The following is a 144,179-nucleotide window of genomic DNA, read 5'->3' on the forward strand; positions in this document are numbered from 1 at the left end:
AATTATGTAAGCATATTATTATATTATGATTTGACATAATTGAACATTTGTAATGTTAGACGAACATTGCATACTGCAATGTGGAATGTATTTAACACTCCCTTGACATTGTAAGTATCTATGTGCTATAACATTTATGCTGTAGGATCCTTCATTTGAAAAGTAAATAAATCTATTCTATAGTCTAGTAACTTTTTATTATCCGTAAGTATTAACTTTAATTAACAATGTTTAGACAATATAGTAAAACAATTATGTGCCACATCATTTGTAGACTACTATAGTTGTCATCCATTGTCCTATTGTTTCTCTGGTTATTATGTTAAACATACTCACTTCTAAATCACATGAAGGCATTATGGATACATCATGGACAATTGTACATGATAACGCTTCCAGACATATTTACAATTATTAGCACTTTTCTGTCTTTGTCATAGTGTATGCCGGCTACGTTTTCAATACCATCTTCTCTGCCAAGTAACTGTCTACTTTGTTTTCCATCTGCTGATATATAAACGACATTGTATGAAGCCTTTCCTAACACGTAAATGTTCCCAATTGCATCCGATGTAAGTTTAGATGGTGACCGTAAAAGTTTTTTGTCAATAAACTTCCAAATGATGTTTGCTGATGGATCTAAGAGTGTAATATAGTCTTTATACATGTCGCTCATGCATATGTTGCTCTTAGACATTGTAACATAGGAAACCGAAACATACTCTGTCGACATGATAGAATTTAGATACTGTGTAGTCAGAGAGATTTGCCGTAAACAGCCCGTGTCCATACACGCAAAGATATAGAATTCCCCTATGATGTTCCATTCCGAAGCATCCTTCTTTCGTCGGTATTCGTTTGTACCATGTCCTTTTTTCAATGACAACAAGACCAACGGAAAATTGTCCACCGGAAACAGCAACTGTAGAATTGTCTATTGATGTTATATCTCTTACGGTAAATAGGGAAAATTGATCCTTCAATGATCCTTCATTGTTACAGATTGTAAATTCGATCATAGGTTGTTAAATTTCAATCTTAAATCTTGCACTCAGTGCAAGCATAGGTTGGCCGATTTCCGAATACACTCCACCAATATATTTTAAAATTTTTGGTACAAAAGACAAACACAGAAAGTAAAACGACTTGCATGCATGGATAAGTCTTGTGGTCAATAAACGGTCTTTAACACTAGACATCATTGAACATTTAAAAAAAACCTTTTTATATTAAATCGTCCAGAGTCGAAAAAGTGTAAATGAATTAAAAAAAGACCTTGAAATTATAATCCATTTTTTCGCCAAAATGTCTGGCATTGAAAAAAAAATGTCCTGAGGCAAACTAAAATAGTATTTTTAAAATGTATCATTAAAATGTTCTCATCCCGTTCAAGTTAAGTTTGTTTATTGTTCTAAAAGAGAGGCAAACGATACCAAAGGGATAATTAAACGCATTATTACATGAATTAGTCGAATACAAACTGCTCCGTGTTGAAGGCCGTACCTTGACCTATAATGGTTTACTTTTATAAATTGTTACTTGGATGGAGAGTTGTCTCATTGGCACTCATACCACATCTTCCTATATCTATGACAATACCAGAGCAAAAAAAAAATTGTCATTTGTGAAAAAAGTATTAACAAAATTTCCAAACTCCTTGCTATAAATTCAAAAAAGTTAAATCCACTAAAACTGACAAAATCAAACGTTATAGCCTTTATCAACCATGCAATGGAATGAATGAAAACAACTGTCATAGTACTGACTTGGTACAGACATTTTCCGAAGAAAATGGTGTGTTAAACCTGGGTATATAGTCAGATGTATGACAGTTGTTTATAGTTCCGTTCTATTGACAAAATTGTGTAAACATACATCACAGACATACAACACAACTGAGTCAGACGTAAGAATTCAAACAATTTTGACTTCTGGATCCCATTCATTTTCACATTAACCTGAAATGTCTGTTTGGGTTAGTCACACAATTTTGTCAACAGAATGGAACTATAAATTTGTTGTAATTTGTGTTTCAATAAAATGTACTTTACAAACAATAAACGTGGTTTAAAGTTCCAAATGCTATTGCAAAGCTTTTTTGAATCAATCTGATTAACCTTCACGACCTTAAAGTAAAAAAGGTTATACTTATAGGTATAATTGTAAACGTTTGTAATTTATTTTGAAAATTTCCAGACACAAACGATATCGCAGGTATCGTCTCCAGTGTATACCGTAAACGGGAATCAATTACTATACCACGATTTCGAAAAACACATATCCTCGCCATTCACTATTAAATGTTGTTTGCGTTTTGCTTGTCAGCGGAAGCCCTGGGCTAACAGTTATAAAACTTTCTATAACGATTTTCGTACTCCGACTCAAAAATCAACCAATCAAAACTGGTTGATTCGAGCACACATTTTATACTCCAATTGATGGGTAAAGTTTTATTACCGAAAGGCCTTGAAATATGTAAGCATTCGATTGAAAATGCACAGTACTATATTATTCGGGTGTTTTACATTTTATCGAACATTTTAACAATAGCGATCTAAAGAATATAGGGAATTACTACCGTCATTGTACATTAATATAAGCCAATGTCAATTCGCCGTTTCAGAATCTAATGCATTCTGGGTAATATTTTCAAAAGCGTACACCAAAACGTTGTGGTTGGTTTAAAACGTTCTAAACAATGGAAATTCAACCAATGACGTAACGTTATTTTCATTTTGGTGTACGAACAATGAGATTACCAATAATCCTTTAGATTCTGAAAAGGCGAAATTGGATAGGCCGTGTCTGATTTATCTTTTTTTTTTGTTTTAAACTTAGTAAACGAGAACTATCACCGAATTGTAACTTACCACGAGTAAAACGACAGGTGCAACATAGGTATATATATATTCAACTATGTTACACTTATAAATTTTGATTGTCCTTTTGGTAGCTAGCTTCTGTCTCTTGTTTCAAATTAGCTTGTCCTTAAAATCCCAATTTTAAAGGAGATTTTCGGAAATAATTTTGAGTTTATTTTTTTACCCCCAGACCATGAAAGTCAGTAAGCAAACGCAAACAACATTATCTCATCGTTTGCCTTACTTCATAACTAAGAAATTTTCCAAACAGACTTGTTGATGGGTACATAAACCGTGTAAACTTGCCGCTCTTAAATTTACAAACCTATTCTGAAAACTTTCGTACGTAATGCAGGTGAATCAATTTGTGTACAATCATATTCATGTTCAAGTGGGTCATACCTATAGATCTAGATAAACATATTTATCACAAACGATAGTCTAAGATGTTAACCGCAAAAATTATTACAATATATCGAAGGATGATTGAAGTCTAACGGTTAAGAACACGCCAGGGATTGTTGAAGGAGTATACTACAATATATATTAGAAATAAACTTCCGGTAATAATGGTTATTGCGTGTGTTACACTATGAATATATTACCAAAAAAAACAGTTGAAAATAATTGTATGGCATACTTTTAAATTAATTAAATGTAAACAATATTTTAAGTTGTTATGTAACAAAATTGAATTATTGCAAGTGATAACCAACGATGCATATATAAGGAAATTTATAGGTTTGTCAAATGCAGAAACAAAAGGTCGACATGATACTTTTTCCCGGTTGCTAAATTTCATATTCATACCTGGTATTCAAAATCATCATAAAAAAATATACAGAATCTGAAATAAAAAGTAAAAAGTTTAGACAGATTCTTGCTGTCTATCCTGTTACTATGGTTGCTATGGTTACAGTAACAGGATAGACAATAGTATACAGAAACGTCTTTAAAAAGTTTATAATAACATATAGTTGCACACATAATGAAATGTTTCGTTCTTTGAACTCATCCAAGGGTTTTAATCTATGCAATTTAGCATTTGCAGGTGCAATACTGCTATCGGTAACAGGATAGACAAAAAGGTAACAGGATAGAACTTAATATAGTGATATATCATTAACGTACGTTCCTGTTACCAATAAAATAAAGACAAAAGTAAACCAACGTGCAAGGGATTTACTTGATGTTGGGTTTATTTGAAAGAGAGAACAAATGCTGAACATTATGAATTGCTATCTTAGACTTGCATTACTGGTGGTTATTTTTATAACCTTTGAAAACCAATTTTTAGAGGCATTTTTCGGTACAACATGAAAAATTGGCAAATAATCTATTATTTCACAGAATGAATATATATAGAAGTTTTTACTCTTGAAAACCATCTTATTGGCTACGAGACGCAAGCTTAAAATTTTACCGTAACCTTTTCTAAATAACCCGAAATTTCTTTTGAACATGATAACAGGAGAGACAAAATATTGCACCACCTATCAAAAAATGTTTCAATATATTCTTGTATAACATTATCAAGATTGCATCTTTTTATATGTTGTTCTATAAGTACTGTTTGTTTTGATTTGCTTATGACGAGGGTTGTTTGAATAAGTAACTTTAAATCAATTTTGCAATTTGAAAATTCGACATTTTTTTGAAAATGACCAATATATTCTCTACACCATAGTGGGGATAGTCTGGCCATCACACCTTTGCATTCTTTTTCATGTGTATATCAAAAGCAAACGTCGGGGAAAAGATCAAATCAAAACAAATATTGAGAAATAAGTACCTGTCCCGAATTATCTCAACTATTAGATATAAGTATTTATTACAGATAAACATTGAGGCTGAAGTCCATCTACATTGATTTTAAAGATACTTTAACACAGTATTCATAAATATTTATTAATTAGTGAAATAGATCAACCATGAAATAGACGCAGCTATGAGGATTTTAGTGGAAACTGTTTTAATTTTCCTTCTTTTGTTTTTGGGTAAGATATAATTATAAAAAGTAAAGTGTGAAACGTACAACCTGGGAAAATACAGAGAGTTGTCATTCCGCCCTGTTAGATACATGAATGAGCTGGACTAACACTAGTACCAGTTTTATAGTAAAACTATTTCTAATTTCGGAAAGACACTAGACGATAACATATAAGGAATAATTCTAGTTCGTATGGTCCGATTCCGGAGAAGTGATCAGCGATCGAGTTTGTCGAGTCGGTTTCGATAGTTCAAAAGATTTGTGTTTACTTATAGCTGGGAACAGTCTAACAATATATATGTTCCTGCTTATAGCGTCTATAGTGTAATTTCTCAAATAAGAAACCGGAATAGTTTTGTAATTGTCTTTTAAAATAGAACAATATATCTTCCCAAATAATAGCTTTGCATAGAACCAGAGACATATACTACAAGATATTAGTAGCTCGCTGAACTATTGTAAAGACGCGGCCACTACTGAACACCCATCGAGTTAGTATTCTGTCATTAAAAGTACTACGTATACATGTACAGGTACAAAAGTTTAGTAAAGAACATTATATGACAATAAATAAATAAAAAAAATGTTTGTAAAACAGACACGGCTTACACTTTAAGAAATAACTTAATCAATAAATGTGATATGTGACGAATCTAATTATTAATAAATTTTACTTAGATTCTACTACGAGTTGCAATTTCATTGTATTATATGTCTCTGATTGAGCTTTGTTCCTTTTATTTTAATCTGACCGGACGTGGGTGCAAATTAACGCATTTATACACAGCGAAACCGGCGGACAACCCACATTGACTAGGGTTTTACTGATGATTGGAAGACGATCAATGGCCTATTTTTCTATATACCGCTGTCAATCCTCTGTGTCCCATGACGGTGACCTTTCAAGACACCATTCCCATGATGTGCTGTTACACCACTGTCCCAGATTAGGGGATGGTTGAGCGCTGAGTGAACAGACATGTTTATCCCTGTCACATTCTTTATGTGCCTATCCAAAATCAGGAGCCTGTAGTTCAGTGCATGGTTAACATCGGTTCATGTTTCTGATATTTGTTTTCCTAAATTGCTTTGTTATAATTTATGAAGTTAATTTTCTCATTTTGATTGTTTCCCATTTTTTATATCGGTGCCTTTTATATCAGGCTAAACGGTATAGGTTTTCCTCATTGATGAAGGTCGTATAGTGGTCTATAATTGCTTATATCCACATCATTTGAACTCTCTGGTGGATAGTTGTCTTTCTCGTTGGCAATCATATAACATTTCCGTATGTTTATACAGTGACCGTAAGATAATAAAAGAATCAAATAATGAGACGATTTTTCATTGTTATCTTTTAAGTTAGTGTTTGTCTGCAGTGTAGAAGTGAGTGAGCTGGGTTGTTTTGTTTGTCTGCAGTGTAGACGTGAGTGAGATGGGTTGTTCTGTTTGCCTGCAGTGTAGACGTGAGTGAGTTTGGTTGTTTTGTTTGTCTACAGTGTAGACGTGAGAGAGATGTGTTGTTTTGTTTGTCTGCAATGTAGACGTGAGTGAGCTGGGTTGTTTTGGTTGTCTGCAGTGTAGACGTGAGACAGATGGTTTTTTTTTGTTTGTCTGCAGTGTAGACGTGGGAGAGATGGGTTGTGTGTTTTGTCTGCAGTGTAGACGTGAGTAAGATGGGTTGTGTTGTTTGTCTGCAGTGTAGACGTGAGTGAGCTGGGTTGTTTTGGTTGTCTGCAGTGTAGACATGTGTGAGATGGGTTGTTTTGTTTGTCTGCAGTGTAGACGTGAGAGAGATGGGTTGTTTTATTTGTCTGCAGTGTAGACGTGAGTGAGATGGGTTGTTTTGTTTGTCTGCAGTGTAGACGTGAGTAAGATGGGTTTTTTTGTTTGTATGCATTCAGACCCTTGATTAAAACAGTGAAACTGTCAGTTTTTAGTTTCTCAGTTGAGAATTTAAAATTTGCACCAAGGATTTACATAGTCTTTCAAAAATCATTGTCTGCACATTATCAGCAGTATACATGAGGTTTGTAATCTTGTTCATTAAGATATGAACAGCACAATGCAATGATATATGATTTTGACATTGTGTAGACGCTTTGAAAGATTTGTTGAATTGTCAGCAGAAAGTCTTCCTACAAATTATTACCGCCACTGGGATAGCTGTAATGCCGTCTGGTAACGCCGGCTAGCTGCATGTAACTGTTAGAAAATCTTTTAGAAGAAATGACTGGTAACATAATTTACTGTTTACGCATTTTTATATGAAAAAAATCTAGGAACAAAAGATTCATGTATTAGTATCAGTGAAAAACAATGCATCAACATGGGTTAAATTGGAGTTGAACTTGAACCGTATGATTGCAGTATTAGTCCAGGACTACCAGATTTGAAAAAAAAAGAAAGTTGAGTCTGTCAAGTCAAAAGCAGGGCGGATCAGTTTATGTCAAACATATGTTATCATGAAAATAACATATATTATAATATAGATTAAGAAATGAAGAAAATGTATTGTATATAACTTGGTGAAGTATGAAAAGTTGGCTGCTTCCGCATAGATCAGTGTATAACACTGAACAAGCGATGTAGACACTGCCCAGGGGAGCCTTGATCCAGAATCGCTATGACAAGAGGGGTCCTTTATTTCTGTTTGGTAATTGTAACAAGAAACATAACATGTATAAGTTATATTAAGTAAGTCTTATGAAAGATACATTAGCGTTTTATCTATATTATCAGAGCCTGTGTGACATATAATATAATTGTATTATATTTCTCTGATATTATCTTTAATAATTTACGATATCAATTATCTTTTGTGGGAGCATATTTTTTCTAAAATGAATTGTTGTTTACAATTGAAAATTAGATGAAGATATATATATATACTGAGGCATGTTCAGTATGGCAAAGTCGAAAAGCCGGTTACTACAGAATTATGTTTAAAATTTTGTTTGATGACTCCGACTTTGAAGGTCACGTGCTCATTATGCACCCCTATATATACTTCAATTTTCCAAGGCCGATATGTGTAGTAATTTACTGTAAGATCTTGAATCTTAAATCTTAAATCCTTGAATTTTCCGACTGAAAATTAAATTTTTTTATGATATATGCCAACGGGCGGTAATACTTTCAGCATGGATACAACTGAATACAATCTTTTTTAATTTATACGTGAATGTTTTCTTAAATATCGATCAAAAGCTTATGTTACATGCCCCCCCCCCCTTTTTTTTTTATACCAAACTCCGTAATTTATACCCGGTACGATTTTGATATATCTACCCAAGGGACGTAACTATGGCGGGAAAGTAGTAAATTTGGATTTGGTTTGAGAATGGTGCATACATCCCACTTACATGTTGATGCATTATTCAGCGGAACAATAACATACATTCCTTTAAATTAAACACTTATTCAAAAGGGTTGGGATGTTATCAACATTGGAAGAATGGTAAAAAATAATGATTTAAAAGAGAAAAAAGGGGTATAATTTTTTCCAAAACAATAAGTTTGAAATTGATGCCTTAACATCATGTGTTGGCTAACGTGTGGAAAGCATGCATATTAAATCTACAAATCCTAAATTATACAAAGAGATAGTCGACTGCCAAATCTAGATGGAAACCAAATGGATTTAAAGGTATCAAAAATCAAGTTTTGGGAAAATATTAAGTCCAAATAATTTAGACCTCTTGTAGCATCACAGCCAAAAAAAAAAAAAAAAAATGAAAATAGCATGACAAGACGTCTTTCCAGGACAAAGTTATTCATTTTCAAAAGGTTCCTCCCTCCCCCAGCCTTTACCTAACTAAAGTATATATATTCTTGAGGCCTTTGAACATGATGAATCTCTAGGTGGTTTTCTCTTGCATTTACACATTTTTTTAAGTCCCAGATTTTATAATTTAGTATACAGTATTGGATTTGCTCATTGTTGAAGGCTGTAAGTTGACCTATCATATCTGTCAACCTCTGAAGATGAAAATGCAGGTCAATACTTGCATTGAACAAGAAAATCTCATTAGATCATGTAGATAAGGAACATTTATTATGTTCATGTTTTTTATATTTTAAATCAAACAGTTTCCAAAACATGTTCACATGGTTAAGTATTTACTGAAAATAATTTAAAACTTTAATTTAATTTTTTCATTGCATTTATTAACTATATTGATAGATTAATTTATCATGTTTATAATACTATATTAATTCAAGCCATACCCCCTTTTGCATACCTGTCAACCTCTGAAACTGAAAATGCAGGTCAAGGCCTGCATTGACATGATTGAAGAAGAAAATGTCAGGTCATAACGCGTACGAACTTTTTCAGTCCAATTTTAGTATTGAGAGGGTTTTTTTTATAAAGTCTATAACCAGTCAGCATGGTCAGGGAAATTACTGAAATAAGTGATATATAAAATCACTTATTTAAGTAGCAAATTTGAAATTTTGTCACAAATTGTGATTTCGTAGTTTTACCAAAATTTTAAACATAGGTTTAGATTATATCTTATTATTATTAAAATTGAAAAAAATAAACCTCTTGCTTCTTTTAAGTAGCAAGGTTTATGCCTTTGATGCAATCATTTAGCTGTAAATTCTATATTTGTTGAAAAAATGCTATACTGAAGGCTTTACATAGTGAACTGATACTTTCTTAACATATTTTTCCCAGCAGTGGGAGTATTTTTCCTGTAAACAGTCAAGGGTCTAACTTAAATAAGTTATTAGAGAAAAATAACATACATTTGTTATTGAGGGCTAAAAAATAAAAAATCTGCGATAACATATGTATGTTACATAATGTACATGTTTCAAAGGGACATTATACATCCTTTATTTTGTTAAATTGTGTACTAGTTCTATTGATATTATAATTGTCTTTATGTACATTAAACTTTAGAAAGATATAACAGCCCATAGTTTGCCAATCATGCATAACACACCCATGTTATTACAGAAAAAATATGCCTGTAATAACTAAAGGGTGTTATTACAGCTTCTCTACATCTCTTCAAAGCCTTTTCTCCTACATATATCACAATGTATTTTAATTTATTGTAATAAATAATGATAAGAGCATGTAATGAGGTTCTGCGCAAGCTTCCTAGTCATTCCCAAGTGTCTCGTGTAATAAGTTAAATGCCTGTAATAACTAAGCCTTGTTATTACAGCTAAGTTATCACTTAAAAGCTTTGTCTCATTGATTTACCATGGTTGATCAAAAATGTATTAATTGAATTGGAAAATTAGTTTTCAAGGTTATGTATTAAGTTACTGCGCAAGTTTCAAGAATTCCCAAGTGCCCACTGAAAATAAAAATTATTATGGTACATTTAACTGATAACAAACATATGTTACTACAGATTAAGAGAAAGTATCCGTAATAACACATGTATGTTATTTTTCTCTAATAACTTATTCAAGTTACACCCTTGACTGGTAAAATCATGAAAATTCATGGTTTCATCTTACAGATTATGTAATAAAATTTAGCTGTTCGTGATCAAATTTCACTGTTCAGGGGTGTTGAATTTAGTGGGGGTAATTAACATAATGATACTTAAAGAAGTGATTTTTTGGAAGAAAATAGAGGTATGATACTTAAACAAGTGATTTTCATGTCATTATCCCAGATCCAGTACAAGGTCATCACCTGACATGACCAGTCATGCTATCAGCACAGTTGTTGGACTTTTTTGTTGGTTCTGATAATTTTAGCAACATAATTAGTCCCTGGATGATCATTAGTATTGTATATTTAAAGCTACAATAAAATTAAATCACTTAGTCTAGTGATTTATTTGTACTACTTAAATAGGTGATTATTAAAGAAAGACAACTCTTACTTCCAACATTTGTTGACAAAATGTTACTTGAATCAGTGATTTAGAAATCATTCATTTAAGTAAGTCCCCTGACTGATAACCATGATAACATATACATGAACCACTGAGTTTCCTAAAAATAATCTCTTTTGTATTTGTTAAGTATATAAATATTTATCATTAATTAAATATCTTTCTAAAGCAATGCCCTTTTATTGTTTTATTCACACTAGTTTTCTTCTTTTTATTAGTAAATGTCATAAACCCCAGTTATACATGTAATTAGAAATCCTTGATTCCTCTGCTCATATCCTAAACTTGGATATGATGGCTCGTTTCGATGCTGAGACATTTTCACGTGTGGTTAAATTTTGGGGTACGAAGTAAGATTAATTTTTCCGTTAATTAGCAGACCCCGAAAATCCTTTCGTGATGCGGCTCCTCCAGGTAAAAAATCCCTTTTTTCACATAATAATAATTTATTTCTTTGCATACATTTAATAACCATAGTTTTTGTCTCGCCTTGATGGAGTCAAAAAGCGAGATATAGGTATGCTGTTTCCAGCGTCAGCGTCAACAATGTATTAGTTTGTGATTAGGTCTAGTTCATGGTGAACCACTAGTGGTAGTTCAATGATATTTGGTATGCAGTTGTATTAGCATTGGCACATCTCATTACCATGGAGATTATTTGGCCCCGCCCCCTCAGTCAAGGTATATTGACTTTGAAACTTTGCTTAGTTTACATGTATTAGTTTGTGATTAGGTCAGTTTATGGGGAACCACTGGTGGTAGGTCAATGATATTTGGTATGCAGTTGTATAAGCATTGGCATATCTCATTTCCATGGTGATTATTTGGCACCACCCCCTCATTCATGGTCTATTGACTTTGAAACTTTGGTTTTGTTTTCATGTACCGGTATTAGTTTGTGATTAGGTCAGTTTAAGGGGAACTGTTAGTGGTAGGTCAATGATAATTGGTATGCAGTTGTATAAGCATTAGCACATCTCATTTCCATGGAGAATACTTGGTCCCTATCCCCATTGATCCCTCAGTAATGGTCTATTGACTTTGAAACTTTGGCTTAGTTTACATGTATTAGTATGTGATTAGTTCAGTTTAAGATTAACCACTAATGTTAAGTCAATGATATTCGGTATACAAATGTATTGGCATTTGCAAGTTTCATTTCTATGGAGATTATATAACCTTTCAACATTTGCATTTCAAAATAACAAATAGGCGAGACATATCTCTGTGTTAACAGTTTATTATACATTGATGTTATGGTCCTCTGCTCTCCAAATCTGCACAAATGGTTAAGCTCAGTCACTTGTTAAAAACTGAAACATGTCCAATCTCACTACACAGAGAATTTTTTTGTTTACGCACAATTTTTGTGTTCCTCAATTTGAGGTGCATTAGGGATATTGACCCAGCTAGTTGAACATGTTGAACTTCCTGTCCAGGAAGAATTACGAATTTGCCAACATTTCAAAGGAAAATCACTGATGAATTCCAGCATTTCATACTTAAAAAATCTCAAGGCACAAGAAAACGGGTGAAAACGGGTCAAATGCCGAAATTACGTGTTTTTTGCTAACCCGGACAACTATTACAAAATCTCGAGTGAGCCTTTTTTTTTAATTCCCGGGTGTGAGCCGCAAAATCTGGGTCAGTTGACAGGTTTGACCTATAGTTGCTTACATCCACATTATTTGGTTTTGGAGATTCTCATTCTCATTCATACCACATATATATCCTTAATCTTTATATTTTTGCAAGAATTTAATCGCTGTGGTGTATTTTAATGAAAAACAATATGAATAAGTACAGTACTCTTATGCCATGTACATGTATGTATAAAGTTAAACTAATTTTTCTCAACTTTATTCTACAGCAAATCAAAGTGAGGCTGCATGTCCTGTAAACTGGAAAGAATACAATGGAGACTGTTATTACATTTCTGAGAATAGATTCAGATATTCAGATGCTATAATTACATGCTCATCAAGAAATGCATCTATGTATGTTTTCCATAATGAAAAACAAAAGGTCAGTAAACACATGATTTAAAAGATGATTAATTCTAAGCTGTGAGAGTATCATTTTTTCAGATACATGTTAAGACATTCATATAGTTTTTATATCATATACAAATATACGCCACCACCTCCAGGGTTGATTGGGGAATATATATAGAAATATGGTCATCTTTGGACTTCTCCCGTCTGGCAGTAAAACTGATTGACATTCAACATTGTAACCACAAGAAACATCATCACAATGAATATTTGACAAGTTTCACAAATTCGAATTGCTGAAGTAAAGACTTGTTTTTAGTAATCATTTTGTCTGTGGTACATCATAATTCTGCCTGCAATTAATAAAAAATCTTTATGATAAAAAAATTCCTTTTAAGTTGTAATAAATAAACAATTTCTGTATTACATACATATATATGTGTACATGTACATGTGCAAGATTGGAATGAGTTGTACACAAGCTCTAAAGTAGCAGGTCAGGTGTGGTATTAAACAAAATGAAGTAAAACAAAATGTGAAAAACTACAACAGGGGACATATATAGGTAAATTTGCTCTATCACCCTCTCAACTATGTGTTGTTTTATTTATTATACTGAATGTTCTGTTATTACTGTCTATCAACATTCAATTTCAAATTCAAAGTAATCAACTATGACTTCTTGTACATAACAACAATCTGTACCTAATAAAGCGCACAATTGATCAAGGGTCTCTGTCAATGGTAATATTAGAGTATTTGCCATGGGATAGGGTAAATTAGCTCCTTTTTATTAACCAATCAAAATCTGGTATTTTGACATGAAGTATAATAAAAAGAAATGATTGAAAGCAAATCACATGATTTCTTTGAAAAGAAAAAAACAAAACTAAGGTAAAATTTTACTGCATTATCCTACGACATGTACAAGACCTTTGTTTTATCACAATTGCATCATGTGCATAATTTAATGAACTGAAAATGTACACTATACAATAAACATGATAATAACCTACAAATACAAATTTGATATACTTATGATTATCAATACATAATTTATATAGGTAATCATCTTATATTGATCAAACATAGATACCAGACTGATGTTGTATAAGTACTGTGAAAGTTTATCATAGTTTATATTATCATGTCCATAATGTTTACGTATATATATATGATATGTCTCGTTATATAATACATGAATTCTAATCATGTTACAAATGCACTTAGAGCACAAGGTCATTTGAGTTTACATTTTATACATTTTTGATAATAGAACTAGAGGAACTATTATGATGGGTAGTAAGATTATACAGTACCCAGGTTATTGGTGGGATTTGATTGCCCAGTCCTTAGTTTTCTATGTTACAGTATAGTGTTTTGAAGACTTTGATTCACGTTTTGTTGTTTTTCATTTTTGCCATGGCATACATGGCATAGCCTGTTTTTATACCCCGCTTTAAAAAAGTGGGGGTATACTGTTTTACCTCTGTCTGTCCGTCCATCCATCCGTCTGTCCGTCTGTCCATCAATCCATCCGTCAGTCTGTCAGTCCGTCAATCCGTCCATCCGTCCCATGAAAATATTTTGTCACATCTTTCTCAGGAACTACAATACAAGGATTTCTGAAATTTGGTTTCAGGGTTTATATAAGTCAGCTATACTGTGTGATGCGTTTTCAGATTGATCACTCAACAACTTCCTGTTAACAGAACACTTACATCATTTTACACAACACATCCAAGTTGAAAATTTTCGTCACATTTTTCTCAGGAACTACATTACAAGGATTTCTGAAATTTGGTTTCAGTGTTTATATAAGTCAGCTATACTGTGTGATGTGTTTTCAGATTCATCACTCAACAACTTCCTGTTTACCGTCAAATATTTGGGTGGGGGGTATCATCAGTGAGCAGTAGCTCGCAGTTTCACTTGTTCTTCAACTTATGATTTTGAATAACCCTTTAGTCATGTTAGTATCTGTGGTTTACAGAATATTTTTTTTATTTGATAAATTTTGGAAAATGAAATCAAGTTAAATATATAAATATGGGTTTTGCAATTTTTTCATTCAACAATACATGTATTTGACTTTTTAGGGAGAAGCCCTCCACCAGTTACATGTTTTTCTAATATTCACATTGGAATATTCTCAGCATGCTCAGTAAGAGTAATAATATCATATTTCAATCAACTTTTGGTGTGCATTGATAAATTATTAGGGCCCTGCTGAATGGCGGACGCCCTATAGTGATCAGTCTGTCTGTCCATCTGTCTGTCCGACCGTCCATCCGTCCATCCGTCCGTCCGTCTGTAACAAATTGTGTCCACTCTATATCTAGAGAACCGTTATGATTTCAAATTTTATACTTGACATGTATATTAACCAACACCAGAACGTGTGTCATAATGTATGTTCAAATTCCTAGGTCAAAGGTCAGGTAAAAAAACTTTGGTTTCAGTTGAGAACCCCATGTCCTATGGTAAAGATCGTGTCTGCTCTATGTCTTGAGAACCGTTATGATTTCAAAGTTTATACTTGACATGTATATAAACCAACACCAGAGGGTGTGTCATAATTTATGTACAACTTCCTAGGTCAAAGTTCAAGGTCAAAAACTTTGGTTTCAGTTGACAACCCCATGTCTTATGGTAAAGATACAAATTTTTTAAAGCACATTATTCACAGCGGGGCCCACAGAGATGGCTCCCATCTCAATGATATCTAGTTTTTTTCGGTTTTGTTTTGTTGGGTTACTGTCTCAGATAATTTACACCTCCTCTCTTTTTATTAGCTCACCTGGCCCATAGGGTTAAGTGAGTTTTTCTCATCACTTGTCATCCGTTGTCGTGTCCTTTAATTTAAAAAAAAAATCATATCCACTGAAACAACTGGGCCATATTTAACCAAACTTGGCAACAACCATCATTGGAGTATCTAGTTAAAAAAAATGTGCCCCACTTGCCAACCAACATGGCTGACATGGCTAAAAATAGAAAATAGGGGTAAAATGCAAGTTTGTTTATTATCTTGAAAACTATACTAGATACAGAAAAACTTAAATAGCAAAAATGATCAGCAAGACAAGATCAACAAATAAGTCAACATGGCCAAAATGTCAGACAACACCTTATTGGAGTTAATTGTCCTTAAATGACGATTTTTATATATTTTTTTTGCGTTTTTGCTTTATATCTTAAAAGTTATGTTAGATTGATAAAAAACTTTAAATTCTAAAATGATCAGTAAGACAAGGTCTATAGTTAAATGGAAGAAATTGTCAGTAGACCCCTTATTGGAGTTCTTCCTCTAGCTCTTTAATGACAATTTTTACCCATTTTTTACGTTTTTTGTGTTTTTGCCTAGTATCTTGAAAACTATAAAAGATAGATAGACATTTAAAAAAAAAGATCAGAAAGACAAGATCTTCAAACAACTAAATTTTGTCATAATTGTTAGTAGACTTTTTATAGGAGTGTTTGCCCTTAAATGATAATTTGTTTACCCTTTTTTGTGTTTTGGGCAAAAACTAAAGAAGATAGAGAAAAACTTTAAACAGAAAAATTATCAGCAATACAAGATCAACAAAAAAGAGATTTTTGTCATGAATTCTATTCTAGTCTAATGTTGGAGAGTGTCTATTGTTGAAGATGCACATAGACCTAGGTGAACTACACAGGCTCTTTAGAGCCTCTAGTTCAAATCCATTTCTGAATTTTCAGCATTCATGTTCACAAGTCAATGCAAAAAATACAGATACTATACATCAAAGGAACATTATAGATATATAGAATAATCCTCAACTCAGAAAAAAATTAAATCTTCAAATATTACAAGTCCTTAATGAATTTCACTCAGGTATTGCAATATATTTTGAAGACTAGGGAAGACCTGATCGTTGTGCTATCACAAATGATATATGCGCAGACATTGTTCAATAATTACATTGGTTTTTTTGGGGTTTTTTTTAAGCAATGGATAAATTCTCAACTTTTCCATGGCACTCGAATGGAATTCTGGATAGGAATGCAACGTGTTAACAAAACATGGACGTGGATTGATAATACAACATATGATGCGAACTCTACGTATGTATATATATTAAACCAATTCAAGAAGTTGATTGTTAAATATTTTCCATCTCTTGAATTTATTTTTTAGAGTGATTTAAAACTTCAAAGTTGAAATACAATTAAGAACATATGTACTCATTCAAAACAATAGATTATTAGATTAAAACATTTAACATAAAACATTCAATTTTTCATTATCATTTTATATATATTTGTAAATCTTCAAAACAATACTGGGAACTAATCAGTCAGGGGTAGTACTTCAACAAGTGATTTCCAAATCATGCATGTACATAAAGTTTTTTTTGGTGCTTACATAGACGAGAAAAAGTTTAACACTGTTGAATTCCCCGCTTTTACAACACAATGTGAACATACGATTTATCATGTGATTTAATTACACAACATTAAACCATGTGCTCATTTCTTAACCAATTTTTATGATATTTTGATCTTTAAGAAAAAATTATGATAAGGGCTATAATATGCGAAAATAAAACTACATCAAACATTTCTTGGAAACTAGATTCATAGGACAGAGAACATTGAAAAAAATACCACCTGGAAATGGTGAATTAAAAATTTCACAAATTTAAATTCAGTACCCGAAATAGATTAAAAGAGGTCACAAATTTCATGGAGTACAGAAAGAAGATTATTATTTTAGGCATTGGTTGAGGAACAAGGTTGGTACAGCAAATGATGCACGACACAGATGTGCTTCAATGTATTCCTATAGACCCTATACTGGACAGATCCATCAAAATGACTGTTACCGTGGAAATGGAATCATTTGTGTGAAGTCCAGAGGTAAAGACAGTTTAATTTTGAAATTAATTTTCTGATAAAAACTTCAAACAAATCCAGAGAACATTTATTTATATAAGATTTTATAGATAGATAACCTTTATCATGTTAATTACACAAGGCTTTATTCATATAAAAAGAAGAAGATGTGGTATAATTGCCAATGAGACTAATCTCCACAAGAGACCAAATGACACAGAAATTAACAGCTATAGGTCACCTTACAGCGTTCAACCATGTGTAAACCCATACCTCATAGTCAGCTATAAAAGGCCCTGAAATGACAAATGTAAAACAGTTGAAACGAGAAAACTAACGGCCTGATTTATGTACAAAATAATGAACGAAAAGCAAATATGATATACAGCAACAAACGACAACCACTGAATTACAGGCTCCTGACTTGGGACAGACACATACAGAATATGGCGGGGTTAAACTAGTTTGAAGGTGCCAACCCTCCCCTAACCTGGGACAGTGGTGTAACAGTACAACATAAGAACAAACTATAAAAATCGTTGAAAATGGCTTAACTCATCAGATGGATACAAAGCAGAAAGACATCTAACAAAACATGCAAAAACACAGATGACTTGGCAGGGTACTTATACCTGTTTTAAAGTTTTTCTTAATTTCTAGGAGTTAGGAATTTTTGTCTTCACTTTTTCAAGAATTTCCAGCAAATCTTTTGTCTATTCTTTTGATTTTCATGATTTTCAAAAATAATGTTTTGTAGAAAAATCTTTGAAAATATTTTATAGATTCTTATGAACTATGCAACAGAGATGATGGCTGGATATTAGTAGAAAAAAAATGTGTTAAACTATTTGAAGACAAGTCAGCTTGGCTTGATGCTAACCAGACATGTACAAAGAATAGCGGAAATTTATATCGGCCAATAAATGGAAGAGAAGTTTATGCATTAGGGGAAGTCGTTGGTTGCAGAACAGTAGATAACCAAATGTGGATTGATGTATCTGATGTGGTAAGGGGTATTTTCTATAATGTAGATTAATTTATTTTCATTGGTATCAATTATTTGCGATTTCAAAATTACCTCTAAGGCCACAATTAAAAAAATGTTTGTTTCCCCTCCCCTTAGTATTGGAGCTGACCAGGCAGGCAGGGTATACTTATTTATTTTTTTTTTGGATTTCACTTCAAATTGTTTTAGAATTGAAAAAGATTGGAACGGCTATCTAAATATAATCAATTCATTCTAAAAACTATAGACTGAAAGAATACAATTGTACTAATTTTCTTTTCACAATTCTGACAATCACAAAAAAATATATATTGTTTGGGCATGTCATTAATGGCCTTTCCTAATATTTAATACTGGTATCTTTGTAATATGTATTGCCAGATACGTGAAAGCCTACAACATATTTGTATGGTCATAGAACACTGAATTTCTAAGGGCATTGATTGCTCTTCACCTCAGTGTTTCACAAAAGGACAGAACTGTTTCAGTTTCAAAGTATTATTCTTTATTGATATCTAATAAGCACAGAATTTACATATACTATTTTGATTTCTGGTAAATGTCAAACAAAACTTTTACAATTATTTTACTATACACCTTATCGCTATTTGTCCGCCATTACTGGACATCACACAGGTTCCCGTAAAATTTTGATGTCACAATACAAAATATCTGACGCCACAATGGAAAAGTGATTGTTGTATGACGTCAAAAGTTCAAGCGGGACAGATTCTTGGGTCAGCCGGGAATAGCGATAAGGTGTATTGATTTTGGCTTATTTTAACATTCGTGATGAGTTCTAGAATCAGTTAGAAGCATTTTGAGGATTTTTCCATGAAAATACTGCAAACGATCACTAGACCATTAAACAAAAGACAAAAAGTTTTTTTTTTCTCTGAATTTACTGTTGCGAAAAGGGGGATGCAGACAATGTACTAGTGCGGACTTTACAATGCCGATTATGGTACTGACAAGAAACCATGATGAAAACAATACATAGATGTTATTTTACTTCTTGGTTTCTAGTGCAACTATTTTTTACAGATTTCTTTTATGAAATTGAATCTTACATTTTTGTGCATTAGCTTGGATTGCAAATGAGATTGATAGAAATCCACAGCATTGGGAAGTAAGTTAAAATAAATTCAACAAGAATTTGATTGATTGATTTTTGGTGTTTAATGTCAATTTTCCCCATTAGTTTACATTGTGGTTGCCATTTTTATGCCTCACCTAGGGGCATTAGGTTTTTTCGGTCTGTGCGTCTGTTCGTCCGTCCGTCCTGCTTCAGGTTAAAGTTTTTGGTCAAGGTAGTTTTTGATGAAGTTGAAGTCCAATCAAATTGAAACTTAGTACACATGTTCCCTATGATATGATCTTTCTAATTTTTGTCTCGCCTTGACGGAGTCAAAAAGCGAGACATAGGTATGATGTTCTGGCGTCGGCGGCAGGGGCAGTGTCAACAATGTATTAGTTTGTGATTAGGTCTAGTTCATGGTGAACCACTAGTGGTAGGTCAATGATATTTGGTATGCAGTTGTATTAGCGTTGGCAAATCTCATTATCATGGAGATTATTTGGCCTCGCCCCCTCAGTCAAGGTCTATTGACTTTGAAACTTTTCATAGTTTACATGTATTAGTTTGTGATTAGGTCTAGTTCATGGTGAACCACTAGTGGTAGGTCAATGACATTTGGTATGCAGTTGTATAAGCATTGGCACAACTCATTTCCATGGAGATTATTTGGCTCCGCCCCCTTAGTCATGGTCTATAGACTTTGAAAATTTTGCTAAGTTAACATGTGTTAGTTTGTAATTAGGTCAGTTCAAGGGGAACCATTAGTGGTAGGCCAATGTTAATTGGTGTTCAGTTGTATAAGCATTAGCACATCACATTTCCATGGAGAATATTTGGCCCCGCCCCCTCAGTCATAGTCTAATGACTTTGAAACTTTTGCTTAGTTTACATGTATTAGTTTGTGATTAGATCAGTTTAAGATGAACTGCTAATGTTAAGTCAATGATATTTGGTATGCAAATGTATTGGCATTTGCAAGTATCATTTCCATGGAGATTATATAGCCCAAACCCTGATCATGGTTCATTGACTTTGAAACTTTTACATAGTTTACAAGTTAATGTTTGTGTTTAGGTTTGTTTAAAGGGAACGACTTATAATAAGTCAATGGTATTTGGTATGCAGTTGTATTAGCATTGGCACATCTCATTCCATGGAGATTGTTGAGCCATGTACCTTCAGTCATGGTTCATTGACTTTGAATATTTGCATAACTTACATGTTAAAGTATTGCTATTTTAATTTCAACATTTGCATTATCAAAATTACAAAAAGGCGAGACATATCTCTGTGATAACAGTTTATAATGCCGAATTAGAGTGTTTACCGCAATTTAACCATCCACTGAACATAGAAAATGATAGTGCGAGTGGGGCATTCGTGTCCTATGGACACATTCTTGTTTTAATGATGGAGGAAGCCAGAGTACATTAAGAGAACCACCGATCTTCAGCAGGAAAACTTGGAATCATAATGAATTAAGAGTCGAACACACCTTGCGGAAGACAAGATTTGACTTCCATCTGGACATGCTATTAAATGATGAGCATAACAAAATTTGGTAAATTCACACCCATTTTATTAACTTTTTCTTCTTTTTTGTTTCTCAGTACCTGTAATTTATACAATTAGAGGCATGCATTTTACCCTAGTTTTTAAAACAGTATAGTTATGGGGGAGTCTGTCAGTTCCTCTTTTGTTTTCACAATATTTTCTTCATCTGAATTTTTTTTAGGGTAAACTTTGGGATTACGTGGACTTTATCATATTTGCATACTGTTTTTCACATTTTTATCCACTTCTCAACCGAAATCCCTTATTTGATGAAACTGTCTGAGAATCTTTACCATATATAATGCCTTTGTGCTCCTTTTTTTATTTTTTTCTGATTAATTTTTCAGATTTCCCTTTATAGAAATCATGGAATTTGAAAGGCACTGGGGGTTTGCTCACAGTAACTCTAGATTAAATTTCTTTAGATCAAGATTAAAGGGGCATTAATTAGACCATAAGAAATTTGCCTTATCTGTCAACCTATCCATCTGTGATATCTATTATTGGTTGTCCTGAACATGCATGAAATATTTGCCACTGGACGTTAAGCAACCAACAATCAATATCTATAATAGCTGGTTATTGGTAAAACTGGCCAGGTGTGCTCAACCATTTCCAGATCCTTTGTAGACATATTAAGCTTTGAATATATTTTGAATAAACAATAATTTCATTTCTGTTAATTTGTAGCCATATCCTGGTCAGTGGAGGTACAGTAATAACATGACCATCAGGTACCAGCCATGGGCTAATAATGCCAGAAAAATATTGTAAGTATACTAATAAAAGACCAGTATGTTACTGAACCACAATAACAAAATACCATCAAGTCAGGAGCCCTGTTTTTAACCCCAACCACTCACAATTTTAAATTTGCAAAATTTTATATAATTTAAGATTTTTTGAGCAAAATACAACCACCTGCTAATATGTTTTGAAGTGTCTCCTTATCTACCCACCCCTTACAGTCAGGGATAGCCATAAAGAAAAAATCAGTTTCAATAACACATGCACATTAAATAATGATCGATGGCTGATCTTTTATTATTTCTGATTAATTTATTTGCAACTTTTAAAGACACAGAAAGATTTAGAGCTAGACATATTTATCACTGATCAATTGTTGAAGACTGTATTATTTTTTTCCCTGTATATGTTTTTTGATTATTTTTGTTGTGGATTGCTGTCAAATTGACATTACCCCACAGCTCCTTTTCAATTGAAAGACAATTCTGTATTTTTCAGGGTAAAAGGAGGAACTTGTGTGTTTGCAAATCCTCGCCAGAATTTTTACTGGGATGTAGAATTATGTACAGAAGAAAAGAAATTTGTGTGCTCAAAAGATACTGGTATATTCTAAATACTCAAATATTTTTTATTTTTATCATTCATTTTTTATGCCCCAACTACGATAGTAGAAGGGCATTATGTTTTTCGGTCTGTGCGTCCGTTCATTCGTCCGTTCGTCCAACTGTCCCGCTTCAGATTAAAGTGGTTGGTCAAGGTAGTTTTTGATGAAGTTGAAGTCCAATCAACTTGAAACTTAGTACACATGTTCCCTATGATATGATCTTTCTAATTTTAATGCCAAATTAGAGTTTTTACACCGATTTCACGGTCCACTGAACATAGAAAATGATAGTGCAAGTGGGGCATCCGTGTACTATGGACACATTCTTGTTTGATATGCAATTATTGTATACCACAATTCCTTATTTTTATTTTGAAAAAGCAAAGTGAGTAACATATTTAAAAAGATAGTACAGAAAATTCTACAAATTTGGTATAATCCTACCTTAAAATATGGGACACCTGATTTAATTATTATTTCTCTACATCAATTTTATGGGGAGATTGGTAATCTTGGTAATCTTTATTATACAATTAAGGAGATTTGGTATTGTTGCCAATCATGCCAATGAGACAACTGTCCCTAACAACAAAAGACAAGAATGTAGGTCACTGTAAGACCATCAACAATGAGCAGATGGTTATAATGTTGAAGGAAGCTTATCTTTATAGTGTAAGCATTTCTGTGCTTAATATGATATAATTGCTGCATCAGATAGAAATTGACCTTATGCAAGTGCAAGTATACATGTACATGTATAAGACTTTGAATGATTTTGGAACATTCAAATATGAAATAAAACAAGAATGTTGGTCTGTTTTGTAGGTTCTTATAACAAATCAATTTAAAACAGTTACAGACTTTCCCTACACATTTTTCCAATGAGAAATAGGTTAATGTTTAGATATATTAGTATTCATTTGCATAATGTAGATTTCTATCTGACTCATCAGATCTTATTGTTAAAATTTTGTTTTATGCCGGGGGCATTTCAATTTACCCCTGTCCGTCCGTCTCTCCGTCCCTTCGTCCATTCGTCTGTCCGTTCATCTGTCTGTCCGTCCGGATTAGGAAACATTGTTTGTCCAGCTGTCTCCTCCTGCAGTTTTAGAGGTACAACTTTAATATTTTGTAGGATGTTCATACACATAATGAAGGTGTGCATGGCCACAGGATTTTGATTTTTTTCGAATATTCTGAAAATGACAGTTAGTTGGACATAGTCATTTTTTTGGTACTAGCTGCATAAAGAGATCATGGTTTGTTGGGCTATCTCCTCCTACAGTTACTTCATCATACATAGTGTTAAATTAAGAAATAATTCATGGAAGCCATAGATTTGTTGGAAATTTTATCCTGAGTGTTAGCGAGGGATAAAATAAATGAATATCACAGCCCAGGCCATGTGTAAATTTTACAACAAATCTATGGCTTCCATGAATTATTTCGATTCTAATAGGACAAATACCGTCATTAAAATACTGAAGTGAGGGTGAGTTTGCTGTGTGTGTGGCTGTTCTTTTTTACTCCCAGTTCGATAAAGCTAAAACAGCCTAATAAATCTGTAGCTTGCATGAATTATTTCGTAAATAACCGCTAGAAAAAATGTGCTTAATTCTTTTAATTCTCAAACTCAACATTTGCCATTTTAAGTTTACATGTTTTTCTCGTAAGCTACCGTCAAATCCAAAGTTGACATTTCGTAAATATGTGAATAATGCGATAGAATAGAAAATAAAACAACACCTACCTCAAAAATCCATTTTAATGTAATATTATATGAATTTCGATGGTTCACTTAACGGAAAAACCTTCAGCTTTAGTGTTTTCATTTGTATGACGTCATGTTTTGAAATGACTTAAATGCGCCAAAAGCATTAATGGACTTTCGCGGATTTTTATTTTATTTTGATTTAAAATTTGTAGATTTCTCCAAGCTCTTGTGCATTAGTTCTTTTTGTTATGCATCCGAATAAGAATAAAAGTTCTGTAGTCTTTTTTTCAATTGCAATTTTTAAAACTATAAAATCGACATAGCGTTTGCAAATAGGTTCCAGTACATGTGGATTTATGTGGGAGGGATATTGTAACATCCATTATTATGTATATCTTTGAGTCGGCACTAAGTATAGATATATCGAGAATTTTATCACTGTGTTGTTTACAAAGCGAAAGAAGAACGTCATATTAGAATTTATAATTTCCTATGGTCAGGCGGGGGCATCATTTGTGTCTTACAGACAGCGTAACAATTTCAAATTGTATGCCAACATCACTGTTTGTCAAATCTAAAATATATGGAAGTATACTCATGCATATGGCAGAGCAGAAAGAGGGGGCATTGTCCATATCTAGTTTCATTATGAAACTGAAAGTCTTTAGTCTTATATAATTTTCATAATCTCCTTGCTGTCAAAATCTATGATTCACAAAGTTGAAATTAATAATCTATTAATTTTTTTCATTCTGGTCCAATTTCAATTTCACATGTAACTTTGGGTTCCTGTCCTCAAGACTGCTTATTTTGACAGGGCTCAGTTTAGCAATGAATATTTTATATATTTGATTCAGGTATAACTTCAGGTTTACATGTGATTTTTAGGTACTTGTCCTCAAGGCTGGGCTCAGTTTAACAATGAATGTTTCCAGTTGGTTAGTCTACCTTCATTAAGAGATAGCTGGTTTGGTGCCAAAACCTATTGTAAAAACCAGAATACACAACTGCTGACAATAGTTAGGTTAGCAAATATTTTCTAATTTATATTCGTTGATCATGAAAATCCTGAAAAAAAAGGTATGTAAAAGTGTGTATTTAAATTGATTTTGGTGCATGAAACTCAAGAACTGATGTAGTCAAAATATGGAGCATTCCATTGGAGATATTTCTTAGCTTTTTTTTTTGCTTCCGGGAAAGAAAAATATGGAACTATTCCATGAAATTATCAGACATATGCAAAATTGTTCAGAATGTTGAGCTCTACCAATTGTCAATATGTGCCAAAACTGTTAGGAGACTTCTGATAGGAGGTATTTCCCTTAAATGACAAATTTTACTGTTTTATTTTTATTTTTGCCTTTTATCTTGAAAACTATAATAGATAGGGAGAAACTTCAAATGCAAAAATGATCAGCAAGACAAGTTCCACAAATGAGTATGCATGGTCGAAATCGCCAGTCGACTCCTTATTAGAGTAATTGCCCTTTGAAGAAGATTTTTACCAATTTTTTGCATTTTCGCCTTATATCTTTAAATTTATCATAGATAGATAGAAACTTATATAAGCAAAAACAATCAGAAAGACCAGATTTACAATTAAAACATTATGGAGGAAATCGTCCAATAACTTATTGTAGTAATTGCCCTTTAATGACAAGTTTTACCATTTTTTTGCTTTTTTCCCTTATATGATAAAAATTATAAAAGATAAATAGACACTTTAAATCACAAAAATGATCAGCAAGGCAAGGTCTACTAACAAGTCAAATTTTGTGTATATACTTAGTAGACTGTGACTCTTTATAGGAGTGATTGCCCTTAAATGAGGATTTTTGTTACCCTCTTTTTGTGTTTTGAGCACAAACTATAGTAGATAGAGAGAAAATAAAAAGACTAAATGAACAGCAATACAAGATCAACAAACAGAGATTTTTGTCATGAATTCTATTCTCCTCTACAATGTTGGAGAGTGTCCTTTGTTGAATATGCACATAGACCAAGGTGAGCGACACAGGATCTTTTGAGCCTCTAGTTTTGTGAAAGTAAAGAGAAAATATTCCGAGCAGTGCTTAAGATAATATAAAATCTAATAACTTTTATTATGATCTGCATTTTTAATGTATTGAATTATAATCCTTTAGTTCAGATGAAGAAGGTTTTGTACAGAGTATGATGGTAGGTCAGCAAGTCCAGAGGGTATGGCTGGGATTTTCTGGTAAATACACGACTTACACTGTAAAATATTATACCTATAAATAGATTATTATTACATTAATTATGAAAGAATATTCACATATTTCTATGCAGCATATAACTTATGTGGTGTGCACAAGATGACTGAGTTTTAAAATCACAATTGCTAATTATTATTTTCTGCTCAGCTCTTAATAAAATTGCATATCACGGCTTTGTGACTTCAAATGAGCAGGGGTTCAAATTAGCGGTGGTCCGAGGTCCGTGACCTTCCACTTTTGCAATCGGACTTTCGTTTTGGTAACTAGCTACGCCCGACGGACCTTCGATTTGGAAGAAAATAAAAATTAACTTTGCTGACCTTTTTTAACTATCAATATCGTCATTTCAAAGCCATATTTTTATTGTATACTCCTCGAGAGCTTACTTCAAATCATTTTAACTGTCGGCCAAATAAGTTTGTTAATTTATTAGAACGTGATGAAAGATGTCTTAAGTAAATTTGTAATCCATGTTTTGCATTAAAAACGTCATATTCCCTTCGAAATAGCGTCTCAAACATCGTTTATTTTTGTAATTTTTCTCGTCGGCCATTGAAATATTTGTACAGCATTCATCGGAAACGAACCAGATATGAACGAAATCCGGATTCTTACGATAATGACTGCGGACGCATGAATGGCGCAGAAGAAAGGGGTTGAACAGCTTTTTAGGGAGGTGGGGGGAGGTGGGAGAGAAAAAAAGATTCTGAAAGTGGGAGACGGGAGGTGGGAGAAGGGTACCCACTGTCCATCCCCTCAGAAGAATATTGATCCCAAAAGGAAAAATTACGCTTTCCACACACACTTTATACTTGATCTACTTGAATGATGTATATATTTTCATGCCCCCCAAGGGTGACTGGGGAATAGAAGTATGGTCACCATTGATCTTCCTCCGACCGTCAGTAAAACCCTTGCTAAAGTGGGGCGTCCGTTTGGCTGTGCGGGATGTACAAATTTGCAGCCACGTCAGGTCAGAATGAGGACGTTAATTCCGATGCCTCGTGTAAATAGAGTGCCACGCTCTTTGCACGTTAAGAACCCCTGCAACAACTCTTTGAGGGGTCCGTGGGTGGCCTGTTGCAAGGCTAAATTCCTGTCCCTATCCAATATTCCCTCATTTCCCGTGGCAGTATTAATTTCTCCGACCTTACTCCCGGACGCCTCTATTACAGAACCTACCTATTGCATTTATTGTTAATTTATTCTCGTCCTTATTATGCATGAAATATTTGCCACTGGACGTTAAACAACCAAGATTGAATCAATATATTCTCATGTATATGCATTGTTTCAATTTATTAATTAAAGTTGCTCAACTCTGGGACTATTATTATACTAATATCATTATACTATGTCCCAGCAGAGATTCACTTTGTTAAATTTATATGTTTTTTTAATGAGAAACACTGAATTTCATAAACATGATAACAGAGTAGTTTTTCAATTGAAATTTAATTGATATAACAACTTTTTTTTCCTTTTTGGTATAAAAAAAAAGCTTTTTTTTTATCAGTGCTAGATACTTAGTTGGTAGTTTCTAAGAAGACAACTAATATAATCATTGTGCAACTAGATATGATAAACTTAAACAGCTTTGAATTTGGACTGTTACTTTAATTGTATACTAGGGTATAAATTTAACAACAATATAAAAAAGATACATATATAGCCCTTTATATTATAGTTAAAACCAAACATTGTAGCGCCGCGAGCAACTTTGAACACTCCTCTTTCAAATCTCGCCACTTCTCCCTATCAGTTTCAAAAAGAGAAGTCACTTCTCCCTATGATTCTGAAGTAGTGTGAGCCTTGAAATTATGGTATAATTGTCAATGATTGAGACAACACACCCACCCACAGTGACATCCTCCCCAAATAAAAAAAAAAGATTATTGGAATTCATAATATACAAGACAAATACATTTATTATTATACATGTTATACCACAGTGACACTGATAGTGTAGTGTTTTATGTATAAGGTGGCCTGGAAATTATCTGTAAACTTAACAAAACATTACATGCAGTTCTTTAAATATGATGAAACAAGCTCAGTATAACCTACACCAAAAGCACATTAATTTTGTATCTTAGTTACTGAGTTATGAAATATTTCATGTAAAAGTAGGACCTAGGATTAAGGTTGTGGACCTTTCAGTTTGGAGAGTCAAAGGTCCTGGACCTTCCACTACCAAATGTTAATTTGAACCCCTGATGAGTAGACCAGATATAAGAAGATGTGGTATGAGTGCCAATGAGACAACTCTCCATCCAAGTCAAAATTTATAAAAGTAAACCATTATAGGCCAAAGTACGGTCTTCAACACAGAGCCTTGGCTCACACCGAACAGCAAGCTATAAAGGCCCCCAAAAATTACTAGTGTAAAACCATTCAAACGGGGAAAACCAACGGTCTAATCTATATAAAAAACGAGAAATGAGAAACACCTATGAACCACAGCAACAAACGACAACTACTGAACAGCCTAAATTATTTTGACCAGAACATATCAGTGATGTCATAATGTATGAACCGACGTTGATAAAGTATCCTTCTGATTGTGGATGTAAATCCTTATGTGATTTATAGATATTTTCACATATATATTAAATTAAAATTAGAATGTTGATTAAACGTGTGTTGGGTATGTTTAAGGAATTAAAAATGTCTACAAGCTGGAGAAAAGTAACTGTCAGATGCAAAAGGAAGAAAAAAATGTGTAATATTTTTCAGAGACACAAAATAACTTATATAAGAATTTAACGTAATATACACTTCACAGCCAAAAACATTCAAAACATAAAAAAATCATTGTATAAGAAAAGAGATATGTAACAATACTGCAATAAAAATATTTAGAGAAAATGATTAAAAAATTCATATAGCAATAATTTTTATGCACATGTTTAACAATTTTTTATGTTTTATATATATTGAAAAAAAAGTAACTAATAATATACCATCCACTTACAGCATGAAGTTGTTGTGAAGGACAGTAAACACCCCCTAAAAACTAATACTTTATTTTATAAATAATGACAAATATTTCCATATATTTCAGATTCACCAGCCACACCTGATATTCTCTCTTGGATTGATGGATCGTTGGTTTCTGCAGGAAATTATACTCACTGGGATTTGAATTTCCCTAAATTAACTAAAAATAGGACAGATTGTGGAATATTTCAAGCTGGTAAATTCATTACAAATATAAGACATCATGATTATTTAGGTTATAAAATAAATCATCAAGTTTTACAGTTTCATGAATGAGTTTTAAGAATTCTAGATTATTTTTGCTTTCTTCAATTTTAAATACAATATATTATATGTAAAAAATCATATGTTGTTGAAAATTTGAAATTTCAGTTTGTCACAATTTCCTTCAAATTTTCTCATTCATCAAAGATAACAGGTTTATTATTTTGTACACCAGACAGGTGTTTCTTCTTAAAAGACTGATCAGTGACACTCGTATAAAAAATGTTAACAGGCCAAATAAAGAATGCAGTTGAAGAGCATTGGGGACCAAAAATATTGACGATAATACCTCTTGTTTAGAATCTTTCAGTTTTGTTCATACAGCAACATGTCTGTGACGGCAGAGAAAAAATACTTTGGATCTATTATTATATGTGGGGTTCTTAGTTTTGTGGACTTCATGGGTATAAGTGAATCACAAATTTAAACATTAAACAGTTTTGTGGATTTCATGGGTATAAGTGAATCACAAATTTAAACATTAAACATTGTTTGGCCTGTATGCAGAACGTGTTACAACTATCAAATTGGGTACCTACAAAAATACAGTTTTCTTTAATTGGTGAAAATCAATATCCACAAAATAACAAATTCCACAGTATATGTATGATGTCTGTATTGATTGATTTCATTAGGATCTAAGTACTGAACAATCAGCAGAACTGAATGCTTAAAAAAAAAATCAAGTAAAACAAAATTTATTCAAATTTTTAAAACAAACTCAAAATTTAGAAAACTTTGCAAACAAATCACACTGATGCAATTGAAATTATGATTTCGTTTTAACAGTTGGTATAAAACTAAGGAGATGAAGTATTATTGCCAATGGAACAACTATCCACCAAAGTTCAAATGAGGTGGATGTAAGCAATTAAAGGCAACCGTACAGCCTTCAATAATGAGAAAAACCCATACTGTATAGTCTGCTATAAAAGCCCTGAAATGAAAATTTTGAAACAATTCAATAGAAAAACAAACAGCCTAATTCATAACAAAACAATTTATGAAAAAAACACATTCCAGAGTGTTTGTTGCCATTCCCGATTTTTAGTCGACCTTCCAGAGTATTTGTTGATATACATTTTCTGTTTTTTTTTTCTAGGTCGAATAGCAAGTGCTTGGTCCAATGGATATTGTTTTACATCATTACCTTTTATTTGTAAGGCTACAATTACAACCGATGTAGTTCAGAAGACCACTCCAAGGCGTAAGAATTTTTATACTTTTTCAATTTCCATTCTAAAACCAAAAAAATTTTGTGCTATCATTTCTATGAACATATTTGCAAATTCTAAAGCAGAAATATTTGCAAAAATCATTTTTCCTATTGAAGATTTGTGTCTGTAACATAATTGTTAAATTTTACTGGTAATAAAATTTTGACATTCGAATTATAGTTTATTCTGAAAAGAAAGACAAACTTTTACCGTTGTAATTTATAAAACAAACTTGTACCCTCCTATTGAAGATTTGTGTCTGTAACATAATTGTTAAATTTTACTGGTAATAAAATTTTGACATTCGAATTATAGTTTATTCTGAAAAGAAAGACAAACTTTTACCGTTGTAATTTATTAAACAAACTTTTACCCTAATCAAGTTAAGATTTCCTTTGTATTTCTTCCTTCAGCTGATGTACACTGTGATCCAGGCTGGATATTATATAATGGACAATGTTACTATTTTGGTGCATCACAGAACTCCAGTGGATACAGTTGGGATGATGCACAGCGATTCTGTTACGCAGCAAATGGCGATCTTACCACCATCTCGGATGCAAATGAACAGGCATTCATTAATAGTATGTGGAGAAAATTTACAATTACTGGTCCCATGCAAATTGATTTATCTAAGGATTGATTTATTTCAAGAACTCTAGATCTGTTTTTATAAATCCAAAGGATCAATTAAATGTCATTTTGTTTACATTCTCTGTCTGTCTGCATATAAAGAACATGGTTTGTTAGCTCAACTATGTTAAAGTTTATCAGTTTTTATATCACTTCACTTACCAGATACCTCCTGTCTAGAAGTTAGCAACTATAGGTCACTCTATGATCTTAACAACAATAAGCAAAACCAATACCGAATAACATGCTGTTAAAGGTTCCAACATGACAAATGTAAAATACTTCAAACAAGAGATCTAGTAGCTTGCTTGATGTAAAAAACAGTTAACGAAAAACAAATATAATATACAGCAACAGACGAAAACACTGAAATACAGGCCAAACATTCTTAAAATTCTTTGGTCATGTTGGTGAAACACTAAATGCTAATGACTTTAAATTTGCAGTGAATACTTATTAGTTTCGATAATTCTGTTAATTGGTATTAATTTTTTTACAGATAACCTATTGACAGTAAGCTCTGCCTGGATTGGTCTTAGATATAGACCTACAACTAAGGGCTTGGCGTGGGTGGATTATACTCAAGTTAGTATTGCACTTATTTTAGAGATAATCCTTTTTCAGCTCACCTTGCCTTTGAGCCAAGTGAGCTTTTCTCATCACTTGACGTCCTTCGTCAATTGTCGTCCATCTTCGTTAATTTTTACAAAAATCTTCTCCTCTGAAACTACTTTGCCAAATTTAATCAACTTGGCCACAATCATCATTAGGGTATAAGTTAAAAAATGTGTCCAATGACCCCTTTCGGCCAACCAACATGGCTTACATGGCTAAGAATGGAACATAAGAATAAAGTGCAAGTTTTGTCTATTATCTTGAAAACTGCTATTAAAGGAGAAAATCTGAATGAAGCAAAAATGTTTAAAATGATGAGATCTACCTATTATCCATTTACATCAAAAGGTCAGTCAACTTATTATAGGAGTTATTGCCCTTAAATGAAGAAATTTGCCATTATTTTCCATTTTCACCTTTTATTTTGAAAATTATTATAGATAGGGTGAAGCTTTAACCCCAAAAGTGATAAGCAAGACAAGATCTACAAATAAGTCAACTTGGTGGAAATCGGCAAACGACTCCTTAATGGAGTTATTGCCCTTTAATGACAATTTTTATCTATTGTGTGCGTTTTTGCCCATATTTTGAAAACTATAAAATAGAAAGATATAAACTTAAGTATACAAAATTGATCAGCAAGACAAGATCTACAAATTCATCACATTGGTGACCCCTTATTGGAGTAATTGCCCTTTAATGATGATTTTTACCAGTTTTGTTTGTTTTTTTGCCTGATGTCTGAAAAACTATAATAGATAGATAAAAACTTTAAGAAGCAAAATTGATCAGCAAGACCAGAGTTACCAATAAGTCAAACACAGTTCAAATCTTCTGACGACCCCAGATGGAGTTGTTACCCTTTACCAAATTTTTGCGTTTTTGCCTAATATCTGAAAAAGCTGCAATAGATAGAAACTTACAGGTATATAGCAAAAACTGATCAGGAGGACAAGATCTACATATAAATCTATTGGCCAAAACCGTCAGTTCACTCCTTATTGGAGTTATTGCTCTTTCATGACGATTTTGATCTACCTCTTATCTGAATTTGATCTCCAACAGCAAAACATGGAATTAATCATTTCTATATATTGAGAAGTTTGTTAATAAAAAACCTGCTTTGTTTTGAACTGGAATAGAACAAACTTGACAAAATTACTGGTGTATTGTTATGAACCTCATTTTTAGCCTTCCAGAGCTTTTCTCATCACTTGGCGTCTGTTGTTGTCTTCACCTGTTGTCATCCCTTGTCATTTACTTTTTATAAAATTCTTCTTTTCTGAAACTACTGGGCCAAATTTAACCAAACTTAGCCACAATCATAATTAGGATATCTAGTTTAAATTTTTTTTTGAAAAGCTTGTTATTTTGAAACAGAGGAGCAAACATCCTTGAATAAATTACACAATAAAAGTCGAAATTACTGCAAATTCATTTGACTTGAAAGGGCTAAATTGAGGAAAAATGTGTTAAAATATGAATTGTTTTACAATATATCTTGCCATATCATGTCAATCATTTTTAAAATTCTATGTTATGTGTGAGATGTCAAGATATTTTCTTACATTTCAGGTGGTATTTGTAAATTTCTACCCTGGTGAACCTGATGATTTGGGAAATGGTCAAGACTGCATTCAAATCGTTGGTGGACGACAGGATTTTACGGGGTCTTGGGATGATGGAAACTGCACTAAACAACAAGATTTTATATGTAAAAAGATAGCATGTAAGTATATACTAATGATTTGAGAATGAAGGTTGATAATAACATTTCTCTAATTCTTCGTCAATTTATCCCTTTCTGCACCCATTGTATAAAAAATTTAATCAACGTGTGGTTCGTTTGATCTCAGTTCTTCATTGGTTAAAATCCGATTATGACGTCGAATTTTCTTGCTTTCCTCTGAATTTCCTATTGTGACGACATGAAAAAAGGCGACCATGCCTGATGACGTCACATAGACAGAGCACATATTTTTTGCAGATCATTTGAAAAGAATGAATAAATTTGCCTGCGTATTGTTTGAAAATCATTAGAGAAACAGATTCCACCACCAAATCTCGTGTAATACGATATTTATCCACTCTCGACAGTTAAATTTTAAATATTTAAAACGCTCGGCGAGCCTCGCGTTTTAAATTTGAAAATTTAACTGTCTCGAGTGGATAAATATCGTATCACACTCGATGCAGTGGTAGAATCTATATGTATCATATTTCATTTCATAGAAAAGAGAGGCGAAAGATATCAAAGGGACATCCAAACTTATAAGTCGAAAAAAAAATTGACGATGCATTGGCAAAAAATGAAAGAACGTTGAAAAGACAAACAGCATTACATAAAACACACCATAGAAAACTAAAGACTGAGGAACAAAATACCTACCATAAACCGGGGGTGATCTCGGGTGGTCCTGAAGGGTAAGCAGATCCTGCTCCACATGCTTTGTGTCGAGCCTGCGACTTTTGTCGCAGAAAGCTCAACATAGGGATAGTGATCCGGCGGCGGCGACGTTAGCTAACTTCTTAAAAGCTTTATATTTTAGAAGGTGGAAGGTCTGGATGCTTCATACTTTGTATATGGATGCCTCATGTTACCAAGTTTCCGTCAGTCACATGTCCAATGTCCTTGACCTCATTTTCATGGTTCAGTGACTACTTGAAAAAAAAGTTAATATTTTTTGTAATGTTAAATTCTCTCTTATTATAAGTAATAGGATAACTATATTTGGTATGTGCGTACCTTGCAAGGTCCTCATGCCCGTCAGACAGTTTTCACTTGACCTCGACCTCATTTCATGGATCAGTGAACAAGGTTAAGTTTTGGTGGTCAAGTCCATATCTCAGATACTATAAGCAATAGGTCTAGTATATTCGGTGTATGGAAGGACTGTAAGGTGTACATATCCAACTGGCAGGTGTCATCTGACCTTGACCTCATTTTCATGGTTCAGTGGTTATAGTTGAGTTTTTGTGTTTTGATCTGTTTTTCTTATACTGTATGCAATAGGTCTACTATATTTGGTGTATGGAATGATTGTAAGGTGTACATGTCTAGCTGGCTGGTGTCATCTGACCTTGACCTCATTTTCATGGTTCAGTGGTTATAGTTAAGTTTTTGTGTTTTGGTCTGTTTTTCTTATACTGTATGCAATAGGTCTACTATATTTGGTGTATGGAATGATTGTAAGGTGTACATGTCTAGCTGGGAGGTGTCATCTGACCTTGACCTCATTTTCATGGTTCAGTGGTCAAAGTTAAGTTTTTGAGTTTTGGTCTTTTTTTCTAATACTATATGCAATAGGTCAACTATTTTTGGTGTATTGATATATTTTATGATCTATATGCAGTCACGCAGGTTTCATTTGACCTTGACCTCATTTTCACGGTTCATTGATCAATGTTAAGTTTTTGTGTTTTGGTCTGTTTTTCTTAAACTTTAAGCAATAGGTCAACTATATTTTTTGTATAGAAGGATTGTAAGCTGTATATGTCTGTCTGGCAGGTATCATCTGACCTTGACCTCATTTTGTTTGTTCATTGGTCAATGTTAAGTTTTCATGGTTAAGTTTGTTTCTTAAATACTATAAGCAGTAGGTCAACTATATTTAATGCATAGGTTGATTGTAAGGTGTACATGTCTGCCTGGAATGGTTGTCTGACCTTGACCTCATTTTCATGGTTCATTGGTCAATGTTTAGTTTTCTTGGTTAAGTCTGTTTCTTAGAAACTATAAGCAATAGGTCAACTATATTTTGTGTATTGAATGATTGTAAGGTTGATAGTTGTAGTAAAGCTTTATATTTAGGACTATCAACATAATATCAATGGTTAGTAAAGAAGGCAAGACATTTCAGCATGTGCACTCTTGTTATATTTTTAACTTTTTAGCATTCATCAATGCACACCAATGTTAATATGACGTATTTTATTATTTCAGTGCAAGGATTTAACACTCTTGTTACTTTACCACCAACAACTTTAGGTAAGGGTTTTGTAATCCAGATATGATATATGATAAAGAAACCATATATGAGTGTATATTTGTGTGTAAAATAAGTTAGGGCTATTCCATTTAAATGTATGTTGTAGGGTAGGAAGGGACTTTCAAAATATCCCTACAACCAAGAACCATTTTTTAGATAATTTTGCATAATGGTAATAGATGCATACTGACAAAAGACCCATGACCCACATTCAGTATTTGAACTTCCCTTCCTACCCTCCCACATACATTTTAATGGAATAGCCCTTATAAGTTAAATTGGAAAATTATATTTTTTTTTCAAAATTAGGGATGTTTGCTAGTCTTGTTTTTGACTGTTATGTCAGATATTCAGAATCCTCTGGTTTATCCATGAATAAAGTGCCATTAAACATTTTGCCTACTTTTCTTTTCAGAATTTAATTACCTATAGTTTTAAAAGCCATTTTTGAAAATCTAATAAATTCCTTGTAATTTTTTTATGTTTTTGAAATAAAAAAGATGCCAATGTGAAAAGTATGAAAATCTAGAAAATTTCCCGCAACATTTTTAACGGCTTATATCTCAAAAACAAGGACATGGACCTATTACTTTTTTCTGCTTTTAATTTCCATCATTTATATACTATCAATGTATAACAGTCTTTGAAAAGGTTTTTATTTTGAAACAGAGAAGCGAAAGTTCGAATGTTCATGTGTAGGTATTTAAGTCTAGTTAAAACAGTTTAATAAGATGCAATATTATAATTTTTTTTATCTTTGTAAGTTAACTCCGAAAATACAGGAATATAAAAAATAAGAAAGGCAAATACACATGGTGTTTTAAATTTTAAAATGAAGCTGCCTCAAGTAGAAAATTTCTATAACATGCTATATTCAGTAGTATAGATTTTATATATTTATACACAAAAATAAAAGAAGATATTTTACTTTTGATTGACAGGAGTCTATTCCTATCGCTGTGGACCCCAGTGGATCTATGACTCTCTGGATGATTACTGTTACCAGTTTGTACTCTATCATCCCAAGACTTTTGCCAATGCTCAGTGGGCATGTCAACAAATGGGAAGTAATCTACTGAGTATTACAGGACCAAGGGAACAGAGATATATACAAGGTATAGATGAATACAGTCAGAGGTAAAAAATGTGTCATCATTTGAAAAATTCTGCTATATATTTCATAAAAAAACACATTTTTAATAAGATTTCTTCTCGAGTTGAATCTTGTACATATACAAATTGAATGAAATTTTTTCCATTACATATAAAAAATGGTGGCATTTTCTTGCAATAATTATGAAATACATATTTATGATTTATACTTTTAAGAAAATCACTGTTTAAAGACAAGTATGAATTTTTGCACAGAAATTCATACAGTTATATAGGAAAAAATGACACTTAATTTCAATATTTATATATAAATAATGATTTCTCAGTAATTACATGTCACAAAAATATTTTACAATAACCACAAAAAACTGTACATATTTATGAGTTTAACAGTAAAAATTTCATCAAAATAGGACCTCAGATAAGTTTTTGACAATGTTTAAAAAAAATGTGTTTTTATATAAAATATATAGGGGAATTTCCCAGTGGTGAAACACTTTTGACCTAACACTGTAGATCAAGATACTTAAAGTTCTTTCTCTTTTTTATAATACAAATATTTTTGTAGGTTATTTAGCAAAAGGAAATTATAGCTTTTGAGAGTTCTATAATGATTCATTTTGGTATAAAATCCATGAATTTTGAAATTATAAGACAGTCCATAATAAGCATATTAAGGTATAAACATTGAAATGATATAACAAAATTGAGTAATTTTTTGTTCATCAGCTTGTTTTTTATATTATATACTTTTTAAAATTTCAGCCATACTGAATACAGGAAAATATTTAAAAGTAAGCAGTAACTATTGGATAGGTGGATCTGATGCCACACAGGAAGGTGGATGGTCGTGGATTGATGGATCACCCTTTGCCTACCTGAACTGGCATCCAGGTATGCAGATTGCTTCATTATTTAGAGGGGCGGTAGGAGGAATTGTCTTCCAAAATTCCTGAAAAAATAGAGTTATCTTTCCCGAATCTTGAAAAATTATTCATTAATTCCAGAGTCCAGATAGGTGTAAATCAGGGCTTCCAAAATGGTCGTATTTTCTGGACAAGTCCGATAGATTATATAAATGACTTGATGGGGAAATAATTTTGACGAAGTAGAATCCTGACTGAATTAATAAAGATGGTTGTAAATTTGTTGCTGGTAAAATTAAAATGTTTGTAGTCCTTTTTCTCTACAGAGATTTAAATACATATACAAAGATGTTTCTATTTAAATGTATTCAAGAAAGTACCACTGATCTGCTAGATCATCATTTTAACATTTTATGAGGAATTAATACAATGATGTACCAGTTGTCAGAAGGAGATTGTTTAACTAAACTCCTAATTAACTCATTTTATTAATTAAATCTTCTTTTTAGGAGAGCCAAATGAAAGAATGTATTCCCCATCAGGAGAAGACTGTATTGAGATGGTGCCTAATTGGAATTATCAATGGAATGACAAAAGATGTGATAAAGAACAGTATTACATCTGTAAAAAGCAAGGTTTGTATGATGTTCAGTTAATTCAGAAATTTTTGCAATGCATTGAGTAAAAGTTTTTAACAAAAATGAAAATTGTATAGCATTTATTATATTATTTGAATGTACTTTTTCCTGAAATCGCAATAATTTCTCCCACTTTTTATTCGTTTTGCTACATATATTAATACATAGCATTGCTATACCACTTGGAACAATTTTTTATGAACTAGCAAATGCTTATTGTTTATCTGTATTGTAAAATGCATCTACTGTTAAGGTTTTCAAACTATAAATGATTAATCACTAATGTTTTCTGTACAATAATTAAATCTTTAGACAAATTGCTTACTTCAGAATTTTTTTGAATATACTGGTACCCAATAATTTATGGATTGTCTATTTTCATATAAATTGCATTTTTTGCAGCACTACCATTGACAACAACTGCATTAACTCCAACTTCAGGTCCTATTTGTAAGTTATTTAAATACAGGAATCAGAAATGACATTTCCAACAGATATAAATGAGTCGTGGAAAATAAAAATGTTTTAAAAATAAGATATTTCATGCTTTTTCCAAATGGTGTACATGATTCAATTGTATTCATCTAAAACAAATTTGATGGCTTTTTAAAATTTTTGATAAAATACAATTTTTATGGTAGTTACATTTTCCTCCTGGAAAATTCATGCAAGGTTTTTAAAAATGGCATTTGAAAGTGAAATTAATTAACTTTTTATTGTTCTGAATTAGTACATTGAAACAATTAACTTGTTCATCTATTTGCCAGATTACTTAATTAGCTCCCAAAATTAACATTAATATAAAATTTACATATATCTTTTTCCAAAATCAAGTTCAGTTTAAAAATATTCTATGTCCTTCAATATGCAAAAGTGATGAGACACAAATTCGGCAAATATTTAGTCTTCTCCCTAAATTGAAAAGATTCAGTTCCACATGATAATTTTGCCTAGCTTTACCTGATCATCCATTTACATAATTCTTACTTGATATGAAATCTTTATTTGCTTACAGATACATGTGGAAATGAGCCGATGATATCAGGGAACTACAGCTTGTTAGATGGTGACACTTCCCTAACAGCATCATCAGTTCGAGATTCTGCTCATGGTCCATTTAATTCTAGGCTATATTTATCTGGTCTAAGTGGTATGTATTCCTATGGATTCATTATTATTCATTGGATAACAAACATTAATTTTTGTGGATCCCATGGGTACAAGTGAAGCTCAAACTTAAGTGTTCAATGAATTACAAATTTTCTAAAAGGTTGTGTTTAGACTTTGGCAAAGCCACGAAATCAAATACTGTAAATTCAGAAATTATTGCAAGGTTTTTATTAATGTGAATAGTGCGACTGTGTGAGTATTGCAATAATAAGAACTCATATTTTTATATCTTAAACATACATCTGAATGAGATTTTCCTGAAATCCCAATAATTAATCTAGCATTTTTGTCCATTCTCGCAATAATAAATGCACCCAATAATCCCTGAATTTACAGTAATCATGAAAATGCAAGTTTTTCTCAATCCTCAAAAATTGGTATCCACAATAATAAATGAATCCACAGTATACAGAGAATAGTAAGTACAGCCAATTGGAATTTAAAAGTACATTGTTTCAATATTAGCAGATCATTATGATGCATATTATAAGCATGCTTTCAGTAACTGCATGGATTTATTGATTCTATGATATTTGATATTTTTACTTGAATCTGAGTTTGTGTTCAGTGTGTTTTTTCTCAAATGAATTTATACTGTTGATTTTTTAGAAAAACTATTTGTTATTCCACTGAGTAAAGTAAAAAGTTGATAGTTGAGTACAACCATGTATCTATGTCAGGCATGGGGTAATGCTAATTTGTAATTGTAATGCCCTGTAATGCATTAAATTTTCCCAAGTAATGCATATAATGTGTAATGCCCAAATTTTGGCATTACATGTAATTGTAATGTAATGTATTACATTGTCAAAAAATGCATACAATTTATGCATTACATGGCATTACATAGCATTACTTATTAAATTGACCCCCTCCCATACACCATCAATTTTCAAAATTATATTGATTGCTAAGTCCTATATATTGTTACAAACACCAGGGTAATAAGTACCTTCTATTTTCTTTTAAATAGGAAAATTAAAAACAAACCAATTTCTAGTTAAATTATTAACAGAAAGTGTAACTTTGAACTGTTCAAAATAATGATTTTCTTCATCTAACCCTAATACTTATACATTTGTACTAATAATTAAAACACATCTATTTTATAAACATAAGGATTGTAATGTGTAATATAATGCATTACTTTCCAAAATACATTTAATTGTAATGTAATGCTGGTTTTGCTAAAGTAATTGTAATGGAATGCATTACATTGCAATGTAATTCGCCCCAAGCCTGATCTATGTACACAAGAATGAGCCTTTAACTGGAACCCAATGCATGTTTTATTCAATTATCAGTATTTTTTTAAGAAACTACCAGTTAATGAAATCCACTCAACTTTTACAGGAGCTACCTATGCTAATACAGCAGGATGGTCAGCACTGAAAATGAACAAAGGAGAATATATACAGGCCTACTTCTATAATCTTATCACATTCAAAGGCATTACAACGGCTGGTAAACCTGATGGTTCAGAATGGGTGCAGCAATACCAAATTCAATATCAATATGACTATTTCTCAGAGTTAGTTTGGTATGAGGAGCCACCAGGTACTGTTAAGGTAGGCTTGTGTTGGTGTGGTCCATAATAAACTAAGGATGAAACATTTAAATGATTTTTTATACTGTAGATTCAGAGATGTTTGCAATGTTTTTATAATTGCAAAAAATTGCAGGATAAGTTTGGTATAAACAATAAAACTCCCATTTTTGTCGAGCCTTCGACTTTTGTCGAAAAAGCGAGACATAGCGATCCTACATTCCGTCGGCGTCGTCGTCGTCGTTGTTGTCGTCGGCGGCGTCCACAAATATTCACTCTGTGGTTAAAGTTTTTTAAATTTTAATAACTTTCTTAAACTATCCTGGATTTCTACCAAACTTGGACAGAAGCTTGTTTATGATCATAAGATTATATTCAAAAGTAAATTTTGTAAAAAAAAAATTCCATTTTTTCCGTATTTTACTTATAAATGGACTTAGTTTTTCTGCCAGTTAACATTACATTCACTCTGCGGTTAAAGTTTTTAAAATTTTAACAACTTTCTTAAACTATCCTGGATTTCTACCAAACTTGGAAAGAAGCTTGTTTATGATCATAAGATAGTATCCAGAAGTAAATTTTGTAAAAAAAAAATTCCATTTTTTCCGTATTTTTCTTATAAATGGACTTATTTTTTCTGCCAGTTAACAATACATTCACTCTGTGGTTAAAGTTTTTAAAATTTTAACAACTTTCTTAAACTATCCTGGATTTGTACCACACTTGGACAGAAGCTTGTTTTTGATCAAAAGCTAGTATCTAGAAGGAAATTTTGATAAAATTTTGTTCCATTTTTTCCATATTTTACTTATAAATGGACTTAGTTTTTCTTCCAGTTAACTTTACATACAGTCTGCAGTTAAAGTTTTAAAAACATTTATTAGATTCAAAAACCATCCTGGATTTTTACCAAACTTGGACAGAAGTTACTTACAATCAAAAGATAGTATAGAGAGGAATATTTTTATTAATTTTTTTCCTCATTTTTGTTGAGCCTGCGATTAACAGCAAAAGTAGGCGAGACACTGGGTTCCGCGGAACCCTTACGAATTTTTAATTTTGATATGATTATTTGTATGAAACATTTCCTAAAATTTGAATACTTAAATTTGCATGTTTTTCCATTGTTCATCAATTACAATAATAAATACATGGACAATTTTCTGAAATTTACAGTAAATTTTGGTCAGAATCTTTTCTATGAATAAATGTGTTAATCGCAGCAGTACAGTTGAATTATTAAATTTACTAGTATAATATAAAAGTAGTAGTAGAGGGTGTTTTACATACTAAACTGCAACCTACTGCCTAATCTAATCTAATCTAGTTTGGGTTAATGACAACTACCCTAATGCCTAATGGGTTGGATGGGATGGGTTATAGTTTAACCTTGGATGGTAGGAACCATTATGATATATAAGGTAACTCAGGTTTGAAATTTGGTTTTCCCCAAACCGTTCACTTCATTTCATAAAAAGTAAAATTTAGTAATGTAGAAAATAGTTTATCCCACAACAGTCCAGTCCATTTCATTGAAAGGTAAAATTAGCAATTTTAGAAAATGGTTTATCCCGCAACAGTCTAATCGGGCAATCCATTTCATTGAAAGGTAAAATCCACAATGTAGAAAATGGTTTATCCCTTTACAGTCCAATCTATTTCATTAAAAGGTATATTAAAGAATGTATAAAAGGTTTGTCCCATAATCATGATAACAGTTCAGTCAATTTTACCAAATAGTTGAAAACTGAGTTGCAATAATTGAATACTGTTCTTTTTAGAGCAATGAATAATCACTCACCATCAAGGGTCCGGAAACGGTCATATTTGCCAGTCATGTCCTAAGATGAAACTATTTGTCCTAAACGAGTAATTGGGATTTAGGACAAATTTTATTTTTTTACAGAAGTAATTTCGGTCATTTCTTTGACCATGTTGACTCAATGTTTGAAATCGGATTTCTTAATCGCCATTTTGCACTTGTGATCACTTGTTTTTGTTTATAATCCCTTTCCTGTAATAAAACTGCCACTACAGTAATTTGATAATCCTGAGGGCCCTCCTAATATCTATATCAATGCCTCCGGGAAACATTTTGGCTAATGATCGCTAATCACTTTTTACCTGTGGTTTAGTCACACGTACCTGACAGTAATCACAAGCTCAGAATAATATCTTTAAAACATTAAAGTTCACTGACAAGTGTATTCATTATTTATTTACTTTTCATCAAAGACAGTTATCAATTCTGATTTAAAAATTAAATCTAAATTTACGTAGAAAAAAGTATTTTTTCACGAGTAACACATGTGCTTTATTTACTATGTAATACGCATGCGTGAAATTGTCTTCAGCAAATTTAATATTTAATCGTAAAATGCAAATTGATTTCATGCTAAATTAAACGAGTGCAACTATTATCTGTTATATTCAAACACTTTTAAAGGTAATAAAATAAAAAAGCCATAAAAAGCCGGTGATTTACTGTCAATTTGATAAACAAAACAAATCCCGGAAATGAATCCGGAATTATTCGTACTTTAAAATATCGCAAACTTCCGGTTTTAACTTTTGTCAAATCGAAAGAAACGTAAGCAATGTCTGAGAAATTAACCATTTTGAGTCATTAAAATCATTTCAATTTTAGACTGTTGCCTTCCCTATACTGTCCTTCATGGTAATGGTAAGACAATTACTTAGTAAATGCGATGAAACAGCAATACAAGTTCGTCATGTTGGTTGATGCTATAAATATAGTCAAGTTGATATCGACAATTTGAAAAGGGGTACCAACTTTTCAAACATCTCAAAATGACCAAAATTGTCTGGAAACATTTCCGGATCCTTGCTCACCATGGTAATGAACAGTGGTAATTCTGGTTATAACTTGGTATTAAGTGTGTTTTATAAGTCTTACATGAGACACTAATCATAACTGAACCATGTGAATAGATATTTGAGCTGACATAATTAGGCTAAATGATTTCTGGACATAGTTTTGAATATTATGTAGAAGGTACATTTGTTAAATTTTTTAAAGACAGAACAATTGCTTTTTTACTTATAAAAGAAACAAATTGCAGTGTTCAAATATTTTGGGAATAGTAATAGCTATCTTATTATTCCATCTTTATCATCAAATTATTAAATATGTTAAGTTTTTTTAAATGCACAAGTCAGTTTTTGAGGATTTAATGTTGTGGGTTTTTATTGGACTTATAATTTTAATTGTCCCCTTAATACTTTTTATCTTTTAAACCAGCCCAAATTTTGCATTTTGCTTTCTGACTTGTCAAATAAATCAATAATTCAATGATTTTCAAAATATTTTATTTCACAAAGGAACGGGTTCAATTTGCAATAAAATGTATGTTAACCACTTAAAGTCAGAATAACATAACATTTCCCTGACATCCACAGATTTTTAGAACCTACTAACTCTTAAACATTGTATTTTGTATCTTGTCCTTATCCTGAATTTGCTTGTAATGTTTGCTACTGAACATCAACAAAATAATAAATCAATGATTATGGTCACTACACTGTTAAATAGAAAATTATCTGAAATTATGTATTGTCAGAAGAGACGATAGGCTTCCATCTATTTTTGTAAAGTTTTTTATGTAAGTCTCATTTGAATTTTGTTGTTGGTTTAATCCACTTTGGATTTTGTTTTACTCCTTTCATTTTATGACGCATTTTACATTCAGATTATAATTCATTCTAGGTAATATATTGTTTTTTTTGCCATGGCATTGTCAGTTCATTTTCAAGTTACATGTATGATTTGATTTTTGATTTTTGGTGTTTTCACGCCACTTTTAAGCACCGCTTTTGGGCTATTTCGTGGCGGCCAGTTTTTATTGGTGGAGGAAGCCAGAGTGCCCGGAGAAAACCACCGACCTTCGATAGGAAAACTGACAATCCTAGTCAATTAAGATTGAAGTCGAGTGCACCCGCATGAGCGGGTTCGAACTCACAACCTCAGTGTTGACTGGCTAGTGATTAAAGTAGTAACTACTTAGACCACTCGGCCACCGAGGCCCCCTGTTACATGTATGAGTTTGAATATCCCTTAGGTATCTTTGGACCCACTTTTAGATTCTAAAAAAGCAAATTAATAATTGCCTCTTTTTAGACAAATATTTTTCTTCATTTACCATTCCATTTGTATGAAATTTTGAGAATTTATTATGAGAAAAAAATATATTACAAATACAATCATGTCAAATGTGTATCTTTCAGATTTTTAATGGTAACACAGACAATACTTCACCAGTAACAAATGTTATCCAGTTTCCATTTCAAGCCAAATATATTAGATTGTACCCAAGAAAATGGTACAATGCTATATCTCTGAGGTGGGAGGTTCTTGGATGTGTTCAGGGTAAGTTTGTTTATCGATTAGTCAAGCCTCTGCCTTGTAAAGGACATCCTATATTTTAGAGGCTTCATAAAATAAACTTCTCTATACATTTTGTAACAGTAATGCCCCCAAGGCTTGTTTTATCAAGACGTTTTAATGTATTTTAGCCATAGTGGACCACACTCATGACATATCTGTCAACTTTTCAAAATTTCAATGGGGATTTTAACTACAAAAGGACCTTATCGGTCGTATTGCTAAACTGATTGTTTTTTTAGATACTAGAAACAGAATGATGATTGTGATGAAAAATTATTTTCATGTTTTTTTTCTTCTTCAGAATTTTGTATTTCTGACTATGCCATCAGCGGGCCATTAATAACGTCAGACAATGGACTCACAGCTTCAAGTTCTCTGAGTAGTACATATTCTCCAGCAGCAGCCCGTCTTCATCCATTATCACCACATACAGCACCATCTTGCTGGAAAACAGCCTCTGGCGATAGGAATCCATTCATCCAGGTGGATCTTGGTTCAATAATGATCATAAGGGGAATAACTATTGCTGGAAACCCTAATGCACAAGAATGGGTGAAAAGTTTTAGAGTTGTGTATGGAGCTAATTCAAATCTGGTGACTTCTTATTATCAGGAACCATACAAAACTATAATGGTGAGTGAGTTCAAGAATGGGGACAATTATGTCACATGATTTAGTCTTATTGAAAAGTCTGATTATTTATTTTGAGTAGGCACTAGTAAATTAAATTATACTGCACTCGTTCTATTTGAGCAGTCAAAATGCGTTGACTGTATATTTCTATGTCATATACAGTCACTGACCTGATATCACTTTTCCTCATGAATATTCAAATAGTAGTTGCCGGAACTACTTTTTTTTAGTTATTCATGATGACCTCTTCAACCTTTCTTTGTTTCCAATGTAAACAAATGTGTTTTGTTCCAAATCGCGATAAACGTGATCTGTTTATTAAAATTAAATGTACTAAATCTTGTCTTGAAATTTATCTTGTATTTAATTAGTTCATAGATGTTTCTTAGATCCTATCTTAAGTCTATATTTAAAACAAAAATAATAAAATTCGTCTGCTTGTTTACCGTCTGCCAGCTCATGCTTAAGCTAAGAGCAAAGCAAACATGTCTGAAGATATTCCATATTTTGCATTGGACTGGTCTCCCTTAGAAGGTCTGGAGGATGTCCACATGGATGAAGATTTGCAGGACACATTACTACAAATTGATGCCTTAAATATTCCGCTTAATCCCCCAGAATCAAACATACATGTAATAACAACAGTGGCTGAAATACACCCTCCACCTCAAGATTTTCCAAAAGAACCACAACAATCCCTTGAGACCACCTCTGAAAATCTACCTATTGATAATGCTATTGATATTTCCAATGATTTGGTTCCTACTAATCTACAAGATGAAGCTGCTGAGGTATCAAAACAGTTTGATCCAAACTCAATTGAAATGGATGATGAGGACATTCAACTGTTCATTCTATCAAATGAAAACAAAAACACCTGCAAAAAAACCATGTATGACATTAAGCTAGTGCAGAAATTTTTCAAGATGAAAAAGGAGCACAGGGATATTCAAAACATCCCTCAGAATGAACTTGACAGTTTATTGGCCAATTTTTTAATTATTGTACGCAAACAGGATGGGACAGAATATGAGCCTTCGTCCTTAAAAGGAATTATGTCATCAGTAGATAGAAAGCTTAGGCGCCACAAATATGGGCATTCAATTAGTGGTGAAAACAATGATTTCCAATTAACAAAGGATACTTTAAAAACTAAGCTAAAGGTTTTGAAAAAACAAGGCAAAGGCAACAAGCCAAACCGTGCACAACCTTTGACGGATCTAGAGATAAACTCCCTATATGAAAAAAACTTATTGGGTGATTCTACACCAGAGGCAATGATAAATACCCTGTGGCTAAACAACTCTGTCCACTTTGGTTTAAGAGGTGTAACAGAACATTATGAACTTAGGTAGGTACATGTTTTTGACACAAACATGTTGTTATTTACATTGTATAATCCATGGTCAATAACACTAGTACAGAATACCATGTGAAAAAACACTGATGCATATAAATTATCACTCTAATTATCAAATCAAAAATAGAAAATGCATTTATTTACCATAGATATATTTGAATTATATATACATGTAAATGTACATAGTAGATGTCCAAAATGTATTTATATGAGAATATCCAATCATAAAACTCCACACATAACTATGATTAGTAAATTAATACCAAGCAAGATCTTCATGCATGTGTATGTGACACCTTTCTGCTACTTTGTATAATTCCATGCTTTTTTCTGTTTTACACAAATACATGTATCTGAATCATGTTGTCCTATAAAAATCTACATTACTAGTACATTTTTGAACAAGTACATGTAAACTCTACGTAGTGAATATATATCCTGCGAAACTTTCACATATGTTTCTGCTTACTTTGTATAATTCCATACTTTTTCTGTTTTACACAAATGCATGTATCTGAATCATGTTGTCGCATAAAAATCTACATTACTAGTACATTTTGGAACAAGTACATGTAAACTCTACGTAGTAAATATATATCCTGCGAAACTTTCACATATGTTGAACCAAATCAACTTCACATTTTATTTACGGTACATCATTATCACAGATAGTTCCATTATAAATCGTGCAATTCCTAAACGATAAACTATGTTGATAAAAACTTAATCCGATCAAAACACCATAATTCCATTGTTGAAGATCTCTCAAGTTTATGCTGTCTGATAGTTACATCCCTAATTTTCCAGCTCTGCTTTTATCCACTCTACAAAACAAAATATTCATGTGAAATTTCAAAAGTGACAGTCACATTCTATCAAAAAGCATTTATTGTGAAACTATTGATCAATTTATTATAAATAAGGATTTATACGGTTATTAAATTTCATACATTTGCACATATAATGCATATTAATAGTGGAAATATATAGAAATTGCGGACTACAGTATTTATAAATTTATAAGTACATTGTGTATATGTTCCTCTTTCAGATGGGGAGATATAACCTTAAATACAGATTCAGATGGTACGAGGTACCTTGAACTAAATGAGCGACAAACAAAAACACGCACTGGGGAAAATGTCAATGACATTAGGGATGTTAGCCCAAAGATTTATGAGTGTGAAGGAGAGAGGGACCCTGTGGCACTATATGAGAAATTTGCATCAAAGAGGCCATCTGGGATGTCAAATGAAAATGACCCCTTTTACATAGCAAAACGCACTATACCACTAACAGGAGCTGAAAATGAGCTGTGGTTCATCAGACAGCGATTAGGGTCCAAAAAACTTGCCAGTGTCATGAAAGTAATGAAGGAAAAGGGCAATTTGGACGATAATAAGCGACTGACGAACCACAGTGCGCGAAAATACTTGGTCCAAAAACTGAAGGACAATAACGTGCAAGATACCGACATAATGCAGATATCGGGTCATAAAAATGTGCAATCTATCAGAAATTACAGCGCTTTAAATGAGGACAAGCACAAGCAGATATCTCATGTCCTCAGCAACACGACTGGTGAACCCCCTCAGCCCCTTGTTCCAGTTGCCTCAAACTTACCTCTCCCTGCAATGCCTTCTAGGACAACTGTCGATGACGATTTCTCCATTGGTTCCGACAATTCAACAATTTGTTCCCAAACCAACACATCTAACAGGATAAACTCGATGTTTTACGGTGCAAAATTACAAATTCAAACCATGAATGTGTACATGTGTGACCGCCATTAACTGTGACCGCTTCAAATGAAATGTTTACATCGCGAAGCGTAGAACGATTCAAACTTATTTCTTATACAATTGTTGGAAATACATATTTTTCTTGTTAATATTGTTTGTTTAAAACCTATAAATCATTATGTTTCATGCTTATTGTTGATATTTTAGTCCATACTCAAACGAATTCTTTCACCATTGTTCACCATCGGATTGGTTTTGTTATTGCGTTATAATATTACTCCGCATTGAGGCCCTTTGAAGGGTAATTTTCCCCAATAAATAACAATAACTCAATAAACAACAATTCAGAATGTTTTTGTTTTCTAGATTGCAGTATAAAGACAATAATAGTGTATTGACTTGACATATCAACGATATAAGGATTCGGCCCGAAACGGGGAAATTGCTCGGCAGAGCCTCGCATTTCCCCGTTTCTAAGCCTCATCCTTATATCGTTGATATGTCAAGTCAATACACTATTATTGTCTATGTACGGTACTTATTATACATTTTGCATGTTGGGCCTTTTAGAATCGACTATACGGTATGGGTTTTTTTCTCACTGTTGAAGGCTGTAAGGTTGCCTATAATTGCTTACATCCACTTCATTTGAATTCTGGTGGATAGTTGTCTCATTGGCTATTAATACCACATCTTATTTTTACCAATTAGTACTTATTTTATTTCTATTTATTTATTTATTTAACATTAGTCAGTCCTTACACTTTAACAAATAAAAAGAGAAATAGTGTATAGGTCAACAAGACCCCAATGCAGCAACACAAAAACACCAAAAGATATCTAGAGGTCAACTTAGGCTTTTCAACAATAGACAATTGTCTGTACAATATGTCAAACTTTCAATTGACAAGAATTAGAAACTTTTTTTTCGAGATATTTGCCACTGAAATTAACATATTATTTTCATGAATAATGTCCTTTTCCATGCATGGTGCAACATCACAATTATGAAAAATATTGAAAGGTCTGTTTGAATGTTTTGTTTATACAAGCATTTTAAAATTTATTTTTTTTGACCGATAAAGGTATCTAGACCTTTCATGTGAATCAACAAAAATGTTTTTAAAGTGTCGAAAAATGAGGGGATAAAAAGAGAACTTGAATTTGATTTTTCAGAAGTGTATTTAAGAATGTATGTTTAAAAATATTGACAATTAAAAAGATTGCAGTGCAAAATTCTTAAATTCATAACCAAAGAAAATTTGACTTGAGTTCTTCACTTTTTTATGTTGAGGAGTAATTATTTTATTTCAGGTATTCGATGGAAATGTAAACAACAATGAGACTGTTACTCGATACTTTAAAGGACATTTTCAGGCTCGATATATTAAAGTAGAACCTGTCTCCTATGAAAAAGCTGTAGCATTGAGATTTGATGTTATGGTTTGTCCTCAAGGTAATTTATTCTATGAAGAGAACTTGCTGTCAGGTCAAGTTGAGAGTAGGGAACAATGTGATTGTTATATTTCTATCATGTTAGTAGTAGGAGATTGATATAACAGAGACATTGTTTTCCTAATACAATGTAATCCTTCTGTTTTTTACCTTTTAAAGACTCTAATTTAATCCCCCTCCCCTCAAAATTTGAGTAGACATCACAAGCTGAAATCTGTTATTTGCATTTAACTAAACAAAAGTACACAAATTTGTCACTTTAAAATTACTGTTTTTTCTTATTGTGTTTTAGATATTTATTTGAAATGTAACTTTTTGATCCTTAGAATTAACAAAACATTAAGTCTTGATTTACAAATGATAAGGATTCCAAAAAATCACTCTTTGCAATGCTAGGTCATAAGTTTTTCAAAAAGGAACCAAAATTATCACTATCTATATATGATATTTTTTTAATCTTAATTTGTTCATACTTAGAAATATTTATTACAGGTTGCAACCAGAAAACACTGCTGAGTGGTAAAACAGGTGTAAACGATGATCAGCTCTCTGCCTCCACAACTCAAGACAATTTTGTAGGTCCAGCACAGAGTAGACTGAACCAGCTAGCAATAGGAAATACAGGTGGTGCATGGTCACCTACGTACAATGACCAAAGGCAGTGGATTCAGGTTAGTTTTATGTTACCTTATTGCATTTTGGACACTTTGACCTAAACTTTAGACATAAATAACATTAACTAAGTTTTGGATGGATGGATGGATGGATGTTTATCAAGTCCAGTGGCAAATTAAATGCATATTCAGGACAAGAACATGATGATGTGATAGGAATATAAACCCTGCTTTGTACTAGACTGATATGCTGAGTGGAATTTTTTATCATGCTAGTTCACAATCTACAGGAAGACATGTCACCATACCCAGACACTTTATTCTGACACCGAGCTGACCATTCTTTGCATTTACTCCTAAATGCTCTGTGCTTAGTGGAAGCAGCAAATATAAATTTTCAAGTCTTTGGTTTAACCAAGCCAGAAATTGAACCCACAACCTCCCTCACTCAAGGCAAGCAGGCTACCACAAGACTACCAAGGCAGTCTTAAGTTTTTGAAAAACTTACATAGTAAGTAACAGATTTGACAGATTAGAGAATCCTGTATATAATCAACAAACAAACATATCTTTGAGAGTCTGTTTTAGATTAATTCCCAGCTTTTCTAGACTCTAGATGATTTAGAGCTTGACATTTGAATTGATTGTTTTTTCTATTATTGAAGGCTGTAACCAATTTGAAGTTTGTCCAGTACAATTCAGATTTATTAGTCCCCTACCGACGAAGTCCAAGCGGACTTAAGGTTTGAACTCCATCCGTCTGTCTGTCTGTCTGTCAGTCCGGCAAATCAGTTTTCCACACTTTTTTCCTTCGTGCTTGAAGATATTGATTTGATAATTGGTATATAGTTTACACCATGACAAGTTATAGATCAAGTTAGCATTTTGTTCCAATACTATGAATTTTTAACCGGTAAGGGACTATGTATTGTCATGCGATACTCTCTCAGAATGCTTGTTATAAAGTACAATTGACTTTTTTCTAGTATTGAAGACTGCATCCATTGGAAGATTTTCCTGTACAATTCAGACTTATTAAAGTACAAAAAAGTCGGGATTAAAAATGTCTCAGAAATGTTAAGGTTCAGAATAAAAAAAGTAAAATTACAAAAACTCCAAGGAAAATTCTAAAGGGAAAGTCCCTTATCAAATGGCAAAACCAAAAGCTCAAACACATCAAACGAAAGGAAAAACAACTGTCATATTCCTGACTTGGTACAGGCATTTCATTATGTTGAAAATGGTGGATTAAACCTGGCCCTATAGCCAGCCAAACCCCCCACCCGCACAACAGCCACACAGAATTCCATTATATTGACTACAATGTGTGAGCAAATTAAACTGAGTACAGTTTAAGTAATTCCAAACCAGATTTAAATTAATAAAATGTAATACAGATACAGTTAGTATATACATGTATAAAAATAGTCCAATTCACATTCCTCAAGGTTTCTACTGTATGTTCAACTGTACTACATGGCCATCACTGAGTAATATATCTCTTATTATATAGGTTGATTTACAAGCCATGGTCCAGATAACAGCAATAGCTACACAAGGACGAGCAGGCCACGATGAATATGTTACTCAATATAAGATTGCTTCCTCACCCGACGGCAGAGCATTTATTATGTATTCAGCCTTTCAGAGGAATGCTGTGGTTAGTAACATGCATAAGATTGAAAACCAATAGAATTCTTACAAATCCTTGAACTCTGTGGTAGTGCTTATTAGTTATAAACTAATAAAAGTAATCAAGGTTTTATAAAGTCAATGTTTTATTTGGAAGTGTTTGAAAAAACTCATTGATTTTCAATTAAAACCAGATGAAATTTCATACAAGAAAGGTTAGAAAAGTTTAAATTTGAAAGCTCTAATTGGTACTATTTCTGAAAAAAAGAACATCTTACAGGTATTGTTCCATCTTATTTTGTATCTCTATCTAAGTATACATTGAAAGCAAGCTAGTTTTAGTTTAAATATCTTAAAGGGAAAATTCGCGATTTTTTACTTATCATCTTATTATGTTCATAATACCATAAAAAACATATTCACCAAGTTTTATCTGGATATGAAAACTAATAAAGAAGAAAATTGGGAATTATTAATTTTATTTATTCGAACTTCCTGACTTCTGTGACGTAGTTTAAGTCTTTTTGCATGCCGGGAGTGGAATTAATCTCATTTAAGTCTTGTTCGTTAATCATCTAATAACGCGATTTAAAGGGCATCGACGACTTTTGGCGTAGCTATTAACCAACTAATAATAAAGAAAGTAAAGTGATCAGCCGTGCAACTTTTAAAAATAAAATGTACGATTTATATTTTAAGGATTTCTGATATGATTATAGTCATTATAGTAATAAAAGTAAATCATACAATAGAATATTTTTATGAATTTTTTTTCCGACGGATATTTTCAACAAACATATTTAACTGATAGTGTATTAAAAATGCATGTTTGTATTCTCACCTTTTACTTCAGTCTAGCAAACATTTTCCGCTAGTACCGTGTAAATACAATGTGTATTGTACTGTGACACTTAGTGACTACCTGTTGAATGCATGGTTAAATTCAAGGTATTTAAAGGTTTGCATTCTGTAATTCTAATCTTTTGATCTTCACTCAGTGAATTTTAGCCGTCACGGTTCACCGTTCCAGGTGTGAACATCATTTCGTATGAATGATAAACGGGAGTGATAGTTTGAGACAGAAAATAAAAAAAGAAATATAATTATTTTGAGGGAGTAATATGGTGGCACAATAACTGGATAGCCGTGGTATATTTTTATATTTTCCGTAAGCTCAGTTTAAAATGAATTATGACTGCTGAATATTTTTGTAACAATGAAATACTGAATTAATTTAATTGAATAAATAATAATGGCATTCTAAACACGAGTGTATGAACTAAAAATTGTACCATTTTAAATTAGAATCTGTAACCTTGAATATTTGAAATAGATAATTACCAATTGCAATTATATAATTTGGTCCGTCCAAAGCGATCTTTATTTACATATTCAGGAATTAATGTCCTTATCAAAATATTTTAAATCTCACAACGTTTAAATACTTCAGCCATTTGAAGAAAGATAATTAAAAAGTTGACAGGAAATTTAAGGTCAACTTTGTCTTATTGGAATGAGATCGAATAATTAAGAACAAAAATTATTTTCCGGTTTGAAAAAAAAAAAAAAAATAAATAAAAGAGATATGTGGGTTTGAGACAGAAAAAAATAATTATTTGGGGAGGAATATGGTGGCAAAATACCTGAATCGCCGTTATATATATTTTTTATATTTTGCGTTAGCTCAGTTTTTAAATAGATGGGTGAGTACTTTGTTGTAACATCGGAATTCTGAATAACTTTCAATGAAATAATTTTATAAATAAAAATGGCCCACGAAAACGAGCGTATAAACCAAAAACTGTGCTATTTTGAATTATCATCGGTAACCTTGAATATTTAAATGTGCAGAGAAAATTATCAGTTACATTAATATAGTTTGGTCCGTCCAAAGCGATCTACATTTACCTAATCGGGAATGTCCTTATTAAAATATTCTACATCTCACAACAAATACTTTAGCTATTTGACCAACGATGTTTAAAATTTTTTTATAGAATCAATCTAACGTCAACTTGCCTTTATTGAATGGAGACAGACCGGCGGAATCAATGTTCAATGTGCTTTATATCTTGTACCTTTGTAAGACTTATCATTCATTCATAAACCATGTCTATACCGCAGACATATATATACATATGATTATGTCTGTCTTAACTGACAAGAATACTCCTGGTTTAACACTAGTAATTTGTTGGGGCCCTTTATAGCTTAATTGCTGTTCGGTGTGAGCCAAGGCTCCATGTTTAAGACCGTACTTTGACCTATAATGGTTTACTTTTATAAAATTGTGACTTGGATGGAGAGTTGTCTCATTTGCACTCATACCACATCTTCTTATATCTATAAGCAGTATTATCTTTAAATTTCTGTGATTTAATACCAAGAAAGAAAAAAATCCCGAAATTAATTTGCTACTTTGATACTAGTACTCAATATTTTTCCTGGAAAATATTCACATCCTCATTCGGTCTGAAAATAAGATAAGAAACTGGTATACAGAACATGCAGAAGTGTGAATGTCATAAAACCTTGTTATATCAGAAACCATTATAAATGTGAACCTGTATACGTAAGACCTCATGGGACGATGTACCTAACCACATACAAGTAATATACACGTAGCTCTGTTATACCCGGAAATGTCAAGGTTAATCACTACCGATACAGAATGTACCAACGCAAAGTAAATTCTGATGATTGTGAAGCATGACCATTCATGATTTTAGAGGAGTATTAGGTGGGGGATTGTCGGAACGATTTAAATTCTGACTAGATTTTTTCTCAATTTAAATCACTGAACTAAAAAAAAAGAAAGGAGAAAACAACGTTCAAGAACAGAATTCTTGTAAATTCATAAATACAACGTTCTTATTTTGTAACTTTCAATAGACTTGACCTCCAACCCCCCCCCCCCCCCCCCCCCCGGCACCCCTTTTTATCAAAGCGTACATGCATGTATTTTAATGACTGTCCGTTATTTCGATCATAATGACAATTGTACGTGAAATCCTATAGTTGGTGAGACTTTTTTTTTACCAGATATGCGACTTTTCGTATTTATATTTTCTCTTATATTACTCTTATTTAATATTTTATGCATAAGTGCAATAGTGGGAATGGTTTATTCCCCCACAAGCTAACGTAATAAATTAATCAACCCTCAAGCTGATCAGACGTTAATACAACTACTATCAGTCTATCCGGAGTGAAGTTTATTTCTTCAAATAAACTTTTGGGGATCATTAGTGTACGTCCAGTGGCATATATATTACATGCATGTCGGAACAGGAAAATTGGCATAAGGTTCTATTAGAACCATGTTCACATTAATATACATTATACCCAACAATTGTGACTGATGACGAATTTCTTCAACTGTTCGAGAACAATCTAATTGAAATATAAATCTGTGATTTTACTATGTCCATAACTTCGATGAACCAAAGCAAGTTAGATATCGACCTGTATTTAAATCAAATTGTTTCTAGATGTTCTTTCTTATATTCAATATACAATTTTAAATTGCGACTATCTATAGTTCCGTAACTTTCTATCTAGGCGTATAAATGATCGACAAGTGCATATTTTTTAAATCAATAGTTTTTCATGTTTCAAAATGTCCATCATTATTGACAACGAGTATATACTTACATTTTCCCCAATTTACCCTTGGAAAAATATGTAAATAGATTTTTATTTTATCAAATCTTTTTTGGAATTATTTAGATTTTCATAAATATCATTCTTTACACTAGAAATGTTATTTATAAACAAGCGTATGAGTTTAGTAATGACAAGTATATCACTATCGGACACGCAAGACAAAGATGTATATTACACCTGATAGTTTTAAAATGGAAAGTTACAAGTTATCGGCCGTGTACACTAATCAATACCATCAGAAGTGAAGCGATGCATGAACATGCTTTATGTAATTGTGTAATAAGAGTTTTTAAACCCGACAGGAAATCGCTTGAATACCTGGAGGTGTCACCTCACAATACCTCAGGGAATAATTCCTTTAGCCATGCTGGTGATCAGATAAGAGAAGGTCCGAATTTATTTAAATAAGTTTATTACATAAAAGAATTATGAACAAATTAGATTTTCGAAAACGATTTTACACGGAACACTTATTTATAACTTTGAACTTTGACTTTTTAACTAATTCCCATATAAATTTCTTGTTTCAAAAACTTCGTAAAGAAAAAACAGTTTTAAAACGACAGACCATAGTTATTTAAAAAATAATTACATTTTCCGTATCAAGTTAGTTAGTCGGATAAATGCGACTACGTTAGGTTACTGTTGGTTTTGGTCCTTTGTGGTTTATAGATATATCGGGGTTTCTAAACCGAGAAGATGTCAAAATGGCCGCACGCAGAGAATTGATACTCTAAATTTAAAATCGATGGTGATCTCTTATCTAGCAGAATAAAACTTTAATATTTATGAATTTGTGCTTTTTTATACAGAATGGACATAATATCAATTTTTTATTTTTTTGCGAAGTTTCCCTTTAAATTTAAATTTTTTAACACTGTTTCAGGTCTTCAGTGGTAATATGGATGATAGTATGGCTAGGAAGCATTACTTGACATTACCTATTGTGGCCAGATTTATCAGGATATATCCATTTAACTACCATAAAAAGATATCCCTTCGGTGGGAAGTTTATGGCTGCCCAGGTATGTTTATAATCATCCAGTCAGACAACTCTTTGGTGAGATCATCATGATTGTGAAGTATGTTTATCTGGATAATGCTAAAACAAATCTTTCCTAATTTTTAGCTCACCTGGCCCAAAGGGCCAAGTGAGTTTTTCTCATCACTTGGCGTCTGTCGTCCGTTAACTTTTACAAAAATCTTCTCCTCTGAAACTACATGGCCAAATTTAACTAAACTTGGCCACAATCATTATTGGGGTATCTAGTTTAAAAAATGTGTCCGATGACCCCGCCAACCAACCAAGATGGCTGACATGGCTAAAAAATAGTACATAGGGTAAAATGCAGTTTTTAGCTCATATCTCTGAAACCAAAGCATTTAGAGCAAATCTGACAGAAATAAAATTGTTAATTAGGTCAAGATCTATCTGCCCTGAAATTTTCAGACCAATCAGGCAACACATTGTTGGGTTGCTGCCCCTGAATTGGTAATTTTAAGAAAATTTTGCAGCTTTTGGTTATTATCTTGAATATTATTATAGATAGAGATAAACTATAAACAGCAATAATGTACAGCAAAGTAAGATCTACAAATAAATCAACATGACCAAAATTGTCAATTGACCCCTTAAGGAGTTATTGCCCTTTATAGTCAATTTTTTACAATTTTCATAAATTTTGTAAATTTTTGTAAATTTTTACAAAATATTTTCCACTGTAACTACTGGGCCAAGTTCATTATAGATAGAGATAATTGTAAGCAGCAAGAATGTTCAGTAAAGTAAGATCTACAAACACATCACCATCACCAAAACACAATTTTGTCATGAATCCATCTGTGTCCTTTGTTTAATATGCACATAGACCAAGGTGAGCGACACAGGCTCTTTAGAGCCTCTAGTTTAGGTTTCTGGCTGCCCTGATATGTTTCAACAATAAATGTCATTAGCACAAGATAATTAATTCCCCTTTTTTTGGTGTCAGATGGTATAAAGATACTAATAGAATATATTTTTTGTGTGCCAAAAAAACAGATTTGATTAATGTAAAGATAATCTTATAAATTTCAGGACCAGATTCTGGAACATCAATTGGTTGCTATGCAGACGACAAATTAAGCAGAGATTTATCCTACGAACCATATGGCGATCCCTCAGTTGGCATGTGGCCGCCAATGTGCATTCATCACTGTTTTAGCAAAGGATATTATTATGCAGGACTCCAGAATCGGTACATGTGTTTCTGTGGGAATTCTTATGGGAAATATGGTAGATCCATGACCTGTAATCAGCCATGTTACACGAGACCAAGTTACAAGTGTGGTGGAATTACTTCTAATTCTGTTTATACAACTGGACTAAGTATGTTTATTTTATCAATACCCTTACTGGACAAAATCTTCCCTTATATAGTCCTCAGAATGTTTTAGTTCCATTTGTGAAATTCTGAAATCTTATAAGGATTGAAAAAGAAAGATTTATTTTGTGTTCTGGGCTTCCTGACTGACCCTAATTTTGAGATGATCGTAATTTCAAGCTAAACCTAATGTTGATCTACAACTAACAGGCTATTATTTGAACTTGGAATTATTTTTAATTATGGAATTTGTATAATTTCTTGTGTTTGAGATTTTGAATAAATTTTATGCTTATTCTGTATTTTAATGTTCTGTGCCGCGCACAACACTATCTATACAAAATACATTGTATGGAAAGTGTTATGTGCCACTCAAAACATTATAATACAGAATAAACATGGAATTCATTAAAAATTTCAAGCACAAGAAATTATGCAAATTCCATAATTAAAAATAATTCCAAGTTCAAATAATAGCCTGTTAACTGTAATGTTTTCGGAGGATTTCTTCAACTTCAATCTTAAAATAGGTGACAGAACTAATAAAAATCATTTAATGTTGTTAGATAGATTACAAATGGTGGACTTCGCGTTAAATGATATGTTTAAAACTAGAACTTTCGGGGAGGGGACTCATTCTTACACAGTCTATAAGTTTAAAAGTAGACAAATTCGCATGTTTTGACTTTGAATTTAGTGGTGATTTATATACTGTGAATTCAGAAATTATTGCAAGGCTTTTATTAATGCTATTAATGATTTTCCTGAAATCGTAATAATTAAACTCACATTTTTATCCATTCTCCAACAATCACAATAATAAATGCACACAATAATATCTGACTGTATAGTATAAAACATTTCTAAGGTTATGACCTAAATTTTTGGAGGTCATTGCAGATCAAGATTTTTTTATATTTTAGTATTGCTGAAGATTAAGTTAATCTTGTTATGCAAAGACAAATTCAGTAAGAGGTAAATTTTAAGAAATATTAATGTACAATTAGAAAAAATATACATCATATATATTTTGACAGCACCTGTGACAAAAGTGTGTCCACCTAATTGGAAGGCGTATAATGACAAGTGTTACCTGTTACTGTTCAACCAGACATCATGGCTGAATGCCAGAAAAGATTGTCGTATCATGGGAGGTGACTTGGCGACAGTCAACAGCCAGGCTGAGCAAGATTTGGTCTATAGTATTATGAGTAATAGTAGGTACAGTATTGAAAAATCATTTTTATATTAATGTTACTCTTTTCTCTCGTTGAATCATATAAATCATTTAACAGTTTGCAAAAATAAAAGGGAAAATCTTTAAGATTTATAAACCATATGCCTTGGATAAAAGGAGATGGAAAGGCAACCCAAATGACATAAAAGTTGACAGTATATAGAGAGTTGGGTACCCTGACATTCATTTCTTTGTCTGCCATCTTGTCTGTTTGTCCTTCTGTCCCACTTTCAATATAAACGGCTTGACAGAATATATTTAAACTTTCATTGACTCTTACACACATGATGTACATTTGCAATTTCATTTCTTAAACCAAATGACATTGTCATATCAACACACTATATAGTAGACAATGGTTTCAGTTCTATTCAATGCCAAATCAGAATTTATTGAAACTTTACTCACAGAACATCTAGTGTATAGATCATAACTTACATGTAGTTAATTTCATATTGACATCAGAACTTTAAAAAAATGCTCTAATCAGAATGTTTAAATCAGATATTCTGTAAATTAATTTGCCTCCAGTATAAACAAGTTATATTGAATGTTGTGGCTTAAGGTAACTTACGTATAGGAGACCTTGACTGGCTATAAAGCCCTCGCACTGTCGGGTAAGATAACTGGGTGTATTCCTCCATCTTGGATTTTGAAATAGCTTATAACAATCGGTCTAGATCTTTAATGAAATGTGCAAATTTAGAGAGTAGTATGTAATTCATGTGTAAGACTTTTTATGTTGATCTGGAAAATTATGTGTTTTATCATATTTACGGCTGTGTTTTACAAAAAAACAGAAAAATTTTGTTCGATTCTTTTTTTTTTAAAACTACGCCACATAAGGGGAGATAACTCAGATATAAGGGGAGGTAACTCAGATAAAGTAATTTTTATAATAAAATTTGTTGTGAATTTACCTATTTTATTATGTAGCAACAAAATGAGTCCGCTGACCCCATTTTTTCTTTTTCTTATCTGAAAGCATATTATTAGAGCTATCTTCTCATATTTTATCTTAAAATTCTATGGTAAAGTTCCTTTTTATCAAACAAATTTGGGTTTTCCATGCATAATCTATACAAAATCTGACAATTTTGCACAACCTGTAGCGTGAAAAAAGCCAGGTGACACACACTTTTTATTATATTTTTGAAAAAAGCATGATATAAACTACATTTTGACAAATTATTAAAAAATTCTATAGATTGTAATTTAGACCCCATCTACCTTAAATACTAGAATTTTGTCATGAGCATGATAAGTAAAGGTTCTAGGTATTCCTGGAATAGATATTTTTAGTCAAAGCCACAGTCATGGGGGATTTCTTTCATTATGCATCATTTGAGTTGCACTGCTTTAGGGAAAAGGAATATTAGCAATAATTTATTTGACAAAGTAATCATCATTTTCACTATTCTAAGAATAAACTACTGTTACTCTCATATTCACTAACTTTTTATTAAGAATCATACATTTTAAAAACTTTTATAACAGAGGGAGCCTCAGATGTTTGGATAGGACTGAATGATCAACAGGAACAGAATTTCTTTGAGTGGATAAATGGAGAAGTTACATTGTACACTAATTGGAATGTCAACCAACCAGCCAATACAAATAGTGCCAATGAGAACTGTGTAATGATTAACCAAACAGTAAGTGTTAATTTAGATAAATTAAAACAATGTTTAAATTAAGTTATATCCTTAACCATTTATGTCTTCATTAACCTGTTTTCTTGCAATTAGTCCGATTTGAATAGATGGCACAAAGGTTATCTAAAGATTGCCACTTGTACAAAAATTTTCACAAATGAAACCATTTGAATGTTAGATGATAGTTGAGTTCTGTCCTGGTAAATATCAATGACTGAAAATTTTTCATATGAAAATTTGTAATAGTGTTGACTTCCCTAAAAAAAAGACTTAATATATATTTTTATATAATTTAATTTAAATTAATTTCAGATTAAAGTGCATGAGTCTTGCTGCTGGTCATCATAAGTCCTAGAACTTTTGATTTTACATTTTCTCCTCTAAATTGATTTGAAAAAAAATAAAAACGAAAATCAGTTTAATTTTTTTTACAGTTTAAATACCATAAGTATTGTATCTTTACTTTTCAATGAAAAGGTTAACATTGGTCTTTAATTGTTGACATTTGCTCTCAGAACTTAATGGAGTTCTGAATCGGATTGCAATTATTTTTATTTTAACAGGATGGAGGTTGGCAGGACCAGAACTGTGGTGAGCCACACCAGTATTTATGTATGCAGGCTAAATCAGGATCAGCTCAGCCAACACTGCCACCACAATCTCCGGGATGTGATATTGTAAGTTTTGGAAGCTACTACACTCATAACAATTAAGATTGATCGTAAATTATGAACAATTCAGTATACTTACCACCAATTTAAGTCGTAAGATTTTTATGAAGCACAGGCCAGGGCCAACTTTCATTAAACTTTTTCTCAATACTCAGACTACAGATTGTTTGCTGGAAACACCTAATACAGCATTTTGATTGGTTAAATTCTGAGTATGAGTACCATAATCGGACTTCAGATTTTTATGACCGCAAGGCCAGATTGCAATTATTGTCTTATTTCAAAATAGCTTTGGCTGTTGTAAATAGCTTATGTAAATAACCTCCTGCAAAAACATATATGGTTTTTTTTCTTTGTTACTGACCAAAATAATTTCTGAAATTTAGTTTTCTGTTTGTTATTGGGGTGAAAAAAATAAATATTGGAATTTGAACATCAGTAAGAACTTTAAATAAGATAATGATGTGGCAAACTTCATAATCAATAAATTTGAATTGATTAATTACTTTTAGTTTCATAATTTATAAAATGAAATGAAAAATATACTATAAATGTTTCTTTTTTTCTTTGTGTAACTATTAGGAGAGATCATTTGTCCAAATTCTTTAAACATGTATAAGTATTGGTTTTATACTTCAGGGCTGGATTGGTTTTAGATGGTCTTGTTATTTGTTCATGGACCAGACCAGAACATTCGCAAGAGCTAACCAGGCATGTAAGGCAAGGGGAGCAACTCTTGTACAGATAGATGATAGGTTTGTTTGCTTTAAAAACTAAAAAACTAAAAAATAGTAAATATCTATCTCAGATAACAATGATAATTATCAAACAGAGTTAAAAAACACCCTGCATATTTTACATTTAAATAGCTTTGAAGTTTATCATTTTAAGAAATGACTTTGAAAAGGTGTTATGTTTTCTTAAATAAAAAAATCTGTACAAACAGCTGTCCATCAAATTGCATTTAATATTATATAGATGTGGTATGGTTGAAAATGAGACAACTATCCAACAGAGTCTGAATTACATGAATTTTATTATCTATAGGTCCTGTATGGCCTTAAAATACTCGTTATCATAAATATCCTTTTCCTAACACAATTTGCACAAAACTTTTTTCGATGCATAATGTTAGACTATTAAATCTAAAATCTGAATTTATATTCTAATTTTTATTTTGAACATTTATAATTTCTGCTTCAAGGAGACTTTTCTGTCACTGTGACATGATGTTGGAAATTGATATTGTTCCACAATTAGAGTTGTTTTTGTTTCAAACAACGAAACTGAAAGATTCCAATTTACCATTTTTTCTTTTATATTTGTAGATTTGAGCAAGCATTCTTATCAAGTACATTGAATATGAAGAAAGGCATGTACTGGACTGATGCTACTAATTTAGTATCACCTGGAACATTTAAAAACTTTGACAATCATAGAGAAGTGCTATATACCAACTGGGCTCCAAATAGACCAGGTAATGGACATGTAGAAAGATGTGGAATTGAAATCATATTTGGATGCTTAATATAAAAATAAGGAGATGTATTTAGTATTATTGCCAATGAGACAACTATCCACTAAAATATAGATTTCTTTGGTAAAAGGAGCATTCAATTAGTATTTGCTAAAAAAATTTAAGGAAAACTTTCTCTTTTGTTTGTCAAGAGGGGCGGAAGGATTATTCAGGACAACAGGATTGTGCCTTTATTTTTGCTGGAATTCGGGATTTACACGTATCAAGACTCAAGAATGAAAGATTCCTTTTCGGGATCCAAAAGGGAATACTTTATGTTTTTGAAATTCTGGTTTCAGCGTTTATTTTCCAGGAATTTGGAATGACATCCCCTCCTACCCCCGGTAAATGATACAGCAATATAACGAAAGACATCTAGAGGTCAACATAAGGTCATCAATAATAGACAAGTTTGGTTATCATATTATAAGATCTAATCATAGATGCTAACCGTTACGATTTTCCCGTAATTGTTACGATTTTTTTACCCAAATTACGGTGTTACGATGAATATTCTATTTGTTAAGGACTTACGGTCATTACCTGCCCAGAACAGTTCTCCGTTTATAAATCATTTTTGATAATTGAGACGCCTTAAAAGGGTGACTGGGGAATAAAAATATGGTCACCACTGGTCTTCCTCCGAGCGACAGTAAAACCCTCGCCGAAGTGGGGCGTCCGTTTGGCTGTGAGGGATGTATCAAGTACGCAGCCACGTCCAGACAGAATGAAGACGTTAAATCCGATGCCTCGTGTAGAGAGAGAGTGCAACGCTTTTTCAACGTCAAGAACCTTTGCAACAACTCTTTGAGGGGTTCGTAGGTGGGCTAAATTTCTGTCCCTATTCAATATACCCTCATTTTCCCGCGGTTGTCCAAATTTTCCCGACCTTCATCCCGACAGCCTCTATTGTAATACCTACCTCGTTTTGAACAAGCATGAAATATTTGCAATTGGACATTAAGCAACCAACAATCAATCGGGACTACCAGTAAAAACGATACTCTTATTCTGAATAATTAATGATCGAAACAAGTCTTTGTTTTTAATTTTTCAATGTCTGGTGTAACAACTTAAATATCTGAAACAAAAAAAGAAAACTAGAAAGCCGGACCATTATGCCTTTTGTATATATTATGAAAAATATTTCCATTTAATGCGATGGTCATTTGCTAATCAACTTTGAATCGTAGTTCTGATAAATAAAGGACATCGTTTAGTCACTGAATGCCACCCAAAAGGGTGACTAAGGAATAGAAATATGGTCACTACAGGTTTTCTTCCATTAGGCTGTAATACTGTTGCCAAATTGGGTGTCCGTTTGGCTGTGGTGGATGTACAATTACGCAGCCACGTCCGGTCAGAATGTGGACGTTAATTCATATGCCTCTTGGAAAAAGAGTGCTAAACACTCTACGTTAAGAACCGTTGAAACAACTCTTTGATAGGACCGTAGGTTGCCTGTTGCAATGCTAAATGTCTGTCCCATATCCCCTCATTTTTCAGTGGCAGGAAAAAATTTTCCCGACCCTCATCCCGACAACCTCTATTAAAGGACCTACCTTTTGAATGTACTGTGAATGTGTTCTCTTCCTGAATATACATGAAATATATGCCACTGGATGTTTAGCGATCAATAATCAATCATATCACTGTGTGCCCAGTTGTTCATATGATTATTATAAAATTTTACGTTAATATTACTGAAAAAAGACACAAATTACGGAAATGTGAATGCCTTTTTACTGATTGCACTCAATGGGGTTGGCATCTATGTCTAATTCACGCTATGAATAGCTACTAGTTATCATATTATATGATCTAATTCACGCTATGAATAGCTACTAGTTATCATATTATATGATCTAATTCACGCTATGAATAGCTACTAGTTATTATATATGATCTAATTCATGCTATGAATAGCTACTAGTTATCATATTATATGATCTAATTCATGCTATGAATAGACAAGTTATGAAAAAGTTATCACAGACTACTATAGCTCTGCCTTCAATACTTAATTCCACTTTAGACAATACATTAAGATGTCAAAAAAGTCTACTATTTTATCTTTATTTCCTTTATGGTAAAGATGTAATTAGGTAATAAATATCTTTAAAGTGTAATTTATAAGAAGTTTTTCAAAGCAGAAAATTCTGAAGTAGCTTTAAAAAGTAATTTTAACATATTTACATTAGGTAATTCCCGATCATGTGTTGCTATGCAGACCAAGACACCATCAGGCCTGTGGATTGACACCAATTGTACAGCTTTGTCAGGAGCTGTTTGTGAGAAAATTGGTTTAGGGCAGACAACTCCAAAACCACCTACAACAACTCCTTCACCTGTACCCTGTCCAAAAGGATGGATAGAAGTCAACGGGTATTGTTACCAGGTAGGTACCAGAAAATGTCGAGAGAACATAAATTGACAGTAATCTCAACTTGCTTGCTACACAAAGATTTTTTAAAGTGCCAGTCTTTGTAAGGATCAGGCAATTTTGAAAAAAAATCAAAACATCACCGAAAAAACCCACCGACCAAACCATCCTTTTTTGAAGTTTGTCTCTTTTTAAATTTTGGTTAGAATGATAGCAAATTACGGAGTTAGCTCCCCTTAATAGTTAATTTCTAGTGCATTTCAACCAAATTATATCTTGAGTTACCAGAACAGAAAAAAGAAACGAATGTTATATTCGTGCACCATTATACATTTTGAACATAAATTAATGCCAACTTGAGTGGGTTTTTGTTTGTCATGTTTTCACCACTGCCTGATTCTTAGGCAGATTGGTACTTAAACAATTTTTAAAAATATTTTTGAATAAAGGTAATCTAGTACTTTTGCTTTCCTTTCCAGAATGTTCTTCCAGGCTGAATAGTTGTTTAGTAATACTGTTATGAAACAGAAGTTCCTTTATATTATAAGTTCCAAGTGGAACAATTATTCTGTAATATTATTTCCACTGGAACAAATATTATCCTCACAGAATAAAGATTATAGAATATTTGTTCAACCAGGAACAGATATTATGACATTGTTTATAACAAAGTTTCCAGTGGAACTTCTGTAAGGCGGAACAAATAAAAGTTTACAATATTAATATATTAATGCCTTCATCACTTAGTGGCTGGGGCATAAAGTGTTACCCATGATTCTTCTGTCTTTCTGTCCATACAGATTGAGTTTGTATTTTGTTTGATATTTACACACTTATCCTGAGATGAATTATTCACACAGATTTTTAATCACCTAAAAGCTAGGCAACTGGTATTTTTGTTATTGACATACATGTAACACATATAGTATTTTCAGTACTTAGATATTAAACTCATGGGCACTGCCACTTCAGCCCAACTCTTGAAAATGTGTTATTTTTGTAAACAATTTAGATTAACCATGCTGTAAATTTAAACGTAGTAAATAGTAATTAGTTTCTCCATCTATTGCATACTATAGCTACATGTATATGGGATGAAAACAATACATCATTTTTGAAAAACTATGATTAAGTACAAAATTTATAAAAGGATATAATGAAAATAAAAGAGAGTTACAAGTACCTTAGTTAACTACATATTACTCTAATTGACCAGGTAAATGCTGTACAAGGCAGTCGACAGATGCCATTCAGGGATGCTGACAAGGATTGTCAATCACAGGGAGCAAGTCTAGCAAGTTTCCATAATAGTTCTGATATTGATACTCTGTGGAGAAATAATCTTGTGTAAGTATCTATAGCCTATATATGGTGTGTATTTCCAAATAGAGAGTGGAATTACAGTATAAATTCAAGTCTGCAGATGATCTAAGTAAGGAAGATATGTATTTTGCACATGGTTGCAATGATTGCTTTTTAAATGTAACAAATCGTTCATATTATTTCTTCAATTCATGGTTAGACTATAATTTGTATCATGCTTTTCTTTTCCAGTGGCTCAAAAGTCAACTTCTGGATTGGATTAAATGATCTGACATTAGTAAATACACAAAGAAGTAAGTAATGTTGCTTTACAAAAATGAAAAACTCACTTGTTTACATGTCAGCATAAGCTTTTTATGATAAATTGGTGTCAACATTCCAAAATAATATTCAACACATGAGTAGATTTAATCAGGTTCAATATATATGTAACTCAAGAATTCAAGTTTATATAGCATATACAAATTATCTCCCTTTGAATTTTTCAAATGAATTTTCTGTTTTTGCATTAATGCTTGGTAGTTTCTTCTAAAGTTTTACAGGCTCAATAAAAAATAATTTTTAACTTTTAATATGAATTATTGGAAATTTTGTTTATAGTAAAAGTTAAAAAATAGATTGCATATTGATATTAAGCAATATGGATAGTTGTCTCATTGGTAATCATATTGCATACCACATCTTCTTATTTTTATATGGTCTATGACAAAATTTATTGTTTACTTTACTTGAAAAAATTAGAATACAAATGGACAGACAACTCACCACTTAATTTTGTTAACTGGGGACCAAACGAACCAAACAATTTCCATGGAACTGAGGACTGTGCTGAAGTTCTAAGCGCTACAGGTTTATGGAATGATCAAAACTGTCAGTACCATAGAAACTGGATTTGTAAAGTGAGAAAAGGTATTGTTACAGAATTCTTAGTTTTATAGCTGTGTAACCCTCTTTAAATAAAAAAATTGTTATAATTATTATTATTATTATTATAATAATATTAAGACATTGAAAGTATGAAGTACAATAATGTAAATCGGTGGTTATTTAGTTTAAAAGATAAAATATCACAAATAAGTATTAATTTGGTTAAGCATCATGTTAAAGTGCAGACATGTTTTCAGTAAAGCAGTGTTTAACTCCACAACTTTTCCCTATAAATCTGTAAAAAAAAATTCTGCCATGATTGCTATGGATTCATGTTTATTCTTGAGGCACTCATTTTTATGCCCCACCTGCAATAGTAGTGGGGCATTATGTTTTTCAGTCTGTGCGTCCGTTTTTTCGTCCGTCTGTCCCGCTTCAGGTTAATGTTTTTGGTCAAGGTAGTTTATGATGAAGTTGAAGTCCAATCAACTTGAAACTTAGTACACATGTTCCCTATGATATGATCTTTCTAATTTTAATGCCAAATTAGAGTTTTGACCCCAATTTCACGGTCCACTGAACATAGAAAATGTTAGTGCGAGTGGGGCATCCATCTACTATGGACACATTCTTGTTATTGATTTGTTAAGATCAAATATTTACAAAACTTAAGTTTTTGGAAACACACAATTTCCCATTGTTTTTTTTTCCATCAGAATTTGTAAAAACAAAAACATCAAATTTCCTTGAAAATTACAAATTTTCCTCAATTATGGAAATTATCGAAATGGGTACCCTAAAAAAATGAATCCACTATAATTATGTTAAAAAATGTACACTTCAGCAATTGTAATAACCATGTACAAAATTTATTGTACATTTGCATTATTTGTAATAAAGACTAACTGTATTTTTAGGTGCCAATGTACATGCCAGACTAGTAAACCGTGCTCCATCTGCAGGTCCTCGTAAGTTTTTCTAGATGTTAATAAATATTTTAATATTGTAAACGCATTTCAGAGTTTATATCTATGTAGAAATAAGAAGATGTGGTATGAGTGCTAATGAGACAACTCTCCATCCAAGTCACAATGTGTAAAAAGTAAACAATTATAGGTCAAAGTATGGCCTTCAACATGGAGCCTTGGCTCACACCGAACAGCAAGCTATAAAGGGCCCCAAAATGACTAGTGTAAAACCATTCAAACAGGAAAACCAACGGTCTAATCTATATATAAAAAATGAGAAACGAAAAACACTTATGAGCCACACCAACAAACGACAACCACTGAAAAACAGGCTCCTGACTTAGGACAGGTGCAAACAAATGCAGCGGGTTTAAACGGTTTAACAAGTGCCAACCTTCACCCTAACCTGAAACAGTGGTCTTCTTTTAACACATTCTTTGTTTTGCAGTATATCATTTACTATTTGAAAAAAAAAAGATAAACAAAATTATTTTATTCTTAGAAAACATAAAAGAGAATAGATTAATAAACCAATATAAAAAATATTTGTTTACACATGATTATGTATCAAATCTATAAACTACATATTGAATGATCTTTCTTATGAAATTTCTTAAAATTATGGATTTTTTTTTTTTATTATTAACCTGGCAAGTTCCTGGATTTTTTTGTTTTGGCTTAGGGAGGGGGAGTTCTCAATTTGCAATATCATGGTATAAACAGATAGTGTTATTGCATTTTTCATGATATGTTTGAAGATTTAAAGACACTTTGAGGAGTAGAAAATATCTGAGCTTGGTATTTATAAAAATTGCAATTTTTGCATTATTACTGTTTTATTTTAAAGCTGGTCAGTGTGTTGGACTTATCAACTGGACGTTTTACAACAATAACTGTTATATAGTAATGGATGGTGCAGGGAACAATGCTAAGACCTGGAGAGAAGCAAGACAATGGTGTCAGGGATATGGTGCAGATCTGGTCTCCATTGGAAGTATGCTGGAGCAGTTGTTTGTACAATACCAGGCATCAAACATCTCTTCTTATACTCTGTGGACAGGTTTCAGTGAAATTGATAATGAGTTTGGATATAAGTAGGTTTATTGGTCAGAACAATTTGAAAGTTATAAACAAACATGTTAAAATTAAAGAGAGGTTTTAGTTAAGGGATTTTAAGTGTAGATTGAATTCATATTTCCTAGGAATAAAGGATTTATTGATTTGCTTTAACATCAAATTATATATATTTCATGAACATTTAGAATGAAATCCATGCGTCTGTCAATCTTGTTATGACGTACTTTGTGACATGTCTTCAGTTGCTTCCATGTTCTACTTCCTGTTTGCGAAAACACTTTTATCATGTGTCTTATTTTATGGCCCCACCAACTTAGGTCGGGGCCATATAGTTTTACCCTTATTCATCATTGCGTCATTCTGCAACGAACAGTTATACAGACTTTTTTTCTAAATGCCTTCACATATTGAGCTTATTTTTAGTATGTGAGTCTTCTATGATGAGTTACAGATCATGTTTACGTTTGGTTCCACTCAGCTGATTTTTGTTAAAATTACAGGCTTTGGTCTTTGAAAATTTCCACTCCTAAAAATGGTTTCAAGCTTTTTTTTTGCATGCAGGGCCATTCGTGTAGTTTAGACACATCTAGTTATATAATATATCATGCAAATATTATATAAAAGAAAATTTTGTCACATGTTTTAGTGAGCAGAGGTATAATAGCTTTCAGCACATATTGTTCAATGGAGCAATATATTCTATTTTCATATGAAAACCAGCCATGATTTCATATGGGTACCAGTAGAAATTATTTATATTTACATCTGGTGAATTATTTTGAGAATAAAAGTGTAAAACCTGTCACAAAATCAGTATATAAAAGTACAAAGTTTCACAAATTTGCATTTTAGGTGGTCAGATGGTACAGTACCGTCTTACATCAACTGGAATCCTGGGGAACCTAATGATTATGCTGGGGCTGAAGACTGTGTAGAAATGATGGTGTTTAATGGTTAAGTATCATTCCAATATTTGCAGCATTTTTAGCTCACCGTGAGCTTATGCCATCACTTGGCGTCCGTCGTCTGTCGTCGTAAACTATTTAAAAAACCTTCTCCTCTGAAACTACTGGGCTTAATACCTTCAAACTTTAACTAAATGTTCCTTAGGGTATCTAGTTTATAAATTGTATATGAAGTTTTGATCCATCGACAAACATGGCCGCCATGGCTAAAAATAGAACGTAGGTGTCAAATGCAGTTTTTGGCTTATATCTCAAAAACTACAGCTTTTAGAGCAAAATGGGGTGAAATTGTTCAATTAGTTAAGATCTATCAGCTCTGAAATTTTCAGACGAATCGAACAATCCATTGTTGGGTTGCTGCCACTGAATTGGTAGTTTTAACAAAATTTTGCAGTTTTTTGTTATTATTTTGAATATTATTATAGATATATATAAACTGTAAGCAGCAATAATGTTCAGCAAAGTAAGATCTACAAAAAAGTTAATATGACCAAAATTGTCAATTGACCCCTTAAGAAGTTATTGCCCTTTAAAGACAATTTTACACAATTTGTTCATCAAGTTTGCCAACATTTAAAAATCTTCTCCTGTGAAATACAGGTGAGCGATTCAGGCTCTTGAGAGCCTCTTGTTATTTTTGCACATTTCTTAAAATTCATTCAAAATGTTTTTGATAATTTTTATAGTTTTTACCTACGTAGGCAAAGGCGAAAGCAGGTCTAGTAACCGCTCTATAGTTTAAAATTTTACAGCACTCAATTATTGTTCATGGAAAATTTTTGTCAAACTTTGCTTAGCTTGTACTGAAAGGAATAATTTTAATTTTTGTATGCAGCTTGATTATATTCAGTTGTAACTAGTTAGTAATCTTTACATCTGCCATACAGCCACTTTCTGTTTGCCGATATTTTGAAACTCATTGTACAAGGAAAGTTTCCATCACATTTTTTTTTTCTTTAATGAAAGGGTATGATCAGTTATGCTTAGGTATACATGTTACCTCAATCAATTCCGTGCAGCCATGCAGGTCCAGACCCTGTATTGGTCTTGTTTTATACAGATCCTATCAAAAAGTACAATTTAAAAATTTGTTGATCACATCTAGTTAAATTTTGGTTTCAGCTATTGCCTAGAAGCTCCTGTTTGGAATTTTACCATTAGGACTTTGACCTTTAAATAGCTATTCAGCACTTCTTACTGGAAAATGGACATGATCATTCTTTATGACATGACTGCCATTTTCATGATTCATGAATACATTTAATAATCTTGCTTTACATTTAATAATCTTTATTTACATTTAATAATCTTGATTTACATTTAATAATCTTGATTTACATTTAATAATCTAAGAAATGATTTATGTTTAATAATCTAAGAAAAGAGTAACATTAAATAATCTAAGAAATGATTTACATTTAATAATCCTGATCTACATTTTCATGACTCATGCTGTACAGTTTCATAAATCTTAAATTACATTGAAAAGAATCATGTTCTAAATTTCACTTTTTTAACAGGAAAATGGAATGATGCACATTGTGCCGAAAAGAAAGGATTCATATGTAAACAAACAACTGGTGTGAAACAACCGACAACCCCTACTCCTCTTATGACTGGGTATTGTCCTGCTGGATTTAGAGCTCATCGTAATAAATGTTACAAAGTATTTACAACCTTGAAGAATTGGACAGATGCCAATACTGCCTGTCAGGCTCTGGGTGGTGGAAGGAAGGGATATTACCTTGCTAGTATTGGGAATGTGTTTGAGAATGGTAAGTTTTGGAGAATCACAACATATTGATTAAGCAGTATGAAAGATGGTCACCTTTTTCAGAAATTAAGTGAATGAACTTTTGGTCACACAGTTCTCAAATACTACTGAACATAACGACTTTTTGTCAACTACTCAACAGTGATTAATTTTTGTAACTCGTGTGTGCTTTGCAGATCTGTCAAATAGATATAAGAAGATGTGGTATGAGTGCCAATGAGATAACTCTCCATCCAAGTCAAAATTTATAAAAGTAAACCATTATAGGTCAAAGTACGGTCTTCAACACGGAGCCTTGGCTCACACCGAACAGCAAGCTATAAAGGGCCCCAAAAATTACTAGTGTAAAACCATTCAAACAGGAAAACCAACGGTCTAATCTATATAAAAAAGAGAAACGAGAAACACTTATGAACTACATCAACAAACGACAACTACTGAACATCAGATTCTGTTTTCTGATACTTTGAATTACAAGTAGAGGTATCCTTAGCACAACAACTCTTGCATACTGTTTATGTTGTCTGATTGCTTTCTCATTTATTCAGAAACCAAATCTCCTTTTATTCATTGGTTCATACTATAAATTGGAATTGTAATTTTTGGGAGAAATTTTTTTTTAAAAAACATTGATTGGTGAATCTTTTATGAATACCTAGTCACTGAAGTGAATTAAAAAAAATATCATTAAATTGTACCAATTGTTCTGTACCAAATTCACATTTATACAAAAAATGATGTCTCTTCATTGAGTTTTATTCTTGCAATATACAGAACTATAAATTTTGTATTTCCAGCTTTTGTGACAACCTTGTTGCAAGGTTCTGGTGTTGAACCATGGATAGGTCTGAAACAAAGAAATGACCATCAGTTTTACTGGATAGATAATACAGACGTAACATATACCAATTGGGATGTAGGACAGCCTAAACGTCCTGAAGTAGGACCAAGTGGAAATTCTGTAAGTTGATTTGGAACAATACTGACATCTGATACTACTCATGTGTTACAGCATACTGTAAATTCCGAAATATTTGCCATGTTTTTGTCTCGCCTTGACGGAGTAAAAAAGCGAGACATTGTTATGCTGTTTCCGGCATCGTCCGAATATTTTTATTTCAACATTTGCATTATCAAAATTACAAAAAGGCGAGACATATCTCTGTGTAAAAAATTTATTATTACTGCGACCAGATGGGTGTCGCAAAAATAAAAAAATGCATTTCAAAATATTTTTAGCATTATTTGTGTGCAGAATTTCCTGAAATCGCAATATATAATTAAACTCATATTTGTAGCAATTGTTGAACAATCACAATAATAAATACACACAAAAATTCCAAATTTACAGTACTCTTTTAAGGATGTTTGCTACACTGTTTCAAAATAACAAGCTTTTAAAAGACTTATAAATTGATAAAATTGAGAATGGAAATGGGGAATGTGTCAAAGAGACAACAACCCGACCACAGAACAGACAACAGCAGAAGGCCACCAACAGGTCTTCAATGCAGCGAGAAATTCCCGCACCCGGAGGCGTCCTTCAGCTGGCCCCTAAACAAATATATATACTAGTTCAGTGATAATGAACGCATATAAATAAAGGAACTAAAAAAGCAGAAAAAAATGAAGGGTCAGTGTTCTTGTTTTCAAGATATGAGCCATTGAAAATTTGGCAGGAACTGATTCTCTCTAGATTTTTCATATATTTAACATTTGCACCTTTTTTCTTCCAAAAACTATGAAAAAATAACAAGGATTATATAAGATTTTCAAAAATTGCCTTTTAAACAATATGTTATAAGATTACAAAAAGAAAAGTAGGTGTTAGCTGGCAAAATTTTTATTGGCACTACATGGATAAAACTAGAGGATTCCAAATATCTGACAAAAAGTCAAAAGCAAGAGTAGCGAACATCCTTAAATGTATATAAAGTGCAACAGTTGAAATCTCCTTATTTGTTAGATGGACCACTCTTTTGAAAAATCATCTGTTATACTGATTAGCTATAAGTCATTGTACAATAACAAAAGAATGCTACTAGAACCAGTGCACCAGTTTCTTTCAATATTTACAATTTACTATAATGATTCCAGGCATATAGGCACACATAAACTCAATGTACGAACTGCACACTAAGACAATGCAGCTTTAACATATTAACTCCAAAGTTGTCATTTGCATTAAGATTTTGCTAATAACATGTCCTTAAATGATTTAGACTATTCTTTGTTAGGTGTTTTTGTTATATCGCTGTAAAAGATATTAATGTGTTTGCTATATTGATGTACTGGAAAACAAATTAATTAATCTGTAGTAAATTTATGGAAACTTACTTTCTATTTCTACATTTGCATTAATTTTTCAAGTATATGCAATGTTATTGAAGTGATTTCATAGAAATTTGAAGAATTAAACACATTTTCATTGCTCACATGAAATACACGAATAATTATACCTTCTATAGGTATGGTTGATTTTGACTGGTTGATAGCCAGTGTATTTTTCATGTATTCTCTTTTATCAAATGAATATCATATATTTTTCCCAATCCCTGGGGACTATGCACAAGTATTTGTCCTTAAATGATTTAGATTATTCTCAAGACAGGTCTTTTTTTTAAAATTTTAGACAATATGATAAATCTGTTTAATTTTTAATTAATAAGCATGACAACAAATGCCACAATTTCTTGTCTCATTTTTATGATAGAAATAATTATGTATTTATTATATTTTGATAAAAATATCAATTTATGTTACATGTATATTTATACTTTTTAGTTGGTATGTACAAGAATTTATAGTGCCCTTCATAATGCTGGTAGATGGAGTGCCTCTCTATGTAGTTTAAAGAAGGGATATATCTGCGGCACTAATAAAAGTAAGTTGGATTTAGAGATAAACTTTAGTACCACATTAGATGGTATTTCAATTTAAATTCTATGTAGCTCAGGCTGTAAAACATCTTGACACAAGTTCATTTATATTTTGACCTCTGCTATGAATTTAGTTTAAAAAAATTAGCCTGAATTTAAAGTTTTGAAGAATATGACTGGCAGTCTGACATGGTCTGCTTAACCCTGCCACATTGTGTATGTGCCTGTCCAAAGTCAGGGGCCTGTAATTCAGTGGTTGTCGTTTGTTGCTGTATATCTTATTTGTTTTTCGTTCATTATTTTGTACATAAATCTGGCCGTTAGTTTTCGCGTTTGAATTGTTTTACATTTGTCATTTCGGGGCCTTTTATAGCTGACTATGCGGTATGGGTTTTACTCATTGTTGAAGGCCGTATGGTGACCTATAGTTGTTAATTTCTGTGTCATTTGGTCTCTTGTGGAGAGTTGTCTCATTGGCAATCATACCAGATCTTCTTATTTTTTATATTAACAAAGGACAACTTTGTAATGTATGTGGTACCAAAAATTACTGTAAGTTCAGAAATTATTGCATGCATTTATTATTGCGATTTTTTAATATTTATTAAAAATGTGAGTTTAGTTATTGCGATTTTAGGAAAAGCTTCATACACATATACACATATATGTATCATCTAAGTTATTATTGCGACACTCAAGGAGTCGCATTATTCGCATTAATTAAAACCTCGCATTAATTTCTGAATTTACAGTAGTTATTTTGTATGAATAACTACTATGTGAGATGTATAGTACTTTGCCTAAAAAAATTAAAATCTTAATGCTAATTTTAGCCCTTTGTGAACCTATTCCTTTCCAGGCTCTTCATGGCATGCCAAATAGCTTTAATAATTGTTTCAATGGGTACAGGGATATATTTTTTTATTCAGATTGGCTGTAGCCATGCTTTGTAGGCATGTACTAGTCAAACTTTTGTTTTAGTTCATGTTTAACCTGATAGTTTTGTGGATTTATTCATGTTATTTATCCTGCCATTTGATTCATATTTTTTCTAAGGCTTTGTCACCTACACAAAAATTAAGCTGAAAGTATGGTATGCCATACCATCTGCATGCATTACCTGTACATGAATATCAATTGTTATTTTCTGTTTATGTTTCAGAGTCATACATCACTACACCAGAAGCTATACCTAATCCCTGTCCTTCTGGTTACCTGTCTTATGGCATGGACTGTTTCCAGTATGTACCAACCAAAGCCACATGGTCTGTAGCAGACGCAGATTGTAAATCAAGGAAGAGCTTCCTAGCAACATTAGCTAATCCATTTGAACAGAACTTCTTGTTTCTGATGATTAATGATCCTACAGTGAGACCTTCAAAATCTTCTGTTTGGATAGGACTCAATGATGTCAGAGTGAGTACCCAGTTTTAAAATTTAGTTTTTTTGCTGGTGGATGTATAAAATCTATGTCTGTCCATATTTATAAAAGAAACAAAATTCCTAAACGCACATGAAAAAAAAGAAGGAACAACTCTTTTATTGTTGTTCCTCATCTCAAAGTCACAGTGAGGCCCTTTATATGACCATATTTACATCTATCTGTATGGCGTAAATGAAAGTATATTTCTTGGAAATCAATAAGGGTATTCAAAACACACTTATTGAACAGTTGGATTATCATGACTAGGTCTTACAGTTTGCATTTGGCGGACTGGTCTTGGTGCTATACATTTAGGTAAACAGGTAGCTTTTTTTATGCGACTTAAAGGACTACTAACTTTTCTTGAAAAATATTGTCTAGATAAAATATGATGTATTCTTGAGAAGATTATCTTTTGCATGCAATACTCATGGTGAATTATTGACATCATTATCTATTGATTTCTCAAAGAGTTTAAACAGTGATTTAAGTTGGTATAAACTTGGGCGTTAATGTAAAGTTCACCAAGTTAAAACAGTATGCCATGTGGTTTTTGTCTCGCCTTGAAGGAGTCAAAAAGCGAGACATAGGTATGCTGTTTCCGGCGTCAGCGGCAACAATATATTAGTTTGTGATTAGGTCTAGTTTATGGTGAACCACTAGTGGTAGGTCAATGATATTTGGTATGCAGTTGTATAAGCATTGGCACATCTCATTACTATGGAGATTATTTGGCCCCACCCCCTCAGTCATGGTTTATTGACTTTGAAACTTTGCTTAGTTTACATGTATTAGTTTGTGATTAGGTGAGTTTTTCTGCGGAACCACTAGTGGTAGGTCAATGATATTTGGTATGCAGTTGTATAAGCATTGGCATATCTCATTTCCATGGAGATTATTTGGCCACACCCCCTCTGTCATGGTCTATTGACTTTGACATTTTTGCTTAGTTTTCATGTATTAGTTTGTGATTAGGTCAGTTTCTGGTGAACCACTAGTGGTAGGTCAATGATATTTTGTATACAGTTGTATAAGCATTGGATTATCTCATTTTATGAAGATTATTTGGCCATGCCTCCTCTATCATGGTCTATTGACTTTTAAATTTTTGTTTAGTTTTCGTGTATTAGTTTGTGATTAGATCAGTTTAAGGGGAACTGTTAGTGATAGGTCACTGATAATTGGTATGCAGTTGCATAATCATTAGCTGATCTCATTTCCATGGAGTATATTTGGTCCTTACCCCTCAGTCACCGTCTCTAGCAGGAAATTCCGAATGTTAGTTCGGAAATATATAAGTTCGGAGTATTCGGACTTTTCCAAGCTACAAAAAAATATTTTCATGCAAAACAAGAAGTTTTTTAAAAAAATTCCAAGCTGTTCTCCGCATTTATTCGGAATTCCAAACTTTTATTCAGAGATTTATTCAAAATTCCGCATTATATTCGTAGAATAATTCGGAGTTGTGAGAAAACTCCGAACTGACCTCAGAAAATAGGTCGGAGTTGTCCAAATACTCCGAATTGACCTCGGAAAATCTGTTGGAGTTGTCCAAATACTCCGAAGTAAGGTCGGAAAATTATTATTAGTTTGGAAATCCACTGAAACATTCGGAAGTATTCTCCAAATCATTCGGAAATATTCTCCAAATCATTCGGAAATATTCTCCAAATCATTCGGAAATATTCTCCAAATCATTCGGAAAATTCGCCGAAGCATTTGGAAAACTTCTCCGAATCATTCGGAAAATTTCTCCGAATCATTCGGAAAATTTCTCCAAATCATTCGGAAAATTTCTCCGAATCATTCGGAAAATTTCTCCGAATCATTTGGAAAATTTCTCCTAATCATTCGGAAAATTTCTCCAAATCATTAGAAAAATTCCTCCAAATCATTCGGAAAATTTCTCCGAATCATTCAGATATATTTTCCAAATCATTCGGAAATATTCTCCAAATCATTCGGAAAAACTTTTCCAACATTGTAGAGAATTTCTGAACCAATCCAAATTATTTGACAATTTTTCTGAATAATTGATAATTAGTTTGTTCGTTCTGTCATGATTTTTGAAGATATCAATATGAAATTAAATATATCTATCCCATAATTCAATATTATTGAGAAACAATTCTATGAAAAATAAAATTTATTAAACTTCAACATCTGATAACAATATCACATACAAGAAAAATAAATACAAGCAATTGTCACATAAGAAATTACTAAAAGGGAAGCTCTATTTTACCATACATTTGAAAATGACTTATACATGTCAAGTACTATGAATAAATATATGTCTACAAAGTAATGCACTATTTGAAAAAGACAGTTTAATCATCAATCGCACTATTTGAAAAAGACAGTTTGATCATCAACCATGGAAACAAAATCATTTTTTTCCTTCCAAACTGGATTACTTGGCAATGCTGGCACTTGGTTTTAGGCATTCTGCTAGCTTGCCGTTGATATCCTTTTTGGACACATTGGGCCACTTCTTGAATATGATATCTGAAAAAATAAAAAATCAATATAAATCAAGTTTATAAGATGTTGTAACCATATCAAAAGCAATTTATGAATTCATTTCAAGAAAAAAATCTGCATAGCTAATCATACTGCAAATATCAGAAATATTGCATATTGCCTTTTATTCTGTCTTGTACAATGTACTAGGATGAGAATTATTTATCATGTCTCCCTTGTCAATTGGTTTTAAATTGTTATATAACACTGCAGAATTTTTCACAGGATAATGCATTATCTGTGAAGAGGCCAGAAAGTTGAATAAGTTCAAGGTCCTTTTGTGTATTTTTAAAGTTTGTACAAAAAACATCAGAACACAATACAGTATAGCTGTAGAAAGCAGTTTTAACGTGTAGCACATAGATTTTAGTTGTGTACTTTGTTTAAAGACTTCACAGCAGTAATAATTTTATATAAATAAATTCTTGTTGATAAAAACTTCAATCATACCATAAATAACCTGAATTCTGTTAGGGTGTTGTAGGGCTGGTTTGGCCTCATACTTAGAATTAGCAGCAACACCAGATATACTTCTCCCCTGGCGCTCCTGGTCACTGTATAGCAGTCTCAGTAATACCTTTGCACATTTACTATAGTTTTTTAATTTCGAAACCTTGGCTTCTAAGATTTCCTGAAGTTAAAAAAAAATATTGTAGTCATAAGCTTATTAATACATAATCATGTTAAATCATAATTTAACTAATGAGATATAACTATCAACGACATAACATTGATTTATATATAAATGCTTTTTTGAAAATGACTTACTTAAAGTATAATACAATGAGAAACTATTACTAAATATATCAAAATGCATTTTGTTTCAAATGTATAGTTTCATTAGTATTAATATATGCTATTAAATCAGACACAAGCAATATTTTCATGTGGACTATTTTTTATGGATACATTAACATATCTCTTTTCTTATTTAATGTTAAGTTTGGTTGCTGTCGCATTGATTTCTACCAATATCTTTATAAACAAGAATGTGTCCATAGTACACAGATGCCCCACCTGCACTATCATTTCTATATTCAGTGAACCATGAAATTGGGTTTAAAACTCTAATTTGGCATTAAAATTAGAAAGATCATGTCATAGGGAACATGTGTACTATGTTTCAAGTTTATTGAACTTCAACTTCATTAAAAACTTCAACCTGAAGCGGGACAGACAGACGAACAAACAGACTCACAGACCCAAAAACATGATGTCCCTAGGTGGGGCATAAAAAATATAATACCTGTGTGTAGTTGTTGTAAAAGGCAACTGTGGAAGAGGCTGCTGTATCCTATAAATTAAAATAAACTGTTAAAAAATCAGAAAGATTGCATTTTCAATTCAAGGAGTTCAAAAGTATGTTTCTTTCAAATTAGTACTATTGTTTCTTTTGTTGTTGCTAAAAATAAGCATCACAAGTGATACCAGCAGCCTTCTTATTCCAAGCATTTTAGAGCCTTTTATAGCCATGATAGCTGACAAAAAGATATGGACTTTGCTCATTATTTAGGGCTGTACGGTGACCTATAGTTGTTAATTTCTGTGGCATTTGGTCTCTTGGATAGTCTCTTTTGGCAATCATACCAAATCCTCCTTTTTATATATAGCATTTGCACTTAATTATTTCAGTGTAAATAATGTTGTATTAAAAAAGAAATGATCATTTTCTTTAATAATTTTTACCAGTTTCCATTATAATTATTCTTGATTTATAAGAAAATTTTAACATTTAAAAGATAGACAAATTGTTTCAAGGTTTTCAAAAATTGTAATTGATATGATACCTGAATAAATGATGAATTGGCAGATTCTATATGTGTTGTACCATCTGGAATACTGATGTCAAGAGTTTCATCATGTGATGTGGCCAATGCAATACTGTTTGAAGATGTCTGCTGGTTTGAGATTGAAGATAATTGATGGTCAGTTGACTGAGTTGATGATAACCGAGTAGTTGATGACTGAGTAGTTGATGACTGAGTAGTAGATGACTGAGTTGTTGATATCTGTTGGTTGTTGTTACTATTTTGTTGATAGCTACTCTCACCTCTATTGCTAGTACCAGGCTCATTGCATGAGGAATTATGCCAACCCTGAAATATAAAAGAAAAATATAAAATACAATTCATAACCATAATACTTGCAACTTGCTTGTTTCAATAATCTTTACAACTCTGGCACATCTAACTAAAATAAATAATTATTTTAATAATCTGTACAACTCTGGCACATCTAACTAAAAAAAATAATAAAATAATGATATTCAATTATTTACCATGTATACAGTGATCCTGAAATAGCTTTTATCATCCATATTTAGATATTCAACATAAAATTTGACTTGATCAATTAAATGACTTGTAGTATATTTTTCAATTAATTTGATTTGAGAGTCATTAGTGAGTCTTGTATAGACAAAACATGTGTCTGACATGCACAAAAATTATAAGCCTGGTACATTTTGATATCTCTATAAAGTTGCTGCAATGCTTTTTATGACACATTTTTAAGCTTTAGCTTTGAAAATACATAATTGAATATTTATGTTCCTATTAGACACACTAATTTTTTTACAAATATTTGGTCTTTTTTTTTTAACATGAAATCATTTGTCAAATATTCTAATAATGTTATTTTCACCAAGATGGGTACTATGGAGGAACTTTTTATTTCTATAAGTATAAATCTGAGGAAAAGAATTATTGGTATAAAGATACATAATAAAACTAACCTGATTCTTACTCCACATTATCTGCACATAATATTGGAGATTACTAAGTTGATGTTGTAAGCTCTGGTTGAGGTTTTGTGAAGACTGCAGTTGGCTCTTTGTTGAAAGGAGCTGGCTATTAAAGGACTGAAGCTGGTTTTGTAGACCACATATCTGGTTGGTGTTGGACTGTACCTGCTCCTGTAGAACTGTACAGTCAATACAAACGTCACGCTCCGGTGTTCCAGGCCTACAATCCGATACCAAAATATCCATCGACTCTCTTACAACTTGGCTGATTGGTAAGTACCTACAAAATTTTAAAATTGTTATGTTGGGACAAAAACATAGAGCAACAGCATTTTTTGCTGATTTGGATCTAAAATAAAATATTATTTAAATAGATAAAAACTTTTGTAGATGTGTTATGTTACATATGTATATATATATATATTAAAATCAATTTATTGATTTTCATTGACATTCAATGATATCAAAGATCTGACAATGTCTTTATGGTTTTATAGTTGAGATGATGCATACTGTTTTTGTTTTAAGCATGCAGTTATTTTCAGTAAAGTTCCTTAAGTGTAACCATACAGTAATTAATGTCTTCCTTTTAATTTTTTTTTTGTTTAATCAAATAAAATTCAGTTGATTTATGTCGGTGTGGAGTTACCCATACATACAAGAAATCAATTTATGTCCTACTGTTGTGGGTTGGACATATCTACAAATAATGTACTTACCTGTTTTCCTCAAGCTGCTGGTGAAGCTCTGTTACTTCAAGTTCTCTGGCAACTGTCTCAAGGTTTTTCTGAAAATTTAAGATATAGGTCAATGGTGTTTTTTGTTTATCTTTTTGTTCTACATAAGACAGTGTGTTTTCTTGTTTGAATTGTCTCTTTTGGTCCTTTCTAGCTTGAGGTTTGGTGTAAGCGAAGGCTCTGGATTAAAGGCTGCATTGAAAGCTATAATTCTTACTTTGATTACATAATACACATTGTTTCTTGGATGAATAGTTGTCTCATTGGCACTCATACCACATCTTCTTATTCATATTGTGTCTTGGATAGAGCATTGGCATTCATGGCACATTTTCTTATTTTTAAAAAGACTATAATCAATTATGCAATTCTAGCATCAAAATAGTGCCAGAATAGAAAAAAACAAGCATTCTGTGAGTATTGCATGGCAATACATAGTCCCCTACTGGTTAAAAATTCATTGTAATGGAGCAAACCTACCACTAAATTCTTCAAACAATTTACTAAAGAAAAGGAAAAAAATCCAACATGTCATTTATTAAAAAAAAGATTTATTTCCCTTTGAACAGAAATCTAGTAATTAATAAGTATTTCATCAAAAATTTATTTCTAGGGAAAGGGCTTTAACTGAACAAGGAGAAAATCTAAAATCGTGAAAATCGAACTTGATCTGTAACTTGTAATGATAAAACATTACACCAAATATTAAATCAATATCTTCAAGCATGAAGAAAAAAAGTCTGGAAAACTGATTTGCTGGACTGACAGAGTGCAAACCTTAAAGTCCCCTTCGACTTCGTCGGTAGGGGACTAAAAAGGAAGATAAATTAATGAAACTTTCACATATGTCTTAACTCCCAATTACTTGGGTAAGTTTGTTACTTGTGTTGTTTACAACAAAAATAATCATACCATAAGGAAAAAAACATTCTGTTGATTCAACATACATACGAAAAAACACATACCTCTACTGGTTTTGGTGCTGATTTTTCTTGTTGTGTCTTGCGCTTTTTTGCAGGAACTGCAGGTTTCTCAACTACAGAAGTTTTGGAAGATGTCTAAAAAAGATACAAAAAATAATGTTTTATATGATAATAACTTCAATATATAATATATACAAGGGTGAAGGTTGGTACCTATTAAAGCGTTTCAACTTGCTGCATTTGTTTGCACCTGTCCTATGTCAGGAATCTGATTTTCAGTAGTTTTTTTACGTGGTTTATAAGCGTTTCTCATTTCTATATTTAGATTAGACCGTTGGTTTAACACTAGTCATTTTTGGTGGTCCTTTATAGCTTGCTATTCGGTTTTAGCCAAGGCTCCTAGTTGTAGACCATGCTTTATCCTATTATTGGGTACTTTTAAAAATTGTGATTTGGATGGAGAGTTGTCTCAATGGCACTCATACCACATCTTCTTATATCTATGTCTCATTTACTTATATAGAATGCATTTTTTATTATTTTGAGATTAGAAAATCGAATGGTCAATAATCACCAAAAAAATTTCTTTTAAATATTTGTACCTTTTGTTTATAATTCTGTTGGTCATGAAAGCTTGTGAGAGCTGTATTTTAATAATTTTATTCGCATATGATGTTTATTTTAGTGCTTAATATTGTAACGGATGTAAATGATTATATTTAAAGTGAACCCTGAAAAAATTAAACTTGACACTTGACTTTCCATGCAATATTAAAGATAAAAACCTTGTCAGGGATCTTTTCTGTTCTTTTCTCTTTATCTTTTTTGACATACTTCTTGACAAGCTGATTGAACTGGTCACCTTTAAGACTGTCTTCTAGCTGTTTCTTCTCTTCTAAAGCTAAAATACATGTACCAGATATATAAAATACTATAACCAAGCTATTTTTTCAATTAAATTTTCCTCATTGGATAATTATTAGAATAGTCATTTTCATACTTTGACAAGAAAAGTTTAAACATTTGCTTATTACAAAATTTAAATTTAATATGATCAAAGCTAGAAAAGGGTATTCTGTATTTTGCACAATGTAATTAGTTCTCTTATTAAAAAAACCTGTCAAATGTACCAAGCATTCTGTTATAATAAATAATTATTTTTATTAGACTTGCCATTTAAAAAAAAATATTGTGATTTCATCATGTGGTCACAAAAGATTGAATAATAGATGTGTATTAAAGCATTTTTTGCAATGTGCATGTACATGTATTATCAAGATTATTAAAAAATGACGAGTCAGATATCCAAATTGCTTCTTCCTTTTTTTTAATGGCTGTCTTTTAGTTTCATATATATTTATAATTTGAAAATTCTCTGCTATTTAAACATGTTAAATGCTGATGTTGATTTAACAATTGTCTTTTATTTTAATCTAACCTGTCACTAAGATCTATTAATCTAATTTTAAGGAAACTGTTATAAGATACTAACATTTAAACATGTTTTACAATTTGGAAAAAAAAACACTATATATTACATTTGATCTCATCTGACCATACATAATAATAATTTGGAATTCAAGCTTTTATTTTAATAATTTTTTTGGCAGATAATGTTAATCTTCAATTTTGTCATTTTTTAAATCTTTAGTGAATAATAGTTATTTATGAATGTTAATAGTTGATGGTGAATATGACCTTGTAACAGTAAGCTTAAAGGAGTTACATTTCTTCTGGGTAGAACTGAATACAAACCCATGGCCATAACATGGGTGCTCCGTTGTGGAGGAAGTAAAATAGGAAGGTCAGGATTCTTTTCCCCTCTCTAACTAATTAAACTTTATTTCAATGAGATAAAATTATTTAACCTTGAAATTCACAAATTCTACTTAGATGTATGCACTTACAACCAATCTTTGCAATAACACCGCTGTGTACACCAGGAAAACCAGGGCACTTTGACTTTACTGTCTCACCGACACTGTACTCATTGAAGGCTTTGCGTGGCTCAGCGATGTTTGTAACCTTCACAACGTTGCCTTGGATAGGATCGTCGTTTACCCAGATGATAAGAACAAACATACCAGTAGAAGCCATTGCAAATTGCTGTTTTGATCGTCATGCTGTATCACGGTGTTTTATATTTCAAAATATTTACAATTTTTTGGCGCCGCCCAACCAGTTCACTGATTGGTCAAGTAATTTTATTCGGTATGTTCCGTTCAATCCCGGCATGTTTTGACAACAATATTGTTACAAAACCTACGTTATTTCTCAACGATAGTTCTCTAAATATCTCAATATTAAAAAAACCCATTAAAATCGTATTGATAAAATCTGTATTATCGCTATTTTTTCATTCTTGATAATAAATTTTGTTTCCCACAATGCAATAAATGTAAACATTCCGCCATCTTGGTTGTTTATTCAGAATACAGAATTAATTACAGCAAGAAGGAAAAAAACGATTTATAGGTACAAATCAACTGCAGGCCCTTAATAATTGATCGATCTTGTCGTATAAATACCAATTTCCTGATAGACCTTGAAATAGATACAGTTATGAAACGAACATTTGCAAATTATCTAAACATGTACCGACTACCGTGCAGACACATAACTGCAAGTTGTTACATTGTAGTTGAGTGCCAGGGCATACAGAACATTTGCAAATGATCTTGATAGCACGAATCAGAAAATTAGATTGTCACATCAATCATGAAGTTTTGTTTCATATACAGAAATCAATACACAAAAAAAATACCACGGAAATCTTGTGCAATTAAACTGAAAGTGAAAAGGCATTAAATCTCCTGATGAAGTGATGTAAATATTCCCACGATACATTTTGAGCACAAATTTTACTTATTTTTGTTCTTTAAGCATTGTGTTAAAGTATCTAATCAAAACTAATGTCTTTTTACCATATAATAAAGAGATAAATATTGGCCTGCTTTTAATTAACCCATTACCACCTTTTCTTTTAAAAGATAAGGTTTTTAAATTTTACTACTGAGTGACACAGGTGGTCTGATGCAGAGGTATTTACGATGTAGAGGCAATACAATCCATTTATATATTTTTAAAATGGAACCCTAAGTCATCTCCTTTATTAAGGTCTCATTTTCTGGCAAAGAATTTTATGAGTAAGACACAGAATTATACCATTAATCAAAAGCAAAGACTTAATAAATACCCATCAATCTAAATATATATATTTATATGCGTGTAGATTTAATACTTCCATGGTCAAAATCTAACAAAAAAAAATGGTTAAACTAGGCTTTATGGGACAATAGGTAATTTTATTGTAAATCAGTTTGTGTCATCGAATAAAAATATTTGTGTTTGTCGTATTTGCTTTTACATTGTACTTAAAAGATTAAATATATGCCCCCTTTGACTGTGATTTCATACAATATTAAACTTTGTTTCACATTCAAAATGTATTGTCATAACTTAGACATGTAAGCTGAACTTCATTGCAATGTTTATTGGCTTGCACTCACATTGTAAAGACCAACAACAACCCAAATAATTATCAATTAAGTATGGAGCATACAAGAAAAAGTATATTGAGTTTCGTGCGTATGAAGCTTACCATCATAAGTTATTATGTAAATTTATATAAAATCAAAAGAAAACCAACTTTATAAAAAGCTATCAAAACACTGCTGATGGTTGTCAACAATTTCTCAAAAGAAGCCATAGTCTTCTTGATTGCATACATAAAGTCTGATGAGTCATACACAAACATGCAAATGCATGGCTTTCTTAATGAGTTAATGTACAGCTTGTGTTCCTTTTCAATATAGTTCATGGCTAAACAAACTTTTAGTGATTATAATAACATGTGCAGCTTATTTTCCCATCGTTTGAATGATATTAATTAATTTTTGAATTCAAAAAAAAATTTACCACAAACAAACCTTGATTGATCATATTAACATGATTAAAAGTCCTTATTATACATTTCAATATTCATTAATAATCTCAGATGCTGGTGTTATAAACAGTTTTTATAAAATCATTTTTAATTATTAAAGTTAAACTTCTTTTCACAGGTCTCTGTTTTATATAAACAAAGATATAAACATTGAAAAATTTATATGTTATTTACCATCATCTTTTTAGAAATTAATATATATAAAACACTGTACTATATATAGATATTTGTTAATGTTTTGAAATTTTCCATTTTAAAATGAAACATATGTTTCAAGATTTGTTGACTGTATCAAATCTGTCATTGTATCACTTTCTTTTGTTTCATTGTTTCTTTCCCCCCCTTTTTTTTGGTGATCTGCCAACTAATTTACTGAAATTTGATGGAATTTATTCTTGTAATAGATTGAAATGCTTAGACAAAAAAAATACACATGTTTCTTCTAACTAGCTGAAAACAGTAGGCAATATTATTTTATTTTACAAATATTTATTAGCTGGATACTACTAGGGAATCAGTCTTGAATTTAATATTCCTACTTCAAAAATGGCATAAAAAGTCTAAGGGTGAGCGAAAGATATGTATATAAAAAAATTGAAGTAAGATAAAATCTGATTGCAATGACATATTGATTTAAAATTTGTTTATTAGGTTAGACATTTCCTGTCCTGTCCTGATTACATTGAAGCCATATGGTTTTATGATCTAAGAGGTCCTTGTCATTCTTATTAATCAAGAATTGTTTATGTAGGAAAAATATTTTTTAATAATGATACCTTTCTATTGTTTTGAAAGTTATTTCCTTTGATATGTGTAATACCTGCATTACCATTTTACTACGAATTTTGACACTTCTTTATTGACAATAAACAAGCTTTAATTCAGTTTTAAAGCCAAAAAATTAAAAAAAAAATGCATGACACCACCAAATAAAATTATTTCAGATTTATTGGTTGAAGTTAAATTTAACAATGATCAATGTCACGTAAATATTATTTTAAAGCAATGAAAAACATGAAAATGGATAAAGGATCAATCAATCTGAAAAGAAAAAAATATATCTTAATTGGTATTTGAATGGTAAATGTAAAAATAGTTACAGGGAAAAATGTCACACATTTGATAAATGTATGGAAAACAGTAACAAATCATAAGAAATAATCTCCATGTTTGTTCAAATGTTAAATAATATTTTAATTAGAATAAGAATATTTACTGAAAACAATTAAATGGCTAGTTTCCCGAACTTAAACATATATACAGTATAGTATTAATTAAGATGGGTATGGTTAGCGTTTGTAATAATTATACATTCAGTCATGATAGTCATTTAGAGAGATATATAACATTAAAAAATAAATGATTAGATAACTATACCATGTATACTCCAAACAAGTTTATGTTTGAAAATAGGCCTTTTGAATTCTGAGATTGGAGCTATTTTTATGCCCCCGCCTTAGCGGTGGGGGCATTAAGTTTTATCCTTGTCCGTCTGTACGTTTGTACGTACTTACGTCCGTCCGTCAGTACCTCCCATAATTGGTTTCTGTTCTCTAACTTGAGTTTGCCTCAACCAAATGTTATGAAACTTATACACAATGCTTATTGCCAGAAAACACAGATCAAGTTTGAATTTTTGTGGCATCACTTTAACTGTTCTAGAGTTATGCCCCTTTAAAAATTTAAAAATTGCAAAATTTTTAGTTTCCGTTCTCTAACTTAAGTTTGCCTCAACCAAATGCTATGAAACTTATACACAATGCTTATTACCACAAAAACACAGATCAAGTTTAAATTTTGGTGGCATCACTTTAACCGTTCTTGAGTTGTGCCTTTTATAAATGGAAAAATTGCAAAATTTATAGTTTCCGTTCTCTAACTTAAGTTTGCCTCAACAAAATGTTATGAAACTTATACACAATGCTTATTACCACAAAACACAGATCAAGTTTGAATTTTGGTGGTGTCACTTTAACCGTTCTAGAGTTATGCCCTTTATAAATTGAAAAATTCCATGGGAATGCTGGGATTGATTTTTGGGGTAATTGCCTCCAAATTTTAGGAATTGGAGAAAAAAAGGGGCAAAAAACAAGCATTTTTCTAGTGTCACGACAATAACTTGTGTGTAAGTGTATGGATCTTTATGAAATTGTACTACAAGGTTCCACATCACAAAGGAAAAGCTGGAATTGAGTTTGGGGAAATTGCCCAAAAAGTTTAGGAACAAGGGGCAAAAAATAAGCATTTTTCTAGTTTCCAGACAATAGCTTGTGTTCAAGTGTATGGATCTCTCTGAAATTGTACTGCAAGGTACCATACCACAAAGGGAAAGCTGGGTTTGAGTTTGGGGGTAATTGCCCTAAATGTTTAGGAATTTGGGGCCAAAAAAAACAAGCATTTTTCTAGTTTCCAGACAATAACTTGTGTTCAAGTGTATGGATCTCTCTGAAATTGTACTGCTAGGTACAATACCACAAAGGGAAGGCTGGGATTGAGTTTGGGGGTGATAAATAAAAAGGGGGTTCAAAAAATTGGGGGGGGGATTTTTTTTTTCTTTAAAATTTTCCAGTTAACTAGAAGTTTAGAGGGAAGGTTAAGATCTCCCAATACATTTCAACAGCCCCCAGGACAGGACAAAAAAGTCACAAATACTTTGTTTATAATTGTTTAGATATATAAGAGAAGTTTTGAAATAATTTCTTTTTATCACATATATTTATTTTACAGTTAAGAAAATTGTTTATAAAACTTGATAAATGAAGATTTATCAAATTTTACTCATGCAAAGGATATATTTCTTGGCACCATGAGGTCATTTAAGTACATAGCCACTTTGACACATTAAAAAATAATATCAAAAGTGAATTGTGACTTTTTGTCCTGTGACTTTTTGTCCGTGACTTTTTGTCCTGTGACTTTCTGTTCTACATTCCCAACCTTCACCCTTACCTGGAACAATAGCTATATATATATATAGTGTAACATCACAACATAGAAAGACACAATCTTTGTTTTCGAGGTGTAGAGTGACATCCATTTTTCTGATCTAGTACACATTAGCATTTAGGGGCCTGCTCAAGCCCGCCTCTTGCTGCGGAATTTCTTGCTTTGTTGAAGATCTATTGGTGATCATTGGCGGCCTTGGGTTGTTTTGTACATTTGGATTGTGTTGTTGTCTCTTTGAGACATCCCTGTTTCCATTCTTTTTCTTAAACTATTGGAGCAGGTACAAAACAACTAACATTAAAATACTTATATTTCAATGTTTTTTAAAATAAAAATTTATCAATTTTGCAAAACCTAACTTGCCTAGCTATAGGAAGAAATTATTACTTGCAGAAACTTTTAGCTAAATAAGTTGATATGTTGATTTTATTCAACATATTTTTGTGACATTCCAGATGTACACTGTATAGATTGCTATAATGCTCACCAATAAACTGAAATAACAATCTTTATTTTTAACTATTGCAGAATAACTATGGATGAAGAAGAGCTTGCGGCTTGCAGAAAAAGTGGTAAAGAATGGAATTGTCCAGTTCCAAATTGTGGGAGATCATTATCAAGAAAACAAACTCTACAGAAGCATTTATGGAGCTGTCATGAAATTAAAGGTATGTTTAGGACTTGTTAGTTGTTTACATTAACAATATATATATGTACATGTAAATCCTCTTTTTTAAAATCATAAAAAATACCATATATAATAAAAAAAAAAACCAGATTATTTTCTAATTAAAATTCAAATCCCACTGATATTTAGTGTATGTGATAAAACAATCAATTTATAGGACTTGTATATATATTTGTGTTTCTGTCAACCCATAAGGAAACCATTTCGAAGAATAAACCTGCTGGTCTTATTAAAAAAAAGCTTTGCATTGTCTTCCAAATAAACAGCAATACGCTTGTTGCCTTTTTAAAGAAAGAAGTTCATTAACTTCTCATTGTCATGTAAGAACTTAATAAAAAAAAAAAAAAAAAAAAAATGGAGCTTACATCAATCATTGTCCATAGATATAAACAATTCACAAAAGCTTCATGCAAATCCGTTAAAGTTAAAGAGTTATTGTCCAACATGTTGACGACAAATTGACAGTATACCACAAGAAGTCCCATACACAGGCGTATAAAAACTATATGTAAATAGTTGCTGAATTACATTTTCATACCTGTAAAGCTACTACATGAAGAGATTTGAAAACACTTCACAAGAGCTGTAAGTTTATACATACAGAGGTGGATTGGGGGGGGGGGGGGGAGAGTGGGCGGGCCTCACCTTTTTTGGAAAAAATTTGGTTGATTATATAGGGAATCACTGAAGCATCACTGGAGCGGGCCTCCCCTTAGGCAGTCAGTGAGCCCCCACTTATGAAAATTTCTAGATCCGCCACTGACATATATATACTTATTTACTTGATATCAACTAAAAGTGTAAATGAGTTGATCGGGTAATTGTCAGTCAAACATGTATATTATTATAATTTAGATTTTTTAATCCAGGTATTGTACCATATTAAGAATAGTATTTGTGAAAATTGATCAAATACATGTAATGTTGATAAAAATATTGTTTTTATAATTTCAGCTGGTAACCCGTCAAAGAGATACAAAATGTATGAAGTCAGTGAAGATGTTCCATTGCCAAAGAGTACCTTTTACCATCAGTATGTTTTCAATATATCCATTTTTCCTCCTTTAAGATAAATAAATTAGAATTGCATTAAAAGACTTAATGGGTAGGCAAAAAAAGAGGAGATTTGATATGATTACCAATGAGACAACTCTCCATAAGAGACCACATGACACAGAAATTAACAGCTATAGGTCACAGTACGGCCTTCAACAATGAGCAAAACCCATACCACTCAAATTTAGCATTAAAAGGCCCTGAAATATGTCTGTGTTCCATAGGCAATATAGGAAAGGTTTACCGACATAAGATTCTGCCTCTGATGAAGGTCCCTTTTGGACCGAAACTGGTTAGGCTATGAAACATCACCAGGCGCTGTTAATTATGTGGTTGGCATATACTATATTTTTATGTCTGTGTTCCATGTTTGTACCTTTTGTGTCAGGCATTTAGCCACCAACTTGAAACTTTAATAGTATAAATGTTCTTTGTGATATGAGCTCTTGTAATTACACATCAAGGTTAATGAACATAATTATATAGTATGAGTGAGTCTTATTTTCGTATAGACTCATATTTTTGTTTCTACTGATCCAATATTAAAATGATTATTAGTTGACAATTTGTCAATTTGAATATCATGACTGGATACAATAAGAGTGTTTATAGTGATGAAATGTCCTTAAATGAATAAAACCTACAAAAAACCTGAGCTTCAAAACCTGTGTATAGTGAACTAATGTGTAAATCAAATCAAAAACAAATTTTCAGTAATTCTTTCTTTATTTATATCTTAGTTATTGAAATAACATATTCTACAAAATCAACAAATGTGTCTCAGTGTCATGCTAGCTCAAATACGCTAACTTAAAATATGAAGATATTTAATCTTCTGAACCATGTTTGAATTGTTGTTTTTATCCCTTTTGCCAGGAAAAGCCAAGAAGAAAGACAACTGTCTGAGACACCTGTTACAGCAGAGCCACAACAAGCAATGCAAGTTCAGGAAACTATGGAATGCATAGGTGATAATGGTGATGATTCTTCAAACATAATACTTGATACTGAAGCAGACATGGATATTGAAGATGAAGAAGAGCTAGTTGAAAATTTTGTTGAAAGTTTTGGACCACCACTATATGTCTTGCCACCTAGTCAGCAGGTATACAATGCTCCAATTCCACAGTATCATCATTACATGACCATGTGTGCTTTTGCAACTTACCACAGTCTATCAGACAGAGGCTTTCGTCATCTTATCCAGTTAATGGGACTCCATATACCCACAGAAAACCTCATGGAAACCAACATTGACACACTTAAACAAGTATGTGGTTTTGACACGGACTGCTTAATACATCATCTCTATTGTCCTGCATGTAAAAAACTCTTCACGGGTGACGTAGAAAACTGTAAGACACCAGGCTGCCTAGGAAAAAAGGAGAAGAAAACTGCCAACTATTTTGTGACTGGAAGTATGCAAGCCCAGCTAAAAGAGATCTTGGAAAGGGATGGTATATGGACAGCAGTTCAGGACTATGTAAGCAATAGATCTTCCGACCACACAACAATTTCTGACATTCTGGATGGTGAGGAGTACAGAAAGTTGAAGGAACCGGGTGGATTTCTGGCTGACAAGAACAACATCACCTTCTCACTATTCACAGATGGTATACCACTTTTTCAAAGTTCAAAAGTATCACTCTGGCCTGTGTACATGATTTTGAATGAACTGCCACCAAAACAACGCTTCACTAGGAAGAACATGGTGTTATGGGGAATTTGGCAAGGTTGCGGCAAACCACAAATGAACATGTTCCTGCGTCCATTGGTGGAAGACTTGATTGAACTATTTCAAAGAGGTACCGAAGTCAACATCAAGCAAACTGAGATAAGAACTAGAGCCATGCTGATTGTTGCTACGATGGACCTGCAGGCAAGGGCTTATGTGCTGCAAATGACACAACACAACGGAGAGCATGGCTGCTTATATTGTCTTGAGCCAGGAAAAGTAGTAAAGAGTGGTAAAGGAAATTGTAGAAGCTACCCATACAGAGATGTGGATCCGGAGCCAAGAACCAAAGAAAACATCAGAGCAGATGCCCAGGAAGCAATTGCCAGTGGAAAAAAGATTCGGGGAATAAACTCGGAAACTGTCCTGTCTTGCCTTCCATACTTCAATGTCACCACAAATGTTGTAATTGATTATATGCATGGTATCCTTTTGGGCATCTTAAAGAAACTTATGAGTTTGTGGTTTGATGCAAAGAACAGCAAAGAACCATATTACATTGGGAAGAGGGTCGACGAGGTTGACAAGATCATAAAGACCATACAGCCGCCATATTTCTTGAGGAGATTACCTCGAAAGATTGCTGGAAATTACAATCACTGGAAAGCATCTGAATTTAGATCCTGGCTGCTGTATTTCTCCCTACCAGCATTACAGAACATTTTACCAGATATTTATTTAACTCACTATAGCTTGCTGGTGGAAAGTACATTCATCCTCCTTGGTGAAGGCATTTCAGAGGCAGACCTAAGAAGAGCAGATCTCCTTCTCAGAACATTTGTAAGGAATTTGAACATGCTGTACAGAGAAAGTATTGTCGGCCTAAATGCACACAATTTAATTCACCTGACAAGATGTGTAAGGATGTGGGGGCCACTTTGGGCCTGGTCCTGCTTTGTTTTTGAGTCCTTTAATGGAGAAATAAAGAAGTGTATACATGGAACTGGAAATGCTTGCAGGCAAATATTTTGGTCCCTTCAGTGCCAGAAAAAGGTAGAGGCAATGGCAGTTCAATGCAAAGAAGACCAACTCAGAGACTTCTACCAGTGTATGACTGAAGGCAGTAATGCACGACAGAAAGGAGGCGAAGATGCTTACCAGTGTGTTGTCTTCACCCCTGCCAAGATTCAGAAAACAGTTCATTTCTCGAATAATGTGAAGGAAGAACTGGTGAGACTCTGTGGTTCATATGACACCAACAACTGGATGATAGTTAAAAAGATTTCTAGGAATGGATTTTTGATGTTTTCAAAACAGTGCTCTCGTGTTGTCAAAAGAAACTCCTACACTATCAAGATGATGGATAATTCAATTGTAGAAGTTGGACATTATCTTATGCACAAGTCTTCAAGGAAAGTGGTGGCCGTTTGCCAGAAGTTTCAGCCATTGGGATCACTGATAAGAAACCGTTTGCAGCATCTTCAGGCTTTTCAATTACAGAGGTAAATATTTTTAAGACTATACAGAAGCCTTCTATAATTTAATTGAAACAAATTGATTCAAAAACAGTATACACAAAGAAAAATTAACAAAAAGCAGAGGAACAGTGCTTTTAATGCTGCTATTCGTCACAGTTCAATTAAGGCATTCAACATTGAGCAAACTCCCACATCACTGCAGGTTTAATATGGCCCCTAGCACCAGTTATATATTTTCTGGTTTTTACACTGTTTACCTAGGGAAATAACTGACTTTGAAGATGCAGGAAATAACTAGTAGGGCTATAAGAAAATCTTAGTTTCAATATATTTAGCAAGATTGCCAATGAGACAACTATTAGTTAAAGGGCAAAAATTTAAACAATTACAAGTCAATATGTTCTTTACAGAAACAAATCACAGCTAGAAATGTCAAATACAACTCAACACAAAAAGGACTATTGAGATGGCACTTTAATTGTTTATATTTATGCAACCTAAATTTTCATGGCCAAATATAGGTAAAAAAGCAAATAAATAAACTTAACTTGCTGAAGAATTTTATACATGATCTTATGAATGTTTTTCCTTATTGCTTTCATTATGATTTAATAATACTCTTTTTTTTCAGTGTTGAAAATACTGTTGTAAGAGCTGAACTGCTACAAGAACCGGTTGTTGTTGTAAAGACTGAATCAAAGATTTGCTGTGGAGTTATCCCAAACAATGTGGAGCGAGACTGAACTTCTAAATTCCTGTTACTAAAGATGTAGAACTTTAAATTTCATAACTTAGTTCCTTAGAAATTTAAATGTTATACACATGTTATTTCTATTCTATTGCTGATATTTGTGTTGTTGATTTTTTGTAAGGAATGATCAATTTGAGTAGAGCAAACACTGTTGAAAATGGTCAGCCATTGTGATTTTTTTTTTATTATTATTGATCCATTTAATATTGGCCTTTTAACTGCCCAGTTGGAATATTTTTATATTTAGTTGAACTTGAACATGTTCTTTAATTGGTTAATGATTATAAATTTTTGTTAAAAGGATTTTTCAATTGATAATGATTTCTCACATAGGCAAAAATTCAAAATCTGAATTTGTGAATAACCACCTCAATGCAAATTTATTTAAAGAGTTATATAGTTAAAATATATTATAAAGTGTTTATATATATTGTAGTTAAGATACTGGCTTAGAAAGAGAAAAAACTATTTACATGCAATTTTTATGGAAAGCTGTGTGATTGTGTGTGTTTGTGTGTGTATTTGACAGAATGTATGTTGTGGAGAAGAGGTAATTGGCAAAAGTATAAAGATTATGGTACATCTATATTGTATATATGAATTAATTTGTGTGTTGAAAGGTTTCAATCAACATGGTAATTGTATAAACTGAATGATTTCATATGAAATTATTAAATTTTTTTCATTGAAATGTTTTATGTTTAATGTTTATTGAAAAATCGCAAGAAATACCAGGAGGACAATACAACACACATCTAATCATGAAAAAAAATCTTTTCATTGGATTTATGACTTTTAAAATTTTATCAAGAAATCCAAACCTTAAAACCATCTCTGACCTACAAAAATGACAAAGTCCAAACCTCCAAACCATCTCCGACCTACAAAAATGACAAAGTCCAAACCTCCAAACCATCTCCGACCTACAAATATGACAAAGTCCAAAGCTCCAGATCATCTCCGACCTACAAAAAATGACAAAGTCCCAAACTCCGAACAATCTCCAACCTATAAAAATGACTAAGTCCAAAACTCCGAATAATCTCTAAGATCTCCGACCTATAAAAACAACAAAGTCCAAAATTCCGAATAATCTCTAAGATCTCCGACCTATAAAAACAACAAAGTCCAAAATTCCGAACAATCTCCGACCTAAAAAACAACAAAGTCCAAAATTCCGAACAATCTCCGACATATAAAAATGGCAAAGTCAAAAGCTCCGAGCTTTTTCCGAGCCAAAAATTAACAAAGTACAAATTTCCGAACTTTTTCCAAGCTAAAAAAAAACTAAGTACAATTCTCCGAATTATGTAGCTCGGAACTCCGAGGTCATAGCTCGGAATTCCGACCTCAGCTTGGAATCTCCTGCTACGGCGGGGTCTATTGACTTTGAAACTTTTGCTTAGTTTACATGTATTAGTTTGTGATTAGGTCAGTTTAAGATGAACCATTAATCATAAGTCATTGGTATTTGGTATGCAAAAGTATTGGTATTTGCAAGTTTCATTCCACTGAGATTATATAACCCCACCTCCTCATTATGGTTTATTGACTTTGAAACTTTTGCATAGTTTGTGTTTAGGTTTGTTTAAAGAGAAAGACACATGGAAAGTCAATGGTATTTGGTATTCAGTTGTATTAGCATTGGCACATCTGATTTCCATAGATATTGTTTAGCCCTGTACCTTCAGTCATGGTTCATTGACTTTAAATATTTGCATAACTTACATGTTAAAGTATTGCTATTTTAATCTCAACATATGCATTATCAAAATAACAAATAGGCGAGACATATCTCTGTGTTAACAGTTTATTCCTGTATTTTTTTTAATTTAAGATTTCTGCATGGCAGTTTAAAAAGGGTAAATTTAATCCTGATGAAATTTACCTGCATTTTATAGTTTTCGTGTATGCATTATGTTAAAAACTGTGAAAAATGGACATGGAAAAAATAAAGGTTTACAGCTGTATATAAAGGATGTTTTCTACTCACATTTATCAAAATACCTTTGTTATTTTAAATATGAAAGATTTTCGCTGTATAAATCTAAAACATTGCTCTGGTTTTCAGAATTCTGGAAGCTACAGTTGGACACAATCAGGTTGGTCAGTTATTTACACAAATTGGGACAATGGTCAGCCAACACGGCCATCAGGAGGTGGATGTGTCGCAGCTAATATATCTGGACAATGGACTGACACTACTTGTTCTCAACCTTTACCATATGTGTGTAAAAATACAACAGGTAAGTTATGATACTGAGTTAATTGTAAGTGTTATTAAGATATAAGTAACACATTTGTAATTACCTTTTATCATAAAAGTTTATGGGACAAGGAAAAGTTACGAAATAGTCATTGTATTTTTGTCGAGCCTACGAAATTTAAGCAAGACATAGAGATCCTAGATTCCGCTGGCGGTGTCATCATTAAGGTTCAGTCTGTGGTTAAAGTTTTTTTACACATCAATAACTTTGTCGCACCTACATGGAATTTTATGAAATTTGGACGGAAGCTTGATTATGACCAATATACAGCATCAAGAGCAAAATTTTGAAAAAATTTATTTTCATTTTTTACGATTTTGCTGATAAATAGACTTAGTTTTATTTACAGTTAACATTCATATTTAGTCTGAGGTTAAAGTTTTTTAATCATCAATAACTTTGTCAAACCATCATGAAATTTTATGAAATTTGGACAGAAGCTTGTTTATGACAAAAATACAGTATCCACAGCAAATATTGAAAATATTTATTTCATTTTTCTGTAATTTACTGATAATTGGACTTAATTTTTTTTACAGTAAACAAGTAGATACAGTCTGAGGTTAAAGTTTGTTACATATCAATTACTTTGTCAAACTTTCATAGAGGTTTTTTTAACTTTGGCAGAAGCTTTTTAATAATTAATTATAATAAGAGATAATGTCTGAAGCAAACCATTGAAAATATTTGTTTTTTCATTTTTAGTATTTTTCTGATAGATGGACCTCGTTTTTTACAGTTAACATTTACAGACAATCTGAAATTAACATTTTTTGACATGATAAATTTGTAAACCTTCATGGATTGTTATGAAACTTTGACAGAAGCTAATCTTCAAGACCAAGAAATAACATCTAAAGAAAAAGTTTGAATTTTTATTAAGTCAACATTACACTTTTACACTGACAGCAGCAATCACAGGCAAGACACAGAGTTTACGAATTTTTATTTTATAAAATAGATAGATAAGCCAAATTGTTCAAGAAAAAGAGTTCCCATTTAATTAGTTTTTTGATTATAGTTAAATCTGGTATTGATATTGATAATTACTATTTACTCATTTATACATCTGGATCACAGGTTGATTTCGAATTGTCTGCTGTGGTAACCAGTTTTTTTCTCTCCCTTGGATGAAAGTTGCTTAATTTCTTTGTGGAAGGCAAGACATAGGTTTTACTTTTTCAACAATGGTGTCGTAGTTGTCGGTGTAAATAGTTGTTAAGTTTTCTGCTTAAGTCAGTTTGATAGGAATTTCTTATGATAGACAACAATAATTTCTATAAAGTGCATTACTAGCACTGCATTTCAGTTTGTCCACCTTTTCAAGTCCCTGTCCAATTAGCAATGTTGCTGTCCATAATTAGATTGTCTCTTTTTCTGAATTTTCTGGCAACAGCTAGCAGTAGAGACATATCTCTGTGTCAGCAGTTTATTTTTCTTGCATGTGATCAGTACTTTTTTAATTCATCAACAGTTGTAAAAATATCAGGTGTTGAAAACAAAATTTCTCAAGTCAAACTCAGGTAAATTCTAGCAGTTTCGCATAAACATATTTGATCTCAGTACTTCAAATTGTTTGAATACCTGATATCTCTAGACAAATTTCAAGTTGATCTTCTGCCATAAAATTGTTAACACACAAATGGTTTGGGAAGTAATTAAAAACTCAAGTCTTTGTATTTTGGAATCGTATGGATTAAATTTACAGAATGAGATGATTTTGTTCCTGAACATTTCCTTTTTTTAGCTCACCGGGGCCCGAAGGGCCCCATGTGAGCTTATGCCATCACTTGGCGTCTGTCGTCGTCCGTCGTCTGTCATTGTCGTTGTCTGTCGTCGTAAACTATTTCAATAATCTTCTCCTCTGAAACTACTGGGCCAAATACCTTCAAACTTTAACTAAATGTTCCTTAGGGTATCTAGTTTATAATTGTATCCGAAGTTTTGATCCATCGACAAACATGGCCGCCATGGCTAAAAATAGATTATAGGGGTCAAATGCAGTTTTTTGCTTATATCTCAAAAACTAAGTCAAATATTCAATTGGTCAAGATCTATCAGCCCTGAAATTTTCAGACGAATCGAACAACTCATTGTTGGGTTGCTGCCACTAAATTGGTAGTTTTAAGGAAATTTTGCAGTTTTTGGTTATTATCTTGAATATTATTATAGATAGATATAAACTGTAAACAGCAATAATGTTCAGCAAAGTAAGATCTACAAATAAATTGTCATGACCAAAATTGTCAGTTGACCCCTTTAGGAGTTATTGCCCTTAATAGTCAATTTTTAACATTTTTTTGTAAATTTTTGTAATCTTTTACAAAAATCTTCTTCTCTGAAACTACAGAGACAAATTTAACCATACTTGGCCATAATCATTATTAGGGTATTTAGTTTGAAAAAATATGTCCGATGACCCCGCCTTCAATCCACCATGGCAGACTTTGTTAAAAATAGAACATAGGGGTAAAATGCAGTTTTTGGTTTATATCTCTGAAACTAAAGCATTTAGAGCAAATCTGACAGGTGGCAAAAATGTTCATCAGATTTAGATTTATCTGCCCTGAAATTTTCAGACGAATCCGACAACTTCTTGTTGGGTTGCTGCCCCTGAGTTAGTAATTTTTTACAAAAATTTTGCAGATTTTTGTTATTATCTTAGATATCATTATAATATGTAATATCTAATACTATTAATTATGATTTTAACCTTATTTTACATGATTTCCAAAGCATCAGTAAATACAGGTGAACGACACAGGCTCTTGAGAGCCTCTAGTTTTAATTTGGAGTTATGAGCAAAAAATGAAGTTAACTACACTCCTGTAAGATTCTGAAACAAGAAATTGGTATCAAAGTTTAGGCAAAAAAAATTGTTTTGTTTAGGGGTTCCCTACCTACTCTATATTACCCCTGCCCTAAAGTGAATTTTTTGTCACTTCTGTTATTAAATCATGACAAATAATACCGTATAGCGGGTTATTTTCGCGGGTGTAAAATTTCGTCATTAAGGGGCAACAAAGTATACGAAAAGTTTTGGTGCTTTTTATTTTGGCGGGTTATTTAATCCCAATAAAATATTTTGGCGGATACTGAAATGGTTGCAGTTCAAAAATGGTGAAAGTTGACAAACAAGTCTCCAATGTTATGGTTAAATGATTGTTTTACCTGCATGACATCTTGTTTATTGATTATATTTTGATACAGTTAATCAACAGAATACCGGTACTTACATGTTTGTCACAGGTATACAAACATCTTGTAATTGTTATTGTTGATTAGTTACGAAATTGACCGGACCTTTGATGTACTAATTAGATTATAAAATTATCAAGAGTGACTTGCAACTCTAATATAATATGACACAAATTAATAAGGGTAAAATACCTGACAGAGTACGTTACACTCTTATACTACTTGACACCAAAATATTAATAAACTAATTAACACCTGACAGCCATTTTATAAAATATATGTGAAGAATGCCCTTTGGCATGTTTGTTGTTCAAATTAACATAAACCGTTATTGACCCGTCAACTGGGAACAAATAGATCGTTTACAAAACGCATTTGCGATTAAAAAGTACCGAACATATGCATAAATTTTCACAGAATTTATTTCGCCATTTTCCTTTACCTGCTAAAATAAGCGAAAATTAACACACCGCGAAAAATAATCCGCTATACGGTAGGTCTCTCCCCATACTCCAGGTATAAAATAAAATATCAGAAAAATGTAAATGAATTCCTATCTCCCTACCGTATATTTCTAAAGGAGGAAACCCTGAACAAGAAGACTTTCATGTTTTGGCATACAGATAACAGATGACAAAACAGTGGTCATAAAGAAGTAACCTGTTATAAAAGTTCATTCCATTTTCTTATTATTAACAGGAACACCACCTGCCACCCCTCCAGGACCAAATGGACAGTGCCCAGGTCAGGGCTGGATCTCAAATGGCCCAAAATGTTATAGATTTTATTACAAGACCTCCTTAAGCTACCTGGATGCCACATTGGATTGTAGTAGACAGCAAGCTTCCATGGTCTCCGTCCATAGCATGGACCAAAATAATTTCCTGATTGCTACTTTGAAGTCATATACAGTACAGTCAGAAGGATTGTGGCTTGGCTTTCACAAATCATCGACAGGTAAGTTGAATTTGATCATGTCATCTGAGAGCTAACCTGTTCCAACAGTAAAATATGAGGTGAAAATATATCAAAGGGATATTCAAAGTTATAAGTTGAACACAAACTAAAAATCCCATGGCAATAAACAAAAAAACGAAGAAAGGACAAACAACAGTACACAAAACATAACATAGAAAACTAAAGACTGAGCAACATGAACTCCTCCAAAAACCCTGGGTGATCTCAGGTAATCTGGAAAGGTAAGCAGATCTTGTTCCACATGTGGCACCCATTGTATTGCTCATAAAAGTACAAACCTGGTGATAAGTCTAATTCAGTAGATCACATTTGAGGAAAAGAGGATGGGTTTGTGGTTATATTTAAATTCTATAATTTAATGGCCTTATTCCTTAAATGGTTTGTTATTTATTCTGAATAAGTCAAATATGAATGAATAGATATAGAAACTCAAATACTGTAAATTCAGAAATTATTGCATGCATTTATTATTGCGATTTTTGGAGAATAGACAAAATTGTGAGGTTGGTTATTGCAATTTTCGGAAAATCTGCATATACATATATATATATATGTATCGGAAATAAGAATGCAAGTTCTTAATATTGCGATACTCACACAGTCACATTTTCGCATTAATATAAAATTTTGCAATAATTTCTGAATTTACAGATACAATTTTAATAAATTTCTATACTGACCAGATCATATCTTATCATACTGACTTCCTACAAAACTACTACAAATGATTGATTACCAGAACATTGAAGTAACCCTATCTGAACAATAGAATTTGACTCATAGGGATATGAAGAAATTGATTAAAATTTCAGTCAAGCTTTTTAAGCCCTTGCCCACTACATAATGTCAGATATGCAAGTATACCTGCACTTACAAATTGTTGGTCAAAGGCTTGCTAACAGATTTCCAACCATACAAATTTTGAAGACCTTTTAGGAAGCACATCTGATGTATTAAGTTGTCAATGACATCCACATCCATCTCTGTTATATTAGTTTATCTACAATCTAGAAAACAGCTTGATAGAGCTTTTCCAAATTTGCACTGTTTATTCTACAGGACACATGATATTTAAATTTTGCTCCACTTGTGTTTCTATCGACAATACTTGTGAAATTAAGTTATAGTCATTAACATTGAAATAGTGAATCAGTTATTCATGGATACAAGCATACAAGTACTGTCACACTGAACCAGTAAAAATCTGTACTGTTTTTATATCTGTAAGACACATACTTCTTGTTTGCATTTACTTTGAATTTTTCAACATGTTGAAAGAAAACAAATATTTTCGACACGCTTTTCTGAAAAGAAACTACTTGAGAGAATGATTTCATATTTGGTCAGCAGCTGGACAGTGATGTGTTTTAGTGTTTGAGCTCTTTTTGGATCTATCAGACATCTACTTCCTTTTAAGCTCACTTGGCCCAAACTGCTAGTGTGAGCTTTTGCCATCACTTGGCTTCTGTTGTCAACCATTAAGTTTTACAAAGATCAACTACTCTGAAACTACTTGGCTAAATTTATCCAAACTTGGCCACAATCATCAATGGTTATCTTGTTTTAAAAAATTGTCTGATGACCCCACCTGCCAACAAACATGGCAGACATGGCTAAAAATAGAACATATGGTAAAATGCAAGTTTTGTCTATTTTCTTGGAAAACTGCTATAGATAGAGAAAATTTGACAGAGCAAACATGTTCAAATGATGAGATCTACATAATGTCTACTGACATCAAAATTATCAGACGACTCCTTAAAGGAGTTATTGCCCTTAATCAACAAGTTCTTCCATTTTTTTTCCTTTTTTCTTGAAAATTATAATAGATTGACAGAAATTTAAATAACAACAGTGATCAGCAACACAAGATCTACAAAAAAGTCAACATGATCGAAATCGTCAGTCAAGACTTTATTAAAGATATTGGCCTTTAATGACCATTTTTCCCAATTTTTTGCATTTATGCCTATTATCTTGAAAACATAGAAGATAGATAGAAACTTTACTTTATAGCAAAAATTATCAGCAGACAAGATCTACAAATAGGTGAAATGGCCGAAATCTTTTGTCAACTCGTTATTGGAGTTATTGCCCTGAAATGATAATTTTTACCATTTTGTTTTTGCATTTTTTGCCTATTATCTTGAAAACTGTAATAGATCAATAGAGACTTTGAAAAAAAAAATGATCAGCAGGATAAGATCTACAAATACGTCAACATGACTGAAATTGTCAGTTAACTCTTAATCATTGTTGATAGAGTTATTACATTTAAATGATGATTTTTACGTAAAAGTGGCTATTGTTGAAGATGTATAGTTGAGCAACACAGGCTCTTAAGAGCCCTTAGTTTCTGATACTTTGAATTACCAGTGGGGGAATGCTTAGCACAACCAATAAGAGCATTATTGTTTAATTACAATTACAGCTGGATTTCAGTGGTATGATAAATCTACACCACAGTTCATAAACTGGGACCAAGGACAACCATCAGGGAAAGCTCAGAGAGGGAACCAGGCGAACTGTGTGGAGATCAGATCATGGAATGGGAAGTGGAATGATTTAGATTGTTCAGAGACACGTGGATACATTTGTGAAAAAATGCAAGGTATATTGAATCTTAAAATGTTTTTATATTTGTGTATCAGACGTTTTCATAGGAGTTGGAAACACATAATAAAGGGATACAGCTGCATAATGTAAACAATGAAAGTGCATGTATTGAAATAAGTATGTACACAGTATTGTGCTTGATAAACTGTGATAGATGCCTTCTATCACAGAAATTATATAAGCTATAGAATATATAAGATGAAAACAAAAACAAAAAAGGCTAAAGCATGATTTTGTAGATTGAGTATTATGGTACATATCTAGTTAATGCTTATACCTGTGTATTAGATATAATGTGCAAGAAAAAACATGAACCAACTTTCAAGAGATAACTGAATGGAAGTTTTGACAATTTATGTCTGAAGTAGCTGGTAGGAGACAAAATGGACACCATTTTTATGCTGCAAAGAGGGCATTAAGTGTTACCCTTGTCCATCCATACGTATGTCCTGAAATTTGTTTCCCTTCTTTAATTTTAGTTTGCATCAACCAAATGTTATGAAACTTATACACAATGCTAATTACCACACAACACTGATCAACTTTGAATTTGTCACTTTTACCGTTCTTAGTGTTATGCCCCTTTACAAATGGAAAAAAATTGCTGAATTTTTCATTTCATTTCTCTAACTGAAGTTTGCCTCAACCAAATGCCATGAAACTTATATGCTTATTACCACAAAAACTCGGATCAAGTTCGAATTTGGGTGGCGTCACTTTTGCAGTTCTTGAGTTATGCCCCTTTATAATGTTATATCCATGTGGAGGCATCATCTGTGTCCCATGGACACATTCTGCATTTATTTACATAAAAGATAATTAAGATTTCTGATTTTAATAGAATATATCTGGACAGATTATATGAAACAATGAGAGTTATTACTGAACAAAATTTAATTTAAAAAAATTAGAAAAATTAAAAATAAACTAAACAACAATAAAAATAAGCAGCTGCACCATGAGCGCATGATACGCCCGTCGTCTTGTGTGTGAATTTTTATGCAATAAGCATAAATAGTTTCTGACATACGGCGTGACATGCAAAAACCCCCCTTTTTTTTTTACAAAAAACTCAATATCTCAAAAATGAAATTTTGAATCACAACCAAAAAGTATACAGATCTTTAGATTAATATAACTAAGAAGTGTGTAAAATTTTTAGCAATAATCATAAACTGTTTTTGAGATACGGCGCGACATGTGAAAAACCCCTCCCCTTTTTTAACAAAATACTCAATAACTCAAAAGTAAAATTTTGAATCATCACCAAAAAGAATACAGATCTTAAGGTTAATATAACTAAGAAGTGTGTAAAGTTTTAAGCAATAATCATAAACTGTTTTAGAGATAAGGCATGACATGTGAAAAACCCCTCCCCCTTTTTTAGCAAAATACTCAATATCTCTAAAATAAAATTTTGAATCATCACCAAAAAGTATACAGATCTTAAGATTAATTTAACTAAGAAGTGTGTAAAGTTTTAAGCAATAATCATAAATTGTTTTTGAAATACGGTGCCACATGTGAAAAAAAACACACACCTGTTTTAGTTACTAAGTCCTGTAACTCAAAAAGTTTTAATCTTATTTTCACCAAAGAGTATACAGATCGTTTGACCATCATAAGAAACAACTATGTTAAGTTTCATGAAATTTGGATAAGTCATTCTCAAGTTACGGTGCGACATGTTTACGCCGGACAGACAGACGGACAGACAGATGGACAGACAGACGGACAGATGGACGGACACCTGACATTTGTATACCATAATACGTCCCGTCAAAAATTTGACGGGCGTATAAAAATGTGGTAATTGTCTTTTATGGAATAAAAGTTCATAAAAAGTACCTGGATTTTATCTTGTTCACAAGAAGCACCTTTCATCTACATATAATTATTCATCAGTGTTGCTTAAATTAAAAAATTTGAAGGCCAAATCTAATATGAAGTTGAAAATCACTGGAATCCGAAATTTTAAAAGCTTAAACCAATCTATGCCTGAGGGTAGAAAACCTGAGTGTTTTGAATAATTCAACATTTTACAAACATGCTGTAGATTTTACAGATAATGACCATATCAATGACATACAGATGATACAGTTGAAATTACTTTTGTTTTACAGTGGTAGACACAGCAGACAATACCACACCAGGACCACAGAAGTCAACGATAGTTACACCTACAAAAACACCAACAATAGTTCCTCCTACTATTACACCACCATTACCAGGGAAACATACAGCAGGATCATCTGTTAGACCAACAGGAACGACACCTGCACCGCTAAGTAGACAAACTCAGAAAACAGCTCCTCCAATGCCAACTGTTCCTCACATATCTCCTTACACAGGCACACCTCAGTCTGTGCATCAAGGTATGAGAGTTAATTTTTAATGCCAGGCTTATGTTATATAAGGAGAAGGGATGCAATATTTTTTTTTCTGGTCTTTTTGTCTCTCCAATAATTCATTCTTCCTGTATCAGGTTTTAGTTTTGTTTTAAAGTAGTTGATCATGAAACTGTGAAAACTTAATTTTAATACAGTTATTCATTATGATAGAGACTTTTACAAATACATTCCAAATTAGGATTTTTGCATAGATTGTGTGGTTCACTGAACATTGAAATTTGATAGTTATAGTGGGGTAGGGTGTCTGTTTAGGCATATTCTTGTCTTCTTTTGGAAATATTTTAGTTTTACAGCTAATATCAATCAATTTTCTTGCAACTGATTAATTTTAATTCAAATCTTATTAAGTCATTAAAAAAGTGATTTATGTTGTGAGTCATCTAAATAGCTTAGATAAAACAGCTCGATTCAGATTATCTAAAATAATACAAGTTCTGCAGGAGTATTTTTTGGTTTCGTTTATTTAGTTGTAAACAGTAAGAGGTTAAGCATACAAAGAGATGGATAAAATCCGACTTCTCCTTAATATTATTTTAAGTAGATCTGTCCACTTAATCCCAATCAACAATATAATTAGCAGAGGAGGATTTAGGGGGGCCCAGGGTGCCCAGACCCCCTTTTGTGGGAAAAATTTGGTTGATTATTTAGAGAATCACTGAAGCATGACTTAGCAGGCCCCTCTTATGGAATCAGTGCCCCACCCCTTTATGAAAATTTCTGGATCCGTCACTGATTAGCACCCCAGATTGACAAAAAAGATGATTACAATTTAATTTAATTTGATTTAACACTTAACTTCAAATAGATTTCTTGCACTAACCGGTTTAAATTGATTTGCCTTTGTAGGGGCCCCAAGCAAGAATGGACTAAGTTCAGGTGCAATAATAGGAATAATCATTGGTCTTATTGTGGCACTAGCACTCCCAACAGTTGGGATTGTTTTATGGAAAAGAAGACAGCCACATACCAACCAGAATGGAACCCCTGGTGGTTTTGAAAATTCTACATATCAACTGGACACAAAACATGAGACAGAAACCAGTGAAGAAACAGACTCTTAATGATATTTAGAGATTATTGTTTGGTTATTTTGTAACTAAGCAACAGTGTTAAATTGAGGTCACTGCTGTTCATAATGCTGGAAGGCTATTGAACCATTCAAATGTGAATATTTATGTACAAAATATGTGGTATGTGAGTTTTCTCGTATGTAATGGATTACAATTATGTTCACAATATGTATATACATGTAGATAACAAATGTGTATATAATATAGTATAAGTATACATGTAGATAAAAAATAAGGAATTATTTATTTCACCAGAAATAGACAGTAGAAAGCCAACAAATTCATGTACATTAATGCTTACATTAGCTTAATACTTTGTACAGCCTTTAACCACTTTTAGTTATTTGTTGTACATTTTATTTATTTCATGCATTTTCATTTTGTAAGATGTAAAAATGTCATTTCAGGCTTTCATTATTATCATTCATCGTGATATCACTAGCCACAGTTTAGGCTATTGCCAACAAAGGACATTCTGCATATTTTTTGTTATTTATGTAGAACCACTTAAAAGATTAAAAAAATATTGTAATTACATATCTGGTTTAGTATTTCTAGTAAGTGATTCCTAAAAACTGTGTTGATCCTTATGTGGAAAATAAATTAAACCCAGTGAAAATCTTAATTGAAACCTCAAATGGTAGGCAGGTTCCTTGTAAGTACTTTAGGCAGGAAGCAGATTTGAAGGCAATGATCAACTGTGTTTTTTATTAATTTTGAAAGGACATAATGCAAACCACATGAGAAAGCAAAAACTCTGTTGACTTCATAAGATTTCTGCAGAATCTATAGGAAAATGTAGCAAGCTACCATACAAACAATAGATGTATAAAAGATGTATATTTGTAAAATATTGAATTTGTTAAATATTTAATAGTAATATTATACTGCAACAAAGGTATTCATTTGATGATACTGTAAATTAAGAAACTGTTAAGTGCATCTTTTATTGCTATTGTTGAACAATGGACAAAAACATGAGTTTGTAATTTTAGGTAATAATTGTAACCATTTCAGGAAATGCTACACACAAATATTGCCAGCAATTGATTTGGAAAAAGCTTTTAGGTCACAATTTTTGCAGAATTAAGGACATCACAAAAATTTATGAATTTACAGTTTTCTTTTTTTTGATAAATTTCGCTTCACAATAGAAAAGGGATTATGCAGCAGCAGGTTGGATGAAGATATTAAAATGTATCCACAATCAAATTGTATTTATCATTGTTGCATTTTTGATATCTGTGTAATATGTTTTACAATTACCATGACTACTAAGTAGATAATAAAATATAATAAAATAAATGATATAACTTGGTTTTTTTTAACTGCATGGAATTTATATGATCTAAATATTTGGCTTTGAAGAAATATAAATATAGGTGTACTGTCGAGTATGGAAGGCATGTTAGCCTCCAAATTCACTTCCAAGAAATAATTCCAGTGTCCAAGGCAGAAGGAAATAGACACTACTCCCTGTCCCCAAAATTTTGTGTCCATGTGCCTTTTTTATGCACTCCTATCCCATTTTAATGCGCATCTGTGTCCATTTGATGAATAGGTAAAAAAAAAGAAAGATCTGTTCTTTCTCTTAAGATCTTCTTACAACAAGTGCATAATTATAAGTACACAGATTTAAATATGACATTTGTTACCTGTTTATAATCACATATTGATTACTTGAACAGGTAACATTTACGACCCTCTCTAATCCCTGTCTCCTAAAGCAAGAATCTTCAATAAGGTCGGAATATTAATTTCAAATGATTTTCTAATATGTGTCAATCAAAAAAAGATTTTGGAAAAACGAACGCAAATAATTTTCAGTTTCTAGCGTATTCTTAACTTATAAAATAAAGTTCCTAAAAAAATCCATTCCATAAATATAAGCTATGTCAACACTCTAAGACACTGAATTCATTATATGTTATTGTGAATTGGTAGAATGTCAATAAACTAAGGGTATGTGAGCTTAAGCAATCACTTGGTGTTTGTCTTCCTTGTCCATTGCCATTTTTTGTCAAGCCTGCGACTTGTGTCGCAGAAAGCTCGACATAGGGATAGCGGCGGCAGCGTTAGCTAACTTCTTAAAAGCTTTATATTTTAGAAGGTGGAAGACCTGGATGCTTCATACTTTGTATATAGATGTCTTATGTAAAGAAGTTTCCGTCAGTCACATGTCCAAAGTCCTTGACCTCATTTTTAGCTCACCTGACCTGAAAGGTCAAGTGAGCTTTTCTCATCACTTGGCGTCCGTCGTCCGTCGTCCGTAAACTTTTACAAAAATCTTCTCCTCTGAAACTACTGGGCCAAATTTGACCAAACTTGGCCACAATCATCATTGGGGTATCTAGTTCAAAAAATGTGTCCGGTGACCCGGCCAACCAACCAAGATGGCCACCATGGCTAAAAATAGAACATAGGGGTAAAATGTAGATTTTGGCTTATATCTCTGAAACCAAAGCATTTAGAGCAAATCTGACATGGGGTAAAATTGTTTATCAGGTCAAGATCTATCTGCCCTGAAATTTTCAGATGAATCGGACAACCCGTTGTTGGGTTGCTGCCCCTGAATTGGTAATTTTAAGGAAATTTTGCCGTTTTTGGTTATTATCTTGAACATTATTATAGATAGAGATAAACTGTAAACAGCAATAATGTTCAGCAAAGTAAGATCTACAAATAAGTCAACTTGACCAAAATGGTCATTTGACCCCTTAAGGAGTTATTGCCCTTTATAGTCAATTTTTAACCATTTTTCGTAAATTTTTGTAATCTTTTACAAAAATCTTCTCCTCTGAAACTACTAAGACAAATTTAACCAAACTTGTCCACAATCATCATTAGGGTATCTAGTTTAAAAAATGTGTCCGATGACCCGCCCGCGAACCAAGATGGCCGACATGGCTAAAAAATAGTACATAGGGTAAAATGCAGTTTTTGGCTCATATCTCTGAAACCAAAGCATTTAGAGCAAATCTGATGAGGATAAAATTGTTCATGAGGTCAAGATCTATCTGCCCTGAAATTTTCAGACCAATCAGGCAACCCGTTGTTGGGTTGCTGCCCCTGAATTGGTAATTTTAAGGAAATTTTGCAGTTTTTGGTTATTATCTTGAACATTATTATAGATAGAGATAAACTGTAAACAGCAATAATGTTCAGCAAAGTAAGATCTACAAATAAGTCAACTTGACCAAAATGGTCAGTTGACCCCTTAAGGAGTTATTGCCCTTTATAGTCAATTTTTAACCATTTTTCGTAATTTTTTGTAATTTTTTACAAAAATCTTCTCCTCTGAAACTACTAAGACAAATTTAACCAAACTTGTCCACAATCATCATTAGGGTATCTAGTTTAAAAAATGTGTCCGATGACCCGCCCGCGAACCAAGATGGCCGACATGGCTAAAAAATAGTACATAGGGTAAAATGCAGTTTTTGGCTCATATCTCTGAAACCAAAGCATTTAGAGCAAATCTGATGAGGATAAAATTGTTCATGAGGTCAAGATCTATCTGCCCTGAAATTTTCAGACCAATCAGGCAACCCGTTGTTGGGTTGCTGCCCCTGAATTGGTAATTTTAAGAAAATTTTGCAGCTTTTGGTTATTATCTTGAATATTGTTATAGATAGAGATAAACTGTTAATAGCAATAATGTACAGCAAAGTTAGATCTACAAATAAGGCAACTTGACCAAAATTGTCAATTGACCCCTTAAGGAGCTATTGCCCTTTATAGTCAATTTTTGTAAATTTTCATAAATTTTGTAAATTTTTGTAAATTTTTACAAAGTATTTTCCACTGTAACTACTTGGCCAAGTTCATTATAGATAGAGATAATAGTAAGGAGCAAGAATGTTCAGTAAAGTAAGATCTACAAACACATCACCATCACCAAAACACAATTTTGTCATGAATCCATCTGTGTCCTTTGTTTAATATGCACATAGACCAAGGTGAGCGACACAGGCTCTTTAGAGCCTCTAGTTATGGTTCAGTGACTACTTGAAAAAAAAGTTCAGATTTTTTGGAATGTTAAATTCTCTCTTATTATAAGTAATAGGATAAATATATTTGGTATGTGCGTACCTTGCAAGGTCCTCATGCCCGTCAAACAGTTTTCACTTGACCTCGACCTCATTTCATGGATCAGTGAACAAGGTTAAGTTTTGGTGGTCAAGTCCATATCTGAGATACTATAAGCAATAGGTCTACTATATTTGGTGTATGTAATGATGGTAAGGTGTACATGTCCAACTGGCAGGTGTCATCTGACCGTGACCCCATTTTCATGGTTCAGTGGTCATAGTTTAGTTTTTGTGTTTTGGTCTGTTTTTCTAATACTGTATGCAATAGGTCAACTGTATTTGGTGTATGGAAATATTTTACGATGTTCATGTCAGTCTGGCAAGTTTTATTTGACCTTGACCTCATTTTCACGGTTCATTGCTCAATGTTAAGTTTTTGTGTTTTGGTCTGTTTTTCTTATACTGTATGCAGTAGGTCAACTTCAGTCTGGCATGTTTTATTTGACCTTGACCTCATTTTCAAGGTTCATTGCTAAATGTTAAGTTTTTGTGTTTTGGTCTGTTTTCCTAATACTGTTTGCAGTAGGTCAACTATATTTGGTGTATGGAAATATTTAATGATGTACATGTCAGTCTGGCATGTTTTATTTGACTTTGACCTCATTTTTCAAGGTTCATTGCTAAATGTTAAGTTTTTGTGTTTTGGTCTGTTTTCCTAATACTGTATGCAGTAGGTCAACTATATTTGGTGTATGGAAATATTTAATGATGTACATGTCAGTCTGGCAGGTTTAATTTGACCTTGACCTCATTTTCATGGTTCATTGCTTATGTTAAGTTTTTGTGTTTTGGTCTGTTTTTCTTATGCTTTAAGCAATAGGTCAACTATATTTGGTGTATGGAATGATTGTAAGGTGTATATGTCTGTCTGGCAGGTATCATCTGACCTTCACCTCATTTTCATGGTTGATTGGTCAATGTTCAGTTTTCCTGGTTTACTTTTTTTCTTAGATACCTTAAGCAGCAATAGTACAACTATATTTGGAATGATTTTAATGTGTACATGTCTGTCTGGCAGGGTTCAAATGACCTTGACTTCATTTTCATGGTTCATTGGTCAACATAGAATTTCCATGGTTTGGTCTGTTTCTTTTATGCTATAAGCAATAGGTCACCTTTATTCTGTGTATGGAGGGATTGTATTAAAGGTGAACATGTTTTTCCGGCTTGGTTTATCTGACCTTGACATTGTTTTCTTGGATCATAAATGTTAATGTGATACTTGTAGTAAAACTTTATATGTAGGACTATCAACATAAAATCAATGGTCAGTATAGTAGGCGAGACATTTCAGCGTGTGCACTCTTGTTCTACTTTTTAAGTTCCATCGTTTATATACTATCAATTTATAATAATCTTTTAAACCATTTATTATTTTGAAACAGAGGAGCAAACATCCTTAATTTTGGTTTTAAATGTAAAATAGCAAATCAGTGATTGCACCAATCAACATTTAATCACAGTATTTTATTAGTGTACGTATAAAAGAAACTGCATTTGTTGCTACAATGAAAGGTACAGTTGAAAAACAAACCATTCATTCAAGATTGTGAGCTGTTTTATGCAAAACAAATGTAAAAAGTGAATATAATAAGTGATAGAGTTGGAGCAATTAGAAAGTGTGAACACACAACTATGCCAATCACTGTGTAATACTAGGTATGCAAACTTGATGCTAGGGTTTTTTCTACAGCTAACTTTGAAGCACACATTATCTCTTCAAATAGAATCTGCTCAAAACTATTCATGTTTGTTGAGAATCTCTTGTGGATTAATGTGTAAACATTTTAAGCTTTTCTGCTTTCTTGAGAAGTATCTTTGATGCCTAAAACATGTAAAATGATAACTTTAAATAGTTAGAATGAAAATAAAGCTACATGACCATTGGTAGCAAAGTGATCTATTAGGAATTTCATTTACGGTTATCACTAGTTGTCAACACTGACATAGAGATTTGGAACCCTGTTCATGGCAAGATTTGTTCCACTCAAATCTAAACAAATTTAAAAGGTGTGTGGTCTAAATACAGCACAATCAACATTTTCCAAAAGACCAAAAAAGTGAAAAGTATATTTTAACAAAACGCATTTGACTAGCAGGTCAAACAACGTATGTTCTTAAACCCTGCTGACTGCCATTGGCAATTGCCAAATAAACGGATCACCAGATGTAACAAAATGTATTTTAACTATTAATTTAATACCAAACAGAAAACAATAAACTTGCTGAAAAGATGGTATACCGCAAACAAAAGGTGCAAAATTAGTACACCATATCCGGATTTCGACAATTAATGTCTCTTCAGTGATGTTAGGAATCGAAACGGTATTTGGAAGGCCATATAATTTACCTCAATTTAGTAAAGACTCTTGAATTTTGTACTTAAACTATACTGGTTTTAAAGAGCTTGATGCTTTTTTTCTGAATTAAAAAAAAATTACATCGATTTTTATTGAAAAATCCATATAGTTAAGCTCTAATATGATCCAATATCGTATATTTTATTTCTGATAAGCATCGTTATAAGTAGCGCAACAAAAACAAGATCTGATGCAATGCCTAAAGTGAATTTTTATACAATTTTCAAATAGCTTGGCCTCGAGCATCACTGAAAAAGACATTTATTGTCGAAAGGCACATCTGGCGTAGAAAAATTGGTACCTTTAATGTTATAAGATGTGTTCCAGAAAACAAATCTTAAATGTCCGTCTTATTGGCAAATAAAGAGCGCCTTTATGGAAGAAAATTTTGTTGTATTTTGTTTTCAAGCAAAATGTTTCGTGGGTGATTCCGCCCTAAAACACCTTTCTGAACATCCTATTCATGGCGCCACTGTTTTTTTTTTTTAAACAAATATCATTTTTAAATAAAATGGAAATTTTATACATTTGAAATTCAATTGTTTACATTCAATTTCAAATTATCTAAAAGGATGTTATGAATTATGAATTATGACACTCACGAGTACTTTAGTTTATAAGTTATTCAAAATATAATTGGATAGCATTTAAATTGCATTTAAGATTACTTTATTCGTCAATCGGTAATTATTTTTCATGTTTGCATCTTTATTTATAGGACTTCAAATGAAATTTCACTTAGAAGCAAGATTTGAAAAATGCTGTGAAAAAAAGTTAAGTTAACTTTAGCTGAATTTAGCTATTCTATTCAGGTCGTTTTGGGTCATAGAGCTGTTAACCTTTCTACATGTTTATACATCCCTGATTTTTAAATGTTTGTGTTTGAGCGTTCCTGGTAAAGGTTATTCTAGGAAAGCTCTTCGTACAATATAAAAAAAATTTATACACGCCCAACAGACATTTCTATTTATCTCTTTATGTGAGAAACACTGGTTAGACCAAGTGCATTTAATCTCTCAGGTTTTTTGAAAAGTATCTTTTTTAACTTCATCCGAGTATTAAGTAAGTGCCAAATGGTTTTCACAGAACATGACACTATACTATCCCTATACACTTAGACAACAAATGTAAAAAAAAATGTATTGTTAGAAGTAGCGCAAATAGCACTCTGTTCGACATGTTTATGCCAGGGCAACAGACATTTAAGAGGGATTTTTAAGTAGTATCGTCCCGCATTCAACGACTTGTTTAAATACTGGAAAAAATCAAGACCTTGAAAGAGACAGACAGAATGGCTATGAAAAATGCTAACAATAAAGGCAACAGTAGTATACCGCTGTTCGAAATTCATAAATCAATTGAGAAAAAAACAAATCCGGGTTACAAACTAAAACTGAGGGAAACACATCAAATATAAGAGGAGAACTACGACACAACAGAAACACAACATTAAAATGTAACACACACAGAAACGAACTATAATATAACAATGGCCATTTTCCTGACTTGGTACAGGACATTTTAAGAAAATCAATGGTGGGTTGAACCTGGTTTTGTGGCCAGCCAAACCTCCCGCTTTTATGGCAATGTTAAATATAACATTAAAATGACAACATTACATGGCAGGACTACAATACAAATAAATGGGAGAACATATAGGACAGAGAAACATACGAATAATAGCTAACAAAAGGTACCAGGTTTAAAATTTAATACGCAACGAAGAAGCGCGTTTCGTCCACACAATACTAACAACACTTAATAAATTTCATACGTCCGAAGCGCTTATCTGGATTTACCTTCATCAACATCGTTAGTTAGCGGAGAAAGAGGATACGATATTTGCATATTTGTTCATATTACATGCTACGATTACATTTAAACATTGGAAATAAAGCTTATTTTCTATTCTTATATGTACTCAAGGACACAACGGTAAAAACCAGAAAATCTTAAAGCCCATTTCGGTATGAAGAAAATATAGCAAATTAATGCAATAAGTCTACAACAATTGTTTTATAGCATGATGAACCAACGTCAGGTCAGTCTTTACTCTTCTACTTCATGGAAATATTCAGCTTTTTCCATATGAAACGGTGGCTGGTCTCCTGCTAGTAATCAAACCATCCATATTTTATTGGAATTTCTGAGTTCGTGTTGCTCAGTCTTTAGTTTTCTATGTTGTGTTTTGTGTGCTGTTTTTGTCTGTTTGTCTTTTTCTTTTTTAGCCATAGCATTGTCAGTTTATTTTCGACTTATGAGTTTGAATGTCCCTTTGGTATCCTTCGCCTCTCTTCTGAACGATGCAATCACCATGAACAGTGGTTTAACTATCTTGGCAACAAGAATAATGTGGATGGTTTATCTTCTTTCATTGTAGGTTGATAATAACTGTTTCTAAAAGGAAGTCAGGGAGACGGCAGAAATCTTTCTATCTACCGCTGCACTGACCACCATATTAGGAACAGCTGTTGTTTTCCCGTTTTACCAGTTTAATCCTGTTAAAAATACACGTATTACAAACAATGAATAACTTTACTGAAAGCAAACAAATTACTTGGGTTACAAACAATAAATGATAAAGTAAGCGTGGTGTTCAGTGTGAGCCAGTGCTCCGTGTTGAAGGCCGTACTTTGACCTATAATGGTTTACTTTTATAAATTGTTACTTGGATGGAGAGTTGTCTCGTTGGCACTCATACCACATCTTCCTATATCAATGATAAATATGTATTGATGGTTAACATATGAAGCTAAGGTTAAGTAGTATGTATGTTATATTTCAGTTTGGGATTGTCTTGAATGAACTGATAAAGACAAAAGTAAATTTAATTTTCAATAGGATTTGTATTGTATCCGGGAATAATTTATGCTAAAAAAGTCTCGAGTTAGAAGATGTAAACTGGTCGTTACATGTTCTATGGATGTGAAGTTAGCAGCCGGTTCGTTATTCGATATTCGATATTCAATATCAAACCGGCTGCTAGCAGTCGGTTCGATATTCAAATTTAGTTGAAAATCATAAAATATGTAATATTTGATAACATTAAAAGCATGTTTTTTTATAGTTGAAAGGAGTGAAAAGATACGTAGGAAATCGTTTTATGACCCCTTCAAGTTGGCTTAAACTCTCGTTGTCCTCAAATATAAACCCTTATCCGTCAATGCTTATGTAATTTGCATATTTGTCTTTATGTTATATAGCTTTTTATCAATAAAACGACATCAAAACTGTAATTTTATATCTAATATTTCTTAAAACAAAACCAAAAACCGATCACTCTAGAAAAAATTAAGAAATATAAATAGAAATATATAAGGAAAGCCCAAAAAAAAGAAATACATAGTGAAAACCTACCTTAGACCGCTTAAATGACGGTGAGACCCCCTTGTTCTTTCAATGTCCATAAAATTCATAGACTCTGTATAAATAAAGATTGTATCAAAAGGATTTCCCAGAATAATGTCATCTTCGATATCTACGGAGGGCTTAGATTGTCACTTTTCAGCTAAAAATTGTCAAAATTTCAGGACAAAGGACACAGGGCGATGGTGAGAGCCCCCTGATTTCTTAATCTGCCTAATATTAAGCAGACAGTTAGTTAATAGGTAGATACAAACGTGACTAAAAGGAATTTGGGTGCACTTCTTGTCTTCTATGTTTACGGAGGGCCCAAAGTGCCAGTTGGATATTCAAAATTTATAGCGAAAACCTACCTTAGACCGCTTAAATGACGGTGAGACCCCTGTTCTTTCAATGTCCATAAAATTCAACGAATTCATAGACTCTGTATAAATAAAGGTTGTATCAAACGGATTTCCCAGAAAAATGTCATCTTCGATATCTACGGAGGGCTTAGATTGTCACTTTTCAGCTAAAAATTGTCAAAATTTCAGGACAAAGGGCACAGGGCAATGGTGAGAGCCTCCTGATCTCTCAATCTGCCTAATATCAAACAGACATTTAGTTAATAGGTAGATACAAACGTGACTAAAAAGAATTTGGGTACACTTTCTGTCTTCTATGTTTACGGAGGGCCCAAAGTGCCAGTTGGATATTCAAAATATATGGCGAAAACCTACCTGAGACCGCTTAAATGACGGTGAGACCCCCTGTTCTTTCAATGTCCATAAAATTCGACGAATTAATAGATTCTGTATAAATAAAGATTGTATCAGAAGGGTTTTTCAGAAAAATGTCATCTTCGATATCTACGGAGGGCTTAGATTGTCACTTTTCAGCTAAAAATTGTCAAAATTTCAGGACAAAGGGCACAAGGCAATGGTGAGAGCCCCCTGATCTCTCATTCTGCCTAATATTAAGCAGACATTTAGTTAATAGGTAGATACAAACGTGACTAAAAGGAATTTGGGTACACTTTCTGTCTTCTATGTTTACGGAGGGCCCAAAGTGCCAGTTGGATATTCAAAATATATGGCGAAAACCTACCTGAGACCGCTTAAATGACGGTGAGACCCCCTGTTCTTTCTTCAATGTCCATAAATTCGACCAAATTATAGATTCTGTATAAATGGAATTTGGGTACACCTCTTGTCTTCTATGTGAGAGCCCCCTGATCTCTCATTCTGCCTAATATTAAGCAGACATTTAGTTAATAGGTAGATACAAACGTGACTAAAAGGAATTTGGGTACACCTCTTGTCTTCTATGTTTACGGAGGACCCAAAGTGCCAGTTGGATATTCAAAATTTATAGCGAAAACCTACCTTAGACCGCTTAAATGACGGTGAGACCACCTGTTCTTTTAATGTCCATAAAATTCGACGAATTCATAGATTCTGTATAAATAAAGATGGTATCAAAAGGATTTCCCAGAATATGGTCATCTTCGATATCTACGGAGGGCTTAGATTGTCACTTTTCTGCTAAAAATTGTCAAAATTTCAGGACAAAGGCCACAGGGCGATAGTGTGAGCCCCCTGATCTCTCAAGCTGCCTAATATTAAGCAGACATTTAGTTAAGGTGTAATACCACCAAATCATAGTACGTCACATCCGGTTGCATACGAAAATAGGTCGAAAAAAAATATTCCCTTGAATTTGACAGTTGTAGGTAATTGATCCTACATTTCATTGCAGTAAAACATTTCTGGGTCATAAACATATATCTTGGGTATTTCAAAGCACCATTATTTTTTTATTTGGGGTTTCTATAGAATATTTTGGAAACTTGAGGTTACATGGTTACTAAAGCTTGTATACAGGTTAAAAAAGGGGGAAAATTTGATTGGTTAACTTCCAGTGATGGTTATTTTCTTATATGCAATGAAATGTTATGTGAAATTTTTTCTATAGTACTGGACAGGATCAAACTTTACTCATGCCAAGTATTTCTTTATTTGAAACAAAGATAAATTCTGCACAATTTTTTGAAAAGTGCAAATTTAACAAAGACTAATAGGGGAAAATCAATGGTGGTATTACACCTAATATAGGAAGCTGTACATGCACCTTTGACTTTGTGAGTACTCTCATGTGTTAAAATTTCTTGCTATTTAAGTGAAATATTACTAATAATGAAATATTCTGAGTGGATTGAGTCTCCAAAACACATTTTATGAGAAAATTTCCTTGAAATAGGACTTTACCATGAATATTAGTTGACAGAATAAGCCATACTTAGAGTTTTGGGGAGCTTTTTCTCCTTTTTTCTTATATTCTGCTATACTAGAAAATTTTTCCTAAGAAATACTTTAATAAATATATAGTTTTAAGTAAATGAAATTATTATTAAAGCAGTAACAACAAATTATTCACCAAAAGAGAAGCTTTTTATGTCCCTCTCTGGAACGCGGCGTAAATTTAAGTTTTACGTAAGGACTTATTGAAACCTCCTTGGAGACAGTAAACTTTTTTACGGATAGTTCATTCAGCTTGAATACTTCAATTAATCATTTATTATAACATTTCTATCATAAATGAGTGAAAGTTACCCCAAAATTTTTATTTATTGGCCTATAAAGTAGAAATTTTGAGGAAATGAGAGGTATAAATGGACCAAAAGAGACCTTATAAGGAAGACAAAGAGGTCCATTGGTAGTATTTATCATCCTAAAGTCATCTTTTGTATCATATTCAACTGTTTGTAGGCAGATGAGATAAATATTTGATCATTTATTGGTCCACACTATATTCTATCATGATGCGGCTTGGTTTGGATTTTTCGAAGAAATTTAGCTCGAATCGCTGCAGACGTCGTCTTACATTATACTAGATTTTTCTCAAACTATTGAACTGATTATGACAAAACTTGACAGGAATGCTTGAAATAACCAGTATAACAAAGGAAAAAAAGTCACATTCAGTTTATTTAACAAAAAAGTCTTCTTTAGGTGTAATACCACCAAATCATAGTACGTCACATCCGGTTGCCTACGAAAATAGGTCGAAAAAAAATATTCCCTTGAATTTGACAGTTGTAGGTAATTGATCCTACATTTCATTGCAGTAAAACATTTCTGGGTCATAAACATATATCTTGGGTATTTCAAAGCACCATTATTTTTTTATTTGGGGTTTCTATAGAATATTTTGGAAACTTGAGGTTACATGGTTACTAAAGCTTGTATACAGGTTAAAAAAGGGGGAAAATTTGATTGGTTAACTTCCAGTGATGGTTATTTTCTTATATGCAATGAAATGTTATGTGAAATTTTTTCTATAGTACTGGACAGGATCAAACTTTACTCATGCCAAGTATTTCTTTATTTGAAACAAAGATAAATTCTGCACAATTTTTTGAAAAGTGCAAATTTAACAAAGACTAATAGGGGAAAATCAATGGTGGTATTACACCTAATATAGGAAGCTGTACATGCACCTTTGACTTTGTGAGTACTCTCATGTGTTAAAATTTCTTGCTATTTAAGTGAAATATTACTAATAATGAAATATTCTGAGTGGATTGAGTCTCCAAAACACATTTTATGAGAAAATTTCCTTGAAATAGGACTTTACCATGAATATTAGTTGACAGAATAAGCCATACTTAGAGTTTTGGGGAGCTTTTTCTCCTTTTTTCTTATATTCTGCTATACTAGAAAATTTTTCCTAAGAAATACTTTAATAAATATATAGTTTTAAGTAAATGAAATTATTATTAAAGCAGTAACAACAAATTATTCACCAAAAGAGAAGCTTTTTATGTCCCTCTCTGGAACGCGGCGTAAATTTAAGTTTTACGTAAGGACTTATTGAAACCTCCTTGGAGACAGTAAACTTTTTTACGGATAGTTCATTCAGCTTGAATACTTCAATTAATCATTTATTATAACATTTCTATCATAAATGAGTGAAAGTTACCCCAAAATTTTTATTTATTGGCCTATAAAGTAGAAATTTTGAGGAAATGAGAGGTATAAATGGACCAAAAGAGACCTTATAAGGAAGACAAAGAGGTCCATTGGTAGTATTTATCATCCTAAAGTCATCTTTTGTATCATATTCAACTGTTTGTAGGCAGATGAGATAAATATTTGATCATTTATTGGTCCACACTATATTCTATCATGATGCGGCTTGGTTTGGATTTTTCGAAGAAATTTAGCTCGAATCGCTGCAGACGTCGTCTTACATTATACTAGATTTTTCTCAAACTATTGAACTGATTATGACAAAACTTGACAGGAATGCTTGAAATAACCAGTATAACAAAGGAAAAAAAGTCACATTCAGTTTATTTAACAAAAAAGTCTTCTTTAGGTGTAATACCACCAAATCATAGTACGTCACATCCGGTTGCCTACGAAAATAGGTCGAAAAAAAATATTCCCTTGAATTTGACAGTTGTAGGTAATTGATCCTACATTTCATTGCAGTAAAACATTTCTGGGTCATAAACATATATCTTGGGTATTTCAAAGCACCATTATTTTTTTATTTGGGGTTTCTATAGAATATTTTGGAAACTTGAGGTTACATGGTTACTAAAGCTTGTATACAGGTTAAAAAAGGGGGAAAATTTGATTGGTTAACTTCCAGTGATGGTTATTTTCTTATATGCAATGAAATGTTATGTGAAATTTTTTCTATAGTACTGGACAGGATCAAACTTTACTCATGCCAAGTATTTCTTTATTTGAAACAAAGATAAATTCTGCACAATTTTTTGAAAAGTGCAAATTTAACAAAGACTAATAGGGGAAAATCAATGGTGGTATTACACCTAATATAGGAAGCTGTACATGCACCTTTGACTTTGTGAGTACTCTCATGTGTTAAAATTTCTTGCTATTTAAGTGAAATATTACTAATAATGAAATATTCTGAGTGGATTGAGTCTCCAAAACACATTTTATGAGAAAATTTCCTTGAAATAGGACTTTACCATGAATATTAGTTGACAGAATAAGCCATACTTAGAGTTTTGGGGAGCTTTTTCTCCTTTTTTCTTATATTCTGCTATACTAGAAAATTTTTCCTAAGAAATACTTTAATAAATATATAGTTTTAAGTAAATGAAATTATTATTAAAGCAGTAACAACAAATTATTCACCAAAAGAGAAGCTTTTTATGTCCCTCTCTGGAACGCGGCGTAAATTTAAGTTTTACGTAAGGACTTATTGAAACCTCCTTGGAGACAGTAAACTTTTTTACGGATAGTTCATTCAGCTTGAATACTTCAATTAATCATTTATTATAACATTTCTATCATAAATGAGTGAAAGTTACCCCAAAATTTTTATTTATTGGCCTATAAAGTAGAAATTTTGAGGAAATGAGAGGTATAAATGGACCAAAAGAGACCTTATAAGGAAGACAAAGAGGTCCATTGGTAGTATTTATCATCCTAAAGTCATCTTTTGTATCATATTCAACTGTTTGTAGGCAGATGAGATAAATATTTGATCATTTATTGGTCCACACTATATTCTATCATGATGCGGCTTGGTTTGGATTTTTCGAAGAAATTTAGCTCGAATCGCTGCAGACGTCGTCTTACATTATACTAGATTTTTCTCAAACTATTGAACTGATTATGACAAAACTTGACAGGAATGCTTGAAATAACCAGTATAACAAAGGAAAAAAAGTCACATTCAGTTTATTTAACAAAAAAGTCTTCTTTAGGTGTAATACCACCAAATCATAGTACGTCACATCCGGTTGCCTACGAAAATAGGTCGAAAAAAAATATTCCCTTGAATTTGACAGTTGTAGGTAATTGATCCTACATTTCATTGCAGTAAAACATTTCTGGGTCATAAACATATATCTTGGGTATTTCAAAGCACCATTATTTTTTTATTTGGGGTTTCTATAGAATATTTTGGAAACTTGAGGTTACATGGTTACTAAAGCTTGTATACAGGTTAAAAAAGGGGGAAAATTTGATTGGTTAACTTCCAGTGATGGTTATTTTCTTATATGCAATGAAATGTTATGTGAAATTTTTTCTATAGTACTGGACAGGATCAAACTTTACTCATGCCAAGTATTTCTTTATTTGAAACAAAGATAAATTCTGCACAATTTTTTGAAAAGTGCAAATTTAACAAAGACTAATAGGGGAAAATCAATGGTGGTATTACACCTAATATAGGAAGCTGTACATGCACCTTTGACTTTGTGAGTACTCTCATGTGTTAAAATTTCTTGCTATTTAAGTGAAATATTACTAATAATGAAATATTCTGAGTGGATTGAGTCTCCAAAACACATTTTATGAGAAAATTTCCTTGAAATAGGACTTTACCATGAATATTAGTTGACAGAATAAGCCATACTTAGAGTTTTGGGGAGCTTTTTCTCCTTTTTTCTTATATTCTGCTATACTAGAAAATTTTTCCTAAGAAATACTTTAATAAATATATAGTTTTAAGTAAATGAAATTATTATTAAAGCAGTAACAACAAATTATTCACCAAAAGAGAAGCTTTTTATGTCCCTCTCTGGAACGCGGCGTAAATTTAAGTTTTACGTAAGGACTTATTGAAACCTCCTTGGAGACAGTAAACTTTTTTACGGATAGTTCATTCAGCTTGAATACTTCAATTAATCATTTATTATAACATTTCTATCATAAATGAGTGAAAGTTACCCCAAAATTTTTATTTATTGGCCTATAAAGTAGAAATTTTGAGGAAATGAGAGGTATAAATGGACCAAAAGAGACCTTATAAGGAAGACAAAGAGGTCCATTGGTAGTATTTATCATCCTAAAGTCATCTTTTGTATCATATTCAACTGTTTGTAGGCAGATGAGATAAATATTTGATCATTTATTGGTCCACACTATATTCTATCATGATGCGGCTTGGTTTGGATTTTTCGAAGAAATTTAGCTCGAATCGCTGCAGACGTCGTCTTACATTATACTAGATTTTTCTCAAACTATTGAACTGATTATGACAAAACTTGACAGGAATGCTTGAAATAACCAGTATAACAAAGGAAAAAAAGTCACATTCAGTTTATTTAACAAAAAAGTCTTCTTTAGGTGTAATACCACCAAATCATAGTACGTCACATCCGGTTGCCTACGAAAATAGGTCGAAAAAAAATATTCCCTTGAATTTGACAGTTGTAGGTAATTGATCCTACATTTCATTGCAGTAAAACATTTCTGGGTCATAAACATATATCTTGGGTATTTCAAAGCACCATTATTTTTTTATTTGGGGTTTCTATAGAATATTTTGGAAACTTGAGGTTACATGGTTACTAAAGCTTGTATACAGGTTAAAAAAGGGGGAAAATTTGATTGGTTAACTTCCAGTGATGGTTATTTTCTTATATGCAATGAAATGTTATGTGAAATTTTTTCTATAGTACTGGACAGGATCAAACTTTACTCATGCCAAGTATTTCTTTATTTGAAACAAAGATAAATTCTGCACAATTTTTTGAAAAGTGCAAATTTAACAAAGACTAATAGGGGAAAATCAATGGTGGTATTACACCTAATATAGGAAGCTGTACATGCACCTTTGACTTTGTGAGTACTCTCATGTGTTAAAATTTCTTGCTATTTAAGTGAAATATTACTAATAATGAAATATTCTGAGTGGATTGAGTCTCCAAAACACATTTTATGAGAAAATTTCCTTGAAATAGGACTTTACCATGAATATTAGTTGACAGAATAAGCCATACTTAGAGTTTTGGGGAGCTTTTTCTCCTTTTTTCTTATATTCTGCTATACTAGAAAATTTTTCCTAAGAAATACTTTAATAAATATATAGTTTTAAGTAAATGAAATTATTATTAAAGCAGTAACAACAAATTATTCACCAAAAGAGAAGCTTTTTATGTCCCTCTCTGGAACGCGGCGTAAATTTAAGTTTTACGTAAGGACTTATTGAAACCTCCTTGGAGACAGTAAACTTTTTTACGGATAGTTCATTCAGCTTGAATACTTCAATTAATCATTTATTATAACATTTCTATCATAAATGAGTGAAAGTTACCCCAAAATTTTTATTTATTGGCCTATAAAGTAGAAATTTTGAGGAAATGAGAGGTATAAATGGACCAAAAGAGACCTTATAAGGAAGACAAAGAGGTCCATTGGTAGTATTTATCATCCTAAAGTCATCTTTTGTATCATATTCAACTGTTTGTAGGCAGATGAGATAAATATTTGATCATTTATTGGTCCACACTATATTCTATCATGATGCGGCTTGGTTTGGATTTTTCGAAGAAATTTAGCTCGAATCGCTGCAGACGTCGTCTTACATTATACTAGATTTTTCTCAAACTATTGAACTGATTATGACAAAACTTGACAGGAATGCTTGAAATAACCAGTATAACAAAGGAAAAAAAGTCACATTCAGTTTATTTAACAAAAAAGTCTTCTTTAGGTGTAATACCACCAAATCATAGTACGTCACATCCGGTTGCCTACGAAAATAGGTCGAAAAAAAATATTCCCTTGAATTTGACAGTTGTAGGTAATTGATCCTACATTTCATTGCAGTAAAACATTTCTGGGTCATAAACATATATCTTGGGTATTTCAAAGCACCATTATTTTTTTATTTGGGGTTTCTATAGAATATTTTGGAAACTTGAGGTTACATGGTTACTAAAGCTTGTATACAGGTTAAAAAAGGGGGAAAATTTGATTGGTTAACTTCCAGTGATGGTTATTTTCTTATATGCAATGAAATGTTATGTGAAATTTTTTCTATAGTACTGGACAGGATCAAACTTTACTCATGCCAAGTATTTCTTTATTTGAAACAAAGATAAATTCTGCACAATTTTTTGAAAAGTGCAAATTTAACAAAGACTAATAGGGGAAAATCAATGGTGGTATTACACCTAATATAGGAAGCTGTACATGCACCTTTGACTTTGTGAGTACTCTCATGTGTTAAAATTTCTTGCTATTTAAGTGAAATATTACTAATAATGAAATATTCTGAGTGGATTGAGTCTCCAAAACACATTTTATGAGAAAATTTCCTTGAAATAGGACTTTACCATGAATATTAGTTGACAGAATAAGCCATACTTAGAGTTTTGGGGAGCTTTTTCTCCTTTTTTCTTATATTCTGCTATACTAGAAAATTTTTCTTAAGAAATACTTTAATAAATATATAGTTTTAAGTAAATGAAATTATTATTAAAGCAGTAACAACAAATTATTCACCAAAAGAGAAGCTTTTTATGTCCCTCTCTGGAACGCGGCGTAAATTTAAGTTTTACGTAAGGACTTATTGAAACCTCCTTGGAGACAGTAAACTTTTTTACGGATAGTTCATTCAGCTTGAATACTTCAATTAATCATTTATTATAACATTTCTATCATAAATGAGTGAAAGTTACCCCAAAATTTTTATTTATTGGCCTATAAAGTAGAAATTTTGAGGACATGAGAGGTATAAATGGACCAAAAGAGACCTTATAAGGAAGACAAAGAGGTCCATTGGTAGTATTTATCATCCTAAAGTCATCTTTTGTATCATATTCAACTGTTTGTAGGCAGATGAGATAAATATTTGATCATTTATTGGTCCACACTATATTCTATCATGATGCGGCTTGGTTTGGATTTTTCGAAGAAATTTAGCTCGAATCGCTGCAGACGTCGTCTTACATTATACTAGATTTTTCTCAAACTATTGAACTGATTATGACAAAACTTGACAGGAATGCTTGAAATAACCAGTATAACAAAGGAAAAAAAGTCACATTCAGTTTATTTAACAAAAAAGTCTTCTTTAGGTGTAATACCACCAAATCATAGTACGTCACATCCGGTTGCCTACGAAAATAGGTCGAAAAAAAATATTCCCTTGAATTTGACAGTTGTAGGTAATTGATCCTACATTTCATTGCAGTAAAACATTTCTGGGTCATAAACATATATCTTGGGTATTTCAAAGCACCATTATTTTTTTATTTGGGGTTTCTATAGAATATTTTGGAAACTTGAGGTTACATGGTTACTAAAGCTTGTATACAGGTTAAAAAAGGGGGAAAATTTGATTGGTTAACTTCCAGTGATGGTTATTTTCTTATATGCAATGAAATGTTATGTGAAATTTTTTCTATAGTACTGGACAGGATCAAACTTTACTCATGCCAAGTATTTCTTTATTTGAAACAAAGATAAATTCTGCACAATTTTTTGAAAAGTGCAAATTTAACAAAGACTAATAGGGGAAAATCAATGGTGGTATTACACCTAATATAGGAAGCTGTACATGCACCTTTGACTTTGTGAGTACTCTCATGTGTTAAAATTTCTTGCTATTTAAGTGAAATATTACTAATAATGAAATATTCTGAGTGGATTGAGTCTCCAAAACACATTTTATGAGAAAATTTCCTTGAAATAGGACTTTACCATGAATATTAGTTGACAGAATAAGCCATACTTAGAGTTTTGGGGAGCTTTTTCTCCTTTTTTCTTATATTCTGCTATACTAGAAAATTTTTCCTAAGAAATACTTTAATAAATATATAGTTTTAAGTAAATGAAATTATTATTAAAGCAGTAACAACAAATTATTCACCAAAAGAGAAGCTTTTTATGTCCCTCTCTGGAACGCGGCGTAAATTTAAGTTTTACGTAAGGACTTATTGAAACCTCCTTGGAGACAGTAAACTTTTTTACGGATAGTTCATTCAGCTTGAATACTTCAATTAATCATTTATTATAACATTTCTATCATAAATGAGTGAAAGTTACCCCAAAATTTTTATTTATTGGCCTATAAAGTAGAAATTTTGAGGAAATGAGAGGTATAAATGGACCAAAAGAGACCTTATAAGGAAGACAAAGAGGTCCATTGGTAGTATTTATCATCCTAAAGTCATCTTTTGTATCATATTCAACTGTTTGTAGGCAGATGAGATAAATATTTGATCATTTATTGGTCCACACTATATTCTATCATGATGCGGCTTGGTTTGGATTTTTCGAAGAAATTTAGCTCGAATCGCTGCAGACGTCGTCTTACATTATACTAGATTTTTCTCAAACTATTGAACTGATTATGACAAAACTTGACAGGAATGCTTGAAATAACCAGTATAACAAAGGAAAAAAAGTCACATTCAGTTTATTTAACAAAAAAGTCTTCTTTAGGTGTAATACCACCAAATCATAGTACGTCACATCCGGTTGCCTACGAAAATAGGTCGAAAAAAAATATTCCCTTGAATTTGACAGTTGTAGGTAATTGATCCTACATTTCATTGCAGTAAAACATTTCTGGGTCATAAACATATATCTTGGGTATTTCAAAGCACCATTATTTTTTTATTTGGGGTTTCTATAGAATATTTTGGAAACTTGAGGTTACATGGTTACTAAAGCTTGTATACAGGTTAAAAAAGGGGGAAAATTTGATTGGTTAACTTCCAGTGATGGTTATTTTCTTATATGCAATGAAATGTTATGTGAAATTTTTTCTATAGTACTGGACAGGATCAAACTTTACTCATGCCAAGTATTTCTTTATTTGAAACAAAGATAAATTCTGCACAATTTTTTGAAAAGTGCAAATTTAACAAAGACTAATAGGGGAAAATCAATGGTGGTATTACACCTAATATAGGAAGCTGTACATGCACCTTTGACTTTGTGAGTACTCTCATGTGTTAAAATTTCTTGCTATTTAAGTGAAATATTACTAATAATGAAATATTCTGAGTGGATTGAGTCTCCAAAACACATTTTATGAGAAAATTTCCTTGAAATAGGACTTTACCATGAATATTAGTTGACAGAATAAGCCATACTTAGAGTTTTGGGGAGCTTTTTCTCCTTTTTTCTTATATTCTGCTATACTAGAAAATTTTTCCTAAGAAATACTTTAATAAATATATAGTTTTAAGTAAATGAAATTATTATTAAAGCAGTAACAACAAATTATTCACCAAAAGAGAAGCTTTTTATGTCCCTCTCTGGAACGCGGCGTAAATTTAAGTTTTACGTAAGGACTTATTGAAACCTCCTTGGAGACAGTAAACTTTTTTACGGATAGTTCATTCAGCTTGAATACTTCAATTAATCATTTATTATAACATTTCTATCATAAATGAGTGAAAGTTACCCCAAAATTTTTATTTATTGGCCTATAAAGTAGAAATTTTGAGGAAATGAGAGGTATAAATGGACCAAAAGAGACCTTATAAGGAAGACAAAGAGGTCCATTGGTAGTATTTATCATCCTAAAGTCATCTTTTGTATCATATTCAACTGTTTGTAGGCAGATGAGATAAATATTTGATCATTTATTGGTCCACACTATATTCTATCATGATGCGGCTTGGTTTGGATTTTTCGAAGAAATTTAGCTCGAATCGCTGCAGACGTCGTCTTACATTATACTAGATTTTTCTCAAACTATTGAACTGATTATGACAAAACTTGACAGGAATGCTTGAAATAACCAGTATAACAAAGGAAAAAAAGTCACATTCAGTTTATTTAACAAAAAAGTCTTCTTTAGGTGTAATACCACCAAATCATAGTACGTCACATCCGGTTGCCTACGAAAATAGGTCGAAAAAAAATATTCCCTTGAATTTGACAGTTGTAGGTAATTGATCCTACATTTCATTGCAGTAAAACATTTCTGGGTCATAAACATATATCTTGGGTATTTCAAAGCACCATTATTTTTTTATTTGGGGTTTCTATAGAATATTTTGGAAACTTGAGGTTACATGGTTACTAAAGCTTGTATACAGGTTAAAAAAGGGGGAAAATTTGATTGGTTAACTTCCAGTGATGGTTATTTTCTTATATGCAATGAAATGTTATGTGAAATTTTTTCTATAGTACTGGACAGGATCAAACTTTACTCATGCCAAGTATTTCTTTATTTGAAACAAAGATAAATTCTGCACAATTTTTTGAAAAGTGCAAATTTAACAAAGACTAATAGGGGAAAATCAATGGTGGTATTACACCTAATATAGGAAGCTGTACATGCACCTTTGACTTTGTGAGTACTCTCATGTGTTAAAATTTCTTGCTATTTAAGTGAAATATTACTAATAATGAAATATTCTGAGTGGATTGAGTCTCCAAAACACATTTTATGAGAAAATTTCCTTGAAATAGGACTTTACCATGAATATTAGTTGACAGAATAAGCCATACTTAGAGTTTTGGGGAGCTTTTTCTCCTTTTTTCTTATATTCTGCTATACTAGAAAATTTTTCTTAAGAAATACTTTAATAAATATATAGTTTTAAGTAAATGAAATTATTATTAAAGCAGTAACAACAAATTATTCACCAAAAGAGAAGCTTTTTATGTCCCTCTCTGGAACGCGGCGTAAATTTAAGTTTTACGTAAGGACTTATTGAAACCTCCTTGGAGACAGTAAACTTTTTTACGGATAGTTCATTCAGCTTGAATACTTCAATTAATCATTTATTATAACATTTCTATCATAAATGAGTGAAAGTTACCCCAAAATTTTTATTTATTGGCCTATAAAGTAGAAATTTTGAGGAAATGAGAGGTATAAATGGACCAAAAGAGACCTTATAAGGAAGACAAAGAGGTCCATTGGTAGTATTTATCATCCTAAAGTCATCTTTTGTATCATATTCAACTGTTTGTAGGCAGATGAGATAAATATTTGATCATTTATTGGTCCACACTATATTCTATCATGATGCGGCTTGGTTTGGATTTTTCGAAGAAATTTAGCTCGAATCGCTGCAGACGTCGTCTTACATTATACTAGATTTTTCTCAAACTATTGAACTGATTATGACAAAACTTGACAGGAATGCTTGAAATAACCAGTATAACAAAGGAAAAAAAGTCACATTCAGTTTATTTAACAAAAAAGTCTTCTTTAGGTGTAATACCACCAAATCATAGTACGTCACATCCGGTTGCCTACGAAAATAGGTCGAAAAAAAATATTCCCTTGAATTTGACAGTTGTAGGTAATTGATCCTACATTTCATTGCAGTAAAACATTTCTGGGTCATAAACATATATCTTGGGTATTTCAAAGCACCATTATTTTTTTATTTGGGGTTTCTATAGAATATTTTGGAAACTTGAGGTTACATGGTTACTAAAGCTTGTATACAGGTTAAAAAAGGGGGAAAATTTGATTGGTTAACTTCCAGTGATGGTTATTTTCTTATATGCAATGAAATGTTATGTGAAATTTTTTCTATAGTACTGGACAGGATCAAACTTTACTCATGCCAAGTATTTCTTTATTTGAAACAAAGATAAATTCTGCACAATTTTTTGAAAAGTGCAAATTTAACAAAGACTAATAGGGGAAAATCAATGGTGGTATTACACCTAATATAGGAAGCTGTACATGCACCTTTGACTTTGTGAGTACTCTCATGTGTTAAAATTTCTTGCTATTTAAGTGAAATATTACTAATAATGAAATATTCTGAGTGGATTGAGTCTCCAAAACACATTTTATGAGAAAATTTCCTTGAAATAGGACTTTACCATGAATATTAGTTGACAGAATAAGCCATACTTAGAGTTTTGGGGAGCTTTTTCTCCTTTTTTCTTATATTCTGCTATACTAGAAAATTTTTCCTAAGAAATACTTTAATAAATATATAGTTTTAAGTAAATGAAATTATTATTAAAGCAGTAACAACAAATTATTCACCAAAAGAGAAGCTTTTTATGTCCCTCTCTGGAACGCGGCGTAAATTTAAGTTTTACGTAAGGACTTATTGAAACCTCCTTGGAGACAGTAAACTTTTTTACGGATAGTTCATTCAGCTTGAATACTTCAATTAATCATTTATTATAACATTTCTATCATAAATGAGTGAAAGTTACCCCAAAATTTTTATTTATTGGCCTATAAAGTAGAAATTTTGAGGAAATGAGAGGTATAAATGGACCAAAAGAGACCTTATAAGGAAGACAAAGAGGTCCATTGGTAGTATTTATCATCCTAAAGTCATCTTTTGTATCATATTCAACTGTTTGTAGGCAGATGAGATAAATATTTGATCATTTATTGGTCCACACTATATTCTATCATGATGCGGCTTGGTTTGGATTTTTCGAAGAAATTTAGCTCGAATCGCTGCAGACGTCGTCTTACATTATACTAGATTTTTCTCAAACTATTGAACTGATTATGACAAAACTTGACAGGAATGCTTGAAATAACCAGTATAACAAAGGAAAAAAAGTCACATTCAGTTTATTTAACAAAAAAGTCTTCTTTAGGTGTAATACCACCAAATCATAGTACGTCACATCCGGTTGCATACGAAAATAGGTCGAAAAAAAATATTCCCTTGAATTTGACAGTTGTAGGTAATTGATCCTACATTTCATTGCAGTAAAACATTTCTGGGTCATAAACATATATCTTGGGTATTTCAAAGCACCATTATTTTTTTATTTGGGGTTTCTATAGAATATTTTGGAAACTTGAGGTTACATGGTTACTAAAGCTTGTATACAGGTTAAAAAAGGGGGAAAATTTGATTGGTTAACTTCCAGTGATGGTTATTTTCTTATATGCAATGAAATGTTATGTGAAATTTTTTCTATAGTACTGGACAGGATCAAACTTTACTCATGCCAAGTATTTCTTTATTTGAAACAAAGATAAATTCTGCACAATTTTTTGAAAAGTGCAAATTTAACAAAGACTAATAGGGGAAAATCAATGGTGGTATTACACCTAATATAGGAAGCTGTACATGCACCTTTGACTTTGTGAGTACTCTCATGTGTTAAAATTTCTTGCTATTTAAGTGAAATATTACTAATAATGAAATATTCTGAGTGGATTGAGTCTCCAAAACACATTTTATGAGAAAATTTCCTTGAAATAGGACTTTACCATGAATATTAGTTGACAGAATAAGCCATACTTAGAGTTTTGGGGAGCTTTTTCTCCTTTTTTCTTATATTCTGCTATACTAGAAAATTTTTCCTAAGAAATACTTTAATAAATATATAGTTTTAAGTAAATGAAATTATTATTAAAGCAGTAACAACAAATTATTCACCAAAAGAGAAGCTTTTTATGTCCCTCTCTGGAACGCGGCGTAAATTTAAGTTTTACGTAAGGACTTATTGAAACCTCCTTGGAGACAGTAAACTTTTTTACGGATAGTTCATTCAGCTTGAATACTTCAATTAATCATTTATTATAACATTTCTATCATAAATGAGTGAAAGTTACCCCAAAATTTTTATTTATTGGCCTATAAAGTAGAAATTTTGAGGAAATGAGAGGTATAAATGGACCAAAAGAGACCTTATAAGGAAGACAAAGAGGTCCATTGGTAGTATTTATCATCCTAAAGTCATCTTTTGTATCATATTCAACTGTTTGTAGGCAGATGAGATAAATATTTGATCATTTATTGGTCCACACTATATTCTATCATGATGCGGCTTGGTTTGGATTTTTCGAAGAAATTTAGCTCGAATCGCTGCAGACGTCGTCTTACATTATACTAGATTTTTCTCAAACTATTGAACTGATTATGACAAAACTTGACAGGAATGCTTGAAATAACCAGTATAACAAAGGAAAAAAAGTCACATTCAGTTTATTTAACAAAAAAGTCTTCTTTAGGTGTAATACCACCAAATCATAGTACGTCACATCCGGTTGCATACGAAAATAGGTCGAAAAAAAATATTCCCTTGAATTTGACAGTTGTAGGTAATTGATCCTACATTTCATTGCAGTAAAACATTTCTGGGTCATAAACATATATCTTGGGTATTTCAAAGCACCATTATTTTTTTATTTGGGGTTTCTATAGAATATTTTGGAAACTTGAGGTTACATGGTTACTAAAGCTTGTATACAGGTTAAAAAAGGGGGAAAATTTGATTGGTTAACTTCCAGTGATGGTTATTTTCTTATATGCAATGAAATGTTATGTGAAATTTTTTCTATAGTACTGGACAGGATCAAACTTTACTCATGCCAAGTATTTCTTTATTTGAAACAAAGATAAATTCTGCACAATTTTTTGAAAAGTGCAAATTTAACAAAGACTAATAGGGGAAAATCAATGGTGGTATTACACCTAATATAGGAAGCTGTACATGCACCTTTGACTTTGTGAGTACTCTCATGTGTTAAAATTTCTTGCTATTTAAGTGAAATATTACTAATAATGAAATATTCTGAGTGGATTGAGTCTCCAAAACACATTTTATGAGAAAATTTCCTTGAAATAGGACTTTACCATGAATATTAGTTGACAGAATAAGCCATACTTAGAGTTTTGGGGAGCTTTTTCTCCTTTTTTCTTATATTCTGCTATACTAGAAAATTTTTCCTAAGAAATACTTTAATAAATATATAGTTTTAAGTAAATGAAATTATTATTAAAGCAGTAACAACAAATTATTCACCAAAAGAGAAGCTTTTTATGTCCCTCTCTGGAACGCGGCGTAAATTTAAGTTTTACGTAAGGACTTATTGAAACCTCCTTGGAGACAGTAAACTTTTTTACGGATAGTTCATTCAGCTTGAATACTTCAATTAATCATTTATTATAACATTTCTATCATAAATGAGTGAAAGTTACCCCAAAATTTTTATTTATTGGCCTATAAAGTAGAAATTTTGAGGAAATGAGAGGTATAAATGGACCAAAAGAGACCTTATAAGGAAGACAAAGAGGTCCATTGGTAGTATTTATCATCCTAAAGTCATCTTTTGTATCATATTCAACTGTTTGTAGGCAGATGAGATAAATATTTGATCATTTATTGGTCCACACTATATTCTATCATGATGCGGCTTGGTTTGGATTTTTCGAAGAAATTTAGCTCGAATCGCTGCAGACGTCGTCTTACATTATACTAGATTTTTCTCAAACTATTGAACTGATTATGACAAAACTTGACAGGAATGCTTGAAATAACCAGTATAACAAAGGAAAAAAAGTCACATTCAGTTTATTTAACAAAAAAGTCTTCTTTAGGTGTAATACCACCAAATCATAGTACGTCACATCCGGTTGCATACGAAAATAGGTCGAAAAAAAATATTCCCTTGAATTTGACAGTTGTAGGTAATTGATCCTACATTTCATTGCAGTAAAACATTTCTGGGTCATAAACATATATCTTGGGTATTTCAAAGCACCATTATTTTTTTATTTGGGGTTTCTATAGAATATTTTGGAAACTTGAGGTTACATGGTTACTAAAGCTTGTATACAGGTTAAAAAAGGGGGAAAATTTGATTGGTTAACTTCCAGTGATGGTTATTTTCTTATATGCAATGAAATGTTATGTGAAATTTTTTCTATAGTACTGGACAGGATCAAACTTTACTCATGCCAAGTATTTCTTTATTTGAAACAAAGATAAATTCTGCACAATTTTTTGAAAAGTGCAAATTTAACAAAGACTAATAGGGGAAAATCAATGGTGGTATTACACCTAATATAGGAAGCTGTACATGCACCTTTGACTTTGTGAGTACTCTCATGTGTTAAAATTTCTTGCTATTTAAGTGAAATATTACTAATAATGAAATATTCTGAGTGGATTGAGTCTCCAAAACACATTTTATGAGAAAATTTCCTTGAAATAGGACTTTACCATGAATATTAGTTGACAGAATAAGCCATACTTAGAGTTTTGGGGAGCTTTTTCTCCTTTTTTCTTATATTCTGCTATACTAGAAAATTTTTCCTAAGAAATACTTTAATAAATATATAGTTTTAAGTAAATGAAATTATTATTAAAGCAGTAACAACAAATTATTCACCAAAAGAGAAGCTTTTTATGTCCCTCTCTGGAACGCGGCGTAAATTTAAGTTTTACGTAAGGACTTATTGAAACCTCCTTGGAGACAGTAAACTTTTTTACGGATAGTTCATTCAGCTTGAATACTTCAATTAATCATTTATTATAACATTTCTATCATAAATGAGTGAAAGTTACCCCAAAATTTTTATTTATTGGCCTATAAAGTAGAAATTTTGAGGAAATGAGAGGTATAAATGGACCAAAAGAGACCTTATAAGGAAGACAAAGAGGTCCATTGGTAGTATTTATCATCCTAAAGTCATCTTTTGTATCATATTCAACTGTTTGTAGGCAGATGAGATAAATATTTGATCATTTATTGGTCCACACTATATTCTATCATGATGCGGCTTGGTTTGGATTTTTCGAAGAAATTTAGCTCGAATCGCTGCAGACGTCGTCTTACATTATACTAGATTTTTCTCAAACTATTGAACTGATTATGACAAAACTTGACAGGAATGCTTGAAATAACCAGTATAACAAAGGAAAAAAAGTCACATTCAGTTTATTTAACAAAAAAGTCTTCTTTATAGGAAGCTGTACATGCACCTTTGACTTTGTGAGTACTCTCATGTGTTAAAATTTCTTGCTATTTAAGTGAAATATTACTAATAATGAAATATTCTGAGTGGATTGAGTCTCCAAAACACATTTTATGAGAAAATTTCCTTGAAATAGGACTTTACCATGAATATTAGTTGACAGAATAAGCCATACTTAGAGTTTTGGGGAGCTTTTTCTCCTTTTTTCTTATATTCTGCTATACTAGAAAATTTTTCCTAAGAAATACTTTAATAAATATATAGTTTTAAGTAAATGAAATTATTATTAAAGCAGTAACAACAAATTATTCACCAAAAGAGAAGCTTTTTATGTCCCTCTCTGGAACGCGGCGTAAATTTAAGTTTTACGTAAGGACTTATTGAAACCTCCTTGGAGACAGTAAACTTTTTTACGGATAGTTCATTCAGCTTGAATACTTCAATTAATCATTTATTATAACATTTCTATCATAAATGAGTGAAAGTTACCCCAAAATTTTTATTTATTGGCCTATAAAGTAGAAATTTTGAGGAAATGAGAGGTATAAATGGACCAAAAGAGACCTTATAAGGAAGACAAAGAGGTCCATTGGTAGTATTTATCATCCTAAAGTCATCTTTTGTATCATATTCAACTGTTTGTAGGCAGATGAGATAAATATTTGATCATTTATTGGTCCACACTATATTCTATCATGATGCGGCTTGGTTTGGATTTTTCGAAGAAATTTAGCTCGAATCGCTGCAGACGTCGTCTTACATTATACTAGATTTTTCTCAAACTATTGAACTGATTATGACAAAACTTGACAGGAATGCTTGAAATAACCAGTATAACAAAGGAAAAAAAGTCACATTCAGTTTATTTAACAAAAAAGTCTTCTTTAGGTGTAATACCACCAAATCATAGTACGTCACATCCGGTTGCATACGAAAATAGGTCGAAAAAAAATATTCCCTTGAATTTGACAGTTGTAGGTAATTGATCCTACATTTCATTGCAGTAAAACATTTCTGGGTCATAAACATATATCTTGGGTATTTCAAAGCACCATTATTTTTTTATTTGGGGTTTCTATAGAATATTTTGGAAACTTGAGGTTACATGGTTACTAAAGCTTGTATACAGGTTAAAAAAGGGGGAAAATTTGATTGGTTAACTTCCAGTGATGGTTATTTTCTTATATGCAATGAAATGTTATGTGAAATTTTTTCTATAGTACTGGACAGGATCAAACTTTACTCATGCCAAGTATTTCTTTATTTGAAACAAAGATAAATTCTGCACAATTTTTTGAAAAGTGCAAATTTAACAAAGACTAATAGGGGAAAATCAATGGTGGTATTACACCTAATATAGGAAGCTGTACATGCACCTTTGACTTTGTGAGTACTCTCATGTGTTAAAATTTCTTGCTATTTAAGTGAAATATTACTAATAATGAAATATTCTGAGTGGATTGAGTCTCCAAAACACATTTTATGAGAAAATTTCCTTGAAATAGGACTTTACCATGAATATTAGTTGACAGAATAAGCCATACTTAGAGTTTTGGGGAGCTTTTTCTCCTTTTTTCTTATATTCTGCTATACTAGAAAATTTTTCCTAAGAAATACTTTAATAAATATATAGTTTTAAGTAAATGAAATTATTATTAAAGCAGTAACAACAAATTATTCACCAAAAGAGAAGCTTTTTATGTCCCTCTCTGGAACGCGGCGTAAATTTAAGTTTTACGTAAGGACTTATTGAAACCTCCTTGGAGACAGTAAACTTTTTTACGGATAGTTCATTCAGCTTGAATACTTCAATTAATCATTTATTATAACATTTCTATCATAAATGAGTGAAAGTTACCCCAAAATTTTTATTTATTGGCCTATAAAGTAGAAATTTTGAGGAAATGAGAGGTATAAATGGACCAAAAGAGACCTTATAAGGAAGACAAAGAGGTCCATTGGTAGTATTTATCATCCTAAAGTCATCTTTTGTATCATATTCAACTGTTTGTAGGCAGATGAGATAAATATTTGATCATTTATTGGTCCACACTATATTCTATCATGATGCGGCTTGGTTTGGATTTTTCGAAGAAATTTAGCTCGAATCGCTGCAGACGTCGTCTTACATTATACTAGATTTTTCTCAAACTATTGAACTGATTATGACAAAACTTGACAGGAATGCTTGAAATAACCAGTATAACAAAGGAAAAAAAGTCACATTCAGTTTATTTAACAAAAAAGTCTTCTTTAGGTGTAATACCACCAAATCATAGTACGTCACATCCGGTTGCATACGAAAATAGGTCGAAAAAAAATATTCCCTTGAATTTGACAGTTGTAGGTAATTGATCCTACATTTCATTGCAGTAAAACATTTCTGGGTCATAAACATATATCTTGGGTATTTCAAAGCACCATTATTTTTTTATTTGGGGTTTCTATAGAATATTTTGGAAACTTGAGGTTACATGGTTACTAAAGCTTGTATACAGGTTAAAAAAGGGGGAAAATTTGATTGGTTAACTTCCAGTGATGGTTATTTTCTTATATGCAATGAAATGTTATGTGAAATTTTTTCTATAGTACTGGACAGGATCAAACTTTACTCATGCCAAGTATTTCTTTATTTGAAACAAAGATAAATTCTGCACAATTTTTTGAAAAGTGCAAATTTAACAAAGACTAATAGGGGAAAATCAATGGTGGTATTACACCTAATATAGGAAGCTGTACATGCACCTTTGACTTTGTGAGTACTCTCATGTGTTAAAATTTCTTGCTATTTAAGTGAAATATTACTAATAATGAAATATTCTGAGTGGATTGAGTCTCCAAAACACATTTTATGAGAAAATTTCCTTGAAATAGGACTTTACCATGAATATTAGTTGACAGAATAAGCCATACTTAGAGTTTTGGGGAGCTTTTTCTCCTTTTTTCTTATATTCTGCTATACTAGAAAATTTTTCCTAAGAAATACTTTAATAAATATATAGTTTTAAGTAAATGAAATTATTATTAAAGCAGTAACAACAAATTATTCACCAAAAGAGAAGCTTTTTATGTCCCTCTCTGGAACGCGGCGTAAATTTAAGTTTTACGTAAGGACTTATTGAAACCTCCTTGGAGACAGTAAACTTTTTTACGGATAGTTCATTCAGCTTGAATACTTCAATTAATCATTTATTATAACATTTCTATCATAAATGAGTGAAAGTTACCCCAAAATTTTTATTTATTGGCCTATAAAGTAGAAATTTTGAGGAAATGAGAGGTATAAATGGACCAAAAGAGACCTTATAAGGAAGACAAAGAGGTCCATTGGTAGTATTTATCATCCTAAAGTCATCTTTTGTATCATATTCAACTGTTTGTAGGCAGATGAGATAAATATTTGATCATTTATTGGTCCACACTATATTCTATCATGATGCGGCTTGGTTTGGATTTTTCGAAGAAATTTAGCTCGAATCGCTGCAGACGTCGTCTTACATTATACTAGATTTTTCTCAAACTATTGAACTGATTATGACAAAACTTGACAGGAATGCTTGAAATAACCAGTATAACAAAGGAAAAAAAGTCACATTCAGTTTATTTAACAAAAAAGTCTTCTTTATAGGAAGCTGTACATGCACCTTTGACTTTGTGAGTACTCTCATGTGTTAAAATTTCTTGCTATTTAAGTGAAATATTACTAATAATGAAATATTCTGAGTGGATTGAGTCTCCAAAACACATTTTATGAGAAAATTTCCTTGAAATAGGACTTTACCATGAATATTAGTTGACAGAATAAGCCATACTTAGAGTTTTGGGGAGCTTTTTCTCCTTTTTTCTTATATTCTGCTATACTAGAAAATTTTTCCTAAGAAATACTTTAATAAATATATAGTTTTAAGTAAATGAAATTATTATTAAAGCAGTAACAACAAATTATTCACCAAAAGAGAAGCTTTTTATGTCCCTCTCTGGAACGCGGCGTAAATTTAAGTTTTACGTAAGGACTTATTGAAACCTCCTTGGAGACAGTAAACTTTTTTACGGATAGTTCATTCAGCTTGAATACTTCAATTAATCATTTATTATAACATTTCTATCATAAATGAGTGAAAGTTACCCCAAAATTTTTATTTATTGGCCTATAAAGTAGAAATTTTGAGGAAATGAGAGGTATAAATGGACCAAAAGAGACCTTATAAGGAAGACAAAGAGGTCCATTGGTAGTATTTATCATCCTAAAGTCATCTTTTGTATCATATTCAACTGTTTGTAGGCAGATGAGATAAATATTTGATCATTTATTGGTCCACACTATATTCTATCATGATGCGGCTTGGTTTGGATTTTTCGAAGAAATTTAGCTCGAATCGCTGCAGACGTCGTCTTACATTATACTAGATTTTTCTCAAACTATTGAACTGATTATGACAAAACTTGACAGGAATGCTTGAAATAACCAGTATAACAAAGGAAAAAAAGTCACATTCAGTTTATTTAACAAAAAAGTCTTCTTTAGGTGTAATACCACCAAATCATAGTACGTCACATCCGGTTGCATACGAAAATAGGTCGAAAAAAAATATTCCCTTGAATTTGACAGTTGTAGGTAATTGATCCTACATTTCATTGCAGTAAAACATTTCTGGGTCATAAACATATATCTTGGGTATTTCAAAGCACCATTATTTTTTTATTTGGGGTTTCTATAGAATATTTTGGAAACTTGAGGTTACATGGTTACTAAAGCTTG

General features: G+C 32.1%; 3 protein-coding genes and 1 long non-coding RNA gene across 4 annotated transcripts; 2 read left to right on the forward strand and 2 right to left on the reverse strand.

The window, feature by feature from the left end:
* Positions 1-7,080: 7,080 nt before the first annotated feature.
* Positions 7,081-111,464, forward strand: LOC127713956 (uncharacterized). Its single transcript, XM_052219907.1, has 49 exons — positions 7,081-7,087; positions 12,592-12,746; positions 16,689-16,804; positions 17,457-17,599; positions 18,358-18,581; positions 21,270-21,274; positions 22,459-22,562; positions 25,167-25,302; positions 26,423-26,496; positions 29,580-29,711; positions 30,882-30,986; positions 31,410-31,580; positions 32,129-32,214; positions 33,820-33,973; positions 36,188-36,232; positions 37,175-37,348; positions 38,112-38,240; positions 38,722-38,847; positions 39,253-39,300; positions 39,866-40,000; positions 41,374-41,588; positions 45,812-45,953; positions 46,273-46,604; positions 51,021-51,162; positions 51,654-51,832; positions 53,289-53,435; positions 57,960-58,098; positions 59,148-59,438; positions 60,471-60,650; positions 62,168-62,325; positions 62,889-63,002; positions 63,636-63,751; positions 64,325-64,473; positions 66,714-66,910; positions 68,112-68,242; positions 68,450-68,511; positions 68,960-69,127; positions 70,003-70,053; positions 70,901-71,147; positions 71,983-72,083; positions 73,616-73,870; positions 74,667-74,830; positions 76,654-76,753; positions 77,911-78,164; positions 99,709-99,883; positions 103,802-104,059; positions 106,512-106,691; positions 108,820-109,071; positions 109,954-111,464. The coding sequence occupies exons 1-49, from the start codon at positions 7,081-7,083 to the stop codon at positions 110,166-110,168; spliced, it is 7,383 nt and encodes a 2,460-aa protein (XP_052075867.1). The 3' UTR covers positions 110,169-111,464.
* On the reverse strand, positions 48,082-50,078 carry LOC127716072 (uncharacterized). Its single transcript, XR_007988747.1, has 2 exons — positions 49,588-50,078; positions 48,082-48,788 (listed from the first exon to the last, which is right to left on the reverse strand). It is a non-coding gene; the product is annotated as an uncharacterized LOC127716072 (long non-coding RNA).
* On the reverse strand, positions 80,384-87,203 carry LOC127716071 (uncharacterized). Its single transcript, XM_052222159.1, has 9 exons — positions 87,005-87,203; positions 85,883-85,998; positions 85,140-85,232; positions 84,157-84,224; positions 83,429-83,717; positions 82,482-82,790; positions 81,941-81,988; positions 81,145-81,325; positions 80,384-80,679 (listed from the first exon to the last, which is right to left on the reverse strand). The coding sequence occupies exons 1-9, from the start codon at positions 87,192-87,194 to the stop codon at positions 80,585-80,587; spliced, it is 1,389 nt and encodes a 462-aa protein (XP_052078119.1). The 5' UTR covers positions 87,195-87,203; the 3' UTR covers positions 80,384-80,584.
* On the forward strand, positions 87,518-98,328 carry LOC127716070 (uncharacterized). Its single transcript, XM_052222158.1, has 5 exons — positions 87,518-87,572; positions 92,518-92,657; positions 93,632-93,710; positions 94,610-96,910; positions 97,518-98,328. The coding sequence occupies exons 2-5, from the start codon at positions 92,525-92,527 to the stop codon at positions 97,627-97,629; spliced, it is 2,625 nt and encodes an 874-aa protein (XP_052078118.1). The 5' UTR covers positions 87,518-87,572; positions 92,518-92,524; the 3' UTR covers positions 97,630-98,328.
* Positions 111,465-144,179: the final 32,715 nt, after the last annotated feature.

The sequence above is a fragment of the Mytilus californianus genome, unplaced genomic scaffold (genome assembly GCF_021869535.1).
Source record: "Mytilus californianus isolate M0D057914Y unplaced genomic scaffold, xbMytCali1.0.p SCAF_9, whole genome shotgun sequence".
NCBI lineage: Eukaryota > Metazoa > Mollusca > Bivalvia > Mytilida > Mytilidae > Mytilus > Mytilus californianus.

Coding starts and splice junctions, on each gene's coding strand:
- LOC127713956 (XM_052219907.1), top strand. Junction 58,099..59,147: donor GGAAGTTTATGGCTGCCCAG/GTATGTTTATAA, acceptor TATAAATTTCAG/GACCAGATTCTGGAACATCA. Junction 73,871..74,666: donor TGGGAATGTGTTTGAGAATG/GTAAGTTTTGGA, acceptor TTGTATTTCCAG/CTTTTGTGACAACCTTGTTG.
- LOC127716071 (XM_052222159.1), bottom strand. CDS start 87,194: ATGGCTTCTACTGGTATGTTTGTTCTTATCATCTGGGTAAACGACGAT. Junction 84,225..85,139: donor CAGCACCAAAACCAGTAGAG/GTATGTGTTTTT, acceptor TTAAATTTTCAG/AAAAACCTTGAGACAGTTGC. Junction 82,791..83,428: donor TAATGTGGAGTAAGAATCAG/GTTAGTTTTATT, acceptor TTTATATTTCAG/GGTTGGCATAATTCCTCATG.
- LOC127716070 (XM_052222158.1), top strand. CDS start 92,525: ATGGATGAAGAAGAGCTTGCGGCTTGCAGAAAAAGTGGTAAAGAATGG. Junction 93,711..94,609: donor AAGAGTACCTTTTACCATCA/GTATGTTTTCAA, acceptor CCCTTTTGCCAG/GAAAAGCCAAGAAGAAAGAC. Junction 96,911..97,517: donor CAGGCTTTTCAATTACAGAG/GTAAATATTTTT, acceptor CTTTTTTTTCAG/TGTTGAAAATACTGTTGTAA.